This window comes from Oncorhynchus masou, chromosome 17, assembly GCF_036934945.1.
Source record: "Oncorhynchus masou masou isolate Uvic2021 chromosome 17, UVic_Omas_1.1, whole genome shotgun sequence".
Taxonomy (NCBI): domain Eukaryota; kingdom Metazoa; phylum Chordata; class Actinopteri; order Salmoniformes; family Salmonidae; genus Oncorhynchus; species Oncorhynchus masou.
In genome coordinates, this window is record NC_088228.1 from 42,185,058 (window position 1) to 42,308,813 (window position 123,756).

Sequence of the window (123,756 nt, forward strand, 5' to 3'; positions counted from 1 at the left end):
GAAGACAGCACTGTCCAGAGCTTGGGGAAGACAGCACTGTCCAGAGAATGGGGAAGGGAGCACTGTCCAGAGCTTGGGGAAGACAGCACTGTCCAGAGATTGGGGAAGACAGCACTGTCCAGAGCTTGGGGAAGACAGCACTGTCCAGAGCTTGGGGAAGACAGCACTGTCCAGAGCTTGGGGAAGACAGCACTGTCCAGAGCTTGGGGGAGACAGCACTGTCCAGAGCTTGGGGAAGACAGCACTGTCCAGAGCTTGGGGAAGACAGCACTGTCCAGAGCTTGGGGAAGACAGCACTGTCCAGAGCTTGGGGAAGACAGCACTGTCCAGAGCTTGGGGAAGACAGCACTGTCCAGAGCTTGGGGAAGACAGCACTGTCCAGAGCTTGGGGAAGACAGCACTGTCCAGAGCTTGGGGAAGACAGCACTGTTCAGAGCTTGGGGAAGACAGCACTGTCCAGAGCTTGGGGAAGAGCAGCACTGTCCAGAGCTTGGGGAAGAGCAGCACTGTCCAGAGCTTGGGGAAGAGCAGCACTGTCCAGAGCTTGGGGAAGACAGCACTGTTCAGAGCTTGGGGAAGACAGCACTGTCCAGAGCTTGGGGAAGAGCAGCACTGTCCAGAGCTTGGGGAAGAGCAGCACTGTCCAGAGCTTGGGGAAGACAGCACTGTCCAGAGCTTGGGGAAGACAGCACTGTCCAGAGCTTGGGGAAGAGCAGCACTGTCCAGAGCTTGGGGAAGAGCAGCACTGTCCAGAGCTTGGGGAAGAGCAGCACTGTCCAGAGCTTGGGGAAGAGCAGCACTGTCCAGAGCTTGGGGAAGACAGCACTGTCCAGAGCTTGGGGAAGACAGCACTGTCCAGAGCTTGGGGAAGACAGCACTGTCCAGAGCTTGGGGAAGACAGCACTGTCCAGAGCTTGGGGAAGACAGCACTGTCCAGAGCTTGGGGAAGACAGCACTGTCCAGAGCTTGGGGAAGAGCAGCACTGTCCAGAGCTTGGGGAAGAGCAGCACTGTCCAGAGCTTGGGGAAGACAGCACTGTCCAGAGCTTGGGGAAGACAGCACTGTCCAGAGCTTGGGGAAGAGCAGCACTGTCCAGAGCTTGGGGAAGACAGCACTGTCCAGAGCTTGGGGAAGACAGCACTGTCCAGAGCTTGGGGAAGACAGCACTGTCCAGAGCTTGGGGAAGACAGCACTGTCCAGAGCTTGGGGAAGACAGCACTGTCCAGAGCTTGGGGAAGACAGCACTGTCCAGAGCTTGGGGAAGACAGCACTGTCCAGAGCTTGGGGAAGACAGCACTGTCCAGAGCTTGGGGAAGACAGCACTGTCCAGAGCTTGGGGAAGACAGCACTGTCCAGAGCTTGGGGAAGACAGCACTGTCCAGAGCTTGGGGAAGACAGCACTGTCCAGAGCTTGGGGAAGACAGCACTGTCCAGAGCTTGGGGAAGACAGCACTGTCCAGAGATTGGGGAAGACAGCACTGTCCAGAGCTTGGGGAAGAGCAGCACTGTCCAGAGATTGGGGAAGACAGCACTGTCCAGAGCTTGGGGAAGAGCAGCACTGTCCAGAGATTGGGGAAGACAGCACTGTCCAGAGATTGGGGAAGACAGCACTGTCCAGAGATTGGGGAAGACAGCACTGTCCAGAGATTGGGGAAGACAGCACTGTCCAGAGCTTGGGGAAGACAGCACTGTCCAGAGCTTGGGGAAGACAGCACTGTCCAGAGCTTGGGGAAGACAGCACTGTCCAGAGCTTGGGGAAGACAGCACTGTCCAGAGCTTGGGGAAGACAGCACTGTCCAGAGCTTGGGGAAGGGAGCACTGTCCAGAGCTTGGGGAAGACAGCACTGTCCAGAGCTTGGGGAAGACAGCACTGTCCAGAGATTGGGGAAGGGAGCACTGTCCAGAGCTTGGGGAAGACAGCACTGTCCAGAGCTTGGGGAAGACAGCACTGTCCAGAGCTTGGGGAAGACAGCACTGTCCAGAGCTTGGGGAAGGGAGCACTGTCCAGAGCTTGGGGAAGAGCAGGTGCGCGAGACAACTTTACCAGCATCATATTAATACTTATCAATTAATCATTGTGACATTGAAATACAAGTGATAGTGTAATCAATGTGTAATAACTACGTAAAAAATGTATTTGCCACGTCAAATAGTGTTATTTGACAGTTGACTTGTATTTTTTGACATGTAAAGACTCAAAAGGCATTCCAACATACATAGCATCCAAATGTTGACTCTATTGCAGACTTCAAGGTGTCACGTGACTGGCAGGCTGAGATCGTCAATTCCCTTGCTCAGAGGTTGCGTGCATCAACCAATGGTTGCGTGACACGTAATCAACTGTTTCATCGACTGACAGATTGCTATAACATATGATGTGGATTGCTGATATTTAATATATCTATACAGGTGTTGTAAGATCTGTCTGGCATCGGCAACTCCTGGGCAGAGGAACGCGCCAATAGCCATCTGTCCAACATCAAACGATGTATGAGTAAGTAAATGTATCGAAAACCGTCCAAATCCTCTTCAGGTACTTGTTTTTCTAAATTACTTATCTTTTTTGTGTACTATGAAGCGCTTTGAGATTAGTTGAAAAGCTCTATATAAATGTAATGAATTATTATTAAATAAATATTACATGGCCTAATTAATGGCCTAAATTGCATAGGCCATAGCTTGGACACGCGAGTTTATGACAGGGTGTTCTTATTTCTACAAAATATTATCTCCACATAATGATCCCAATATTAAATGTACATGTAAATATACACGCCAGAAAATGTTGGTCGGTTTGTAAATGTTTAGGGGATCATGCAAATCTGCTGTCAACACCATAATAATAAAGACCTTGTATGCTATGTAAATCGCGCGGATAAATTATCGCAAGCTGGTTATTGTTGAGAACACAATTCCAGTTGATATTTTCGATTTTACCCTCAACGACCATTGTAATTGTGAAACCACCACCTTGGAAATTAAACCGTTATTCCGATAGCAATAATATTAGACTGCATGCTATTCAATCATGCCACCATTCACATTCTCAAGCCCAAAACATAGAACGAGATGTTTACCTTCCAGACTCGCTCCAGGTCTGTTCTGGCAACGAGGTCCAATCCATATATTCCGTCAGTTAAAGGGTAACCTTGCGGGGAAACCCGAGCACATCATCCTGCCATTAAAGGTTTCGATAAAAACACGACATGTCTGTGATGGGTTCTCCAACCATTACTGCGTTTGGAAGAGGCTGCACGCCTTGAAATGTGCCAAGGAGGGGGAGGGGAGGGGGGGTATTGTCATACACACGACCCTCTACACCCTCCTCCAGCTCAACATAAAAGTCGCAGTGTTGCCTCGAATGTTTCTGCGGTGTCTATAGGGTTTAGGAGAATAGGGCGTTTTAGATAGAATGTCTGACAACAAGAATTTTCAGAATGGGCTACATATTTTTGAATGGGTAGATACAGTCAGTGGCGACCCGTCATTCAGGGCAGGTGGGGGTTAGCTAAAAATACATATATATATTTGTTGTTGCCTGTTTTGCACGTTATTTTGGAAATAATCATTGCCACATATCTGTTTGCAAACAATGTAAATAATAATAATCTTTTAGTTAATAAAGCCGCATACAAGCATGTTCTCTTTTTTTGCTTTCTTGAGTAAGGCAGCTCCAAAATGCAGGTGTTTCAGTCGAGCTCAATGCTTTCTGTGGTGGTGGGGCAGCCAGCGGAATATACGGAGTGTAGGGGTTGGTAATGTTCTCGTTTTGCACCGTGATTGGCTCAGTGTTCAGTCACTCATGGGGACACTACCTCAGCAAAATCTACCGGGAGAGCTGAAAATTCAAGCCCCTTGGGTGCTGCCATAGAGTTACATTAGAAGTGCCCATCCAAGAAGGCTCAAGGTCATTGGCCACAGATAAAGGTATGTCAAGGATAAACATTCAACACCATGGGAATTGGCCATGCTGTTAATCCAACATGACTTATGCCACTGTCAAAACAACTGTAAACTCGGAACTGGGAAATCTCAGACTTTAGTAAATTCAAGACAATTGGGAACTCTGAAAAAACACGAGCTCCGATGTGTATGGTCACCTAGAATGTCATGGGTGTAAATGAGTTGTAATGTCCCTAAATGGCACTAGATGTCCCCATAAGCTTTACAATTACTGTTTAACCAGAAACCTAGTGTGGGCAACTGTATTGTGTTCGAATACGACAATAATAACTTGAATATGTCAACCATTAGAAGTTAAAGAGTCCAACATTAAAAACATACATCAGGTGAAAAATATCTGATACAATCTTGAAACAAGCTGTAGATCTGTACAGTTTGTGTCCTTTCAGGTTTCTGTGGCTTTTGGTAATCACAAAGGGGGTTCAGTTCAGGCTTGAAATATTGTTTTGTTTATCAGCTGTGTCACCAGAAAACTGTGATAGTGCTTTAGATGGGTCACAGACAAGCTAAAAAAGGGTATCACATCAGTTTAAAGTCTTGTGAGAAAACTCACATGGTTTCTCTGTTTCCTCTCTATTATTTCAATTTCTAGGTCCACTCCTGTCTGGCTTCCACGTATGTCTCCATTTATGCATCTTCCCAAAAACCATGCGGGCCCGGAACGGGGCGGGTGTGGCTCATTCAGGTTACCATTGGAGATGACCCAGATGGCAGGGGTACGTTGGTTCCCCTCCATGACCTGCTCCTTGATGTTCTCTACCTTGCAAACCTCCTTTAGCTCTGATTTGGTGTCTGGAAGCCAGTCAGCCATGAACCTAGCACGTCCTTGGCCTCACACACGTTCACCGTCACCTCTGGCTGCTCCCCGAACGGACAGGTAGTGGGGGAGGGACTTGAGGCAGAACTATGGGGTCAGGTGTTGATCAATTGACAGTGGTTGCAGGTAAGCACTGTGAGGTTGATTGTGTTTATAGGACTTATAGTTTTGAAATCGAAGTGTATCTAATGAAGGTAGTTTACAATATATGTGTTGCTTAGAAAATGGCACCCAGAGGGCATCCGACTAACTAACAACTCCAAAAAGCATGTGGAGCAGGAACCACTGACGAGCTGCATTTTGCTATTATCAAGCAGTGGGGAACCGTCATGGCCCTCTATGCAGAGAGGGCCTAAGGACAGATACAAATCTGTATATATTCTTATATATTATAATTTCTAATTTTGTTTTCATTGATTCAATCTTTTTTTTGCCTTAATTGTAATGGACTTCCTATTGCATTTCTTCAGTTCGTGTTGGAAAAGAAGGGTTAATATCCAAGAGAAAAAAATATCCAATCAGAATTTTCTTTAGGAGTCTCTTGGTAGTAATAATCTAGCTGGTCTTGACCCTCATTGGCTAGGCGCTCAGGCTTTGAATAGAAGGCACCAGCCAACGTCATTGACACTGACTTCAATTACAGCAGCATTTTGGAATGACAGTGGAATCAACCAATCACATATTGTCTTGTAATAGGTGGGACAATTGTATGATGCTTCAGGGCCCTCTAGGGCCTCAGTATATGTTACTAATTCAGAGCCAATAGCGAGCCTTATCTTGTTTTCTCACGCTGAGCCTAGCTAGCTAGCTTTTTGCAGTGAGTGTGTGTAACGAGTGTATGTAATGATAGTGATGGAAACTGCAGAGAGAGTAATCAAGGATGATGTGGTGGCTAAATTGTTGGCTCTTCACCATGGATAACAGCTCAACCTGGACAACTGGTTTCAAAGATTTAGCCTGTTTGACAAAGTCAGCACTTTGACACCACAACTCAACTTCACACCTGAGAGCTACAGTGAGTTTCAAAACATTTGGGGAAAGAAGAGTAGACCTTCTTAACGAGCAGCGGCGTAATGAGACACAATGATAAAGTCAGGCACAACAGGGAGATTCTAAAGAGCCTTATTCATACGGTTGTGTTTTTAGGCAAGCAATAATTAGCATTCAGAGGACATGGTGAGGGTAAAGAATCAGCTAATAAGGGAAACTGCTTGGAAATACTGGATTTCTTGGCTGAGTATGACAGCACTTTAAACTGCCATTTGGCTACGGCTACCGGGTTCACAGGTACTTCCAGCAAAATACAAAATGACCTGATACACGCGGTCGTGAATGCAATGACAGATGTCATGAAGGAAGAATTGGCGAAAACCCCCTTTGTAACCATTATGGTTGACGAGACGACAGACATCAGCAATGAAGCCCAAATGTTTTATCTGTTGCGTTACGCTACCGATGGTGGTGTGAAGGAAAGTTTTTTTTTTACATTTGAGGATGTAACTGAGGATAAACGGGCAGAAGCGGTTGCTGCCCGAATTGTCAGCTTTTTAGAGGAGTGTGAATGCACTGCCAAAGTAGTGGCACAGTGTTATGATGGGGCCGCAGTCAAGGCCTCTGGTATAAACGGAGTACAAGGTGAATCTATCCCTCTGTTCATTCATGGGCACTGGGTATGAAACAAGGCGGAACTCATTGAACTCTTTAATACCTAGTGGACCGTCGCGATGACTCTGATGAAGACACCGTTCACAGCGCAGATGGATACAGGATGCACCTGACAAGCTTCGAGTTCTGCTTCCTGCTGTCCGCGTTCTACTCCATATGTGCGTTCTCCGACGTGCTGTTTGGGACACTGCAGGACAGGGAGTTTGACATGCAGTTCTGCTTGTCCAGGGTGGACGACTTCTGCAACACCACAGAGAGGGGAAAAGGTCAATTCGATTCCATCTCCGAGGACACTGTGTGAGACCGGAGTACCAAGGGGGCGCAGGACACATACGCAAGGAGACGGTACCAACAGACACACAGTGCGATCATCGACCACATTGCCACTCAGCTAAGAAACCGGTTCAATGACCATGAAAGGCTCATGATCCTTGCCCTCCTTGACCCACAAAAGTTCCAAATATATAGAGAAACGCCAAACCTTCCAAACGCTGTGCTTCCATAGTCTATGGCCCTAATTTTGATTTGCCGCGGCTTAAAACAGATCTCATCGTTACGTACTCAATGTCTGACTTCGAGGGTAAGAGCCCGGCTGATCTGCTCCACTTTCTCCAGCAGAAGAGACTAATTGATAGTATGCACCAAATGTATCTACTTTCCTGTCTAGTTTTGACCATTCCAGTGTCCACTGCATCAGTAGAAAGAGCATTTTCTGCACTAAAAAGGATCAAGACATATTCCAGGAACAACACTGGATCGGCTCGACTGTCGGCCCTGGCTTTGATCTCAATCAAAAAATAACTTTCAAATCAAAAGACAGGCAACCTGCCATTTCCATTTCATAGAGAAGGACAGGTGAATGGACTTTGAAATGATAATCATAATGGTGAGGGGACTTTTTGTTTTCATCAACAGCTTGCTTTTTGTTGCTATCTCGTTCATATCATTTTGAGTACAATGTGTAACGTATCATTTCAGCTTTAGACCACTGGTTGTGTGGTAAAAACAGAGGTAATGACGTTACAATTGGAAGTAGTGGGTACATTACATTTCATGATGACAAATACAAAATGGCATCAAGCAAGATGGAGATCAGGGAGGTTATTTTTAATGAGTGACTTTTTGCAAGTGGCTAGTTTGCAGCAACTACCTTTACTAAAACCACCACAGATATTTTGCATGCAAACTTCGCTTTCGGAACATGTCTGTCTTGTGATTTGTTGGGAGTGTTCTCTTTCTGAAGAAAACCCCAGATTTTTCCCCCCTTATCGAAGTTGCCAAAAGATAACATAATAGCATTCTTACCAGGTTGTGGATCAGGTCCATGTATTAGCATTATAATGACATACTGTACCTGCCAGGTTGTGGATCAGGTCTATGTAAAAACATGATAATGACATACTGTACCTGCCAGGTTGTGGATCAGGTCTATGTAAAAACATGATAATGACATACTGTACCTGCCAGGTTGTGGATCAGGTCCATGTAAAAACATGATAATGACATACCAGCCAGGTTGTGGATCAGGTCCATGTAAAAACATGATAATGACATACCAGCCAGGTTGTGGATCAGGTCCATGTAAAAACATGATAATGACATACCAGCCAGGTTGTGGATCAGGTCCATGTAAAAACATGATAATGACATACTGTACCTGCCAGGTTGTGGATCAGGTCCATGTAAAAACATGATAATGACATACCAGCCAGGTTGTGGATCAGGTCCATGTATTAGCATTATAATGACATACTGTACCTGCCAGGTTGTGGATCAGGTCCATGTATTAGCATTATAATGACATACCTGCCAGGTTGTGGATCAGGTCCATGTATTAGCCTTATAATGACATACTGTACCAGCCAGGTTGTGGATCAGGTCTATGTAATAACATGATAATGACATACCTGCCAGGTTGTGGATCAGGTCCATGTATTAGCATTATAATGACATACTGTACCTGCCAGGTTGTGGATCAGGTCCATGTATTAGAATTATAATGACATACTGTACCTGCCAGGTTGTGGATCAGGTCCATGTATTAGCATTATAATGACATACTGTACCTGCCAGGTTGTGGATCAGGTCCATGTATTAGCATTATAATGACATACTGTACCTGCCAGGTTGTGGATCAGGTCCATGTATTAGCATTATAATGACATACTGTACCTGCCAGGTTGTGGATCAGGTCCATGTAATAACATTATAATGACATACTGTACCTGCCAGGTTGTGGATCAGGTCCATGTATTAGCATTATAATGACATACTGTACCTGCCAGGTTGTGGATCAGGTCCATGTATTAGCCTTATAATGACATACTGTACCTGCCAGGTTGTGGATCAGGTCCATGTATTAGCATTATAATGACATACTGTACCTGCCAGGTTGTGGATCAGGTCCATGTATTAGCATTATAATGACATACTGTACCTGCCAGGTTGTGGATCAGGTCTATGTAAAAACATGATAATGACATACTGTACCTGCCAGGTTGTGGATCAGGTCCATGTAAAAACATGATAATGACATACCAGCCAGGTTGTGGATCAGGTCCATGTAAAAACATGATAATGACATACCAGCCAGGTTGTGGATCAGGTCCATGTAAAAACATGATAATGACATACCAGCCAGGTTGTGGATCAGGTCCATGTAAAAACATGATAATGACATACTGTACCTGCCAGGTTGTGGATCAGGTCCATGTAAAAACATGATAATGACATACCAGCCAGGTTGTGGATCAGGTCCATGTATTAGCATTATAATGACATACTGTACCTGCCAGGTTGTGGATCAGGTCCATGTATTAGCATTATAATGACATACCTGCCAGGTTGTGGATCAGGTCCATGTATTAGCCTTATAATGACATACTGTACCTGCCAGGTTGTGGATCAGGTCCATGTATTAGCATTATAATGACATACTGTACCTGCCAGGTTGTGGATCAGGTCCATGTATTAGCCTTATAATGACATACTGTACCTGCCAGGTTGTGGATCAGGTCCATGTATTAGCATTATAATGACATACTGTACCTGCCAGGTTGTGGATCAGGTCCATGTATTAGCATTATAATGACATACTGTACCTGCCAGGTTGTGGATCAGGTCCATGTATTAGAATTATAATGACATACTGTACCTGCCAGGTTGTGGATCAGGTCCATGTATTAGCATTATAATGACATACTGTACCTGCCAGGTTGTGGATCAGGTCCATGTATTAGCATTATAATGACATACTGTACCTGCCAGGTTGTGGATCAGGTCCATGTATTAGCATTATAATGACATACTGTACCTGCCAGGTTGTGGATCAGGTCCATGTAATAACATTATAATGACATACTGTACCTGCCAGGTTGTGGATCAGGTCCATGTATTAGCATTATAATGACATACTGTACCTGCCAGGTTGTGGATCAGGTCCATGTATTAGCCTTATAATGACATACTGTACCTGCCAGGTTGTGGATCAGGTCCATGTATTAGCATTATAATGACATACTGTACCTGCCAGGTTGTGGATCAGGTCCATGTATTAGCATTATAATGACATACTGTACCTGCCTGGTTGTGGATCAGGTCCATGTATTAGCATTATAATGACATACTGTACCTGCCAGGGTGTGGATCAGGTCCATGTATTAGCATTATAATGACATACTGTACCTGCCAGGTTGTGGATCAGGTCCATGTAAAAACATGATAATGACATACTGTACCTGCCAGGTTGTGGATCAGGTCCATGTATTAGCATTATAATGACATACCTGCCAGGTTTTGGATCAGGTCCATGTAATAACATGATAATGACATACCAGCCAGGTTGTGGATCAGGTCCATGTATTAGCATTATAATGACATACCTGCCAGGTTTTGGATCAGGTCCATGTAATAACATGATAATGACATACCAGCCAGGTTGTGGATCAGGTCCATGTATTAGCATTATAATGACATACTGTACCTGCCAGGTTGTGGATCAGGTCCATGTATTAGCATTATAATGACATACTGTACCTGCCAGGTTGTGGATCAGGTCCATGTATTAGCATTATAATGACATACCTGCCAGGTTGTGGATCAGGTCCATGTATTAGCATTATAATGACATACCTGCCAGGTTTTGGATCAGGTCCATGTAATAACATGATAATGACATACTGTACCTGCCAGGTTGTGGATCAGGTCCATGCATTAGCATTATAATGACATACTGTACCTGCCAGGTTGTGGATCAGGTCCATGTATTAGCATTATAATGACATACTGTACCTGCCAGGTTGTGGATCAGGTCCATGTATTAGCATTATAATGACATACTGTACCTGCCAGGTTGTGGATCAGGTCCATGTATTAGCATTATAATGACATACTGTACCTGCCAGGTTGTGGATCAGGTCCATGTAATAACATGATAATGACATACCAGCCAGGTTGTGGATCTGGTCCATGTAATAACATGATAATGACATACCAGCCAGGTTGTGGATCAGGTCTATCTAATAACATGATAATGACATGCCAGCCAGGTTGTGGATCAGGTCCATGTAAAAACATGATAATGACATACCAGCCAGGTTGTGGATCAGGTCTATGTAATAACATGATAATGACATACTGTACCACTCTGGTTGTGGATCAGGTCCATGTAATAACATGATAATGACATACCAGCCAGGTTGTGGATCAGGTCTATCTAATAACATGATAATGACATACCAGTCTGGTTGTGGATCAGGTCCATGTAATAACATGATAATGACATACCAGCCAGGTTGTGGATCAGGTCCATGTATTAGCATTATAATGACATACTGTACCTGCCAGGTTGTGGATCAGGTCCATGTAATAACATGATAATGACATACTGTACCAGCCAGGTTGTGGATCAGGTCCATGTAATAACATGATAATGACATACTGTACCTGCCAGGTTGTGGATCAGGTCTATGTAATAACATGATAATGACATACCAGCCAGGTTGTGGATCAGGTCCATGTAATAACATGATAATGACATACTGTACCTGCCAGGTTGTGGATCAGGTCCATGTAATAACATGATAATGACATACTGTACCAGCCAGGTTGTGGATCAGGTCCATGTATTAGCATTATAATGACATACTGTACCTGCCAGGTTGTGGATCAGGTCCATGTATTAGCATTATAATGACATACTGTACCTGCCAGGTTGTGGATCAGGTCCATGTATTAGCATTATAATGGCATACTGTACCTGCCAGGTTGTGGATCAGGTCCATGTATTAGCATTATAATGACATACTGTACCTGCCAGGTTGTGGATCAGGTCCATGTAATAACATGATAATGACATACCAGTCTGGTTGTGGATCAGGTCCATGTAATAACATGATAATGACATACTGTACCAGCCAGGTTGTGGATCAGGTCCATGTAATAACATGATAATGACATACTGTACCTGCCAGGTTGTGGATCAGGTCTATGTAATAACATGATAATGACATACCAGCCAGGTTGTGGATCAGGTCCATGTAATAACATGATAATGACATACTGTACCTGCCAGGTTGTGGATCAGGTCCATGTAATAACATGATAATGACATACTGTACCTGCCAGGTTGTGGATCAGGTCCATGTAATAACATTATAATGACATACTGTACCTGCCAGGTTGTGGATCAGGTCCATGTATTAGCATTATAATGACATACTGTACCTGCCAGGTTGTGGATCAGGTCCATGTAATAACATGATAATGACATACCAGTCTGGTTGTGGATCAGGTCCATGTAAAAACATGATAATGACATACTGTACCAGCCAGGTTGTGGATCAGGTCCATGTATTAGCATTATAATGACATACTGTACCTGCCAGGTTGTGGATCAGGTCCATGTATTAGCATTATAATGACATACTGTACCTGCCAGGTTGTGGATCAGGTCCATGTATTAGCATTATAATGGCATACTGTACCTGCCAGGTTGTGGATCAGGTCCATGTATTAGCATTATAATGACATACTGTACCTGCCAGGTTGTGGATCAGGTCCATGTATTAGCATTATAATGACATACTGTACCTGCCAGGTTGTGGATCAGGTCCATGTATTAGCATGATAATGACATACTGTACCTGCCAGGTTGTGGATCAGGTCCATGTAATAACATGATAATGACATACCAGTCTGGTTGTGGATCAGGTCCATGTATTAGCATTATAATGACATACCTGCCAGGTTGTGGATCAGGTCCATGTATTAGCCTTATAATGACATACTGTACCTGCCAGGTTGTGGATCAGGTCCATGTAATAACATGATAATGACATACCAGCCAGGTTGTGGATCAGGTCCATGTAATAACATGATAATGACATACTGTACCTGCCAGGTTGTGGATCAGGTCCATGTATTAGCATTATAATGACATACCTGCCAGGTTGTGGATCAGGTCCATGTATTAGCCTTATAATGACATACTGTACCTGCCTGGTTGTGGATCAGGTCCATGTAAAAACATGATAATCACATACTGTACCAGCCAGGTTGTGGATCAGGTCTATGTAATAACATGATAATGACATACCTGCCAGGTTGTGGATCAGGTCCATGTATTAGCATTATAATGACATACTGTACCTGCCAGGTTGTGGATCAGGTCCATGTATTAGAATTATAATGACATACTGTACCTGCCAGGTTGTGGATCAGGTCCATGTATTAGCATTATAATGACATACTGTACCTGCCAGGTTGTGGATCAGGTCCATGTATTAGCATTATAATGACATACTGTACCTGCCAGGTTGTGGATCAGGTCCATGTATTAGCATTATAATGACATACTGTACCTGCCTGGTTGTGGATCAGGTCCATGTATTAGCATTATAATGACATACTGTACCTGCCAGGTTGTGGATCAGGTCCATGTATTAGCATTATAATGACATACCTGCCAGGTTTTGGATCAGGTCCATGTAATAACATGATAATGACATACCAGCCAGGTTGTGGATCAGGTCCATGTATTAGCATTATAATGACATACCAGCCAGGTTGTGGATCAGGTCCATGTATTAGCATTATAATGACATACTGTACCTGCCAGGTTGTGGATCAGGTCCATGTATTAGCATTATAATGACATACTGTACCTGCCAGGTTGTGGATCAGGTCCATGTATTAGCCTTATAATGACATACTGTACCTGCCAGGTTGTGGATCAGGTCCATGTAATAGCATGATAATGACATACTGTACCTGCCAGGTTGTGGATCAGGTCCATGTATTAGCATTATAATGACATACTGTACCTGCCAGGTTGTGGATCAGGTCCATGTATTAGCATTATAATGACATACTGTACCTGCCAGGTTGTGGATCAGGTCCATGTAATAACATGATAATGACATACTGTACCTGCCAGGTTGTGGATCAGGTCCATGTAATAACATGATAATGACATACCAGTCTGGTTGTGGATCAGGTCCATGTAATAGCATTATAATGACATACTGTACCAGCCAGTTTGTGGATCAGGTCCATGTATTAGCATTATAATGACATACCTGCCAGGTTTTGGATCAGGTCCATGTATTAGCATTATAATGACATACTGTACCTGCCAAGTTGTGGATCAGGTCCATGTATTAGCATTATAATGACATACTGTACCTGCCAGGTTGTGGATCAGGTCCATGTATTAGCATTATAATGACATACCTGCCAGGTTTTGGATCAGGTCCATGTATTAGAATTATATAATGACGTACTGTACCTGCCAGGTTGTGGATCAGGTCCATGTATTAGCATTATAATGACATACTGTACCTGCCAGGTTGTGGATCAGGTCCATGTATTAGCATTATAATGACATACTGTACCTGCCAGGTTGTGGATCAGGTCCATGTATTAGCATTATAATGACATACCTGCCAGGTTTTGGATCAGGTCCATGTAATAACATGATAATGACATACTGTACCTGCCAGGTTGTGGATCAGGTCCATGTATTAGCATTATAATGACATACTGTACCTGCCAGGTTGTGGATCAGGTCCATGTATTAGCATTATAATGACATACTGTACCTGCCAGGTTGTGGATCAGGTCCATGTATTAGCATTATAATGACATACTGTACCTGCCAGGTTGTGGATCAGGTCCATGTATTAGCCTTATAATGACATAATGTACCTGGTTGTGGATCAGGTCCATGTAATAACATGATAATGACATACCAGTCTGGTTGTGGATCAGGTCCATGTAATAACATGATAATGACATACTGTACCTGCCAGGTTGTGGATCAGGTCCATGTATTAGCATTATAATGACATACTGTACCTGCCAGGTTGTGGATCAGGTCCATGTAAAAACATGATAATGACATACTGTACCTGCCAGGTTGTGGATCAGGTCCATGTATTAGCATTATAATGACATACTGTACCTGCCAGGTTGTGGATCAGGTCCATGTATTAGCATTATAATGACATACTGTACCTGCCAGGTTGTGGATCAGGTCCATGTATTAGCATTATAATGACATACTGTACCTGCCAGGTTGTGGATCAGGTCCATGTATTAGCATTATAATGACATACTGTACCTGCCAGGTTGTGGATCAGGTCCATGTATTAGCATTATAATGACATACTGTACCTGCCAGGTTGTGGATCAGGTCCATGTATTAGCATTATAATGACATACTGTACCTGCCTGGTTGTGGATCAGGTCCATGTATTAGCATTATAATGACATACTGTACCTGCCAAGTTGTGGATCAGGTCCATGTAAAAACATGATAATGACATACCGTACCTGCCAGGTTGTGGATCAGGTCCATGTAAAAACATGATAATGACATACTGTACCTGCCAGGGTGTGGATCAGGTCCATGTAATAGCATTATAATGACATACCTGCCAGGTTGTGGATCAGGTCCATGTAATAACATGATAATGACATACCTGCCAGGTTGTGGATCAGGTCCATGTAAAAATGTGATAATGACATACTGTACCTGCCAGGTTGTGGATCAGGTCTATGTAATAACATGATAATGACATACCAGCCAGGTTGTGGATCAGGTCCATGTATTAGCATTATAATGACATACTGTACCTGCCAGGTTGTGGATCAGGTCCATGTAATAACATGATAATGACATACCAGCCAGGTTGTGGATCAGGTCTATGTAATAACATGATAATGACACACCTGCCAGGTTGTGGATCAGGTCCATGTAAAAACATGATAATGACATACCGTACCTGCCAGGTTGTGGATCAGGTCCATGTAAAAACATGATAATGACATACTGTACCTGCCAGGTTGTGGATCAGGTCCATGTAATAACATGATAATGACATACTGTACCAGCCAGGTTGTGGATCAGGTCCATGTATTAGCATTATAATGACATACTGTACCTGCCAGGTTGTGGATCAGGTCCATGTATTAGCATTATAATGACATACTGTACCTGCCAGGTTGTGGATCAGGTCCATGTATTAGCATTATAATGACATACTGTACCTGCCAGGTTGTGGATCAGGTCCATGTATTAGCATTATAATGACATACTGTACCTGCCAGGTTGTGGATCAGGTCCATGTATTAGCATTATAATGACATACTGTACCTGCCAGGTTGTGGATCAGGTCCATGTATTAGCATTATAATGACATACTGTACCTGCCAGGTTGTGGATCAGGTCCATGTATTAGCATTATAATGACATACTGTACCTGCCAGGTTGTGGATCAGGTCCATGTAATAACATGATAATGACATACCAGTCTGGTTGTGGATCAGGTCCATGTAATAACATGATAATGACATACTGTACCAGCCAGGTTGTGGATCAGGTCCATGTATTAGCATTATAATGACATACCGTACCTGCCAGGTTGTGGATCAGGTCCATGTATTAGCATTATAATGACATACTGTACCTGCCAGGTTGTGGATCAGGTCCATGTAATAGCATTATAATGACATACTGTACCAGCCAGGTTGTGGATCAGGTCCATGTATTAGCATTATAATGACATACCGTACCTGCCAGGTTGTGGATCAGGTCCATGTATTAGCATTATAATGACATACTGTACCTGCCAGGTTGTGGATCAGGTCCATGTATTAGCATTATAATGACATACTGTACCTGCCAGGTTGTGGATCAGGTCCATGTATTAGCATTATAATGACATACTGTACCTGCCAGGTTGTGGATCAGGTCCATGTAAAAACATGATAATGACATACTGTACCTGCCAGGTTGTGGATCAGGTCCATGTATTAGCATTATAATGACATACTGTACCTGCCAGGTTGTGGATCAGGTCCATGTATTAGCATTATAATGACATACTGTACCTGCCAGGTTGTGGATCAGGTCCATGTATTAGCATTATAATGACATACCAGTCTGGTTGTGGATCAGGTCCATGTAATAACATGATAATGACATACTGTACCTGCCAGGTTGTGGATCAGGTCCATGTATTAGCATTATAATGACATACTGTACCTGCCAGGTTGTGGATCAGGTCCATGTATTAGCATTATAATGACATACTGTACCTGCCAGGTTGTGGATCAGGTCCATGTAATACCATGATAATGACATACTGTACCAGCCAGGTTGTGGATCAGGTCTATGTAATAACATGATAATGACATACCAGCATGGTTGTGGATCAGGTCTATGTAATAACATGATAATGACATACTGTACCTGCCAGGTTGTGGATCAGGTCCATGTAATACCATGATAATGACATACTGTACCAGCCAGGTTGTGGATCAGGTCTATGTAATAACATGATAATGTCATACCGTACCTGCCAGGTTGTGGATCAGGTCCATGTAAAAACATGATAATGACATACTGTACCAGCCAGGTTGTGGATCAGGTCTATGTAATAACATGATAATGACATACCTGCCAGGTTGTGGATCAGGTCCATGTAAAAATGTGATAATGACATACTGTACCTGCCAGGTTGTGGATCAGGTCCATGTAATAACATGATCATGACATACTGTACCTGCCAGGTTGTGGATCAGGTCCATGTAATAACATGATAATGACATACTGTACCTGCCAGGTTGTGGATCAGGTCTATGTAATAACATGATAATGACATACCAGCATGGTTGTGGATCAGGTCTATGTAATAACATGATAATGACATACTGTACCTGCCAGGTTGTGGATCAGGTCCATGTAATACCATGATAATGACATACTGTACCAGCCAGGTTGTGGATCAGGTCTATGTAATAACATGATAATGACATACCAGCATGGTTGTGGATCAGGTCTATGTAATAACATGATAATGACATACTGTACCTGCCAGGTTGTGGATCAGGTCCATGTAATACCATGATAATGACATACTGTACCAGCCAGGTTGTGGATCAGGTCCATGTATTAGCATTATAATGACATACTGTACCAGCCAGGTTGTGGATCAGGTCCATGTAATAACATGATAATGACATACCAGTCTGGTTGTGGATCAGGTCCATGTATTAGCATGATAATGACATACTGTACCTGCCAGGTTGTGGATCAGGTCCAGGTCCATGTAAAAACATGATAATGACATACTGTACCTGGTTGTGGATCAGGTCCATGTAATAACATGATAATGACATACCAGCCAGGTTGTGGATCAGGTCCATGTATTAGCATTATAATGACATACCAGCCAGGTTGTGGATCAGGTCCATGTAATAACATGATAATGACATACCAGTCTGGTTGTGGATCAGGTCCATGTAATAACATGATAATGACATACCAGTCTGGTTGTGGATCAGGTCCATGTATTAGCATGATAATGACATACTGTACCTGCCAGGTTGTGGATCAGGTCCAGGTCCATGTAAAAACATGATAATGACATACTGTACCTGGTTGTGGATCAGGTCCATGTAATAACATGATAATGACATACCTGCCAGGTTGTGGATCAGGTCCATATAATAACATGATAATGACATACTGTACCTGGTTGTGGATCAGGTCCATGTAATAACATGATAATGACATACTGTACCTGCCAGGTTGTGGATCAGGTCCATGTAATAACATGATAATGACATACCAGCCAGGTTGTGGATCAGGTCTATCTAATAACATGATAATGACATACCAGCCAGGTTGAGGATCAGGTCCATGTAAAAACATGATAATGACATACCAGCCAGGTTGTGGATCAGGTCCATGTAATAACATGATAATGACATACTGTACCTGCCAGGTTGTGGATCAGGTCCATGTAATAACATGATAATGACATACTGTACCTGCCAGGTTGTGGATCAGGTCCAGGTCCATGTAAAAACATGATAATGACATACTGTACCTGGTTGTGGATCAGGTCCATGTAATAACATGATAATGACATACCAGCCAGGTTGTGGATCAGGTCCATGTATTAGCATTATAATGACATACCAGCCAGGTTGTGGATCAGGTCCATGTAATAACATGATAATGACATACCAGTCTGGTTGTGGATCAGGTCCATGTAATAACATGATAATGACATACTGTACCTGCCAGGTTGTGGATCAGGTCCATATAATAACATGATAATGACATACTGTACCTGGTTGTGGATCAGGTCCATGTAATAACATGATAATGACATACTGTACCTGCCAGGTTGTGGATCAGGTCCATGTAATAACATGATAATGACATACCAGCCAGGTTGTGGATCAGGTCTATCTAATAACATGATAATGACATACCAGCCAGGTTGAGGATCAGGTCCATGTAAAAACATGATAATGACATACCAGCCAGGTTGTGGATCAGGTCCATGTAATAACATGATAATGACATACCAGTCTGGTTGTGGATCAGGTCCATGTAATAACATGATAATGACATACTGTACCAGCCAGGTTGTGGATCAGGTCCATGTATTAGCATTATAATGACATACTGTACCTGCCAGGTTGTGGATCAGGTCCATGTAATAACATGATAATGACATACCAGCCAGGTTGTGGATCAGGTCTATCTAATAACATGATAATGACATACCAGCCAGGTTGAGGATCAGGTCCATGTAAAAACATGATAATGACATACCAGTCTGGTTGTGGATCAGGTCCATGTAATAACATGATAATGACATACTGTACCTGCCAGGTTGTGGATCAGGTCCATGTAATAACATGATAATGACATACCAGCCAGGTTGTGGATCAGGTCTATCTAATAACATGATAATGACATACCAGCCAGGTTGTGGATCAGGTCCATGTAATAACATGATAATGACATACCAGCCAGGTTGTGGATCAGGTCCATGTAAAAACATGATAATGACATATTGTACCACTCTGGTTGTGGATCAGGTCTATGTAATAACATGATAATGACATACCAGCCAGGTTGTGGATCAGGTCCATGTAAAAACATGATAATGACATACTGTACCACTCTGGTTGTGGATCAGGTCTATGTAATAACATGATAATGACACACCAGCCAGGTTGTGGATCAGGTCCATGTAAAAACATGATAATGACATACTGTACCACTCTGGTTGTGGATCAGGTCTATGTAATAACATGATAATGACATACCAGTCTGGTTGTGGATCAGGTCCATGTAATAACATGATAATGACATACTGTACCTGCCAGGTTGTGGATCAGGTCCATGTATTAGCATTATAATGACATACTGTACCTGCCAGGTTGTGGATCAGGTCCATGTAATAACATGATAATGACATACTGTACCTGCCAGGTTGTGGATCAGGTCCATGTAATAACATGATAATGACATACTGTACCTGCCAGGTTGTGGATCAGGTCCATGTATTAGCCTTATAATGACATACTGTACCTGCCAGGTTGTGGATCAGGTCCATGTATTAGCCTTATAATGACATACTGTACCTGCCAGGTTTTGGATCAGGTCCATGTATTAGCCTTATAATGACATACTGTACCTGCCAGGTTGTGGATCAGGTCCATGTATTAGCCTTATAATGACATACTGTACCTGCCAGGTTGTGGATCAGGTCCATGTATTAGCATTATAATGACATACTGTACCTGCCAGGTTGTGGATCAGGTCCATGTATTAGCCTTATAATGACATACTGTACCTGCCAGGTTGTGGATCAGGTCCATGTATTAGCATTATAATGACATACTGTACCTGCCAGGTTGTGGATCAGGTCCATGTATTAGCATTATAATGACATACTGTACCTGCCAGGTTGTGGATCAGGTCCATGTAATACGGTGTTTCATTTCACACATTGGTGAGGCTGGCTTCCGGGTTGGACGGCGCTGTGTTAAGAAGCAGTGCGGCTTAGTTGGGTTGTGTATCGGAGGACGCATGACTCTCAACCTTTGTCTCTCCCGAGCCCGTATGGGAGTTGTAGCGATGAGACAAGATAGTAGCTACTAAACAATTGGATACCACAAAATTGGGGAGAAAAAGGAGTAAAATACATTTTTAAAGACACAAAAAAAAGAAGGCACACCTGTTAATTGAAATGCATTCCAGGTGACTACCTCATGACGCTGGTTGAGAGAATGCAAAGAGTGTGTAAAGCTGTCAAAGGCAAAGGGTGGCTACTTTGAAGATTCTCAAATATAAAATATATTTCAATTTATTCAACACTTTTTTTGGTTACTACATGATACATATGTGTTATTTAATAATTTGGATGTTTTCACTATTATCCTATAATGTAGAAAATAGTAAAACTAAAGAAAAACCCTTGAATGAGTAGGTGTGTCCAAACTTTTGACTGGTACTGTACATCTTTTCCAGCACATGGCTAGTCTTTGTTTAACCAGCTAAACAGCTGTTCTTAGTGAAAATGAATGACCTTTCTAGCTAATAGACTACTATGTTGGAGTTTACACTCCCTCGTTCAATGATAATGTGGGGAGATCACAATAATGCAACTATCTACCAAACCTATTCATTTTAAAATGTTGATTACTTCCCCTTGCCATTATCATTCACCTAATAAGACAAGACACATATTTCCCCCCCATATGCTGGGGGTGCTTGGATCACCGGTTTACCTGGGAGGTGGTCCCTGGCCAAAAAAAAGGTTGAAGATCCCTGTGTTAGATTTATTTTCATCTATTGGGTCCATTATTTTAGATGTACTTTCCCTCCACAATCTTTTCAATAGAGACCAGAGACCAGCTTCTTTGATCCAACAGGATGAAACTATTGGCCTCTTTCTCTGGGTAGAGAATTAAGTAAATAGAGGTCACAGACATACAACAACTTTCAGCTATAGGAGGCATGGGTTAGACACAAACCACTCTCAATCTTCAGTGTTTTGAGGTAGTGTATAGAAATATGGTCGAGAAACAGAATTAAAACTCAGAAACACTGGAGTAATAGCGTTAGAGCCCAGCTTAATCACAAAACTGACCAGATACATTGTCGTCGTTCATTACGTTTCTGCAGCTTTATTAAGAATGGAACACAACAGCAGGACAGGAAGTCATAACACCAACAAAAAGGATTACGCCCAATCAAATATCAGAAGAACCATATGCATCATGAATCATGGCATCCTGCCCCTCACATATTGGAGCCGGGCAAAGATTGGGACTATTGACCACCGAGCAGATAACTTGGTAAAGTTTTGTCCCAGTCCGCAGTATTTCGATCTATCCTATTCCATCTAGATCAATGGGTGTGTTTTAGTTGTTATTTGAGAGGGCGATACGGAGTACATGACTGGTACATGACTGGGTCATGACAAGGCTCAGGTATCAATCAGATACCAGTCAATAACAAACAAACAAAACATCACAGTATTTACAGTACAGAGACAGGCAATCAAAGGGTTACCTTCATTACTTTTCATTGTAAGAATATAAAACAAAAAGGTTTTACATTGCCTCATTGGATTATGTAAAAACAAATCAACATTCTGTATATTAACTTGCGAAGAGTCCATAATAAATAGTAACATTACATGAACAGATATTAAAAATGGCATGTAAGTTGAATAATAAAACAGACCTGCTATTCAGGAGTCCTAAAACATAACAAATACAGTATACATACAAAAGCTCTGGGATATTTGAGACTTAAAGCTAACTAGCTCACTGGCATTAATTACATTTGTGCTTTATAAACAGAATACTAAAATGAGTTCTGAGATGTAGAACAAGCTTCAAACTTTGCAGAACACATACACTCGCATAGCATAGACACCCTGACACACACACACACACGTCACTGTCTATGTTTAGAGAGCGAGAATAGGTTATCCATACACATGCCAAGGATTTGCTGTTTCTTAGATATTAGCGACCGTGTTAGCGAGAGAACAAGTATTACTGTTGTAATGGACTGTTGTAATCAACAACAAAGGAACAAATCCTAACTTTAGATATGTACGTGTGAACAATTCACTTATTTTGCACTGATGTCAATAGGTCATTTGAATAAAGGTTTTGCACACATACAGTATCTCAAGTGAGGTTTTAACCCAAAGAGACAGACTGAAATAGGTCAGGAAAAGATAAACGTCAACTATTGTCAGGGGTCCGGCACAGGGCATTATGGGAGGTGTAGTATTTGGTTCAGTAGTGGCTGTGTGCATCATCTTCCCTCTCCCTGTGTGCCTCTCCTCCATGTCTCCTGTGGTTCCGGCGCTCCCGGCGCTGGCCGTGGTGGTGGTTGCGGCGGTACCGGTGGGATCGCTGAGCTGACGGAGGGGAACACAGAGGGTGCAGTGACAACATTTACCATTCCGTTTCTTATTGAGCCCATATTAGAGGGAATACACACATGTTTATGGCTGAGCTGGGGGAACAAACGTTTCAGAACATAACAAATGTGTTTTTCTGGTGCTTGTCACTCACACTTTGTGCAGATGATCTTGGGCCGGTCCCAGATGCCGTTGGCCCGGCAACGTGCAGTGGGGATGTGACGCTGGTAGAAACCTTCAGTACACTGGTAACGCACAACAGCGTGTATGTCATAGTGGGACCGCCGACGGCCAATCAGATGGGCGTTCTCCACGGCGGGTGGGGTTCCACACAGCACTGTCAGACGGGCCGACAATAACAAAAAAGTCTGTGTTGAGCAACAAAGCAAAAGCACAAGATACTGTATGTAGCTACAGATGTAGGATCTTAATTTGATGACCTTGTTGCAGGATACATTTTGCAGGAAAAGGCTTCTGAAGTTTGTAATTTCCACTTTGAAAAATGCATCAACCCCTAAAACATTTCCATTAATTATATAATACACATAATAATTCACATTTCCTGTTGATGCAGGATTATTTTCCTGCTGTTGTTAACTGGCTCAAATTAAGATCCTGCATGTTTCTGTATGGTATCTTGCTTGCAGTTCCTTTCTTCTCTCCCTAGGTTGCGCTATTGCTACTGAATCCCGCCTGAAGACAGTTGGCGAGATTGAATGCTGACCAAAGGGTAGAAACTGGGTTGTTATGGAGCAGTGTCAAGTAACAGAGAGCCAAGACAGCTCCCATATTCTCCCCTCCCTCTTTCTCACTCTGCCTCTCCATCTATTTCTCTCTCACTCAATTCAATTCAATTCAAGGGCTTTATTGGCATGGGAAACATGTGTTAACATTGCCAAAGCAAGTGAGGTAGATAATATATAAAGTGAATATATAAAGTGAAAAACAATAAAAATTAACAGCAAACATTACACATACAGAAGTTTCAAAACAATAAAGACATTACAAATGTCATATTATATATATATATATATATATATATATATATATATATATATATATATATATATATATATATATATATATACAGTGTTTTAACAATGTACATATGGTTAAAGGACACAAGATAAAATAAATAAGCATAAATATGGGTTGTATTTACAATGGTGTTTGTTCTTCACTGGTTGCCCTTTTCTCGTGGCAACAGGTCACAAATCTTGCTGCTGTGATGGCACACTGTGGAATTTCACCCAGTAGATATGGGAGTTTTTCAAAATTGGATTTGTTTTCGAATTCTTTGTGGATCTGTGTAATCTGAGGGAAATATGTCTCTCTAATATGGTCATACATTGGGCAGGAGGTTAGGAAGTGCAGCTCAGTTTCCACCTCATTTAGTGGGCAGTGAGCACATAGCCTGTCTTCTCTTGAGAGCCATGTCTGCCTATGGCGGCCTTTCTCAATAGCAAGGCTATGCTCACTGAGTCTGTACATAGTCAAAGCTTTCCTTAATTTTGGGTCAGTCACAGTGGTCAGGTATTCCGCCGCTGTGTACTCTCTGTGTAGGGCCAAATAGCATTCTAGTTTGCTCTGTTTTTTTGTTAATTCTTTCCAATGTGTCAAGTAATTATCTTTTTGTTTTCTCATGATTTGGTTGGGTCTAATTGTGCTGTTGTCCTGGGGCTCTGTAGGGTGTGTTTGTGTTTGTGAACAGAGCCCCAGGACCAGCTTGCTTAGGGGACTCTTCTCCAGGTTCATCTCTCTGTAGGTGATGGCTTTGTTATGGAAGATTTGGGTATCGCTTCCATTTAGGTGGTTATAGAATTTAACGGCTCTTTTCTGGATTTTGATCTTTAGTGGGTATCGGCCTAATTCTGCTCTGCATGCATTATTTGGTGTTCTACGTTGTACACGGAGGATATTTTTGCAGAATTCTGCGTGCAGTCTCAATTTGGTGTTTGTCCCATTTTGTGAAGTCTTGGATGGTGAGTAGACCCCAGACCTCACGACCATAAAGGGCAATGGGCTCTGTGACTGATTCAAGTATTTTTAGCCAAATCCTAATTGGTATGTTGAAATGTATGTTCCTTTTGATGGCATAGAATGCCCTTCACTCTCTGCCTCTCTCTCACTCTGCCTTCTCCATCTATTTCTCTCTCCCTCTCTGCCTCTCTCTCTGCTCTACCTCTCCATCTATTTCTCTCTCCCTCTCTGCCTCTCTCTCACTCTGCCTCTCCATCTATTTCTCTCTCAATCTCTGCCTCTCTCTCACTCTGCCTCTCCATCTATTTCTCTCTCACTCTCTGCCTCTCTCTCACTGCCTCTCCATCTATTTCTCTCTCTCTCTCTCTCTCTCTCTCTCTCTCTCTCTCTCTCTCTCTCTCTCTCTCTCTGTCTGTCTCGCTCTTCCACGCTCTGTATTCAAGGAGCTAGGCTTCCGGCTATCTCATATATCCTTGCTCCTGTTCTCATTCCAGTGTCACAATTACATCAGGGTAACAAAGAGATGCATTTTGGGACTTCGGGGGCAGATCTGAGGGCAAAACAGTCACTGGTAATTTAATGCCAGCTTTATACAAGATGGCAAATGGTGGCTTAGTAGCCCAAGTAATTATCCGTAGGGTGAGATAAAATGGCAACAGCGAGAGATGGAGTTTTCTGTTTAGATCAACTAGGAGTAAAAAAAAAACCATGCAATTCAGACTTCCGTGTTATATGTTTGTTTTGAGCTTTATACACAAGCATCTTTTCCCACATTTAGGCCGAGATTCAATCAGTTCAACTGTTAACTGGCGATAGCAGACGCATAGCGGATGTTTTGGCGCAGGTGGAACTGCATTGGAGCCGTCAAATAGGTGAGCAGCTGTGGTCATTGTCACGAAGCCACACCTGCACCACTCCAGATACAAGTTCAGAACGAGAAAGTGTAGGCTATATACTCTAGAAATAATAACACTCAAATTGAAAAATAATTGAATGAAATAATAAGGATTTCTATCAGCCTTATCGAGGATTACATCTCATATTACATTGTTTCAATTTGTAAAGAAGGCTGCATGGGATTTCTGTTCATGTGACTCCGTGCAGCCAATGGCAATGTCCTCTTTAGGTATAATGCCGGGAGACATTGGGATTTCTGTTCATGTGACTCCGTGCAGCCAATGGCAATGTCCTCTTTAGGTATAATGCCGGGAGACATTGGGATTTCTGTTCATGTGACTCCGTGCAGCCAATGGCAATGTCCTCTTTAGGTATAATGCCGGGAGACACATGGGATTTCTGTTCATGTGACTCCGTGCAGCCAATGGCAATGTCCTCTTTAGGTATAATGCCGGGAGACATTGGGATTTCTGTTCATGTGACTCCGTGCAGCCAATGGCAATGTCCTCTTTAGGTATAATGCCGGGAGACACATGGGATTTCTGTTCATGTGACTCCGTGCAGCCAATGGCAATGTCCTCTTTAGGTATAATGCCGGGAGACATTGGGATTTCTGTTCATGTGACTCCGTGCAGCCAATGGCAATGTCCTCTTTAGGTATAATGCCGGGAGACACATGGGATTTCTGTTCATGTGACTCCGTGCAGCCAATGGCAATGTCCTCTTTAGGTATAATGCCGGGAGACATTGGGATTTCTGTTCATGTGACTCCGTGCAGCCAATGGCAATGTCCTCTTTAGGTATAATGCCGGGAGACATTGGGATTTCTGTTCATGTGACTCCGTGCAGCCAATGGCAATGTCCTCTTTAGGTATAATGCCGGGAGACACATGGGATTTCTGTTCATGTGACTCCGTGCAGCCAATGGCAATGTCCTCTTTAGGTATAATGCCGGGAGACATTGGGATTTCTGTTCATGTGACTCCGTGCAGCCAATGGCAATGTCCTCTTTAGGTATAATGCCGGGAGACACATGGGATTTCTGTTCATGTGACTCCGTGCAGCCAATGGCAATGTCCTCTTTAGGTATAATGCCGGGAGACATTGGGATTTCTGTTCATGTGACTCCGTGCAGCCAATGGCAATGTCCTCTTTAGGTATAATGCCGGGAGACACATGGGATTTCTGTTCATGTGACTCCGTGCAGCCAATGGCAATGTCCTCTTTAGGTATAATGCCGGGAGACATTGGGATTTCTGTTCATGTGACCCCGTGCAGCCAATGGCAATGTCCTCTTTAGGTATAATGCCGGGAGACACATGGGATTTCTGTTCATGTGACTCCGTGCAGCCAATGGCAATGTCCTCTTTAGGTATAATGCCGGGAGACATTGGGATTTCTGTTCATGTGACTCCGTGCAGCCAATGGCAATGTCCTCTTTAGGTATAATGCCGGGAGACATTGGGATTTCTGTTCATGTGACTCCGTGCAGCCAATGGCAATGTCCTCTTTAGGTATAATGCCGGGAGACATTGGGATTTCTGTTCATGTGACTCCGTGCAGCCAATGGCAATGTCCTCTTTAGGTATAATGCCGGGAGACATTGGGATTTCTGTTCATGTGACTCCGTGCAGCCAATGGCAATGTCCTCTTTAGGTATAATGCAGGGAGACACTTGGGATTTCTGTTCATGTGACTCCGTGCAGCCAATGGCAATGTCCTCTTTAGGTATAATGCCGGGAGACACATGGGATTTCTGTTCATGTGACTCCGTGCAGCCAATGGCAATGTCCTCTTTAGGTATAATGCAGGGAGACACTTGGGATTTCTGTTCATGTGACTCCGTGCAGCCAATGGCAATGTCCTCTTTAGGTATAATGCCGGGAGACACTTGGGATTTCAAATCAAATCTAATCAAATTTTACTTGTCAGATGCGCAGAATACAACAAGTGTAGACCTTACCGTGAAATGCTTACTTACAAGCCCTTAACCAACAATGCAGTTCAAGAAATGATTTACTAAATAAACTAAAGTGAAAAAAACAACAACAAGCAAACCCCCAAAAATCGAAAAGTAACAAGAAAATGACATAAGAATAATGAGGCTATATACAGGGGGTCAATGTGCGGGGGTACAGTCAATGTGCGGGGGTACAGTCAATGTGCTGGGGTACAGGTTAGTCAATGTGCTGGGGTACAGTCAATGTGCGGGGGTACTGGTCAGTCAATGTGCGGGGGTACAGGTTAGTCAATGTGCGGGGGTACAGTCAATGTGCGGGGGTACAGGTTAGTCAATGTGCGGGGGTACAGGTTAGTCAATGTGCGGGGGTACAGGTCAGTCAATGTGCGGGGGTACAGGTCAGTCAATGTGCGGGGGTACAGGTCAGTCAATGTGCGGGGGTACAGGTTAGTCAATGTGCGGGGGTACAGGTTAGTCAATGTGCGGGGGTACAGGTCAGTCAATGTGCGGGGGTACAGGTCAGTCAATGTGCGGGGGTACAGTCAATGTGCGGGGGTACAGGTCAGTCAATGTGCGGGGGTACAGGTCAGTCAATGTGCGGGGGTACAGTCAATGTGCGGGGGTAGTGGTCAGTCAATGTGCGGGGGTACAGGTCAGTCAATGTGCGGGGGTACAGGTTAGTCAATGTGCGGGCGTACAGGTTAGTCAATGTGCGGGGGTACAGGTTAGTCAATGTGCGGGGGTACAGGTTAGTCAATGTGCGGGGGTACAGGTCAGTCAATGTGCGGGGGTACAGGTCAGTCAATGTGCGGGGGTACAGGTCAGTCAATGTGCGGGGGTACAGTCAATGTGCGGGGGTACAGGTCAGTCAATGTGCGGGGGTACAGGTTAGTCAATGTGCGGGGTACAGGTTAGTCAATGTGCGGGGGTACAGGTTAGTCAATGTGCGGGGTACAGGTTAGTCAATGTGCGGGGTACAGGTTAGTCAATGTGCGGGGTACAGGTCAGTCAATGTGCGGGGGTACAGGTTAGTCAATGTGCGGGGGTACAGGTCAGTCAATGTGCGGGGGTACAGGTCAGTCAATGTGCGGGGGTACAGGTTAGTCAATGTGCGGGGGTACAGGTTAGTCAATGTGCGGGGTACAGGTCAGTCAATGTGCGGGGGTACAGGTCAGTCAATGTGCGGGGTACAGGTTAGTCAATGTGCGGGGGTACAGGTTAGTCAATGTGCGGGGGTACAGGTTAGTCAATGTGCGGGGGTAGTGGTCAGTCAATGTGCGGGGTACAGGTCAGTCAATGTGCGGGGTACAGGTCAGTCAATGTGCGGGGTACAGGTCAGTCAATGTGCGGGGTACAGGTTAGTCAATGTGCGGGGGTACAGGTTAGTCAATGTGCGGGGGTACAGGTTAGTCAATGTGCGGGGGTACAGGTCAGTCAATGTGCGGGGTACAGGTTAGTCAATGTGCGGGGTACAGGTCAGTCAATGTGCGGGGTACAGGTCAGTCAATGTGCGGGGGTACAGGTCAGTCAATGTGCGGGGGTACAGTCAATGTGCGGGGGTACAGGTTAGTCAATGTGCGGGGGTACTGGTTAGTCAATGTGCGGGGGTACAGGTCAGTCAATGTGCGAGGGTACAGGTTAGTCAATGTGCAGGGGTACAGGTTAGTCGAGGTCATTTGTAAAGTGAGTATGAATAGATAATAAACAGAGAGTAGCAGCAGTGTAAAAACAAAAGGGGGGGGGGTCAATGCAAATAGTCCGGGTGGCCATGTGATTAATTGTTCAGCAGTCTTATGGCTTGGGGGTAGAAGCTGTTCAGCAGTCTTATGGCTTGGAGGTAGAAGCTGTTCAGCAGTCTTATGGCTTGGAGGTAGAAGCTGTTCAGCAGTCTTATGGCTTGGAGGTAGAAGCTGTTCAGCAGTCTTATGGCTTGGGGGTAGAAGCTGTTCAGCAGTCTTATGGCTTGGGGGTAGAAGCTGTTCAGCAGTCTTATGGCTTGGAGGTAGAAGCTGTTCAGCAGTCTTATGGCTTGGGGGTAGAAGCTGTTCAGCAGTCTTATGGCTTGGAGGTAGAAGCTGTTCAGCAGTCTTATGGCTTGGGGGTAGAAGCTGTTCAGCAGTCTTATGGCTTGGAGGTAGAAGCTGTTCAGCAGTCTTATGGCTTGGGGGTAGAAGCTGTTCAGCAGTCTTATGGCTTGGGGGTAGAAGCTGTTCAGCAGTCTTATGGCTTGGAGGTAGAAGCTGTTCAGCAGTCTTATGGCTTGGAGGTAGAAGCTGTTCAGCAGTCTTATGGCTTGGAGGTAGAAGCTGTTCAGCAGTCTGATGGCTTGGAGGTAGAAGCTGTTCAGCAGTCTTATGGCTTGGAGGTAGAAGCTGTTCAGCAGTCTTATGGCTTGGGGGTAGAAGCTGTTCAGCAGTCTTATGGCTTGGGGGTAGAAGCTGTTCAGCAGTCTTATGGCTTGGAGGTAGAAGCTGTTCAGCAGTCTTATGGCTTGGAGGTAGAAGCTGTTCAGCAGTCTTATGGCTTGGAGGTAGAAGCTGTTCAGCAGTCTTATGGCTTGGAGGTAGAAGCTGTTCAGCAGTCTTATGGCTTGGAGGTAGAAGCTGTTCAGCAGTCTTATGGCTTGGAGGTAGAAGCTGTTCAGCAGTCTTATGGCTTGGAGGTAGAAGCTGTTCAGCAGTCTTATGGCTTGGAGGTAGAAGCTGTTCAGCAGTCTTATGGCTTGGAGGTAGAAGCTGTTCAGCAGTCTTATGGCTTGGGGGTAGAAGCTGTTCAGCAGTCTTATGGCTTGGGGGTAGAAGCTGTTCAGCAGTCTTATGGCTTGGGGGTAGAAGCTGTTCAGCAGTCTTATGGCTGGGAGGTAGAAGCTGTTCAGCAGTCTTATGGCTTGGGGGTAGAAGCTGTTCAGCAGTCTTATGGCTGGGAGGTAGAAGCTGTTCAGCAGTCTTATGGCTGGGAGGTAGAAGCTGTTCAGCAGTCTTATGGCTGGGAGGTAGAAGCTGTTCAGCAGTCTTATGGCTTGGGGGTAGAAGCTGTTCAGCAGTCTTATGGCTGGGAGGTAGAAGCTGTTCAGCAGTCTTATGGCTGGGAGGTAGAAGCTGTTCAGCAGTCTTATGGCTGGGAGGTAGAAGCTGTTCAGCAGTCTTATGGCTGGGAGGTAGAAGCTGTTAAGGACCTTTTTGGTCCCAGACTTGGCACTCCGGTACCGCTTGCCGTGCAGTAGCAGAGAGAGCAGTCTAGGACTTGGGTGACTGGAGTTTTTGACAATTTTTTGGACCTTCCTCTGACATCACCTAGTATATAGGTCCTGGATGTCAGGAAGCTGGGGCCCAGTCATGTACTGGTGCAGCTGTAAAACCTTTTGAGGATCTGAGGACCCATGCCAAATATTTTCAGTCTCCTGAGGGGAAAAGGTGTCGTGCCCTCTTCACAACTGTCTTGGTGTGTTTGGACCATGGTAGTTCATTGGACACCAAGGACTTGAAACTCTCGACCCGCTCAATTTCAGCCCTGTCGATGTTAATGGAGGTCTGTTCGGCCCTCCTTTTCCTATAGTCCACGATCAGCTCCTTTGTCTTGCTCACGTTGAGGGAGAGGTTGTTGTCCTGCCAGGTTTCTGACCTCCTGAACAGGGCGTACAGGAGGGTACTAAGTGCACACCCCTGAGGGGCCCCAGTGTTGAGGATCAGCAGATGTGTTGTTGCCTACCCATACCACCTGGGGGCAGCCTGTCATGATGTCCAGGATCCAGTTGCAGAGGGAGGTGTTTAGTCCCAGGGTCTTTAGCTTAGTGATGGCCTTTGAGGGCACTATGGTGTTGAACGCTGAGCTCTAGTCAATGAACAGCATTCACACATAGGTGTTCCCTTTGTCCAGGTGGGAAAGGGCAGTGTGGAGTGCGATTTGAGATTGCGGCTCTGTGGATCTGTTGGGGCGGTATGCGATTTGTAGTGGGTCTAGGGTTTCCAGCATGATTTGACAGCTCTGACGCAGTTCCCCCTCCAACACCGCCAAAACAACCGCTAGGTTGGCTAAAGCAGATCTGATTGAATCAAGCCCTTAAAAGCTGCTTGTCACACTGCTGCCTATTGAGGTTTGGCAGCCCGCATATTAATTGGGTTGTTTCTAGGGGAATTTCAGTGGTTTAGAAATAGCACTATTTTCTGTCTGTCGATAAGGCAAAACAAAATGATGCATGACACTATGTCTGATGCTAGTCAATAACTACCTGTTGAACTAAATTCTAGATTGACACATTTAACCAAAGGGCCATATTTCTTCTGGCATTTTCCGTTGATAAAACTGTCATTATGCTCTTACACTCAGGGCTGATGTGAAGTGTTTCACTGCCAGACATTCTATTGACCAAACAGAACAGTCACCAGGGGATACAAGGCAGAGGACAATGAAGGCTGTGGAAGGTAATATGGAACAGTATTTCGTGATGACTCAACTCAAGCCAAATGAACATAACATCCTGTTTCTAGACCCAGTCTATTAGGAACCCGCCGTTTCAAAAACCCTTACGGAGGACGCTATTGACATGTAAATGCGTCATTGCTGTTTTACCTGTGCCTTTCTTGCAGACGTAGGGCAGGTTATAGTTGCAGGGCACATCGTTCCACTTGCCGTCCTCATGGGCGATGGTGACCACGCAATCCTCTCCGCCCGCGAAGAAGTTATCAGGTTGGTTCTCTCGCCAGTTCTCATATACCTACACAATACCACACAGTTATGTTACATTGTAATCATGTTCTATTATACTGTAGTCAATTGGCTTTAAATCTGTTAGAAACTAATAATCACCCAGTTACACAGCTGTAGTTACACTTTACACATATTATTCCAACTGTGAGGATAAAGTACAGGTATAAATCACATATATTCACAAACTGAGCACAATTTGGCATATTATTGACAGAGAGGAATATCGAATCTCACCAGGTCATTGACATCAGTCCATTGGAAGTCCTCCTCCACGGTGCGATCATTCAGGCCAATCCAGGCGTTATCATGGCCCAGCCCATTGATGAACTCCTGCTCCGTGACTGAGGTGATACTACTAAGATGGGCGCTGTGCACTCTGCAGTCCTTCTCGGCATCCTCCCAGGTGTGTCTGTGAGAGAAGTACCTGAAGTGGAGAAACAGGTTATTTCAGTAGAATAACATAGGAGATATTGTTGCTATTATGTTGAGAGGTATATATATAGCCCTGTTTCCACCCCGTTGTAACCTCTGTACATTCGGAAAGTACTCCGACCCCTTGACTTTTCCAACATTTTGTTACATTATTGCCTTATTCTAAATCGTCATAATGACAAAGCAAAAACATTTTTTTAAACATTTTTTGCAAATGTACACTACCGGCCAAAGGTTTTAGAATAACGTTCTCATTCCAGGGTTTTCCTTTATTTGGACTATTTTTTACATTGTAGAATAATAGTGAAGATATAAACTATGAAATAACACATATAGAATCATGTAGTAAGCAAAAATGTGTTAAGCAAATTGAAATATATTTTATATTTGAGATTCTTCAAATAGCCACATTTTGCCTTGATGACAGCTTTGCACACTCTTGGCATTCTCTCAAATAGCTTCATGAGGTAGTCACCTGAAATGCATTTAAATGAACAGGTGTGCCTTGTTAAAAGTTAATTTGTGGAATTTATTTCCTTCTTAATGCATTAGAGCCAATCAGTTGTGTTGTGACTAGGTAGCGGGGGTACACAGAAGACAGCCTTATTTGGTAAAAGACCAAGTCCATATTATGGCAAGAACAGCTCAAATAAGCAAAGAGAAACGACCGTCCATCATTACTTTAAGACATGAAGGTCAATCAATACGGAAATTTCAAAAACTTTGAAAGTTTCTTCAAGTGCAGTCGCAAAAACCATTAATCGCTATGATGAATGCACTGTCTCATGAGGACCGCCACAGGAAAGGAAGACCCAGAGTTATCTCTGCTGCAGAGGATAAGTTCATTACAGTTAACTGCACCTCAGATTGCAGCCCAAATATATGCTTCACAGAGAAACTGACACATCTCAACATCAACCTGTTCAGAGGAGACTGCGTGAATCAGGCCTTCATGGTCAAAATGCTGCAAAGAAACCACTACTAAAAGACACCAATAATAAGAAGAGACTTGCTTGGGCCAAGAAACACGAGCAATGGACATTAGACCGTTGGATATCTGTCCTTTGGTCTTATGAGTCAAAATTTGAGATATTTGGTTCCAACCGCCGTGTCTTTGTGAGACGTGGTGTGGGTGAACGGATTATCTCTACATGTGTATTTCCCACCGTGAAGCATGGAGGAGGAGGTGTGGGGGTGCTTTGCTAGTGACACTGTCAGTGGTTTATTTAGAATTCAAGGCACACTTAACCAGCATGGCTACCACAGCATTCTGCAGCGATATGCAATCCCACCTGGTTTGGGCTTAGTGGGACTATCCTTTGTTTTTCAACAGGACAATGACCCAACACACCTCCAGGCTGTGTAAGGGCTATTTGACCAAGACGGAGGGTGATGGAGTGCTGTATCAGATGACCTGGCCTCCACAATCAACCAACCTCAACCAAATTGAGATGGTTTGGGATGAGCTCCACTGACAATTTCTTCAACCTCATGGCTTGGTTTTTTTCTCTGATATGCACTGTGAACTGTGGGACCTAATATAGACTGGTGTATCAAATCATGTCCAATCAAGTGAATTTACCACAGGTGGACTCCAATCAAGTTGTAGAAACATCTCAAGGATGATCAATGGAAACAGGATGCACTTGAGCTCCATTTAGAGTCTCATAGCATAAGGTCTGAATACTTATGTAAATAAGGTATGTTTTTAAAATAAAATTGACAAACATTTCTAAAAATCATTTTTTTCTTTGTCATCATGGTGTGTTGTGTGTAGATTGCTGAGGAAAAAATTATATTTAATCAATTTTAGAATAAGGGGTCTCTACACTTTCCGACGGCACTGTATATGACACTGTTTGATTTGCGATGAATGTTTAGATGCAAAGTTTGTAGAACGGTATTATTTTCACACGCACCTGTAGCAGTGGCCATGGAACTTCCTCCATCCATGTTCACAAGTCTCAACGTCTAAGAGTAGAGGGAGAGAGGTGGAGGGATGGAGGGAGGAGAGAGGGATAGGTGAGAGAGGTAAGTGTGTGGAAGATGGGAGACAGATTAAGGATGCAAGGAAGAGAGAAAGAGATTGAGTGAAAGAGATAGGGGAGGGAAAGAGAGATGAAAAGAGGGACAGTGACAGAGAAAAGAAGAGCGAGAGGTGGATCAAAAGGAGAGAAGATTATTCTATATACCCTTTCAACCTTCCATCCAGTATTGTACCTCTCAGGACCTGCAAGGACACATATTAATGGTGTTAAGATCCTGTGAGAGTGAATGAAACACTAAACCTACAATCATGGATCCTGCATTTCCATTCTCAGCACACGTTGTTCCTGTGCATTACGAGGACTCATTAATAACTAAGGGTTATGTACTCATTCATCCTCATTGCTATTAGTGTTTCTGCACACACGGAGGAGGACAAATGAGGAGTTGTGGGCGGCTGTCTGACTCTGAAGCCAGCGAGGTGTGTGCGTGTCTGCGCTCGTTTCAGTGTGTGTGTTTCGGTCTACATATATCAGGCAGCTCTCTGCAGCACAGTGACAGGTACAGATATAATGCCTGATAGCCGATGAGTGATCCTCCAGGGGGGCCAAGGGGAATGGCAATGCACTGGAGCGACGAACTGCCCTTGCTGTTTCTGCCTGGCCAGCACCCCTCTCTCCACTGGGATTCCCTGCCTCTGACCATATTACGGGGACTGAGTCACTGGCTTACTAGTGCTCTTCCATGCCGTCCCTAGGAGGGGTGCGTCACTCGAGTGGGTTGAGTCACAGACATGATCTTCCTGTCCGGTTTTGTACCACCTTGGGCTAATGCGGTGGAGGAGATCTTCATGGGCTATACTCAGCCTTGTCTCAGGGTACTACATTGGTGGTCTGTTGATATCTCTCTAGTGGTGTGGGGGCTGTGCATTGGCAAAGTGGGTGGGGTTATATCCTGCCTGTTTGGCCCTGTCCGTGGGTATCGTCGGACGGGGCCACAGTGTCCCCCCTACCCACCCCTGTCTCAGTTTCCAGTATCTATGCTGCAATAGTCTATGGGACTAGGGTCAGTCTGTTGTATCTGGTGTAATTCTCCTGTCTTATCTGGTGTCATTTGTGAATTCAAGTATGATCCCTCCAATTCTCTCTCTCTCTCCCAAGCCTAGGACCTGCTGTCTAGACCTCTTAATGATCGGCTATGAAAGGCCAACTAACATTTACTCCTGAGGTACTTTTATTTTTTTTAAATTTCACCTTTATTTAACCAGGTAGGCTAGTTGAGAACAAGTTCTCATTTACAACTGCAACATGGCCAAGATAAAGCAAAGCATCATTGAAGGAAGCTCAGGCGCGAGGTAAAAGAGACAGATGAGGAACAAAAACAACAACACAGTTACACATGGAATAAACAAACACACAGTCAATAACACAATAGAAAACAGTCTATATACAGTGTGTTCAAATGAGGTAAGACAATAAATAGGCCACAGTGGCGAGATAATTACAATTTATCAATTAAACACTGGCGTGATAGATGTGCAGAAGATGAATGTGCAAGTAGAGATGAATGTGCAAGTAGAGATACTGGGCTGCAGAGGAGCAAAACAAATAAATAACAGAATGGGGATGAGGTAGTTGGATGGGTTATTTACAGATGGGCTATGTACAATTTCAGTGATCTGTGAGCTGCTCTGACAGCTGGTGCTTAAAGTTAGTGAGGGAGATATGAGTCTCCAGCTTCAGTGATTTTTGCAATTCGTTCCAGTCATTGGCAGCAGAGAACTGGAAGGAAAGGCGGCCAAATGAGGATTTAGCTTTGGGGATGACCAGAGAGATATACCTGCTGAAGCGCGTGCTACAGGTGGGTGTTGCTGCTATGGTGACTAGTGAGCTGAGATAAGGTGGGGCTTTACCTAGCAAATACTTATAGATGATCTGGAGCCAGTGGGTTTGGCGACGAATATGAAGCGAGAGCCAGCCAACGAGAGCATACAGGTCGCAGTGGTGGGTGGTATATGGAGCTTTGGTAACAAAACGGATGGCACTGTGATAGACTGCATCCAATTTGCTAAGTAGCGTGTTGGAGGATATTTTGTAAATGACATCGCCGAAGTCAATCAGATCGGTAGGATAGACAGTTTTACGAGGGTATGTTTGGCAGCATGAGTGAAGGATGCTTTGTTGCGAATTAGGAAGCAGATTCTAGATTTAATTTTGGATTGAAGATGCTTAATGTGAGTCTGGAAGGAGAGTTTACAGTCTAACCAGACACCTAGGTATTTGTAGTTGTCCACATATTCTAAGTCCGAACCGTCCAGAGTAGTGATGCTAGTCGGGCAGGCAGGTATGGGCAGCGATCGGTTGATTGAATTTTACTTGCATTCACAGTTTTTCTCAGTTGTTGAAACACTAAAACCCATTGGCTGAACAAAGTTCTCAGTTGCCTGGACTCATTTAGCTAATTATGCAGTCTGTTGTCAATACCTTAAACCATTTCACATGGTAAAACACAGTCTTGTCAATACCTTAAACCATTTCACATGGTAAAACACAGTCTGTTGTCAATACCTTAAACCATTTCACATGGTAAAACACAGTCTGTTGTCAATACCTTAAACCATTTCACATGGTAACACACAGTCTGTTGTCAATACCTTAAACCATTTCACATGGTAAAACACAGTCTGTTGTCAATACCTTAAACCATTTCACATGATAAAACACCATTTGCAGATCTCACTTAGACTTTTCAGCAAAACTCTAAACACATTCTCCTTCTCAAAACACATTCTGCACTCTAATGCACATGTCCTCCATACTGGTAAACACAAGTAGCCACAATCAAATACAAGTAGAGAAGACATGTCATTGATTGAAGACAACCACTCAAAATTGATTTAACCTGTTTCAAATGATGCGACACAACCAATATAAGCCAGTTCAGAGAGCAAACAGGTTGTTGAAGGTGGGAAGGAGAAAGTCTGAGAATGGATAGAAGAAACAATGTGAGAGGACGAGGACGAGTGCGTATGCGAGGTGGGCGACGAGGAGGGAGTGGAGGAGGAGGGCAAGAAAGAGGAAGAGGAGGACGAAGAGGAGGAAGACAAAGAGTGGAAATATCTGATGAAATTCGAGCAACAGTTAAAGACCATGTTCTTGTCCCCGGACTGACAATGAGGGAAGCAGGTCTTAGAGTGCAACCCAATTTGAGCCGATTTTCTGTGTCCACCATAGTAAGGACATTCAGAGAAGAGAACAGGTACAGTATACTACTGTATTGTTGTAATTGCATATTTACTGTACTACACTATATGCAGCTGTTTCAATAGACATTTGTAAAGTTAATAACTAAGTATTGTACTGCATGAATATGTTTTGTAACTGCACAACTACTTTTTGTAGAATTGCAAGGCTGCAACATGCAGGTGGAAGGACAGCTATATTCACTCAGGAGCAAGAGGCCGTTATAGTTGGCATGGTCCTTCAAGATAATGCAATACGACTCAGAGAAATCCAGGAACGAGTGATACAAGACAACACACACTTCCAGGGAATCGACAGTGTGAGCATTTCCACTATTGACCGTGTCCTCCATCGTAACAGGGTGCGAATGAAACTAGTAAACAGAGAACCTTTAGAGCACAACTCACCAAGGGTGAAATAACTGAACTCAGTATGTGCAAGTAAGTGTACATTCAGAAACATTTACTGTAATCCAGATTGTCTACAGTACTAACACAGTACACTAGTACTAAAAAGGGCTTTATAAATACATTTGATTGATTGATTGATAGTGCACTGTGATGTTAGCCGCTGATCCAGCTGTAAGCCGATACTGCACATAACGCTGATAAAGATGATCTGGATCACAGCCGGCTGCTGTAGACTGCTAATAGCAGACAGGCAACGTCACCCTGAACCCTGTAGATACTGTATCTAGGTATTGTGAGACTTGATTGAAAGCTCCATTAAAACATGCCCCTGTATAATTTGGAGAAGTGTATGTTAGATGAAAGTCTCTCTCTCTGTTTAGGCTGTGTGTATTGACTATAGTGTGTTTCCATGCTTGCGCCATGTGTTGACCAGTGTGTATTCACTGTCTTACCCTTCTCACAGGTGTCTCCTGCGTAGCTGGGCAGACAGAGGCAGACAAACGAGTGGATCTTGTCGATGCAGGTGCCTCCGTTTAGACATGGATTGGACTGGCAGTCATCCACGTCTGTTAGAAAAAACACACAACACCGGTTTGAGAGTCCTGAGTAACCGTCAACTTTAAATCTAATCCAATTTTATTAGTCACATGCGCTGAATACAACAGTTAGACCTTACAGTGAAATGCTTACTTATGCGCCCCTAACCGACAATGCAGTTTTAAAAAAATACAGATAAGAATAAGAGCTTAAAGACGAGCAGTAAAAAAAATAACAATATATACAGGGAGTACCGGTACAGAGTCAATGTGGAGGCTATATACAGGGGGTACTGGTACAGAGTCAATGTGGAGGCTATATACAGGGGGTACTGGTACAGAGTCAATGTGGAGGCTATATACAGGGTATTACGGTACAGAGTCAATGTGGAGGCTATATACAGGGGGTACTGGTACAGAGTCAATGTGGAGGCTATATACAGGGTATTACGGTACAGAGTCAATGTGGAGGCTATATACAGGGTATTACGGTACAGAGTCAATGTGGAGGCTATATACAGGGGGTACTGGTACAGAGTCAATGTGAAGGCTATATACAGGGTGTACCGGTACAGAGTAAATGTGGAGGCTATATACAGGGTATTACGGTACAGAGTCAATGTGGAGGCTATATACAGGGTATTACGGTACAGAGTCAATGTGGAGGCTAAATACAGGGTATTACGGTACAGAGTCAATGTGGAGGCTATATACAGGGTATTACGGTACAGAGTCAATGTGGAGGCTATATACAGGGGGTACCGGTACAGAGTCAATGTGGAGGCTATATACAGGGTGTACCAGTACAGAGTCAACGTGGAGGCTATATACAGGGTATTACGGTACAGAGTCAATGTGGAGGCTAAATACAGGGTATTACGGTACAGAGTCAATGTGGAGGCTATATACAGGGTATTACGGTACAGAGTCAATGTGGAGGCTATATACAGGGGGTACCGGTACAGAGTCAATGTGGAGGCTATATACAGGGTGTACTGGTACAGAGTCAATGTGGAGGCTATATACAGGGTATTACAGTACAAAGTCAATGTGGAGGCTAAATACAGGGTATTACGGTACAGAGTCAATGTGGAGGCTATATACAGGGGGTACCGGTACAGAGTCAATGTGGAGGCTATATACAGGGTATTACGGTACAGAGTCAACGTGGAGGCTATATACAGGGTATTACGGTACAGAGTCAATGTGGAGGCTAAATACAGGGTATTACGGTACAGAGTCAATGTGGAGGCTATATACAGGGTATTACGGTACAGAGTCAATGTGGAGGCTATATACAGGGGGTACCGGTACAGAGTCAATGTAGAGGCTATATACAGGGTGTACTGGTACAGAGTCAATTTGGAGGCTATATACAGGGTGTACCGGTACAGAGTCAACGTGGAGGCTATATATAGGGTATTACGGTACAGAGTCAATGTGGAGGCTAAATATAGGGTATTACGGTACAGAGTCAATGTGGAGGCTATATACAGGGTGTACTGGTACAGAGTCAATGTGGAGGCTATATACAGGGGGTACCGGTACAGAGTCAATGTGGAGGCTATATACAGGGTGTACTGGTACAGAGTCAATGTGGAGGCTATATACAGGGTATTACGGTACAGAGTCAATGTGGAGGCTATATACAGGGGGTATCAGTACAGAGTCAATGTGGAGGCTATATACAGGGGGTATCGGTACAGAGTCAATGTGGAGGCTATATACAGGGGGTACCAGTACAGAGTCAATGTGGAGGCTATATACAGGGGGTACCGGTACAGAGTCAATGTGGAGGCTATATACAGGGGGTACCGGTACAGAGTCAATGTGGAGGCTATATACAGGGTATTACGGTACAGAGTCAATGTGGAGGCTATATACAGGGGGTACCGGTACAGAGTCAATGTGGAGGCTATATACAGGGGTACCGGTACAGAGTCAATGTGGAGGCTATATACAGGGGGTACCGGTACAGAGTCAATGTGGAGGCTATATACAGGGGGTACCGGTACAGAGTCAATGTGGAGGCTATATACAGGGGGTACCGGTACAGAGTCAATGTGGAGGCTATATACAGGGTATTACGGTACAGAGTCAATGTGGAGGCTATATACAGGGGGTACCGGTACAGAGTCAATGTGGAGGCTATATACAGGGGGTACCGGTACAGAGTCAATGTGGAGGCTATATACAGGGGGTACCTACAGAGTCAATGTGGAGGCTATATACAGGGGGTACTGGTACAGAGTCAATGTGGAGGCTATATACAGGGGGTACCGGTACAGAGTCAATGTGGAGGCTACATACAGGGGGTACCGGTACAGAGTCAATGTGGAGGCTATATACAGGGGGGTACCAGTACAGAGTCAATGTGGAGACTATATACAGGGGGTACCGGTACAGAGTCAATGTGGAGGCTATATACAGGGTATTACGGCACAGAGTCAATGTGGAGGCTAAATACAGGGGGTACCGGTACAGAGTCAATGTGGAGGCTATATACAGGGGGTACCGGTACAGAGTCAATGTGGAGGCTATATACAGGGGGTACCGGTACAGAGTCAATGTGGAGGCTATATACAGGGTATTACGGTACAGAGTCAATGTGGAGGCTAAATACAGGGAGTACCGGTACAGAGTCAATGTGGAGGCTATATACAGGGTGTACTGGTACAGAGTCAATGTGGAGGCTATATACAGGGGGTACCGGTACGGAGTCAATGTGGAGGCTATATACAGGGGTTACCGGTACAGAGTCAATGTGGAGGCTATATACAGGGTGTACTGGTACAGAGTCAATGTGGAGGCTATATACAGGGGGTACCACTACAGAGTCAATGTGGAGGCTATATACAGGGTATTACGGTACAGAGTCAATGTTGAGACTATATACAGGGTGTACCGGTACAGAGTCAATGTGGAGGCTAAATACAGGGGGTACCGGTACAGAGTCAATGTGGAGGCTATATACAGGGTATTACGGTACAGAGTCAATGTGGAGGCTATATACAGGGTGTACCGCTACAGAGTCAATGTGGAGGCTATATACAGGGTATACCGGTACAGAGTCAATGTGGAGGCTATATACAGGGCATACCAGTACAGAGTCAATGTGGAGGCTATATACAGGGTGTACCGGTACAGAGTCAATGTGGAGGCTATATACAGGGTGTACCGGTACAGAGTCAATGTGGAGGCTATATACAGGGTATTACAGTACAGAGTCAATGTGGAGGCTATATACAGGGTGTACCGGTACAGAGTCAATGTGGAGGCTATATACAGGAGGGTGCCGGTACAGAGTCAATGTGTGGGGCGGTTAGTTGAGGTAGTATGTACATGTAGGTAGAGTTAATTAAAGTGACTATGCATAGATGACAACAGAGAGTGGCAGTGGTGTGGAGAGGAGAGGGGGGGGGGGGCAATGTGAATAGACTGGGTGGCCATTTGACTAGATGTTCAGGAGTCTTATGGCATGGGGGTAGAAGCTGTTTAGAAGCCTCTTGGACCTAGACTTGGCGCTCCGGTACTGCTTGCCATGCGGTAGCAGAGAGTACAGTCTATGACTGGCTGGAGTTCTCTGACACCGCCTGGTATAGAGGTCCTGGATGGCAGGAAACTTGGCCCCATTGATGTACTGGGCCGTTCGTTCCTCTGTAGTGCATTGCGGTCGGAGGCCGCGCAGTTATCATACCAGGCAGTGATGCAACCAGTCAGGATGCTCTTGATGGTGCAGCTGTAGAACCTTTTGCGGATCTGAGGACCCATGTCAAATCTTTACAGTCTCCTGAGAGGGAATAGGTTTGTTGTGCCCTCTTCACGACTGTCTTGGTGTGCTTGGACCATGTTAGTTTGTTGATGACGTGGACATCAAGGAACTTGAAGCTCTCAACCTGCTCCACTGCAGCCCCGCCGGTGAGAATGGGGTCGTGCTCTGTCCTCCTTTTCCTGTAGTCCACAATCATCTCCTTTGTCTTGATTACGTTGAGGGAGAGGTTTAGACTCGTTCACTGGCTATGCGCACAGACCTTGAACAAATACTTTTCCTGTAAACCAAGCATTTGACGACAGTGGGAGAATTGTGGAAAAATTCCAGCTAAGCTTGGTCTAAATGATTCGGGATAGAGTAAAGAGAACAATGTCCACAGCTCTGACATTCTCCCAGAGGTGATTCATTGGTTGTAACACAAAGGAAAGATTTTTCCTATGTTTTCTATGTCCATCAACTGCAGCAGTGGTTGCTGTGGGAACAACACTTTTATTTGATTTATTTAACTAGGCAAGTCAGTTAAGAATAAATTATTATCTACAATGATGGCCTTCCCCGGCCAAACCTGGACGACGCTGAGCCAATTGTGCCTCGTCCTATGGGACTCCCAATCACGGCCAGATGGGATGCAGCCTGGAATCAAACCAGGTACTGCAGTGACACCTCTTGCACTGAGATGCAGTGTCTTAGACCACTGTGCCACTCGCCACACTAACTAAATTCACCAGGAAATTGTATCCAAATCCAACCATTTTGAAGACCACTCTTGACCTCAAAAACATTTTCTGTAACATTTTTGCAAACAATGTCCGTTTTGACCACTACCCCCAACAAGTTAGACAAACCGTTAGAGCTTTCGGAAGATTTGGCTACTCTCTGTGTCTTTAGCCGAGCAGCTAAGAGCGTTGGGCCACTAAGTCGAAAGGTTGCTGGTTCAATTCCCAGAGATGGCTAGGTGGATAACCCCCAACAAAAACTGCCCCCCCCCCCGGTGCCGATGACGTGGATGTTGATATGGCAGCCCCCCCCCCCCCCGCACCTCTCTGATTCAGAGGGGTTGGGGGTTAAATGCGGAAGACACATTTTGGGTGAATGCATTCATTTGTGCGACTGACTTCGTATCCCCCTTCGATTTCTTGCACAAACACGTGTCTTTTCTTACTAGCACTGACTTTGCCAATAGCTGCTTTATTGAGTAAAATTTACTGTTACTGCGCCAACTGTAAGTGGTTCTGAGCTTCTACTGAATTACTAAAATGTAAAGGTAAATGTTTTGTAAGGGAGGAGGATAATTTAATTCTCACCATGGCAACTCAAGATGACTGTGGATGTTTCTGTTTTCCTGTTCTTTGTCCCTCTCCTTCCTACTTCATGAATCAGGGCGCCCTGAGAGTACTTCAGAGCCAATTCACTTATTTCATTATTCCTGTGCCAAGCTCAAGGTAGCGAGAGCCATCTCTCTCTCTCTATCAATTCAATGGGCTTTATTGGCATGGGAAGCATATGTTTACATTGCCAAGCAAGTGAAATAGATAATAAACAAAAGTGAAATAATCAAAAATGAACAGTAAACATTACACTCACTAAAGTTCCAAAGGAATAGAGACATTTTAGATGTCATATTATGACTATATACAAAAGGGAAAATAAATAAACATAAATATGGGTTGTATTTAGATCTCGTCGGCTTTGTGTTCAGGTTAACTGATGAAATTGCTGTACAATATGATCTTGTTGCTATCTGATGCACATTCAGATGTCATAAGTCAACACTGCAGAGCTCTCCCTGTCCTCTGCCATGCCTTGATTGTATTACTGTTGATGATATCTGGAAATGTGCATGTACACCCTGGCCCACAGATCTTCCAAAGGTGGTGGAGTGGCAATCTTTACCAATGATCACCTTCAGTGCTCGGTTGTCTCCACCAAATCTGTCCCCAAACAATTTGATTTGCTGGTTTTAAGCATTCAACTTTCAAATAGCTCTTTGCTGACTGTTGCTGAGTGTTATCGTCGACCATCAGCACCGGCCTGTACCCAACCTGTCCTAAGCTCTCTCCTGGCACCTTACACTAAGTCTGAATTTGTCCTGCTAAGTGACCTAAACTGGGACATACTTAACCCACCTCACCAAATCCTAAAGCAATGGGACTCCCTAAATCTTTCTCAGATTATTACCAATCCCACGAGGTATGACTCCAAACACCCAGAAAATGCTACTCTCCTCAATGTTATCCTCACAAATAATCCTGATAGCTATTAGTCTGGTGTTTTCTGTAATGATCTTAGTGATCACTGTTTTATAACCTGTGTTCGTAAAGGCTGCTCAGTGAAATTACCTGTCCCGATTTGTCATAGACGCTTGCTACAAAACTTTAATGAGCAAGACTTCCTTCATGAACTGGCCTCTGTAAAATGGTATAGAATCAGCTTGATCCCCTCTGTCAAAGACGCTTGGAACTTATTTTTTATATTTTCAGTGGTATTGTTAACAAACACGCCCCACAAAGAAAATGAGAATTAAATACAGGTTCAGCTCCTGGTTCAACAGAGTTACTCCACCTCAAGAATTGCATTTGGCATAAGGCTCAGCACTCAGGCTGACTGGCTCTCGTTCAGGCAAATGAGAAATAAGTGCACTCAGGCTATCCAGAAGGCCAAAGTTTAGTTACTTTATTTTGTGTTAAATGCTCTACAACAAAGCTTTCTTAATGTCTAACAAGCTTAACCTTGTTCTGAACACGTCCAAAACAAAGGTAATGTGGTTTGGTAAGAAGAATGCCCCTCTTCCCACAGGTGTTATTACTACCTCTGAGGGTTTAGAGCTTGAAGTAGTCACCTCATTCAAGTACTTGGGAGTATGGCTGGACGGCGCACTGTCCTTCTCTCAGCACATATCAAAGCTGCAGGCTAAAGTTAAATCTAGACTTGGTTTCCTCTATCGTAATTGCTCTTCTTTCACCCCAGCTGCCAAACTAACCCTGATTCAGATGACCATCCTACCCATGCTAGATTACGGAGACATTACATTTACATTTACATTTAAGTCATTTAGCAGACGCTCTTATCCAGAGCGACTTACAAATTGGTGAATTCACCTTCTGACATCCAGTGGAACAGCCACTTTACAATAGTGCATCTAAATCATTAAGGGGGGGTGGTGAGAAGGATTACTTATCCTATCCTAGGTATTCCTTGAAGAGGTGGGGTTTCAGGTGTCTCCGGAAGGTGGTGATTGACTCCGCTGTCCTGGCGTCGTGAGGGAGTTTGTTCCACCATTGGGGGGCCAGAGCAGCGAACAGTTTTGACTGGGCTGAGCGGGAACTGTACTTCCTCAATGGTAGGGAGGCGAGCAGGCCAGAGGTGGATGAACGCAGTGCCCTTGCTTGGGTGTAGGGCCTGATCAGAGCCTGGAGGTACTGCGGTGCCGTTCCCCTCACAGCTCCGTAGGCAAGCACCATGGTCTTGTAGCGGATGCGAGCTTCAACTGGAAGCCAGTGGAGAGAGCGGAGGAGCGGGGTGACGGGAGAGAACTTGGGAAGGTTGAACACCAGACGGGCTGCGGCGTTCTGGATGAGTTGTAGGGGTTTAATGACACAGGCAGGGAGCCCAGCCAACAGCGAGTTGCAGTAATCCAGACGGGAGATGACAAGTGCCTGGATTAGGACCTGCGCCGCTTCCTGTGTGAGGCAGGGTCGTACTCTGCGGATGTTGTAGAGCATGAACCTACAGGAACGGGCCACCGCCATGATGTTGGTTGAGAACGACAGGGTGTTGTCCAGGATCACGCCAAGGTTCTTAGCGCTCTGGGAGGAGGACACAATGGAGTTGTCAACCGTGATGGCGAGATCATGGAACGGGCAGTCCTTCCCCGGGAGGACATCATTTATAGATCGTCAGGTAAGGGTGCTGTCGTGCGGCTAGATGTTCTTTACCCTTCGGCCATCAGATTTGCCACCAATGCTCCTTATAGGACACATCCCTGCACTCTACTCTGTAAACTGGTTCTCTCTGTATACCTGTCGCAAGACCCACTGGTTGATGCTTATTTATTAAACCCTCTTAGGCCTCACTCCCCCCTATCTGAGATATCTACTGCAGCCCTCATCCTCCACATACAACACCCGTTCTGCCAGTCACATTCTATTAAAGGTCCCCAAAGCACACACGTCCCTGGGTCGCTCCTCTTTTCTGTTCGCTGCAGCTAGCGACTGGAACGAGCTGCAACAAACACTCAAACTGGACAGTTTAATCTCAATCTCTTCATTCAAAGACTCAATCATGGACACTTTTACCGACAGTTGTGGCTGCTTTGTACGATGTAATGTTGTCTCTACCTTATTGACTTTTGTGCTGTTGACTTTGCCCAATAATGTTTGTACCTTGTTTTGTAGTGCTACCATGTTGTTGTCATGTTGTGTTGCTACCATGCTGTGTAGTCATGTTTTGCTGCCTTGTTATGTTGTCTTAGGTCTCTCTGTATGTGGTGTTGTGTCTCTCTTGTTGTGATGTGTCCTATATTTATATTGTATTTATTTTTTAATTCCAGGCCCCCATCCCCGCAGGAGGCCTTTTGCCTTTTGGTAGGCCATCATTGTAAGTAAGAATTTGTTCTTAACTGACTTGCCTCGTTAAATAAAGGTTAAATAAAATAAAACATGTACAATAGTGTTCTTCACTGGTTGCCCTTTTCTTGTGGCAACAGGTCACAAACCTTGCTGCTGTGATGGCATACTGTGGTATTTCACCAAATAGATATGGACGTTTATCAAAATTGGATTTGCTTTTGGAAATATGTGTCTCTAATATGGTCATACATTTGGCAGAAGGTTATGAAGTGCAGCTCAGTTTCCACCTCATTCTGTGGGCGGTGTGCACATAGCTTGTTTTCTCTTGAGAGCCATGTCTGCCTACCGTGGCCTTTCTCAATAGCAAGGCCATGCTCACTGAGTCTGTACATTCTCAAAGCTTTCTTTAATTCTTTCTCTCACAGACCTGGGTTCAAATACATGTGTATTTCAGTAGCTGGTATTTAACACACAGCTCAAAACAAGTACTTTTATTTGAGTATTTGAATTGTATTTGTATTGTATTACTCAAATACAGACTCAAATACACTCCCATGGATTTAACCCAGATGAATAGTATTTGAAATAAGTATTTGAAAATACTGTTTCCAAATACACAAGACCCTGCTAGGAAAAGTCCCCCCTTATCTCAGCTTGCTGGTCACCATTGCATCACCCACCTGTATCACACGCTCCAGCAGGTATATCTCTCTAGTCACCCCCAAAACCAATTCTTTCTTTGGCCGTCTCTCCTTCCAGTTCTCTGCTGCCAATGACTGGAACGAACTACAAAAATCTCTGAAACTGGAAACACTTATGTCCCTCACTAGCTTTAAGCACCAACTGTCAGAGCAGCTCACAGATTACTGCACCTGTACATAGCCCACCTATAATTTAGCCCAAACAACTACCTCTTTCCCTACTGTATTTAATTAATTTATTTATTTTGCTCCTTTGCACCCCATTATTTTTATTTCTACTTTGAACATTCTTCCAATGCAAATATACCATTCCAGTGTTTTACTTGCTATATTGTATTTACTTTGCCACCATGGCCTTTTTTTGCCTTTACCTCCCTTATCTCACCTCATTTGCTCACATCGTATATAGACTTGTTCATACTGTATTATTGACTGTATGTTTGTTTTACTCCACGTGTAACTCTGTGTTGTTGTATGTGTCGAACTGCTTTGCTTTATCTTGGCCAGGTCGCAATTGTAAATGAGAACTTGTTCTCAACTTGCTTACCTGGTTAAATAAATGTGAAATATAAATCAAATAAATAAAAAATAAAAAATGTTGAGTGGGACTAGGGGCTCTGCAGTAAACTAAGACAATGATAACTATTCCAAACAACAGTATACAAGGCATATTGACATTTTGAGAGAGACATAAAGCGAGGCATAAAGCAATCACAGGTGTTGATTGCGAGAGCTAGCTAAGACAACAACGGGTAAGACAACAACAGTCAATCAGCTAAGACAACCAAAAGTAAAATGGCGATGAATGGGCAGAGAGGGTCGGTTAACTACACACAGGGCATGAGTTGGGGCCGACAGATAAACAAAAAATAAACAAAATGGAGTACCATGATTAATGAACAGTCCAGCAGGCATCAGCTATGTAGCCAAGTGATCATAGGGTCCAGTGAACAGCAATAGATGGAGCAGGGAAGTCGTTACTACGCTAGCACGCGGGAGACACGGCGTTTAAAGTTCGCAGGTCGGGGTAAGTAGAAGCGTCATATCAATTCATCCTTCAATTCAAGGTTGAAAGGCACCAAATTGTGCTTTCAAGGTCACTTCAAACTAAACGATATCCTATGTTCTGAGAGTTGATAAGGGCTTGAAAACGAAGCAAAGAAAAGCCCTCAGGAAGAATGTTGCAGAAAGGTTGTCAGACAAATCAAATCCAGACAGCCAGGACTTTCTGATGGGACCTTTGAAACATTAACCCCCAGTTCTGCATGTCTGGACAAACATAGCACATGGGCTTTGAATTCCACTGACAGGTTCTAGACTACATCAAATAGAAATTAAATGTAAAGAACTTAGTCACTACACTCTTAGAAAAAAAGGGTTCCCAAAGGGTTCTTCAGTTGTCCCCATAGGAGAACCCTTTTTGGTTCCAATTAAAATAATTTTTGATTCCAGGTAGAACCATCTGATGAAAGGGTTCTACTGTACATGCAACCCAAAACAGTTCTACTTGGAACCAATCGGGTTCTACTTAGAGCCAAAAAGGGTTATTCAAAGTTATTCCTATGGGGACAGCCGAAGAACCATTTTAGGTTCTAGATAGTACACTCTTTGAAAAAAGAATATTATCAACTGAAGGTTGTTTTGCAGTACATACTTCCATGACTGTTCTAGGGGTGCATCTCAATAGTCTAAAATGGTTCTGCTCTTCATCACTTGTCCTTCATCATAACTTCAATTCCATAGGCATCACTATCTTTGGAGTCAGTGTCGCTGTCTTTTGTCTCTGTTGATCACTTCACCCCAGCAGGAGCTTAAACATCTCTTCACCCCAGCATGAGCTTAAACATCTCTTCACCCCAGCATGAGCTTAAACATCTCTTCACCCCAGCATGAGCTGAAACATCTCTTCACCCCAGCATGAGCTGAAACATCTCTTCACCCCAGCATGAGCTTGAACATCTCTTCACCCCAGCAGGAGCTGAAACATCTCTTCACCCCAGCAGGAGCTTGGTCATCTCTTCACCCCAGCATGAGCTTAAACATCTCTTCACCCCAGCATGAGCTTAAACATCTCTTTACCCCAGCATGAGCTTGGTCATCTCTTCACCCCAGCATGAGCTTAAACATCTCTTCACCCCAGCATGAGCTTAAACATCTCTTCACCCCAGCATGAGCTTAAACATCTCTTCACCCCAGCATGAGCTTGAACATCTCTTCACCCCAGCATGAGCTGAAACATCTCTTCACCCCAGCATGAGCTTAAACATCTCTTCACCCCAGCATGAGCTTGAACATCTCTTCACCCCAGCATGAGCTTGAACATCTCTTCACCCCAGCATGAGCTTGAACATCTCTTCACCCCAGCATGAGCTTGAACATCTCTTCACCCCAGCATGAGCGTGAACATCTCTTCACCTCAGCATGAGCTTGGTCATCTCTTCACCCCGTAACCTTTCTCTCACCTCCAAGTCAACATTTGCCAATATACTGTGCCGTATCAACCCACATGCATACACACACCTTGTCTCAAAACATACATGAATGTTTAGTCCTGTCATGCGTAATGCAGAGGAGTTAGGGCTCCTCACCACTGGTGGAAAAAGTTGCCCCATTGGTCAGACTTGAGTAAAAGTAAAGATACCTTAATAGAAAATTACTCAAGTCAAAGTGAAAGTCACCCAGTAAAATACTACTTGAGTAAAAGTCTAAAAGTATTTGGTTTTAAATATGCTGAAGTATCACAAGTACATGTACAAGTATACATTCTTTCAAATTACTTATATTAAGCAAACCAGACTGCATCGTTTTTACATTTTTATTTATTTACTTATTTAGTTCACGTTCCAACACAGACATAATTTACAAACTAAGCATGTGTTTAGTGAGTCTGTCAGATCAGAAGGGATGACCAGGGATGTGTGAATTGAAGACCATGTTCCTGTCCTGCTAAGTATTCAAAATGTAACGAGTACTTTTGGGTGTCAGGGAAAATGTATGGAGTAAAAAAGTACATCATTGTCTTTAGGAATGTAGTGAAGTAAAAGTAAAAGTTGTAAAAATATAAATAGTAAAGTAACGCATAAAATTTCTGCTCTGCTAGAGCTGCCCTGTAAGTGCTGTTATTGTGAAGTGGAAACGTCTAAGAGCAACAAACGCATTCTCTGGAGTGATGAATCACGCTTCACCATCTGCCAGTCCGACGGACAAATCTGGGTTTGGCGGATGCCAGGAGACCGCTACCTGCCCCAATGCATAGTGCCAACTGTAAAGTTTGGTGAAGGAGGAATAATGGTCTGGGGCTGTTTTTCATGGTTCAGGCCCCTTAGTTACGGTGAAGGGAAATCTTAACTCTACAGCATACAATGAAATTCTAGATGATTCTGTGCTTCCAACTTTGTGGCAACAGTTTGGGGAAGGCCCTTTCCTGTTTCAGCATGACAATGTCCATGTGCACAAAGCGAGGTCCATACAGAAATGGTTTGTCGAGATTGGTGTGGAAGAACTTGACTGGCCTGCACACAGCCCTGACCTCAACCCCATCGAAAAACGTTGAGATAAATTGGAACACCGACTGCGATCCAGGCCTAACCACCCAACCTCACTAATGCTCTTGTTCCAACATCTAGTGGAAAGCCTTCCCAGAAGAGTGGAGGCTGTTATGGCAGCAATGTTCCAACATCTAGTGGAAAGCCTTCCCAGAAGAGTGGAGGCTGTTATGGCAGCAATGTTCCAACATGTAGTGGAAAGCCTTCCCAGGAGAGTGGAGGCTGTTGTAGCAGCAATGTTCCAACATCTAGTGGAAAGCCTTCCCAGAAGAGTGGAGGCTGTTATAGCAGCAATGTTCCAACATCTAGTGGAAAGCCTTCCCAGAAGAGTGGAGGCTGTTATGGCAGCAATGTTCCAACATCTAGTGGAAAGCCTTCCTAGAAGAATGGAGGCTGTTATAGCAGCAATGTTCCAACATCTAGTGGAAAGCCTTCCCAGAAGAGTGGAGGCTGTTATAGCAGCAATGTTCCAACATCTAGTGGAAAGCCTTCCTAGAAGAGTGGAGGCTGTTGTAGCAGCAATGTTCCAACATCTAGTGGAAAGCCTTCCTAGAAGAGTGGAGGCTGTTACAGCAGCAATGTTCCAACATCTAGTGGAAAGCCTTCCTAGAAGAGTGGAGGCTGTTGTAGCAGCAATGTTCCAACATCTACTGGAAAGCCTTCCTAGAAGAGAGGAGGCTGTTATAGCAGCAATGTTCCAACATCTAGTGGAAAGCCTTCCTAGAAGAGTGGAGGCTGTTACAGCAGCAAAGGGGGGCCCAACTCTATATTAATGCCCATGATTTAGGAATGAGATGTTCAACGAGCAGGTGTCCACATACCTTTGGTCATGTGGTGTACCTCCTCACCACAGCAGACAGGTAAATACAATGAATGTCATCTCACGGGTATTTACATTTTAGTCATTTATCAGATGCTCTTATCCAGAGCCATTAAGGTTAAGTGGCTTGCTCAAGGGCACATCGACAGAGCCTTGTCAGCTCGGGGATTCGAACCAGCATCCTTTCAGTTACTGGCCCAATGCTCTCACCACTAGGCAACCTGCCGCCCTGTTGCTGTAAGATGGGAGATGCAGGGTTTGTGAGTCTGAGTCAGGGCTGAGGTAGAGATGTTAGTCAACTTTATGGGAGAAAGTCACTGAGATTCATAGCCAACACGTTACTACCTAAAGTAGTTCATGTCCTGCCAGTATTCAGACAGTTGCTGTAAACTAAAGTCGGAAGTCATCACACAAACACTGGTAAACAACAGGATTAGTTGGTGTTTCTGATCGAACCTTTCATTGTGTGTGTGTAACAAAGCCATCCAAGTGAGAGAGCCAGCAGGCACAGAGAGGAGATTGACCTTGACAACCACAACAATACTTCTGACCTCTAACCTCTAACCTCCAAACCCCTGTCTAAAGGGTGATGACCTTAGACCTACCACTAATATATTTTAAGACTCAGTTACACACAAATACATACACATGCATGTGTCCATATGTGTGTGTGGGTGTGTGTGTGTTGTAAACTCACCGATCTCACAGTTCTCCCCCGTGAAGCCTTGTGGGCAGTAGCAGCTGTAGCCCTTGCCCTGAGGCACACACTGCCCTCCATGCAGACATGGGTTGGTCACACAGGGCTCCCCCACACCTGAGAGAGAGGAAGGGGGGGGGGATTAGATGATGGATAATTAAGAGATCTTTTGTTCATTTTTAGATGCATGCAAGACTTGTGATTCTCGGACAGACCTCAGTCTTCAGAGAGGACTAAGTCCTCACTCCTCAGAGAGGACACTCAGTCCTCAGAGAGGACAACGCAGTCATCACTCCTCAGAGAGGACACTCAGTCCTCAGAGAGGACAACGCAGTCATCACTCCTCAGAGAGGACACTCAGTCCTCAGTCCTCAGAGAGGACACTGTCCTCAGTCCTCAGAGAGGACAACACAGTCATCGCTCCTCAGAGAGGACACTGTCCTCACTCCTCAGAGAGGACACTGTCCTCACTCCTCAGAGAGGACACACAGTCCTCAGTCCACACTTCACACTTTGGCGTACTGTCACGATTTAAACACAGCTTCTTGACTCTATGGGGGGACAACGCATTTTGGTGAAAACGACTCGATATGAAAGAGTAGCCGTCTTCTGAGTCTCCTTGGAGACAGTAAAGCACAGGAGAAGTTAGCATCTCCTGGGAGACAGTAAAGCACAGGAGAAGTTAGCATCTCCTGGGAGACAGTAAAGCACAGGAGAAGTTAGCATCTCCTGGGAGACAGTAAAGCACAGGAGAAGTTAGCATCTCATTGGAGACAGTAAAGCACAGGAGAAGTTAGCATCTCCTGGGAGACAGTAAAGCACAGGAGAAGTTAGCATCTCCTTGGAGATAGTAAAGCACAGGAGAAGTTAGCATCTCCTTGGAGATAGTAAAGCACAGGAGAAGTTAGCATCTCCTTGGAGACAGTAAAGCACAGGAGAAGTTAGCATCTCCTGGGAGACAGTAAAGCACAGGAGAAGTTAGCATCTCCTTGGAGACAGTAAAGCACAGGAGAAGTTAGCATCTCCTTGAAGATAGTAAAGCACAGGAGAAGTTAGCATCTCCTTGGAGATAGTAAAGCACAGGAGAAGTTAGCATCTCCTTGGAGATAGTAAAGCACAGGAGAAGTTAGCATCTCCTTGGAGATAGTAAAGCACAGGAGAAGTTAGCATCTCCTGGATATCTTCCTAAAAGAGAGGGAGGACAGTGCAGCTGAAATGACCAGCTTTCCTATACTAATTTCAGCGATAAGCAAGTCACCTGGTTTAGCTGTCTAAGCACAACCAGACGAGGTGCAGCAATTCCCTAAGGCAGTATGGTTGCGGTCAAACAGTGTGCATTTAGATCCATGTTTTTGCCCTGCTGTTGTCAGATATAAGGTATTGAGATATCCTTAGACTGGAGGGCAGTACTCTTTTTTACACTGACCATCCTCAACATAAATGCATCTAGCAGCAACTACACGTTGCCAAGAACACACACACTTCTGATCCACCCTTTCTGTCCTTCTCATATAGATGTGTTTCTCTTTCTCTAATCTGTACAGTATATAGGCTCATAGCCTTCACAGTACACACACACACACACCTCTACATAAAATGACTGAGCCATGCAGTTCATGCAGCTCTCTCCCTCGCTCTCTTCCAACTCCATTGAACAGGCAGGGAAGTGCAACGTAACCACAGTGCTCTGCCGAGTCTGCTGCTACTGGGTTAAAACTGGCACCAGGAAGGACAGTCAACCAACCACACCGCAGGAGCACATTCACACAGTGCATTGTGGATAGTGTAGTGATGGGAGTTGAGCGTGGTAGTGAACAGTCATGATCTGTATACACAACCATTCTGGAGTAACTTTAACTAATGCTTCTACATAAAGATATATTTTCCTGGTTCTTCTAAAAGACACTATGTCTAGACCCAAACTTCAAACCCCCCCCCCCCCGTCACCTTTCTCCTGGTCTCTGTTGTCATGGTTACCATATGGAAAGTGATCCTTGGCAAAGAAAGAACTTCAGATGTGGTATGAAGAATAGAGAAAGGAACAGACCACCTCTCTCAGGCCCCCCTATAATTCAGCCAATCATTGTTCACAGGATAATTAATCATTTCCATATCAACGGTCGCCATGACGCCTGGTTGTCCCATAAGTGGCTCGTTAAGGAACCTTGAGGTCTTTGAAGGTGCCGACTCACCCGCTAAGAATGTTCTGTTCCCGCCCTCTGACACCTAGGAGTGTGTGGATCTATGCGTGTATGTGTGTGTTCTTCCTTACATTGTGTGTGTGTGAGTGCGTGTGTGTGTGTATAATCAAAGTGATTTGAATTTGCATTATATTCATGCTAATTTCCATCTTGTCTCATTATGTCTGAGGCTAAATAGCTCATCACTTAAACTGCTGATATGAATTATGATACAACACAATCATGATATATTGGAATGAACGGTAGAGAATGTAGACAGCACAATCTTGTGTGTGTGTGTGTGTGTGTGTGTGTGTGTGTGTGTGCACATGCGACGTGCACATGCATGTGTGTGTGTATAAGAGACAGAGTGTGTCTACGTGATTGTGTTTACCCATCACACAGAGGGTAAAAATGAATACCTAGGCTCGAGCTGGGACAATAAACCAAAAATGATTGACACAGATCACTTATCGTGGGCATATTTCTGAAATCCTTCATTATGATAAGTAGCCTTCACTAGAGAAATGTGAAGTTTGAATGAAAATAAGTTTGCTAATATAGGTGATTGTTAAATGGGACAATTGATAGCTACAGCATCCTTGTCCATATCGCCCAGCTTTGACCCAGGCTATGATTAGCCTGTAGCCTGATTCCATCTTCTACATAGCACACGTCTCTTAAAGACATCCTCACAATCATCATCATGCTGGCTATTCGTTTAGGCCAACAATACTAGACAGATGAACTTCTAACAGGAGTAAAACCACAGGAACTGAGCAAAGTAAATCCTTGATATGTTCTATGAACATAGTCATCACTTCTGTCCAGCTGTCGTTCTGCCTCTGGTTGGGTTAAAAGTAGAAGACACATTTCAGTTGTACCACAAACTAGGTATCCTCTTGTCCCTTTCCCAGTGCTACTGTACGCTTTGGATTATAGATGTATTTTTGACCCACTGTGTTTATCCTTCTAAGGTCAATTCCTTGCTGAGGTCAGGTGCTAAGGCTAGCGATGTGTTGCTGCTACCGTGCCCTAAGGCTAGCGATGTGTTGCTGCTACCGTGCCCTAAGGCTAGCGATGTGTTGCTGCTACCGTGCCCTAAGGCTAGCGATGTGTTGCTGCTACCGTGCCCTAAGGCTAGCGATGTGTTGCTGCTACCGTGCCTTAAGGCTAGCGGCTAGCGATGTGTTGCTGCTACCGTGCCCTAAGGCTAGCGATGTGTTGCTGCTACCGTGCCCTAAGGCTAGCGATGTGTTGCTGCTACCGTGCCCTAAGGCTAGCGATGTGTTGCTGCTACCGTGCCCTAAGGCTAGCGATGTGTTGCTGCTACCGTGCCCTAAGGCTAGCGATGTGTTGCTGCTACCGTGCCCTAAGGCTAGCGATGTGTTGCTGCTACCGTGCCCTAAGGCTAGCGATGTGTTGCTGCTACCGTGCCCTAAGGCTAGCGATGTGTTGCTGCTACCGTGCCCTACGGCTAGCGATGTGTTGCTGCTACCGTGCCCTAAGGCTAGCGATGTGTTGCTGCTACCGTGCCCTAAGGCTAGCGATGTGTTGCTGCTACCGTGCCCTAAGGCTAGCGATGTGTTGCTGCTACCGTGCCCTAAGGCTAGCGATGTGTTGCTGCTACCGTGCCCTAAGGCTAGCGATGTGTTGCTGCTACCGTGCCACTAGTATATTGTTCTAACAGTCAAGGTCAAGACTAGCCATCACAAACATCACTGTTTGGAGCCTTTATAATAGCCAGAGGACCAATAAAATACTTTAGTGTGTGTGTGTGTGTGTGTGTGTGTGTGTAACACAGATTAGCCTACAGTGGCTGGTTGTTCATTAAAGTGAGTGGAGCAGAGAAATCAACAGGGCAGAGAATGAACAGGCTATGCCTTCACCTTGCACACCAAGGCACCAAAACAGCACACCAATAGACAAACAGACCAAACGACTCAGAGAAGCTGCTTGTTTTGGCCTACAGCTCTTGATGCAACTCTTGCTCCTTCCTTGCCACAGTGAGAGAAGGGAGAGGGATAGAGAAATGGAGAGCGAAGGAAAGAGAGCAGTAAGAGCGTGAGAGAGAGTGGGTGAGAAAGAGAGGTGAAAGGTTGAGTGAGCAAGAGGGGAATAGGTTGGGAGAGAGAAGGAGAGAAAGAGAGAGCTAGAAAGAAGTGAAAGGTTGAGTGAGTGAGAGGGGAATAGGTTGAGATAGAGAAGGAGAGAATGTGAGAAAGAGGTAAAGGAGGGTGTGATAGAGTTTGGGATAGAGAGAGAGAAGGGCCCTTGAGGCTTGTATATAAAACATGAGCAGCCTCTCCTGCAGCCCCTTATTGATTACACAGCCTGATGAGGTTCACTCTGATCCAGTCAGCAAAAACAAACATTAGCCACCTCTCTACTCAGACAGAACACACAGAGAGGGAGAGCGAGACCCAGTATCCCATGAGCTCCTCAATAGATTTTTTCTGTTTGTGCAATGGGGCTGCTAATGTACTGTATGGGATGGAAATAAGGGGTTAATGCAGGGTCAGTAAAGTGGCCCAATGCTTTCTTTACCTCCAGAGGCTATCAACTCAATGAACAACACCACATAACATTCTCTGCAGTCCCTGTCAATACTATTCGCTGTTATAACCCAAAGTCTTTGGTTACACATTTACTCACCACATCTCAGGTTCTGAGGAACACACAGCATATCTACCAGTGATGTTTATAAACCCTAGAATGCTAATGCTATGTAATGGCCATTGAGAGGTTTCGCAGCCACCGGACGGCCATATTGGCACTCCCCAGAGGAGCAGTCTTCTATAGGAATCAATAGAATTATCCAGTATTTAAATGTAATGTTTCAAGGACAAAATTACATGTATTTAAATACTTGTGTTGTTGTAGTGGGGACAGTAACATTAGGAATCTCAGAATTTTGGGGGTTACTTCATGATTCCATGTGTTATTTCATAGTGTTGATGTCTTCACTGTTATTCTACAATGTAGAAAATAAAGAAAAACCCTTGAATGAGTAGGTGTGTCCAAAACTTTTGACTGGTACTGTATAAATCCTTGATATCTAGCACTGTTGACAACATGAACCGATGCAAAGAGAGCAAAAATAAATCACCACAGAAATGTGTAGTGCAGGAATGCCTAAGGGAGAGGTTATATCCAGCTACAAGCCTCATTCAATATCAGGTGAGAAATAGCTCTGGAGAGAGAGACACTGAAGCAGGTGCTAGATTTACAAAACACAAACCTGCCTGTGAACTTAATCAGGGCTGTATCTATGGAGGCATGACTACCTTCCTAGTCCCTGGTTGGACTACATACAGCATGGGTCTGGTACGAGGTGTATTGTAGGTCGAAACGCAACACGGTATTATCTCTGAATTGAAAAACAGATTGAATAACATCAGCGAAGAAACAACCGTGAGGATTGTACAGAGATCACATTGACTGAGGTCATGATGGACAGACATGGGAAAATGTTGGTGTTTTGTTCAGCTTTTCGTGTAATTTTGTTGATAAAAAAATAAAATCTAATAATTATATGAATATTAATCATGATAATATGCCATTTAGCAGACGCCTTTATGCAAAGCGACTTACTGTCGTGTCACGACGTGGCCCTTTGGGGGTGTAGTGGCTTACAGCCTCTCTCACTCTCCCCACAGCAAGTTTTATGACTTTACGATAGGTCATAAATACCTGGTAGAAACTGCCATGCAGTATTGAGGGAGAGAGTACCAGAACAAAGAGCTTCTCTTAGTTTAAAACTCCTAATCCCCAAAATGGGAGAACTAAACAATATTTCTACTTTTGAGAATGTGGGAATGGTCCGTGGACACTTAAGGGACAGTCATGTCGAGTGTGTTTCATTTGGTGACCTCATGAAGGACAGGAAACACACATAACTGTATCTTTTAAAGTGTACATTTCCCAGCTGTCAGGTTTACATTTAAATATTGTGAAACGTATGTGATTAAACATTAAACTATTTGTGAAAAGATGTAATGTCATGTTAACCTTCTAAATCAGAGTATGGATTTTCATATAAAGCTGAACTAGTCAGTGGCCACACCCCGTGAGCCCAGACATCACATTAGGTGTCATAGAACCACCCCTTCTTCCACAAGTATAAAACACCATTCTACAAAATATACATTAAGTCAGAGAACGCCGGGACGGAGTTCCCACATTGGAATGGCTACAATTCTATCGACCATTAGACCATACAGCTGTAGTTTTGGCTACACGGCAGGAAATGGTTCAACTCTGAGACTATCGATCACTACAGGAGCAAATTCTAGATGCATAATTACTAGTCTGCAGCTAGAAATTACGTAAGTCTAGAACAAGAATACCGACAACCGCCGAAGCATCTATTCTTTGAGAACATTTCCGAATGGTACTCTGAAGTAACCATTATAACCACCGACAACCATGAAAGACATTGTGACTTCTGGGAAAGTTAACCAGAGACTGTGATGAACTCTACAGGATGATTGAGGATTTCAACAGAGAAGACAACAAAGACATACGAGCAGAAATATATAAATTGCAATTATTCTCGAATGAGCGGCAGTTCATGTACAAAGGATTAGCATTTCAATGATTATAATTATCCACTGTGTGTAGTGAATCCATTTAGTCTTTCCCGCTCTTTGTCAGTCCCCACCCCTTTCCTTTGTCTACCAAGCCGTCATATCGGCTTAGCCCACTAGGGACTTTTCTATCATTGTTAGTAACCAATATCTACTGTTTGTTTGTTAAGTATTTCTGTAATTAGTTAGTTAGCAAATAAATAATTAAGCCAATTTGTATATTGCTGATTCATTATGGAAACTTAGGGTTGGTGCAGATATCCAAGAGTTTGCGATGTTCAGTAATGAGAACTGATGAGGTAACAAATAATTAATAATTAATTAATAGAAGACTAATTGATCAGATATGAAAATATCTGTAGAGTTATATTCAGAAAACTGTTTCTGTGGTGCCCCGACTTCCTAGTGAAATTAATGTTTACATGATTTGTTTAATCACGCAATATTTAAACCTAGGAGCACTGATTTGATATAAATAAGTCTTCACATTTAATGATAGTCCAGACACGACACATTCATTTGTTGTATGGGTGGCCCCAACAAGAATCAAACCCACAACCATTGGTGTTATAAGCACCATGGTCTACAGGCAGACAGAACCTACCAGCTGAGCCCAGAGTTCTGTTGCTCCGGTTGAATCCTGCACTCCTGCCACCCTCCTCGCCCAGGTTGCTAGGCAAACCAGAGCCCAGTGCGTGAGACCAGGCTGTATCTTCTTCCACTGGGGGTCCGGAGGGTAGCGCCAAGGGCCCACTTTCTGGACCCTCACCTCCCTGCTCTGCAGATCTCTCCACTGAGACCCAGGAGAGGGACCATGAGGCCTCCTTGGAGCTTCCCTGGATGACTGAGGCTGAGGGTGGAGGGGCTGGAGCTCCAGTACCTGGTCTGGATGGAGGGGAAGAGTCTCTGCTGTCTGACCCATCAGGGGAGCTGCTGACTGGTGGTTGAGTTGTGCTGCGACTGGCTCCTGACTGCTCCTTCCTTGTGGTTCTCTCGTTGGATGGAGGGACTCTGATTATGGGTTTGCTGGTTCCAACGGGGAGACGGGTGAACTGGATCTTCCCTCCCGCCTCTTCGGAGGCCCCCTCAGCACTCCCCTCCTCTTTCACCATCACTCTCTCTCTCCCAACACTGGCCAGGCCATCTGCTCTAGTGGGAATATAATCTGGCTGGGGCGAGATCTCAACTTTTGATGGGGCCACATGTACCAACGTCCCCCCTTTGGGCTGAGTGGTGTCTGGGACAGCCTCCCGTCCTCCAGGGGTGGAGGAGGAGGCAGAGGACTGGCTCTCTGAGGCTGGGGTAGAGGTGAGCCGGGCTGGGGAGGACGAGGGCTCACCAGTGGGTGGTATATCATCTCGTTCCCCCAGCCCTAAGCTATCCCACCACCCATGACCCCATGAGAGTAAACCTGCAGGGGGAAGAAAGAGAAGAAGTTAGAGGAGGCAGAGGGAGAGATAGGATAGAGAAGGAAGGAGAAGAGGGAAGGGGCAGGAGCTGTAAGAAGAAGGAGAGAGCAAGAGATCCTGCCAGAGCATAGCGGAGAGCATATTGTGTATACACTGTGCTCCCTGAGATACAAAACCAATACCTCTAAGCCTTTGTCCTCTATTGTGCCTCTATTTCTTTTATGTTTTATAGTTTTACCATCCCAGAAAACCCTTCATTAGAAGAAAAGGCTTAAATAATGCAGACAACAATGCCTAAGGTTCCTTTCTCTGTTAAACATATATGCCTTTGAGTTGAATGGGGCCAGAGAACTGTTTTAATGAAGCTTAGACTACTGAAAAGGGCAGTAAAACAGTTTCTGACCCAGACTAACATGCAAGCACACACTCACAAACACAGTGTCTCTTTCTCTCTTTTCTTTCTCTCTAGCTGTTTGTCTCAGTATCACAACCAAAATCAAGCAAAAAGTCCACACTAACCTGGAGCAGGAGAGCCAGGAGAACCGGTGGGCACAGTCCCGCTCTCAGTCCCCCCCATAGTTCCCCTTCTCTCCACCTCTGGACTGCCTCTTCCTGGGGTACCTTCTGTCACCCCTGCCAGGTAGTTCCAGGGCTTCCACATGGACTTCACTATCTTGGCCATCACCTTTAGACAGAGACCACCATACAGCCAATACAATGAATTTACTGTAATACAATTAACAATACTAGAGCCACAAAGTGCCTGTATGCCAAAGTACTCTGATGATACAGTACTTGTAATAAATCGATATTGTAAAAATGTAGCAACCTTTCTGTCAGTGGGGGCTGATAACTCCTCTTTCTGTGTGGTAGAACTTGGACCGTGGCTGGGGGTGGCTGGAGGTCTGAGGAAAACTCCAGAGTTAGGGTCCATGTCTCCCAGGTCTCCCCAGGCTAGAGAGCTCTCTCCTGGGCTCAGCTGCAGGGTGACATACTCCTCAGAGGACTCTGAGGACCAGGGGTCTGAAGCTGAGAAGATCAACACATTGAATTACAGTAACAATAAGCATCAAAAGCAGGTGGTCAAAAGGAATATGTGCAATAGAATATCCTTTTAGATGTGGTTCAAGTTTCTTACAAGAGCGGGCCTCTTCCTCCAGATCAACCAATCCTGACCAGGTCGAAGGTGTGAGGTCATCAGAAGGTGAAAGGTTACGGCTCCCTGTGAAGATGGGAGAGAAGGGAGGATTATTCACAGAATAAGAAAAACCTTCTTGCCATTCAACCATGCTGAAAACCCATTACTCTCCATCTATCCATTCACCTCCACACCCACCTGTGGTCGGGGGGTTGCTGCTGGTCTCAGTAGCCAGGGAAAGGCTGTCTGTTCCTGGAGTGCCTGTGTCACTGGGGCCAGTCAGGTAGCTCCAGGGCTTCCACAGAGACGCGTAGATCTTAGCGATGGGGCCTGGCTTCTTAACGTTCCCTGATGAAACCATGAGGAATTGAAGAGCATACGTGTGCAGGAGACGTCACAACCCAATGAATGAACAGTGACTGACGGTTCATGGTCAGTATGTGCAATACATTCCTGTCTAATGAATCATCTCTCTCTTACGCTCTCTTCCACTTCCTACAAGTCTATCCAGCACTTCCAGTGTAACAAGAGGATTCTAATATCCCATAACTCTTTGCATAATTTAGGAATATTTCTTAACAAAAAGGGACCAGCTATGCTATAGTAGTTTGCAACAGCGGTGGTCTCATGAATCAAATGATTTATTATAAGCTTCCTCATGGAATTATTAGGTGGTCTTAACCGGTGTTGCTATGGTTACGTCCTCGCGGTGGGCAACAGCATCGTCATGCTTACTTCACAAACCATCCATTTCAATGACATGGCGATTCAGTAGAGATGGTTAAGTCCTACTGTAGCTACACCTCTAAGAATAAATGAATCAGTGAATGGAGGAAAGGCCTTGGATGTTTTATCATCGTGATGTTACATTATGAACTTTGTGTTTATCCGTGACTCGTGTAAGTGAAGTTTCCATTTTAGCCTAACACTGACAATGTAACCTATGAACTTTGAACTCTTGGACTCCAGATCTGGCCTTCATTCTCACCTTTGTAGCAATAGGCATCATAGAGCGGTGTGGCGTCCGTAGCATTGGCAGATCCGCTGCTGGTTGTGGTTTCATTGGTTTTGGGAACGACGGTCCAGACCCCTGGCTGGTCCCCTCCACAGCCCTGCCTGGGCTGGGTGATAGGGTAGCGGACACTGCCGTCAGAGAGCCAGCCTGGAGCACAGCTGTCCAGCCCAGCCTTCCAGGCCAGGTAGAGCTGCCCCACCGTGGCCAACTGTCCCCCCAAGGAGATGCAGCGTTCTGAGGCAGAGGATAGAGTCAGACGCCCTGGGACCCATGAGTGGAATACCTCACCTGGATAGAGAGAGGTGGGGGGGGGGGGTCGAGAGAGAGGAGGTTCTGACTCAGATATCTTTATTGTCCTTTCACAAGCCTACAAATTCACAAGGAATTTTTTTAAAGTGAGTCAGGAGTGGAAGTGAGATGTTTATGTGTGTGTCTGCCTGTGTGTGTGTGTGCGTGTGGACATGTGTGTGTCTGCCTGTGTGTGTGCGTGTGGACATGTGTGTGTCTGCCTGTGTGTGTCTGTGCGTGCGTACAGCCATGCGTGTGTGTGTGTGTGTGTGTGTGTGCGTGTGGACATGTGTGAGTCTGCCTGTGTGTGTGTGTGCGTGCGTACAACCATGCGTGCGTGCGTGTCTCACCGTCCAGTTCCCCGGCGAAACAGTAGACATCAAACAGCTCATTAGGGTCTCTCTTCCCATAATTCCTCACACCAGCCGAGTACTCCTGTTGTCCATAGCAACCACGCTCTGGTGACTGGATAGGATAGCTGTGGAGATCATATTAATAGGATCAGAGTCAGAAAACTAGGCTCTGTGTTCGCACCAGATGTTCAAACTACGGCTGTCCTCCAAACAGTATGCGGTCTTCGTTGTATTGTGAGCGAGTGTTTGGATGTGACAGGGGTGACTGGGTCAGCTCTGCGTGTGTGTGTGTGTGCCCACCGGACAGTCTGGTCGGAGAGCCACCCGGCAGCACAGTTTGCATAGCCATTGTAGAAAACTGCCCACAGCTGGGTCGGCGTGGCGATGAGGGCAGAGTTCTCCTGACAGACCCACTGGGCGTCATCGAATGAGAGGGCGTAACGGTCACTAGGAGACCGGTAATGGAACACAACACCTGAGAGGAGAGACACAGAGGTGAGGTGACTGACAGACACATTCTCTCTCTCTCTCTCTCTCTCTCTCTCTCTCTCTCTCTCTCTCTCTCTCTCTCTCTCTCTCTCTCTCTCTCTCTCTCTCTCTCTCTCTCTCTCTCTCTCTCTCTCTCTCAACACCTCAAGGACACACACATACAGCACACGTATTCACAACAACAAAAAACAAGCACTCAATTCGAGCAGCGTACGACACAGCCACACACAGGTCTGGGTTGTGATGCCAAGTGTGTATTTGTCTCAGACAAACAGATGGGAGCTTGTACAACCAATTAGATCATTAGGATGTTCATTCACTGGCGAAGGTCACCCAATGAAATGTTACTCTCCATGTGGCATTGTAAGACACTAAATGATTATGCTAATATTATGCTAATATCAACATCGGAATGTAGAAGATGTTTTTTCTCCATTTTTGTCCTCTGCATCTGCTGCAGTATATCGGATGTCCATGATATTGCCCAACTTTGACAGATTATACAGGTGCACTGGTCGGCAACCAAATAGGTTCACCGTTCCCATTGGAAACAGATCAATTGGACAACCGCTGTGCTCTTTCAGCTGCACTTCATGGAAGAGCAGTCACAGGGTACTTGTCATTGGTATTCAATCCATGTGCTTAATATCAATGACAGTGTTACGGACTATTTGTCTGTTAATATGAACCCATAATGACAAACAGAAGCACAGAAAACTAAGACTGGAGAAAGTAATTGTGGTATTGATATGATGAATGAATGTAATTAGTGTTGACTGAGATAAAGGAGGCGTTGTCCCAACACTCAATGGGAAGGACCAATGGTCATTAAGTGAAAGGGCACATTTTCACACTGAGGTTTCTAAGATGCCATTAATGATCATTTGAAGGGACAAAGAGCTTGGTTATCCACCGTATGGATTAGTCGAGCTTTCAGAAATACAATAAGTAGGCTTTTTCACTATTGATGAACTCTACTCCACAACTGTAAAAATGAGAAGTGATTCACAAAACACTCTAATTCAAGAATTCAAAGAAGGTACTTCTTGTAATTGTTGCAAACAAAGATATACTGTATTAAATCGGAGAGAAAACATACAGTCAGTTACAGTATAAACTCCTCACCCATGACCACAAGGGGCAATACGTCTCGCTCGTAGTTGTCGCCCACGACAACCTGGCAGTGGTAGGTGCCTGTGTCGTTGCTACGGAGGCCTGAGATCTCCATGGTAGCATTTCGGTTGTTGGCAGCGTATCCAAGCAACCTGACCCGCCCAGCGAAAGCCTTATTCACCTTCACCACGTCACCTTTGGCAAAGAGTTACAAAATATGTTTGTTTTTCTATGAAATAATTTGGTCATAATGAATGACCTGTTTATTTCATAGTGTATTCCAAAAATCCAAATGAAGCGTGTGTAAGTGTTGATTGAAATGAATATCCTACTGGTTGAAACAGACGACGACCATGTTGGTTGAAACACTATCATTGAATCATTAGCTTTAATTTCAGACTATTGTTACTTTCTTTACCTTTGGCTGAGAGTACCATCTGCTCCTGGGGATCCCCCATTCCCCCACGCAGTACCCAGGTTCGGGTCCACTGGATATGGGGAGGCTGGCTAGAAGGGCTGGGCTCACTGGGCTCGTGGGTGAAGACGCAGGGGAGGTGAGCGAACCCGGCCAGTGGCTCTTGTACGGTAGGGTGGATGACTCTACGCATGTTCACTATGGAGGCTGCCTCGCTCACGCCTATGGAGAGGAAGAAGAAGAGGCAGGGTGGGAAAAAGGGAAGAAGAGATGTACTCCTATGCGTTCACTCAATATGGGGGCGATCTACCCATCATTTGCTTGAATGGTAATTCTATTTCTATGTAAGATCCTCAAGTAAGCGAAGACAGACAGGAGTAATGGTTAGTTCCGTCAGTTTGGTCTATTAAAGCCAAGCCAATTACCGATTGAGAGAGCAGAAGAGGAATGAGAGGAGCTGAGATTCCAGGGAGCCATACTTAACCCATACCTCTGGGATTCATTACCAGAGTAACACTTAGAGAATGTTTCGGAACCCAACTCGGTGAAACTCCATTCCAGTAGAGGTGACACAACAGCACTGTGTAGAGTCACACACACACACACACACACACACACACACACACACACACACACACACACACACACACACACACACACACACACACACACACACACACACACACACATGCACACACTTGACACTTCGCTGGGTAGACAGATAATTAATTCCAATTTCAGTATGTTTATTTCATCACATTCATATCTGCATTCATGCACCTGCTTTCCCTCTCTCGCTCTCTTTCTCCTCTCTGCCACTAACCTCTCTGTCCCCCCTTTCCTCTCTTCTCCTTTCCCTCTCTCGCTCTCTTTCTCCTCTCTACCACTAACCTCTCTGTCCCCCCTTTCCTCTCTTCTCCTTTCCCTCTCTCGCTCTCTTTCTCCTCTCTACCACTAACCTCTCTGTCCCCCCCTTTCCTCTCTTCTCCTTTCCCTCTCTCCCTCTCTCCTCCCCTCTCTACCACTAACCTCTCTGTCCCCCTTTCCTCTCTTCTCCTTTCCCTCTCTCGCTCTCTTTCTCCTCTCTACCACTAACCTCTCTGTCCCCCCTTTCCTCTCTTCTCCTTTCCCTCTCTCCCTCTCTCCTCCCCTCTCTACCACTAACCTCTCTGTCCCCCCTTTCCTCTCTTCTCCTTTCCCTCTCTCGCTCTCTTTCTCCTCTCTACCACTAACCTCTCTGTCCCCCCTTTCCTCTCTTCTCCTTTCCCTCTCTCGCTCTCTTTCTCCTCTCTACCACTAACCTCTCTGTCCCCCCTTTCCTCTCTTCTCCTTTCCCTCTCTCCCTCTCTCCTCCCCTCTCTACCACTAACCTCTCTGTCCCCCTTTCTTCTCTTCTCCTTTCCCTCTCTCGCTCTCTTTCTCCTCTCTACCACTAACCTCTCTGTCCCCCCCTTTCCTCTCTTCTCCTTTCCCTCTCTCGCTCTCTTTCTCCTCTCTACCACTACCCTCTCTGTCCCCCTTTCCTCTCTTCTCCTTTCCCTCTCTCCCTCTCTCCTCCCCTCTCTACCACTAACCTCTCTGTCCCCCTTTCCTCTCTTCTCCTTTCCCTCTCTCGCTCTCTTTCTCCTCTCTACCACTACCCTCTCTGTCCCCCCTTTCCTCTCTTCTCCTTTCCCTCTCTCCCTCTCTCCTCCCCTCTCTACCACTAACCTCTCTGTCCCCCTTTCCTCTCTTCTCCTTTCCCTCTCTCCCTCTCTTTCTCCTCTCTACCACTAACCTCTCTGTCCCCCCTTTCCTCTCTTCTCCTTTTCCCTCTCTCCCTCTCTTTCTCCTCTCTGCCACTAACCTCTCTGTCCCCCTTTCCTCTCTTCTCCTTTCCCTCTCTCGCTCTCTTTCTCCTCTCTACCACTAACCTCTCTGTCCCCCCTTTCCTCTCTTCTCCTTTCCCTCTCTCCCTCTCTTTCTCCTCTCTACCACTAACCTCTCTGTCCCCCTTTCCTCTCTTCTCCTTTCCCTCTCTCGCTCTCTTTCTCCTCTCTACCACTAACCTCTCTGTCCCCCTTTCCTCTCTTCTCCTTTCCCTCTCTCGCTCTCTTTCTCCTCTCTACCACTAACCTCTCTGTCCCCCTTTCCTCTCTTCTCCTTTCCCTCTCTCCCTCTCTTTCTCCTCTCTACCACTAACCTCTCTGTCCCCCTTTCCTCTCTTCTCCTTTCCCTCTCTCGCTCTCTTTCTCCTCTCTACCACTACCCTCTCTGTCCCCCCTTTCCTCTCTTCTCCTTTCCCTCTCTCCCTCTCTTTCTCCTCTCTACCACTACCCTCTCTGTCCCCCTTTTCCTCTCTTCTCCTTTCCCTCTCTCCCTCTCTTTCTCCTCTCTACCACTAACCTCTCTGTCCCCCCTTTCCTCTCTTCTCCTTTCCCTCTCTCCCTCTCTTTCTCCTCTCTACCACTACCCTCTCTGTCCCCCTTTCCTCTCTTCTCCTTTCCCTCTCTCCCTCTCTTTCTCCTCTCTACCACTACCCTCTCTGTCCCCCCTTTCCTCTCTTCTCCTTTCCCTCTCTCCCTCTCTCCTCCCTCTCTGTCCCCCTTTCCTCTCTTCTCCTTTCCCTCTCTCGCTCTCTTTCTCCTCTCTACCACTAACCTCTCTGTCCCCCTTTCCTCTCTTCTCCTTTCCCTCTCTCGCTCTCTTTCTCCTCTCTGCCACTAACCTCTCTGTCCCCCCTTTCCTCTCTTCTCCTTTCCTCTCTCCCTCTCTCCCCCCTCTCTGCCACTAACCTCTCTGTCCCCCCTTTCCTCTCTTCTCCTTTCCCTCTCTCGCTCTCTTTCTCCTCTCTACCACTAACCTCTCTGTCCCCCCTTTCCTCTCTTCTCCTTTCCCTCTCTCGCTCTCTTTCTCCTCTCTACCACTAACCTCTCTGTCCCCCTTTCCTCTCTTCTCCTTTCCCTCTCTCGCTCTCTTTCTCCTCTCTACCACTAACCTCTCTGTCCCCCCTTTCCTCTCTTCTCCTTTCCCTCTCTCGCTCTCTTTCTCCTCTCTACCACTAACCTCTCTGTCCCCCCTTTCCTCTCTTCTCCTTTCCCTCTCTCGCTCTCTTTCTCCTCTCTGCCACTAACCTCTCTGTCCCCCCTTTCCTCTCTTCTCCTTTCCCTCTCTCCCTCTCTCCTCCCCCCTCTCTGCCACTAACCTCTCTGTCCCCCCTTTCCTCTCTTCTCCTTTCCCTCTCTCCCTCTCTCCTCCCCTCTCTGCCACTAACCTCTCTGTCCCCCTATTCCTCTCTTCTCCTTTCCCTCTCTCGCTCTCTTTCTCCTCTCTACCACTAACCTCTCTGTCCCCCCTTTCCTCTCTTCTCCTTTCCCTCTCTCCCTCTCTTTCTCCTCTCTACCACTACCCTCTCTGTCCCCCCTTTCCTCTCTTCTCCTTTCCCTCTCTCCCTCTCTCCTCCCCTCTCTGTCCCCCCTTTCCTCTCTTCTCCTTTCCCTCTCTCGCTCTCTTTCTCCTCTCTACCACTAACCTCTCTGTCCCCCCTTTCCTCTCTTCTCCTTTCCCTCTCTCGCTCGCTTTCTCCTCTCTGCCACTAACCTCTCTGTCCCCCCTTTCCTCTCTTCTCCTTTCCCTCTCTCCCTCTCTCCTCCCCTCTCTACCACTAACCTCTCTGTCCCCCCTTTCCTCTCTTCTCCTTTCCCTCTCTCCCTCTCTCCTCCCCTCTCTGCCACTAACCTCTCTGTCCCCCCTTTCCTCTCTTCTCCTTTCCCTCTCTCCCGCTCTCCTCCCCTCTCTGTCCCCCCTTTCCTCTCTTCTCCTTTCCCTCTCTCGCTCGCTTTCTCCTCTCTGCCACTAACCTCTCTGTCCCCCCTTTCCTCTCTTCTCCTTTCCCTCTCTCCCTCTCTCCTCCCCTCTCTGCCACTAACCTCTATGTCCCCCCTTTCCTCTCTTCTCCTTTCCCTCTCTCCCCCGCTCTCCTCCCCTCTCTGTCCCCCCTTTCCTCTCTTCTCCTTTCCCTCTCTCGCTCGCTTTCTCCTCTCTGCCACTAACCTCTCTGTCCCCCCTTTCCTCTCTTCTCCTTTCCCTCTCTCCCTCTCTCCTCCCCTCTCTGCCACTAACCTCTCTGTCCCCCCTTTCCTCTCTTCTCCTTTCCCTCTCTCCCTCTCTCCTCCCCTCTCTGCCACTAACCTCTCTGTCCCCCCTTTCCTCTCTTCTCCTTTCCCTCTCTCGCTCGCTTTCTCCTCTCTGCCACTAACCTCTCTGTCCCCCCTTTCCTCTCTTCTCCTTTCCCTCTCTCCCTCTCTCCTCCCCTCTCTGCCACTAACCTCTCTGTCCCCCCTTTCCTCTCTTCTCCTTTCCCTCTCTCGCTCGCTTTCTCCTCTCTGCCACTAACCTCTCTGTCCCCCCTTTCCTCTCTTCTCCTTTCCCTCTCTCGCTCTCTTTCTCCTCTCTACCACTAACCTCTCTGTCCCCCCTTTCCTCTCTTCTCCTTTCCCTCTCTCGCTCTCTTTCTCCTCTCTGCCACTAACCTCTCTGTCCCCCCTTTCCTCTCTTCTCCTTTCCCTCTCTCCCTCTCTCCTCCCCTCTCTGCCACTAACCTCTCTGTCCCCCCTTTCCTCTCTTCTCCTTTCCCTCTCTCGCTCTCTTTCTCCTCTCTACCACTAACCTCTCTGTCCCCCCTTTCCTCTCTTCTCCTTTCCCTCTCTCGCTCTCTTTCTCCTCTCTACCACTAACCTCTCTGTCCCCCCTTTCCTCTCTTCTCCTTTCCCTCTCTCGCTCTCTTTCTCCTCTCTACCACTAACCTCTCTGTCCCCCCCTTTCCTCTCTTCTCCTTTCCCTCTCTCGCTCTCTTTCTCCTCTCTACCACTAACCTCTCTGTCCCCCTTTCCTCTCTTCTCCTTTCCCTCTCTCGCTCTCTTTCTCCTCTCTGCCACTAACCTCTCTGTCCCCCCTTTCCTCTCTTCTCCTTTCCCTCTCTCCCTCTCTCCTCCCCTCTCTGCCACTAACCTCTCTGTCCCCCCTTTCCTCCCTTCTCCTTTCCCTCTCTCCCTCTCTCCTCCCCTCTCTGCCACTAACCTCTCTGTCCCCCCTTTCCTCTCTTCTCCTTTCCCTCTCTCGCTCTCTTTCTCCTCTCTGCCACTAACCTCTCTGTCCCCCCTTTCCTCTCTTCTCCTTTCCCTCTCTCCCTCTCTCCTCCCCTCTCTGCCACTAACCTCTCTGTCCCCCCTTTCCTCTCTTCTCCTTTCCCTCACTCCCTCTCTCCTCCCCTCTCTTTGATTTGATTGGACGTAAAAGTGTCGGGACGGTGTTTGCCGCACAAAGAACAGGGTTCATCACTCTGCAGGTGGGCATCAGTAGTTCGCTCACTCCAGGTGCCGCGAGATACAGCCTCGGGGTAACCATGGGAATGGGAATACTGGTAAAGACCAACTACAAGGCTCTCCCATCTGCATTTAGATTGGAATGTCTTCACAAGTGGAACCCCCCCTAGAGAGAATCCCCATGTCACTATTCTAGCAATCAGCTTTATCCCCAAGCCAGAAGTAATCACAAACACTGTTTGGTACGTGGAGAGAGAGAGAGAGAGACAGACAGATAACTGTGAATGGAAAAACAGATGGCATTGACAGCAGAAAAAGGAAAGAGGGAGACTTCTAAAAATGGAAATAAGAAGACGGAGGACTTTTACTGTCAGCAACAGAAGCCGCTCTCCTATTGTATGCTCGTCAGAGTGGCAAACCGTGTGTAGATCTTGCCAGTATTAGGCCTTACGAAGTGTCAATCAAGGATGTATTGTTCCTCTCATTTGTCTCATTCTTGTCCCTGCCTATTACTAATGGTTGACAAGTTTCCTGCAGTGTAGCGCTGACATACAGGAGCCCTGACAGTGATATGAGAGAGAAGCACGTTATGCAGTCTGTTCTGCGTAGCTGTCTTCACTTGTGCCGGGCTCGTCAAATAGGATGGTTCCTCAGCTTGATGTCAATGAGTGATAGATACACAATCACACACACATCAAAGCCCAGCAAAGACCTCGAGGCATTCTCTCCCAGCAAATGCATGCCTTTCCATCCCCCAGCCATCCATCTATTAGCTGGGATATCCATGGCAACAGCAGCTGGAGGATAGTGTCCAGATTGTGTGGTGTGTGGGGGAAGGTTAGGTAGGAGAGTGATATACCGTAACCTGTGAGTGGCCTCTGAGACCCTTCGTCCATCTGAGCAACAGAGAGCAATAACACACACGTACATGCACGCGTGTACCAGACACGCACACACACACACTCTCTCTCTCTCACACTCAATTACATTACAGTATCTGCTTTTGAGCCAAATCCCATTAAGTTCTTTCAAATAATGTAGACCATGACGGAGACGAAACGAGGAAAGGATGGTAACTACAGACGTAGGATCTTAATTTGATCACTCTTTTGCTGCTTACACTTTTCCTGGCAGGAAATGCAAACCTGTAAGTGTATTAGAGGTTCTGAAAGGCTTCGAAAGTTTGTAATTTCCACTTTAATGTCAGATTTGATGAATCAAAAAATGTATCAACCCCTACAAAAAAAGAATCCACATAATAATTACCATTTCCTGTTGCTGAATGATTATTCTTCTGCTGTCGCAAACTGGGTCAAATGAAGATCCTACATCTGTATCTAAACCTATTGGGAGACAGTCAGTTTGTGGTTCCTGTCACATCACAGGTTTTAACCACATGCTTAGATAGACTTCCTGTCTTCGTTGCTCCAGCACAGGACAAGTTGACGCAGTGTAATTGAACAGACGGTCAACTAAATTACCATCAATGGGTCTGGACCAGTTCCAGCACACTCCCACAGAGCCTGTCTGCAAACATCCACACCGTGTTTCTCCGTTACAACATTCAAACTGCACAATCAAAAAGTAGTAGCAGTCAACATTACTACTGATCCGAAACTTGTTCGCTCGGGCCATATTTTTGGCTTCTATTTTCCAAAAATGTGCCTGGGATTTCCAGCAGCACCTCGTGTTGATGATGTGTTGTCCACCAGCTTCCCAGAAACTGAGGGCTGAAACCAGTGTGTCAGAATGAAGGATGAGCAGAAACTGAGGGCTGAAACCAGTGTGTCAGAATGAAGGATGATCAGAAACTGAGGGCTGAAACCAGTGTGTCAGAATGAAGGATGAGCAGAAACTGAGGGCTGAAACCAGTGTGTCAGAATGAAGGATGAGCAGAAACTGAGGGCTGAAACCAGTGTGTCAGAATGAAGGATGAGCAGAAACTGAGGGCTGAAACCAGTGTGTCAGAATGAAGGATGAGCAGAAACTGGGGGCTGAAACCAGTGTGTCAGAATGAAGGATGAGCAGAAACTGAGGGCTGAAACCAGTGTGTCAGAATGAAGGATGAGCAGAAACTGAGGGCTGAAACCTGTGTGTCAAAATGAAGGATGAGCAGAAACTGAGGGCTGAAACCAGTGTGTCAGAATGAAGGATGAGCAGAAACTGAGGGCTGAAACCAGTGTGTCAGAATGAAGGATGAGCAGAAACTGAGGGCTGAAACCAGTGTGTCAGAATGAAAGATGAGCAGAAAAGGATGAGCAGAAACTGAGGGCTGAAACCAGTGTGTCAGAATGAAGGATGAGCAGAAACTGAGGGCTGAAACCAGTGTGTCAGAATGAAGGATGAGCAGAAACTGAGGGCTGAAACCAGTGTGTCAGAATGAAGGATGAGCAGAAACTGAGGGCTGAAACCAGTGTGTCAGAATGAAGGATGAGCAGAAACTGGGGGCTGAAACTAGTGTGTCAGAATGAAGGATGAGCAGAAACTGAGGGCTGAAACCAGTGTGTCAGAATGAAGGATGAGCAGAAACTGAGGGCTGAAACCAGTGTGTCAGAATGAAGGATGAGCAGAAACTGAGGGCTGAAACCAGTGTGTCAGAATGAAAGATGAGCAGAAACTGAGGGCTGAAACCACTGTGTCAGAATGAAGGATGAGCAGAAACTGGGGGCTGAAACCAGTGTGTCAGAATGAAGGATGAGCAGAAACTGAGGGCTGAAACCAGTGTGTCAGAATGAAGGATGAGCAGAAACTGAGGGCGGAAACCAGTGTGTCAGAATGAAGGATGAGCAGAAACTGAGGGCTGAAACCTGTGTGTCAGAATGAAGGATGAGCAGAAACTGAGGGCTGAGACCAGTGTGTCAGAATGAAGGATGAGCAGAAACTGAGGGCTGAAACCAGTGTGTCAGAATGAAGGATGAGCAGAAACTGAGGGCTGAAACCAGTGTGTTAGAATGAAGGATGAGCAGAAACTGAGGGCTGAAACCAGGGTGTCAGAATGAAGGATGAGCAGAAACTGAGGGCTGAAACCAGTGTGTCAGAATGAAGGATGAGCAGAAACTGGGGGCTGAAACCAGTGTGTCAGAATGAAGGATGAGCAGAAACTGAGGGCTGAAACCAGTGTGTCAGAATGAAGGATGAGCAGAAACTGGGGGCTGAAACCAGTGTGTCAGAATGAAGGATGAGCAGAAACTGGGGGCTGAAACCAGTGTGTCAGAATGAAGGATGAGCAGAAACTGAGGGCTGAAACCAGTGTGTCAGAATGAAGGATGAGCAGAAACTGAGGGCTGAAACCAGTGTGTCAGAATGAAGGATGAGCAGAAACTGGGGGCTGAAACCAGTGTGTCAAAATGAAGGATGAGCAGAAACTGAGGACTGAAACCAGTGTGTCAGAATGAAGGATGAGCAGAAACTGAGGGCTGAAACCAGTGTGTCAGAATGAAGGATGATCAGAAACTGAGGGCTGAAACCAGTGTGTCAGAATGAAGGATGAGCAGAAACTGAGGGCTGAAACCAGTGTGTCAGAATGAAGGACGAGCAGAAACTGAGGGCTGAAACCAGTGTGTCAGAATGAAGGATGAGCAGAAACTGAGGGCTGAAACCAGTGTGTCAGAATGAAGGATGAGCAGAAACTGGGGGCTGAAACCAGTGTGTCAGAATGAAGGATGAGCAGAAACTGAGGGCTGAAACCAGTGTGTCAGAATGAAGGATGAGCAGAAACTGAGGGCTGAAACCTGTGTGTCAAAATGAAGGATGAGCAGAAACTGAGGGCTGAAACCAGTGTGTCAGAATGAAGGATGAGCAGAAACTGAGGGCTGAAACCAGTGTGTCAGAATGAAGGATGAGCAGAAACTGAGGGCTGAAACCAGTGTGTCAGAATGAAAGATGAGCAGAAACTGAGGGCTGAAACCAGTGTGTCAGAATGAAGGATGAGCAGAAACTGAGGGCTGAAACCAGTGTGTCAGAATGAAGGATGAGCAGAAACTGAGGGCTGAAACCAGTGTGTCAGAATGAAGGATGAGCAGAAACTGAGGGCTGAAACCAGTGTGTCAGAATGAAGGATGAGCAGAAACTGGGGGCTGAAACTAGTGTGTCAGAATGAAGGATGAGCAGAAACTGAGGGCTGAAACCAGTGTGTCAGAATGAAGGATGAGCAGAAACTGAGGGCTGAAACCAGTGTGTCAGAATGAAGGATGAGCAGAAACTGGGGGCTGAAACCAGTGTGTCAGAATGAAAGATGAGCAGAAACTGAGGGCTGAAACCACTGTGTCAGAATGAAGGATGAGCAGAAACTGGGGGCTGAAACCAGTGTGTCAGAATGAAGGATGAGCAGAAACTGAGGGAGCTGAAACCAGTGTGTCAGAATGAAGGATGAGCAGAAACTGAGGGCTGAAACCAGTGTGTCAGAATGAAGGATGAGCAGAAACTGAGGGCTGAAACCTGTGTGTCAGAATGAAGGATGAGCAGAAACTGAGGGCTGAGACCAGTGTGTCAGAATGAAGGATGAGCAGAAACTGAGGGCTGAAACCAGTGTGTCAGAATGAAGGATGAGCAGAAACTGAGGGCTGAAACCAGTGTGTTAGAATGAAGGATGAGCAGAAACTGAGGGCTGAAACCAGGGTGTCAGAATGAAGGATGAGCAGAAACTGAGGGCTGAAACCAGTGTGTCAGAATGAAGGATGAGCAGAAACTGGGGGCTGAAACCAGTGTGTCAGAATGAAGGATGAGCAGAAACTGAGGGCTGAAACCAGTGTGTCAGAATGAAGGATGAGCAGAAACTGGGGGCTGAAACCAGTGTGTCAGAATGAAGGATGAGCAGAAACTGGGGGCTGAAACCAGTGTGTCAGAATGAAGGATGAGCAGAAACTGAGGGCTGAAACCAGTGTGTCAGAATGAAGGATGAGCAGAAACTGAGGGCTGAAACCAGTGTGTCAGAATGAAGGATGAGCAGAAACTGGGGGCTGAAACCAGTGTGTCAAAATGAAGGATGAGCAGAAACTGAGGACTGAAACCAGTGTGTCAGAATGAAGGATGAGCAGAAACTGAGGGCTGAAACCTGTGTGTCAAAATGAAGGATGAGCAGAAACTGAGGGCTGAAACCAGTGTGTCAGAATGAAGGATGAGCAGAAACTGAGGGCTGAAACCAGTGTGTCAGAATGAAGGATGAGCAGAAACTGAGGGCTGAAACCAGTGTGTCAGAATGAAGGATGAGCAGAAACTGGGGGCTGAAACCAGTGTGTCAGAATGAAGGATGAGCAGAAACTGAGGACTGAAACCTGTGTGTCAAAATGAAGGATGAGCAGAAACTGAGGGCTGAAACCAGTGTGTCAGAATGAAGGATGAGCAGAAACTGAGGGCTGAAACCAGTGTGTCAGAATGAAGGATGAGCAGAAACTGAGGGCTGAAACCAGTGTGTCAGAATGAAGGATGAGCAGAAACTGAGGGCTGAAACCAGTGTGTCAGAATGAAGGATGAGCAGAAACTGGGGGCTGAAACCAGTGTGTCAGAATGAAGGATGAGCAGAAACTGAGGGCTGAAACCACTGTGTCAGAATGAAGGATGAGCAGAAACTGAGGGCTGAAACCAGTGTGTCAAAATGAAGGATGAGCAGAAACTGAGGGCTGAAACCAGTGTGTCAGAATGAAGGATGAGCAGAAACTGGGGGCTGAAACCAGTGTGTCAGAATGAAGGATGAGCAGAAACTGAGGGCTGAAACCAGTGTGTCAGAATGAAGGATGAGCAGAAACTGAGGGCTGAAACCACTGTGTCAGAATGAAGGATGAGCAGAAACTGAGGGCTGAACCCAGTGTGTCAGAATGAAGGATGGGCAGAAACTGGGGGCTGAAACCAGTGTGTCAGAATGAAGGATGAGCAGAAACTGAGGGCTGAAACCAGTGTGTCAGAATGAAGGATGAGCAGAAACTGGGGGCTGAAACCAGTGTGTCAGAATGAAGGATGAGCAGAAACTGAGGGCTGAAACCAGTGTGTCAGAATGAAGGATGAGCAGAAACTGAGGGCTGAAACCAGTGTGTCAGAATGAAGGATGAGCAGAAACTGAGGGCTGAAACCAGTGTGTCAGAATGAAGGATGAGCAGAAACTGAGGGCTGAAACCAGTGTGTCAGAATGAAGGATGAGCAGAAACTGAGGGCTGAAACCAGTGTGTCAGAATGAAGGATGAGCACAGATAAGAGCACTCACCTAGGCCAGCACACAGAAGCAGCAGCAGAGATGGGACAGCCTGTCGACCAGGTACATGCACAGCCACAGCCATCCTGGACCTGCAAAGAGAGAGAGGGGGGGTGAGAGAAAGAGAGGTAGAGAGGGGAGAGAGTGAGATAGGTAGATGGAAAGAGAAGGCGAGAGAGAGAGAGAGAGAGAGAGAGAGAGAGAGAGGGGGATAGACGGGGACAGAGACCATTAAGATTCACGTTGTATGGTTAAAGTAGTATTTGTCTGTCAATCTCTCACTCTCTCTCTTCCACTTCTCCCCAGGTACATTGTGTAGGTCAATGGGCTATGAGCACGTACACGTGTGTTCCGTGTGTCCTGTCCTGTTTGTGTACCTCGTGTTGCATCCCCTCACCAAAGAGTGAGCTGCAGAGACATTAAAAGCTTATTTTGTCTCCGTTCTTCTATTGTATTATGCAAGAGGACGGAATCTTTGCGCTACACCCTGTTGAGCTGCTAGATCACTTTCAATGTGCGCAGACATGGCGACCTTTGACCTATTCTCCATGTTGGAAATCCTGAACCACATGAGGAATGAGCCTCTGGCAGAGAGGGAGTCGTGCAGAGAGCCTGGCTGCGAGCCCAACCCCTGTCAATCAACACAGAAAGACAAGACAGAAGTAACATTGACAGTAGAGCGTCTAAGAATGGCCGAGGGGGATGGAGCATTCAAAGAAATGGAATGTGAGTTTGGTATCTTTGTGGTATGGGAGGAAACTGTGCAAACTGACAATAACGTTTTATTCCATCTTTCTCCCATTCCTGAAAACGCGTCGCCTCTTCGCCTACTGTACGTCCACGCTTGCAATACAATCAGCCCTGAATTTAAATGGCTTAGAGGTCATATTCATAGGATGAGGAAAATCAGTCCAGCATTCAAAGGGTGTATAGACAAGCTACGTAAAGATCAAATGATTTGTGCGAAGAACCGGGGAATCCTGGGCAACTCCAGCTGTATGCTGACCAGCCTCACCCTACTGACCACAGCCATTGGATGCAACTCCAGCTGTATGCTGACCAGCCTCACCCTACTGACCACAGCCATTGGATGCAACTCCAGCTGTATGCTGACCAGCCTCACCCTACCGACCACAGCCATTGGATGCAACTCCAGCTGTATGCTGACCAGCCTCACCCTACCGACCACAGCCATTGGATGCAACTCCAGCTGTATGCTGACCAGCCTCACCCTACTGACCACAGCCATTGGATGCAACTCCAGCTGTATGCTGACCAGCCTCACCCTACTGACCACAGCCATTGGATGCAACTCCAGCTGTATGCTGACCAGCCTCACCCTACTGACCACAGCCATTGGATGCAACTCCAGCTGTATGCTGACCAGCCTCACCCTACTGACCACAGCCATTGGATGCAACTCCAGCTGTATGCTGACCAGCCTCACCCTACTGACCACAGCCATTGGATGCAACTCCAGCTGTATGCTGACCAGCCTCACCCTACTGACCACAGCCATTGGATGCAACTCCAGCTGTATGCTGACCAGCCTCACCCTACTGACCACAGCCATTGGATGCAACTCCAGCTGTATGCTGACCAGCCTCACCCTACTGACCACAGCCATTGGATGCAACTCCAGCTGTATATGCTGACCAGCCTCACCCTACTGGCACAGCCATTGGATGCAACTCCAGCTGTATGCTGACCAGCCTCACCCTACCGACCACAGCCATTGGATGCAACTCCAGCTGTATGCTGACCAGCCTCACCCTACTGACCACAGCCATTGGATGCAACTCCAGCTGTATGCTGACCAGCCTCACCCTACTGACCACAGCCATTGGATGCAACTCCAGCTGTATGCTGACCAGCCTCACCCTACCGACCACAGCCATTGGATGCAACTCCAGCTGTATGCTGACCAGCCTCACCCTACTGACCACAGCCATTGGATGCCGTTGATGCCATCTTCTAAGACTCCTTTCTGCACGGCTTCCCTTATTTCACAACCAGAGTTGTCTTAGGCGGAGAAAAGAACTCAAGGAGGCTCTCGACTGCGTCGGCGAATGGTGCTGTCCATTCTGAATGTATGGGCTGACTACAAGACATTCAACGAGGGCCGACAGAGCACACAGTAGAGATCCAACCAGGCAAAAACCACTGTGATAGACAGGGAGAAGGGAGATACAGTCCTGCTCTGTGTTGAGCTGCTGTCCATCAGTGCAGAACAGCAAAGGCCCTGAACCCATGCCTTAGCTATCATGACTTCAGCAGGAAAAGAAGCCTATCCCCCCCCTCCTCTGCCTCAAAGCATTCCAAGCCTTTCAGTGGGATTCTCCCTTAAAGCTTTGGAGCACATATGTCAGAGTCAAGGCCCGCGGGCCACATCCGGCCCGCGAGAAGGTTTTTTACGGCCCCTGGGATGATCTTGATTTATTATTAGAACCGGCCCGCAGACCGCAGCAAGCCGGCAGCCCGCAGATCTTTTACACGCACCAATACTACATTTCCCACAATGCAACGGTGACGCACCGAGCAGTAGGCTGCTTCATTTCAATATTTATTGGCACAGCAGTCGTCAGCATCACAGTAAAATTTTCTGTGTGACATTACGAGTCATCTGAATGCAATGAACTTGCAGCTGCAGGGTCGGGATCATGTCATCTCTGATATGTACAGTACAGTGAAGGCATTTAAAACCAAACTGACTCTGTGGGAGACGCAGATGCGGAAAGAAAATTTGAGCCACTTTCCCAGCTGCCAGACCATGAAAGAGAAGCTCTCTACCAGTGCGTTCCCGAGCGCACAGTTGGCTGATAAAATAGGTATGCTTGCCGCTGACTTTCGACGCCGATTTGCTGACTTTGAAGCACAAAAAAGCAGGTTGGAACTGCTCGGTAACCCATTTGCTGTTGACGTGGAAAGCTCACCACCAAACCTCCAAATGGAGTTGATTGACCTCCAATGCAATGATGCACTGAGGGCAAAATATGCGGCAGTGGGTGCTGCGGAGTTCGCCCGTTTCCTCCCCCGACACAATGCCCCAGCTGCGCATCCAGGCTGCTCAAACGTTGTCTATGTTTGGCAGCACATACCTGTGTGAACAACTTTTTTCTTTGATGAACCTGAACAAAACATCACACAGAAGTCGACTTACTGCTGAACACCTCCACTCAATTCTGAGGATTTCCTCAGCTCAGAGCCTTACCCCGAACATTGATGAACTTGTGGAAAAGATGGGACACCACCAAGTATCACCCTCAACCTCAAACAAGTGAACATTACTGTGCAATCACATATTTAGAGTTTTTACTCAGTTCAAGTTTAAAAGTTAAAGTTTAATATTTGTTTTCACTGCATGTTACTTCTCCTTAAACAAAGTGTTGTTTTTGATTAATAGATTTTTGCACTTTATTTTATTGTATTTCAATCCAATTATATTTTAAAAATATTTCAGTTGAGTGGATGATAGAAAATTGCTATTATTGTTTTTTTCTTTGAAGTAAATTTAGCCCACTTTTGCTAAAATAGAAAATATAGGCTACTGATGGTGCCTTGAATACCGGTTTCTTTCATTTAATGTTCATGTTATGGGGATTTTTATATAAAGGAAATTTGTCTTTTGTGTCTGTTGAAAATTAAAGATTACTGACAGAGCCATAAGAAAATATTGCTTTATTTATCTGATCATATTGGAATATATTTGTTAGGTTTTCAGTAGGTTCAATTAGGTTCACTAGACTATATGCGTCATTTAAAAACTTTTCAATGAACATTCGAACAGTCCGGCCCTCGGCTTGTAGCTAAATTTTTTATTTGGCCCTCCGTCCATTTGACTTTGACACCCCTGCTTTGGAGGATTTCAGCACTTCCAAACCCAAATGGAAATTGAAGGATGAAACTGCTATGCGCCACAAGAGAAATTGAAAACCAGTGAAATACACAACATTGATCCATCCAGCTTTCCACCCCATGTTTGTGTAAGGACGGGGGACACCTCTAAATCACTCCCTACGATCGCATACATCTAGTGGGCATGAGCTCTCTCCCCGGCCCGCTCTCATTACCACATATATGAGCAGCCTTGTGTGTGTGTGTCTCTACAGTATACGCCTTCCAACTCAGCTCAGACTCACATAAATGGAGTCAGCAGTGACTGAGGGCCTTCAGTCCCTTCAGTTAATCAACCCACTAGCTGCTCCGGTCTGGATTCATGATACACAGGCACCTGAGAGCACTTCATCTGTCTCAGTGACAGACACAAACACACACAAATTACCACCAGCCCAGTGGGAATGCTCTTTCCCAGAGGGGGCAAGAAAAGAAACGTGCGCACACACACGCCATGCTGACACACGTCACACATACAGCACATAACAAACCCCGTATGTTCTTTGTGGGATCTGCTGTCCCCTCTACCTGGCCGTGGATAGAATATCGCTCTCGTCTCCTTCCACTGGCAGAGGACCTACACGGCCTTCAGAAAGTATTCCTTTTTACACTTTTTCTTGTGTTACAGCCTGAATTGAAAATGGATTCAATCGAGATGTTGTGTGACTGGCCTACACACAATAACCCATAATGTCAATACCCCATAATGTCAATACCCCATAATGTCAATACCCCATAGTGTCAATACCCCATAGTGTCAATAACCCATAGTGTCAATACCCCATAATGTCAATACCCCATAATGTCAATAACCCATAGTGTCAATACCCCATAATGTCAATACCCCATAATGTCAATACCCCATAGTGTCAATACCCCATAGTGTCAATAACCCATAGTGTCAATACCCCATAATGTCAATACCCCATAATGTCAATACCCCATAGTGTCAATACCCCATAATGTCAATACCCCATAGTGTCAATACCCCATAGTGTCAATACCCCATAATGTCAATACCCCATAATGTCAATACCCCATAGTGTCAATACCCCATAATGTCAATACCCCATAGTGTCAATACCCCATAGTGTCAATACCCCATAGTGTCAATACCCCATAGTGTCAATACCCCATAGTGTTAATACCCCATGGTGTCAATACCCCATAGTGTCAATACCCCATAGTGTCGATACCCCATAATGTCGATACCCCATAGTGTCAATACCCCATAGTGTCAATACCCCATAAGGTCAATACCCCATAATGTCAATAACCCATAGTGTCAATACCCCATAATGTCAATACCCCATAATGTCAATACCCCATAATGTCAATAACCCATAGTGTCAATACCCCATAGTTTCAATACCACATAGTGTCAATAACCCATAGTGTCAATACCCCATAATGTCAATACCCCATAATGTCAATAACCCATAGTGTCAATAACCCATAGTGTCAATACCCCATAATGTCAATACCCCATAATGTCAATACCCCATAATGTCAATAACCCATAGTGTCAATACCCCATAATGTCAATACCCCATAATGTCAATACCCCATAATGTCAATAACCCATAGTGTCAATAACCCATAATGTCAATACCCCATAATGTCAATACCCCATAATGTCAATACCCCATAATGTCAATACCCCATAGTGTCAATACCCCATAGTGTCAATACCCCATAGTGTCAATACCCCATAGTGTCAATACCCCATAATGTCAATACCCCATAGTGTCAATACCCCATAGTGTCAATACCCCATAGTGTCAATACCCCATAGTGTCAATACCCCATAGTGTCAATACCCCATAGTGTCAATACCCCATAATGTCAATACCCCATAGTGTCAATACCCCATAGTGTCAATACCCCATAATGTCAATACCCCATAATGTCAATACCCCATAGTGTCAATACCCCATAGTGTCAATACCCCATAATGTCAATACCCCATAGTGTCAATACCCCATAGTGTCAATACCCCATAGTGTCAATACCCCATAGTGTCAATACCCCATAATGTCAATACCCCATAGTGTCAATACCCCATAGTGTCAATACCCCATAGTGTCAATACCCCATAATGTCAATACCCCATAATGTCAATACCCCATAATGTCAATACCCCATAGTGTCAATACCCCATAATGTCAATACCCCATAATGTCAATACCCCATAGTGTCAATAACCCATAATGTCAATACCCCATAGTGTCAATAACCCATAATGTCAATACCCCATAATGTCAATAACCCATAGTGTCAATACCCCATAGTGTCAATACCCCATAGTGTCAATACCCCATAATGTCAATACCCCATAGTGTCAATACCCCATAATGTCAATACCCCATAATGTCAATACCCCATAATGTCAATACCCCATAGTGTCAATACCCCATAATGTCAATACCCCATAGTGTCAATACCCCATAATGTCAATACCCCATAATGGCAATACCCCATAGTGTCAATACCCCATAATGTCAATACCCCATAGTGTCAATACCCCATAGTGTCAATACCCCATAGTGTCAATACCCCATAGTGTCAATACCCCATAGTGTCAATAACCCATAATGTCAATACCCCATAATGTCAATACCCCATAGTGTCAATAACCCATAATGTCAATACCCCATAATGTCAATACCCCATAATGTCAATACCCCATAGTGTCAATACCCCATAGTGTCAATACCCCATAGTGTCAATACCCCATAATGTCAATACCCCATAATGTCAATACCCCATAATGTCAATAACCCATAGTGTCAATACCCCATAATGTCAATACCCCATAATGTCAATACCCCATAATGTCAAAGTGGAAGTATGTGTTTTTATATATTTTTTTTTACAAAAGAATAAAAAATGAAAAGCCAAAATGTCTTGAGTCAATAAGTATTCTTTGTTATGGAAAGCCGAAATGAGTTCAGGAGTAAACATGTGCTTAACAAGTCACATAATACGTTGCATGGACTGTGTGCAATAATAGTGTTTAAGATGATTTCTTTAATGACTACCTCGTCTCTGTACCCCACACATACAATTATCTTTAAAAGTCCCTCAGTAGAGCAGTGAATTACAAACACAGATTCAATCACAAAGACCAGGAAGGTTTTCCCAATGCCTCACAAATAAACGTACACTGAGTATCCCTTTGAGCATGGTGAAATTATTAATTACACTTTGGATGGTGTATCAGCACACCTTGTCACTAAAAAGATACAGGCTTCCTTCCTAACTCAGTTGCTGGAGAGGAAGGAAACCGCTCAGGGATTTCACTATGAGGCCAATGGTGACTTTAAAACAGTTACAGAGTTGAATGGCTGTGATAGGAGAGAACTGATGATGGATCAACGACCTTGTAGTTACTCCACCATACTTATAAATGACAGAGTGAAGAGAAGGAAGCCAGAATATTCCAAAACAATCCTGTTGGCAATAAAGTGCTAAAGTAAAACTGTGAAAAATGTGGCAAAGAATTCCCTTTATATCCAGAATGCAAAGCGTTATATTCGGGGGAAATCCAACACAGCACTTCACTGAGTACCACACTTCATATTTTCAAGCATGGTGGTGGCTGCATCATGTTATGGGTATGCTTCTCATCGGCAAGGACTAGGTTGTTGTTGGTGGGTTTTTTTAAGGGGGGGGATAAAAATAAACGGAATAGAGCTAAAATCCTAGAGGAAAACCTGGTTTAGCATGCTTTTCTCATCAATTTACATAAAATACCCCATAATGACGAAACAAAAATAGGTTTTGCAAATGTATTAAAATAAAAAACTGAAATATTGTATTTATATAAGTATTCAGATACTTTGCTATGAGACTCAAAACTGAGCAATGTTTCCATAGATGTTTCTACAACTTGATTGGAGTCCACCTGTGGTAAATTCAATTGATTGGACATGATTTGGAAAGGCACACACCTGTCTATATAAGATCCAAGCCATAAAAACCAAGCCATGAGGTCGAAGGAATTGTCTGTAGAGCTCAGAGACGGGATTGTGTCAAGGCACAGATCTAGGGAAGGGTACCAAAAAAATGTCTGCAACATTGAAGGTCCCAAGGAACACAGTGGTCTCCCTCATTCTTAAATGGAAGTTTGGAACCACCGAGACTCTTCCAAGAGCTGGCCGCCCAGCCAAACTGAGCAATCGGGGGAGAAGGGCATTGGTCAGGGAGGTGACCAAGAACCCTATGGTCACTCGGACAGAGCTCTAGAGTTCCACTGTGGAGATGGGAGAACCTTCCAGAAGGACAACCATCTCTGCAGCACTCCACCAATCAGGCCGTTATGGTAGAGTAGCCAGACAGCAGCCACTCCCCAGTAAAAGGAACATGACAGTCCACTTGGAGTTTGCCAAAAGGCACCTAAATGACTCTCAGACCATGAGAAACAAGATTCTCTGGTCTGATGAAACCACAATTGAACTCTTTGGCCTGACTGCAAAGCGTCATGTCTGGAGGAACCCTGGCACCATCCCTACAGTGAAGCATGGTGGTGTCAGGACCTCAGACTGGGGTGAAGGTTCACCTTCCAACAGGACAACGACCCTAAGCAATTGGCCAAGACAACGCAGGATTGGCTTCGGGACAAGTCTCTGAATGTCCTTGAGTGGCCCAGCCAGAGCCCGGACTTGAACCCGATCGATTGTACCATCATACCCAAGAAGACTCGAGGCTGTAATCACTGCCAAAGGTGCTTCAACAAAGTACTGAGTAAAGAGCCTGAATACTTAAGTAAATGTGATATGTTATTTATTTATTATTATTATTTTTTTTTTTCATTTGCAAAAGTTTCTAAAAAACAGTTTTTGCTTTGTCAGTATGGGGTATTGTGTGTAGATTGATGGGGGGAAAAACTATATAATCAATTTTAGAATAAAGCTGTAATTTAACAAAATGTGGAAAAAGTTAAGGGGTCTGAATACTTTCTGAACGTCTGTCTAGCGATGATCAACAACCAACTTGACAGCGCTTAAATATTTTTTTAAAGGATAATGTGCAGTGTGCAATCCAGGTATGCAAAGCTTTTAGAGACTTGCCCAGAATGACTCACAGCTACCAAAGGTGATTCTAACATGTATTGACACAGGGGTGTGAATACATACACTACCAGTGAAAAGTTTTAGAACACTTACTCATTCAAGGGTTTTTCTTAATTTGACTAGTTTCTACATTGTAGAATAATAGTGAAGACATCAGAACTATGAAATAACACATATGGAATCATGTAGTAACCAAAAAACTAACACAAATTAAAACACAAATGTAACATATATTTTATATTTCAGATTCTTCAAATAATCACCCTTTGCCCTGATGACAGTTTTACACACTCTGGCATTCTCTCAAACAGCTTCACCTGGAAGGCTTTTCCAACATTCTTGAAGGAGTTCCCACACATGCTGAGCACTTGTTGGCTGCTTTTCGTTTACCCTGCGGTCCAACTCATCCCGAACCATCTCAATTGGGTTGAGGTCAGGTGATTGTGGAGGCCAGGTCATCTGATGCATCACTCTCCTTCTTGGTCTAATAGCCTTTACACAGCCTGGAGGTGTGGTGGGTCATTGTCCTCTTGGAAAACAAATGATAGTCCCACTAAGCGCAAACCAGATGGGATGACGTATCAGGCTGTAACAACAACATTTGGAATATCAAGGGGTATGAATACTTTGGGAAGGCACTGCAAGTCTCAATGCCTCCTGGGAAAAGGAGGTCAGTAACTGTTCAATAGTGTTTCATGAGTTAATTAAGACACTTTCGTTGACAACAACAACCTGGGGAAAAGACTGCAGGCCCCGGTTGATGCAACAGACTGTTAAACTTCCCTTGATATTTCATTACATGTCAATCTGGGAAGAGATGAAAGAAGAGAAACAAAGAGGACGACAATGGAATGTTCAGTCATGATGACTGTGTGTGTGTGTGTGTGTGTGTGTGTGTGTGTGTGTGTGTGTGTGTGCGTGTGTGTGCGTGTGCGTGCCTGTGTTTGGCTTTTATAAAGCATAGCATTGTTTTATAAAGAGAAACCGTTTCATAAAGCAAAACTGTCAGACATAGCGTCATGTTTCTTTCCTCTCGCTAGGGACCTGGCAGCTGAAAATGACTTCTCTCTTTCCTTAATCATGTCTTACAAAAACAATTACCTCTTCAGAGCGGCGGAGGGCTCCAAGTGATGGACAGACTAAGTGAGGGGTAGAGAGGAGAGGCAAGGGCCACTTTCAAACCAACTAGGAAAATAATGCCAAATCGAACTGCCAATTTGAAATGTAAAAGCTCTTTGAAAATTGACAGGCTGGCACAGGTGGTAACCTGGCATAATGCTATTCGCATTGCTATGATACAGTGTGGACTGGGGCTGTACCTCATAGCTGGTCTTGCGCTTTGACATTGAGGATGGGTTTTAATTGCTATACTTCTAGGAGCAGAACGTTGTTTGTGCCATCATTTTGAGAAGGTAATGTGCTAGGTAATATTTGATCATCTGTGAGAACATCATTCTTTATCCCTATAGGCTCAGCATGGCATTGTGACATAATAACAGGGAAGACTAAATGACTCAGCAGCAGAAAAACCTAAGTCATGGGCACATTTGTCTAGGAAATAGGAAGTAGACAAAGAATTGCACAGTAATTACTTAAGACATTATCAGAAGTAGCTACCCGACTACAACTCCCCTCCCCTCCCCTCCACCCGCCAAACCCAAATCCTCATCTGAAGATCTGAGCACCAGGAAAGGTAATGGAGCTGAATCAGGCATTATTCTCTCCCTGCTACCCCAGGCGTTTCGATCGGTGTGTTTGACTTGTGTGTCGAATAAGTCTGGTGAATAATCACTCAGAACAGCTAATGACTGATGAAACGCTGCTGGAGGGAATCATGAGAAGAGGGAGGCTCTGAAAGGAGCAACGTGGCCTCAGGGAAATTAGGATTATTCTGTGACAGTCCGTTTAGTATGATGTTACGTTAGGTTCAATTATAAATGGAATAGCGGTCTGCCAATAGCATACGAATTAGTACTATATATCTTACATAGTACTAATATAATATAATAATTTTGCACGCCCAATTTTTCAGTTTTTGATTTGTTAAAAAAGTTTGAAATATCCAATAAATGTTGTTCCACTTCATGATTGTGTCCCACTTGTTGTTGATTCTTCACAAAAAATACAGTTTTATATCTTTATGTTTGAAGCCTGAAATGTGGCAAAAGGTTGCAAAGTTCAAGGGGGCCGAATACTTTTGCAAGGCACTGTATAGTACTATACATATCATATGAATTGGGTGATATATAGTACTATACATATCATATGAATTGGGTGATGTAATGTACTATACATATCATATGAATTGGGTGATATATAGTACTATACATATCATATGAATTGGGTGATATATAGTACTATACATATCATATGAATTGGGTGATATATAGTACTATACATATATGAATTGGGTGATATATAGTACTATACATATCATATGAATTGGGTGATATATAGTACTATACATATCATATGAATTGGGTGATATATAGTACTATACATATCATATGAATTGGGTGATATATAGTACTATACATATATGAATTGGGTGATATATAGTACTATACATATCATATGAATTGGGTGATATATAGTACTATACATATCATATTAATTGGGTGATATATAGTACAATACATATCATATTAATTGGGTGATATATAGTACAATACATATCATATTAATTGGGTGATATATAGTACTATACATATCATATGAATTGGGTGATATATAGTACTATACATATCATATGAATTGGGTGATGTAATGTACTATACATATCATATGAATTGGGTGATATATAGTACAATACATATCATATGAATTGGGTGATATATAGTACTATACATATCATATGAATTGGGTGATATATAGTACTATACATATCATATTAATTGGGTGATATATAGTACTATACATATCATATTAATTGGGTGATATATAGTACTATACATATCATATGAATTGGGTGATATATAGTACAATACATATCATATTAATTGGGTGATATATAGTACTATACATATCATATGAATTGGGTGATGTAATGTACTATACATATATGAATTGGGTGATATATAGTACTATACATATCATATGAATTGGGTGATATATAGTACTATACATATCATATGAATTGGGTGATATATAGTACTATACATATCATATGAATTGGGTGATATATAGTACTATACATATCATATGAATTGGGTGATATAATGTACTATACATATCATATGAATTGGGTGATATATAGTACTATACATATCATATGAATTGGGTGATATATAGTACTATACATATCATATGAATTGGGTGATATATAGTACTATACATATCATATGAATTGGGTGATATATAGTACTATACATATCATATGAATTGGGTGATATATAGTACTATACATATCATATGAATTGGGTGATATATAGTACTATACATATCATATGAATTGGGTGATATATAGTACTATACATATCATATGAATTGGGTGATGTAATGTACTATACATATATTAATTGGGTGATATATAGTACTATACATATCATATGAATTGGGTGATTCGTATGGCTCTGAGACCAGGCTGAGAGGAAAGGAGAGGTGAGTAGAGGAATCAGGGAGGAATCAGAGAAATACGGAGAGTAAGTTTCGTATGGCTCTGAGACCAGGCTGAGGAAAGGAGAGGTGAGTAGAGGAATCAGGGAGGAATCAGAGAAATACGGAGAGTAAGTTTCATATGGCTCTGAGACCAGGCTGAGGAAAGGAGAGGTGAGTAGAGGAATCAGGGAGGAATCAGAGAAATACGGAGAGTAAGTTTCGTATGGCTCTGAGACCAGGCTGAGAGGAAAGGAGAGGTGAGTAGAGGAATCAGGGAGGAATCAGAGAAATACGGAGAGTAAGTTTCGTATGGCTCTGAGACCAGGCTGAGAGGAAAGGAGAGGTGAGTAGAGGAATCAGGGAGGAATCAGAGAAATACGGAGAGTAAGTTTCGTATGGCTCTGAGACCAGGCTGAGAGGAAAGGAGAGGTGAGTAGAGGAATCAGGGAGGAATCAGAGAAATACGGAGAGTAAGTTTCATATGGCTCTGAGACCAGGCTGAGAGGAAAGGAGAGGTGAGTAGAGGAATCAGGGAGGAATCAGAGAAATACGGAGAGTAAGTTTCATATGGCTCTGAGACCAGGCTGAGAGGAAAGGAGAGGTGAGTAGAGGAATCAGGGAGGAATCAGAGAAATACGGAGAGTAAGTTTCGTATGGCTCTGAGACCAGGCTGAGAGGAAAGGAGAGGTGAGTAGAGGAATCAGGGAGGAATCAGAGAAATACGGAGAGTAAGTTTCGTATGGCTCTGAGACCAGGCTGAGAGGAAAGGAGAGGTGAGTAGAGGAATCAGGGAGGAATCAGAGAAATACGGAGAGTAAGTTTCGTATGGCTCTGAGACCAGGCTGAGAGGAAAGGAGAGGTGAGTAGAGGAATCAGGGAGGAATCAGAGAAATACGGAGAGTAAGTTTCATATGGCTCTGAGACCAGGCTGAGAGGAAAGGAGAGGTGAGTAGAGGAATCAGGGAGGAATCAGAGAAATACGGAGAGTAAGTTTCATATGGCTCTGAGACCAGGCTGAGAGGAAAGGAGAGGTGAGTAGAGGAATCAGGGAGGAATCAGAGAAATACGGAGAGTAAGTTTCGTATGGCTCTGAGACCAGGCTGAGAGGAAAGGAGAGGTGAGTAGAGGAATCAGGGAGGAATCAGAGAAATACGGAGAGTAAGTTTCATATGGCTCTGAGACCAGGCTGAGAGGAAAGGAGAGGTGAGTAGAGGAATCAGGGAGGAATCAGAGAAATACGGAGAGTAAGTTTGGTATGGCTCTGAGACCAGGCTGAGGAAAGGAGAGGTGAGTAGAGGAATCAGGGAGGAATCAGAGAAATACGGAGAGTAAGTTTCGTATGGCTCTGAGACCAGGCTGAGAGGAAAGGAGAGGTGAGTAGAGGAATCAGGGAGGAATCAGAGAAATACGGAGAGTAAGTTTCATATGGCTCTGAGACCAGGCTGAGAGGAAAGGAGAGGTGAGTAGAGGAATCAGGGAGGAATCAGAGAAATACGGAGAGTAAGTTTCATATGGCTCTGAGACCAGGCTGAGAGGAAAGGAGAGGTGAGTAGAGGAATCAGGGAGGAATCAGAGAAATACGGAGAGTAAGTTTCGTATGGCTCTGAGACCAGGCTGAGAGGAAAGGAGAGGTGAGTAGAGGAATCAGGGAGGAATCAGAGAAATACGGAGAGTAAGTTTCGTATGGCTCTGAGACCAGGCTGAGAGGAAAGGAGAGGTGAGTAGAGGAATCAGGGAGGAATCAGAGAAATACGGAGAGTAAGTTTCATATGGCTCTGAGACCAGGCTGAGAGGAAAGGAGAGGTGAGTAGAGGAATCAGGGAGGAATCAGAGAAATACGGAATCAGAGTAAGAGTAAGTTTCGTATGGCTCTGAGACCAGGCTGAGAGGAAAGGAGAGGTGAGTAGAGGAATCAGGGAGGAATCAGAGAAATACGGAGAGTAAGTTTCGTATGGCTCTGAGACCAGGCTGAGAGGAAAGGAGAGGTGAGTAGAGGAATCAGGGAGGAATCAGAGAAATACGGAGAGTAAGTTTCGTATGGCTCTGAGACCAGGCTGAGAGGAAAGGAGAGGTGAGTAGAGGAATCAGGGAGGAATCAGAGAAATACGGAGAGTAAGTTTCGTATGGCTCTGAGACCAGGCTGAGAGGAAAGGAGAGGTGAGTAGAGGAATCAGGGAGGAATCAGAGAAATACGGAGAGTAAGTTTCGTATGGCTCTGAGACCAGGCTGAGAGGAAAGGAGAGGTGAGTAGAGGAATCAGGGAGGAATCAGAGAAATACGGAGAGTAAGTTTCGTATGGCTCTGAGACCAGGCTGAGAGGAAAGGAGAGGTGAGTAGAGGAATCAGGGAGGAATCAGAGAAATACGGAGAGTAAGTTTCATATGGCTCTGAGACCAGGCTGAGAGGAAAGGAGAGGTGAGTAGAGGAATCAGGGAGGAATCAGAGAAATACGGAGAGTAAGTTTCATATGGCTCTGAGACCAGGCTGAGAGGAAAGGAGAGGTGAGTAGAGGAATCAGGGAGGAATCAGAGAAATACGGAGAGTAAGTTTCATATGGCTCTGAGACCAGGCTGAGAGGAAAGGAGAGGTGAGTAGAGGAATCAGGGAGGAATCAGGGGAGGAATCAGGGAGGAATCAGAGAAATACGGAGAGTAAGTTTCATATGGCTCTGAGACCAGGCTGAGAGGAAAGGAGAGGTGAGTAGAGGAATCAGGGAGGAATCAGAGAAATACGGAGAGTAAGTTTCATATGGCTCTGAGACCAGGCTGAGAGGAAAGGAGAGGTGAGTAGAGGAATCAGGGAGGAATCAGAGAAATACGGAGAGTAAGTTTCATATGGCTCTGAGACCAGGCTGAGAGGAAAGGAGAGGTGAGTAGAGGAATCAGGGAGGAATCAGAGAAATACGGAGAGTAAGTTTCGTATGGCTCTGAGACCAGGCTGAGAGGAAAGGAGAGGTGAGTAGAGGAATCAGGGAGGAATCAGAGAAATACGGAGAGTAAGTTTCGTATGGCTCTGAGACCAGGCTGAGAGGAAAGGAGAGGTGAGTAGAGGAATCAGGGAGGAATCAGAGAAATACGGAGAGTAAGTTTCATATGGCTCTGAGACCAGGCTGAGAGGAAAGGAGAGGTGAGTAGAGGAATCAGGGAGGAATCAGAGAAATACGGAGAGGAATCAGTAAGTTTCATATGGCTCTGAGACCAGGCTGAGAGGAAAGGAGAGGTGAGTAGAGGAATCAGGGAGGAATCAGAGAAATACGGAGAGTAAGTTTCGTATGGCTCTGAGACCAGGCTGAGAGGAAAGGAGAGGTGAGTAGAGGAATCAGGGAGGAATCAGAGAAATACGGAGAGTAAGTTTCGTATGGCTCTGAGACCAGGCTGAGAGGAAAGGAGAGGTGAGTAGAGGAATCAGGGAGGAATCAGAGAAATACGGAGAGTAAGTTTCGTATGGCTCTGAGACCAGGCTGAGAGGAAAGGAGAGGTGAGTAGAGGAATCAGGGAGGAATCAGAGAAATACGGAGAGTAAGTTTCATATGGCTCTGAGACCAGGCTGAGAGGAAAGGAGAGGTGAGTAGAGGAATCAGGGAGGAATCAGAGAAATACGGAGAGTAAGTTTCATATGGCTCTGAGACCAGGCTGAGGAAAGGAGAGGTGAGTAGAGGAATCAGGGAGGAATCAGAGAAATACGGAGTAAGTTTCATATGGCTCTGAGACCAGGCTGAGAGGAAAGGAGAGGTGAGTAGAGGAATCAGGGAGGAATCAGAGAAATACGGAGAGTAAGTTTCGTATGGCTCTGAGACCAGGCTGAGAGGAAAGGAGAGGTGAGTAGAGGAATCAGGGAGGAATCAGAGAAATACGGAGAGTAAGTTTCATATGGCTCTGAGACCAGGCTGAGGAAAGGAAGGTGAGTAGAGAATCAGGGAGGAATCAGAGAAATACGGAGAGTAAGTTTCGTATGGCTCTGAGACCAGGCTGAGAGGAAAGGAGAGTAGAGGAATCAGGGAGGAATCAGAGAAATACGGAGAGTAAGTTTCGTATGGCTCTGAGACCAGGCTGAGAGGAAAGGAGAGGTGAGTAGAGGAATCAGGGAGGAATCAGAGAAATACGGAGAGTAAGTTTCATATGGCTCTGAGACCAGGCTGAGAGGAAAGGAGAGGTGAGTAGAGGAATCAGGGAGGAATCAGAGAAATACGGAGAGTAAGTTTCATATGGCTCTGAGACCAGGCTGAGAGGAAAGGAGAGGTGAGTAGAGGAATCAGGGAGGAATCAGAGAAATACGGAGAGTAAGTTTCGTATGGCTCTGAGACCAGGCTGAGAGGAAAGGAGAGGTGAGTAGAGGAATCAGGGAGGAATCAGAGAAATACGGAGAGTAAGTTTCATATGGCTCTGAGACCAGGCTGAGAGGAAAGGAGAGGTGAGTAGAGGAATCAGGGAGGAATCAGAGAAATACGGAGAGTAAGTTTCGTATGGCTCTGAGACCAGGCTGAGAGGAAAGGAGAGGTGAGTAGAGGAATCAGGGAGGAATCAGAGAAATACGGAGAGTAAGTTTCGTATGGCTCTGAGACCAGGCTGAGAGGAAAGGAGAGGTGAGTAGAGGAATCAGGGAGGAATCAGAGAAATACGGAGAGTAAGTTTCGTATGGCTCTGAGACCAGGCTGAGAGGAAAGGAGAGGTGAGTAGAGGAATCAGGGAGGAATCAGAGAAATACGGAGAGTAAGTTTCGTATGGCTCTGAGACCAGGCTGAGAGGAAAGGAGAGGTGAGTAGAGGAATCAGGGAGGAATCAGAGAAATACGGAGAGTAAGTTTCGTATGGCTCTGAGACCAGGCTGAGAGGAAAGGAGAGGTGAGTAGAGGAATCAGGGAGGAATCAGAGAAATACGGAGAGTAAGTTTCGTATGGCTCTGAGACCAGGCTGAGAGGAAAGGAGAGGTGAGTAGAGGAATCAGGGAGGAATCAGAGAAATACGGAGAGTAAGTTTCGTATGGCTCTGAGACCAGGCTGAGAGGAAAGGAGAGGTGAGTAGAGGAATCAGGGAGGAATCAGAGAAATACGGAGAGTAAGTTTCGTATGGCTCTGAGACCAGGCTGAGAGGAAAGGAGAGGTGAGTAGAGGAATCAGGGAGGAATCAGAGAAATACGGAGAGTAAGTTTCGTATGGCTCTGAGACCAGGCTGAGAGGAAAGGAGAGGTGAGTAGAGGAATCAGGGAGGAATCAGAGAAATACGGAGAGTAAGTTTCATATGGCTCTGAGACCAGGCTGAGAGGAAAGGAGAGGTGAGTAGAGGAATCAGGGAGGAATCAGAGAAATACGGAGAGTAAGTTTCGTATGGCTCTGAGACCAGGCTGAGAGGAAAGGAGAGGTGAGTAGAGGAATCAGGGAGGAATCAGAGAAATACGGAGAGTAAGTTTCGTATGGCTCTGAGACCAGGCTGAGAGGAAAGGAGAGGTGAGTAGAGGAATCAGGGAGGAATCAGAGAAATACGGAGAGTAAGTTTCGTATGGCTCTGAGACCAGGCTGAGAGGAAAGGAGAGGTGAGTAGAGGAATCAGGGAGGAATCAGAGAAATACGGAGAGTAAGTTTCGTATGGCTCTGAGACCAGGCTGAGAGGAAAGGAGAGGTGAGTAGAGGAATCAGGGAGGAATCAGAGAAATACGGAGAGTAAGTTTCGTATGGCTCTGAGACCAGGCTGAGGAAAGGAGGGGTGAGTCTACTGCCCATGTAACAGTTACTCTTCCTGGTGTCCACATGAAACGTACAAATACATGACAAATTACAGGAGCAGTTATATAAATTTAACAACATAACAAGATATTACATTAAATAAAATACTAAGAAATAAAATAATGATGTATAAGAAAGACACCAAGAGAAAAATACTATTTACACACTATTTATATATACGTACTTGTGAGAGAAGGAGAGAGGCAAGATAAGAACAATAATTAAGGTTCAGGACAAAGAGAGAGAGTTGGACAATTATAACTACAAAAAGATGCTATCTCAGAAAAAAGGGTTCTGAAAACGTTCTCCGTCTGTCCCCATAGGAGAACCCTTTTTGGTTCCAGGTATAATCCTTTTGGGTTCCACGTAGAACCCTCTATGGAACGGGTTCTACATGGAACCGAAAAGGGTTCTCCTATGGGGACAGCCAAATAACCTTTTTAGGTTCTAGGTAGCACCTTGTAGATGCAAAATGACTGCCAAACTGGTGTGGAAAAGAGACATCGCAGAGCTCGGCAGTGAAACACAACATTGTTTATCTTTAAAATGGCATCAATCCCAAGTGGGTCACGTAAGTGATGATTTCCATTGGGCTTGACGATTATTGGAGCAAATAGCCTGGGACCATGCTGCGGTAAGCCCCACAATATTGAGGTTACCGCCCAGAACATAAGCATGACAGATGGATGAAGCAATCTACAGTAAGTCTACTCAATCATACTGTACTAACCCTACTGTAACAGCTTACCAGCCATCCATACCTCTCTTTCTGTCTCCCATGTCCTCCCATGTTAAGTGGGGGGAGTGAATGGGACTACTATATTCACCTTACTGTTAGTCTATACAACCACATGGCTCCACAAATAAAGTGTATTCTTATTATATCTTATATTTCTACCCAAACAAAAACCCGAACGCTCTCACTCTGTCTCCTTACGCGGGGGAAGGGAATGGGACCACTGACTGACCTACTGCAACATCCTCTTGTCACCGAGCTCACGAGGTTCTAATGAAAGGCTAAGATTTGGCCTGGCTACGTGCCAGAGACAGAGACACAGTCATCTCAATGACTCTGAGGTCATGAAGCATTATAATGCTTCATATCATTACTGAGGAGCAGTAGCCTAATTACAGCGGTATCACATTACACAATGCCTACAGATACAATACCATATTGATCATAGACATATATATATTCAACATACTTTTGAGTATTGCTATATATAGCTCAAATATAGCATAACTGAGCACAGTGCTTCCACATGACTTATGTGCAATACACCCTGGTGTGCTTTACTCAGGCGCTGCGTACCTGAGAGAAATACAAAGGCACAGTGGTATAGAGCCCCCTGTGGAGCCACTGCAATGGAACTATAAACATTTCATTTATCTGTGGAAGACTTTCATGCAGTGTGTACTGTGTGTGTGTGTTATTGTGTGTGTGTGTGTGTGTGTCTTCACTGACAGCAGGGAGCTGTCCGTGAAGACAGATCCTAAATGCCCTCAATCAACACAGCTCAATCAACCTATGTACTGGATTTGTGTTAAAAAGCAAGTGTAACCAAATTTGTAACGTTGTGCGAGAGATGGTGATGAAGACAGAGAGAGAGAGAGATGGTGATGAAGACAGAGCGAGAGAGATGGTGATGAAGACAGAGAGAGAGAGATGGTGATGAAGACACAGAGAGAGAGAGATGGTGTTGAAGACAGAGAGAGAGAGATGGTGTTGAAGACACAGAGAGAGAGAGATGGTGATGAAGACAGAGAGAGAGCGACAGAGATGGTGATGAAGACAGAGAGAGAGAGAGAGAGCGAGATGGTGATGAAGACACAGAGAGAGAGAGAGAGAGAGGTGATGAAGACAGAGAGAGAGAGATGGTGATGAAGACACAGAGAGAGAGAGATGGTGATGAAGACACAGAGAGAGAGAGATGGTGATGAAGACACAGAGAGAGAGAGAGAGAGAGGTGATGAAGACAGAGAGAGAGAGATGGTGATGAAGACACAGAGAGAGAGAGATGGTGATGAAGACACAGAGAGAGAGAGATGGTGATGAAGACACAGAGAGAGAGATGGTGATGAAGACAGAGAGAGAGAGAGAGAGAGAGAGAGAGAGATGGTGATGAAGACAGAGAGAGAGAGAGATGGTGATGAAGACAGAGAGAGAGAGAGAGAGAGAGAGAGAGATGGTGTTAGAGAGAGAGATGATGATTAAGACAGAGATAGAGAGAGATGGTGATGAAGAGAGAGAGAGGTGTTAGAGAGAGATGGTGATTAAGAAAGAGATAGAGAGATGGTGATGAAGACAGAGAGAGAGAGAGATGGTGATGAAGACAGAGAGAGAGAGAGATGGTGTTAGAGAGAGAGATGGTGATGAAGACAGAGAGAGAGAGATGGTGATGAAGACAGAGCGAGAGAGAGAGAGAGAGAGAGAGAGAGAGAGAGAGAGAGAGAGAGAGAGAGAGAGAGAGAGAGAGAGATGGTGTTAGAGAGAGAGATGATGATGATTAAGACAGAGATAGAGAGAGATGGTGATGAAGACAGAGAGAGAGAGGTGTTAGAGAGAGAGATGATGATTAAGACAGAGATAGAGAGAGATGGTGATGAAGACAGAGAGAGATGGTGATGAAGACAGAGAGAGAGAGAGATGGTGATGAAGACAGAGAGAGAGAGGTGTTAGAGAGAGAGATGGTGATTAAGAAAGAGATAGAGAGATGGTGATGAAGACAGAGAGAGAGATGGTGATGAAGACAGAGAGAGAGAGAGATGGTGTTAGAGAGAGAGATGGTGATGAAGACAGAGAGAGAGAGATGGTGATGAAGACAGAGAGAGAGAGAGATGGTGATGAAGACAGAGAGAGAGAGAGAGAGAGAGAGAGAGAGAGACAGAGAGAGAGAGATGGTGTTAGAGAGAGAGAGATGATGATTAAGACAGAGATAGAGAGAGATGGTGATGAAGACAGAGAGAGAGAGGTGTTAGAGAGAGAGATGATGATTAAGACAGAGATAGAGAGAGATGGTGATGAAGACAGAGAGAGAGAGAGAGAGAGATGGTGATGAAGACAGAGAGAGAGAGAGAGAGAGAGAGAGATGGTGATGAAGACAGAGAGAGAGATGGTGATGAAGACAGAGAGAGAGAGAGAGAGAGAGAGAGAGAGAGAGAGAGAGACAGAGAGAGAGAGAGAGAGAGAGAGAGAGAGAGATGGTGTTGAAGACAGAGAGAGACCATATTAGAGAGACATATTTCCCTCAGATTACACAGATTCACAAAGAATTCGAAAACAAATCCAATGTTGAAAAACTCCCATATCTACTGGGTGAAATTCCACAGTGTACCATCAGAGCAGCAAGATTTGTGACCTGTTGCCACGAGAAAAGGGCAACCAGTGAAGAACACACACCATTGTAAATACAACCCATATCTATGCTTATTTATTTTATCTTGTGTCCTTTACCATTTGTACATTGTTAAAACACTGTATATATATATAATATGACATTTGTAATGTCTTTATTGTTTTGAAACTTCTGTATGTGTGATGTTTACTATTAATTTTAATTGTTTATTTCACTTTATATATTATCTACCTTACTTGCTTTGGCAATGTTAACACATGTTTCCCATGCCAATAAAGCCCTTGAATTGAATTGAATTGAGAGAGAGAGATGGTGATGAAGACAGAGAGAGAGAGAGATGGTGATGAAGACAGAGAGAGAGAGAGAGATGGTGTTGAAGACAGAGAGAGAGAGAGAGAGATGGTGTTGAAGACAGAGAGAGAGAGATGGTGTTGAAGACAGAGAGAGAGAGAGATGGTGTTGAAGACAGAGAGAGAGAGATGGTGTTGAAGACAGAGAGAGAGAGAGATGGTGTTGAAGACAGAGAGAGAGAGATGGTGTTGAAGACAGAGAGAGAGAGAGAGAGAGAGAGAGAGAGAGAGATGGTGTTGAAGACAGAGAGAGATGGTGATGAAGACCGAGAGAGAGAGAGATGGTGATGAAGACAGAGAGAGAGAGAGATGGTGATGAAGACAGAGAGAGAGAGAGATGGTGATGAAGACACAGAGAGAGAGAGAGATGGTGATGAAGACAGAGGGAGAGAGAGAGAGATGGTGATGAAGACAGAGAGAGAGAGATGGTGATGAAGACAGAGAGAGAGAGAGAGAGAGAGATGGTGATGAAGACAGAGAGAGAGAGATGGTGATGAAGACACAGAGAGAGAGAGAGAGATGGTGATGAAGACAGAGAGAGAGAGAGAGAGAGATGGTGATGAAGACAGAGAGAGAGAGAGAGAGATGGTGTTGAAGACAGAGAGAGTGAGAGATGGTGATGAAGACAGAGAGAGAGAGATGGTGATGAAGACAGAGAGAGAGATGTGACAGAAGGAACAGTCACAATACATATGAATGGCAGCAGATACAGTTGAAGTCAGACGTTTACATACACTTAGGTTGGAGTCATTAAAACTCGTTTTTCAACCACTCCACACATTTCTTGTTAAGAAACTAGAGTTTTGGCAAGTCGGTTAGGACATCTAATTTGTGCATGACACAAGTAATTTTTCCAACAATTGTTTACAGACAGATTATTTCACTGTATCATAATTCCAGTGGGTCAGAAGTTTACATACACTAAGTTGACTGTGATTTAAACAGCTTGGAAATTCCAGACAATTGTGTCATGGCTTTAGAAGCTTCTGATAGGCTAATTGACAACATTTGAGTCAATTGGAGGTGTACTGTGGATGCATTCCAAGGCCTACTTTCAAACTCAGTGCCTCTTTGCTTGACATCATGGGAAAATCAAAAGAAATCAGTCAAGACCTCAGAAAAAAATGTTAGACCTCCACAAGTCTTGTTCATCCTTGGGAGCAACTTCCACATGCCTGAAGATACCACGTTCATCTGTTCAAACAATAGTACTCAAGTATAAACACCATGGGACAACGCAGCCGTCACACCGCTCAGGAAGGAGATGCGTTCTGTCTCCTAGAGATTAACGTACTTTGGATAAAAAAGTGCAAATCAATCCCAGAACAACAGCAAAGGACCACGTAACAATGCTGGAGGAAACAGATACAAAAGTAGCTATATCCACAGTAAAACAAGTCCTATATCGACATATCCTGTAAGGCTGCTCAGCAAGGAAGAAGCCACTGCTCCAAACCGCCATAAAAAAGCCAGACTACGGTTTGCAACTGCAAAAGGGGACAAATATCATACTTTTTGGAGAAATAATGACCATCGTTATGTTTGGAGGAAGAAGGGGATGGCTTACAAGCCGAAGAACACCATCCCAACCGTGAAGCCCAGGGGTGGCAGCATCATGTTGTGGGGGTGCTTTGCTGCAGGAGGGACAGGTGCACTTCACAAAATAGATGGCATCAATGAGGATGGAAAATTACGTGGATATATTGAAGCAACATCTCAAGACATCATTCAGGAAGTTAAAGGTTGGTCGCAAATGGGTTTTCCAAATGGACAATGACCCCAAGCATACTTCCAAAGTTGTGGCAAAATGGCTTAAGGACAACAAAGTCAAGGTATTGGAGTGGCCATCACAAAGTCCTGACCTCCATCCTATAGAAAATCTGTGAGCAGAACTGAAAAAGCGTGTGCGAGCAAGGAGGCCTACAAACCTGACTCAGTTACACCAGCTCTGTCAGGAGGAATGGGCAAATGGCGATAGAGTTCAAATGGCGATAGAGAGTTTAAGCTCTATCGGTGATAGAAATAATGTCCATTTTCATGTTCATTTGGGTTAAAGTTCAAATGGCGATAGAGAGTTTAAGCTCTATCGGTGATAGAAATAATGTCCATTTTCATGTTCATTTGGATGGAGGAATTATAGCCTCAGTCTAATTGAGGTGTAGACAATAGAATAATATGCATTTGAGTGTCTGAACTTGTAACGCAGCTGCATGAACTTCTAAAGCGGTCGCATGGCGTCAAAAATCAGGGATATAGTAACGCAAGGAGCAGCTCTTATGCAGTTCCACCTCTGACACGTCAAAACAACCACTATGTGTCGGCTGTAGCACGGATCTGATCTAGCCCTTCGACTCCGCCCACTGGGAGAGATGGGGTGCATCTGAAATGGCACCCTATTCCTTACATAAGTGCACTATTTCTGTAGTACTATAGAGAATAGGGTACCATGTCACACATAGCCATGGCCAGAGAAGTGCCCATCAAAATGTAAAAAGAAAATGATACATTCAGGCGAAGATGTGCTGGCGCCACAGAGATAACTACTTCCATTTCAACGGCTGCCACTTCATCCCGGAGTTTACATGTTTAATGACCCGCAGAAGAGGTGCTCAGTCCACAGAATATAAACTAGGTGCATAAAAAAAGAGTTCTACCACATACTAACATTTATTGCAGATATATCCTTGGCCTGAGCAACGGCGCATCGGCAATAAACGTCATGTATTGAATGTGCATGAAAGTTGTCATCGTGGACTTCCTTATTCCCCTAAGAAATAACACAAACTTCAATCATCATTGGACACCATGATGTGACCAGACCCTGGGGAGTAGCACTCAGTTTATGGAGGTCACGTGGAGTCTTCTGGCAACCAGACCCTGGGGAGTAGCACTCAGTTTATGGAGGTCACGTGGAGTCTTCTGGCAACCAGACCCTGGGGAGTAGCACTCAGTTTATGGAGGTCACGTGGAGTCTTCTGGCAACCAGACCCTGGGGAGTAGCACTCAGTTTATGGAGGTCACGTGGAGTCTTCTGGCAACCAGACCCTGGGGAGTAGCACTCAGTTTATGGAGGTCACGTGGAGTCTTCTGGCAACCAGACCCTGAGGAGTAGCACTCAGTTTATGGAGGTCACGTGGAGTCTTCTGGCAACCAGACCCTGGGGAGTAGCACTCAGTTTATGGAGGTCACGTGGAGTCTTCTGGCAACCAGACCCTGGGGAGTAGCACTCAGTTTATGGAGGTCACGTGGAGTCTTCTGGCAACCAGACCCTGGGGAGTAGCACTCAGTTTATGGAGGTCACGTGGAGTCTTCTGGCAACCAGACCCTGAGGAGTAGCACTCAGTTTATGGAGGTCACGTGGAGTCTTCTGGCAACCAGACCCTGGGGAGTAGCACTCAGTTTATGGAGGTCACGTGGAGTCTTCTGGCAACCAGACCCTGGGGAGTAGCACTCAGTTTATGGAGGTCACGTGGAGTCTTCTGGCAACCAGACCCTGGGGAGTAGCACTCAGTTTATGGAGGTCACGTGGAGTCTTCTGGCAACCAGACCCTGGGGAGTAGCACTCAGTTTATGGAGGTCACGTGGAGTCTTCTGGCAACCAGACCCTGGGGAGTAGCACTCAGTTTATGGAGGTCACGTGGAGTCTTCTGGCAACCAGACCCTGGGGAGTAGCACTCAGTTTAGGGAGGTCACGTGGAGTCTTCTGGCAACCAGACCCTGGGGAGTAGCACTCAGTTTATGGAGGTCACATGGAGTCTTCTGGCAACCAGACCCTGAGGAGTAGCACTCAGTTTATGGAGGTCACGTGGAGTCTTCTGGCAACCAGACCCTGGGGGAGTAGCACTCAGTTTATGGAGGTCACGTGGAGTCTTCTGGCAACCAGACCCTGAGGAGTAGCACTCAGTTTATGGAGGTCACGTGGAGTCTTCTGGCAACCAGACCCTGGGGAGTAGCACTCAGTTTATGGAGGTCACGTGGAGTCTTCTGGCAACCAGACCCTGGGGAGTAGCACTCAGTTTATGGAGGTCACGTGGAGTCTTCTGGCAACCAGACCCTGGGAGTAGCACTCAGTTTATGGAGGTCACGTGGAGTCTTCTGGCAACCAGACCCTGGGGAGTAGCACTCAGTTTATGGAGGTCACGTGGAGTCTTCTGGCAACCAGACCCTGGGGAGTAGCACTCAGTTTATGGAGGTCACGTGGAGTCTTCTGGCAACCAGACCCTGGGGAGTAGCACTCAGTTTATGGAGGTCACGTGGAGTCTTCTGGCAACCAGACCCTGGGAGTAGCACTCAGTTTATGGAGGTCACGTGGAGTCTTCTGGCAACCAGACCCTGAGGAGTAGCACTCAGTTTATGGAGGTCACGTGGAGTCTTCTGGCAACCAGACCCTGGGGAGTAGCACTCAGTTTATGGAGGTCACGTGGAGTCTTCTGGCAACCAGACCCTGGGGAGTAGCACTCAGTTTATGGAGGTCACGTGGAGTCTTCTGGCAACCAGACCCTGGGGAGTAGCACTCAGTTTATGGAGGTCACGTGGAGTCTTCTGGCAACCAGACCCTGGGAGTAGCACTCAGTTTATGGAGGTCACGTGGAGTCTTCTGGCAACCAGACCCTGGGGAGTAGCACTCAGTTTATGGAGGTCACGTGGAGTCTTCTGGCAACCAGACCCTGGGGAGTAGCACTCAGTTTATGGAGGTCACGTGGAGTCTTCTGGCAACCAGACCCTGGGGAGTAGCACTCAGTTTATGGAGGTCACGTGGAGTCTTCTGGCAACCAGACCCTGGGAGTAGCACTCAGTTTATGGAGGTCACGTGGAGTCTTCTGGCAACCAGACCCTGGGGAGTAGCACTCAGTTTATGGAGGTCACGTGGAGTCTTCTGGCAACCAATATGGTCATTATCCAAAGCGGCTTAAAGTTATCTTGTATGGAGTGTATGTACTGTAGCGCATGTCGGAATCATTCTTCAACTCTGCTTTCGCAAGAGCCAACCAGCTGAGAAGCTCCAACCAATGTGGAGCCATCAGACATGTGTCAAAATGCTTGCTATTGAGCAGCTCAAACAGGAATACTAAACACGACAGCATGACCTTCAGCATCTGCTACCGGTCAATACCAGAGAAAGGAGGCTCTCCGCTGGCAAGAAACAAAGAGAGAGGCCGTTCTCTTTGTTTGAGAACCTTTTAGCCGCGGTGCTGTGGTCTTATCCAGGCCTGTGGTGATTGGTTTGGAGGGGGGTGTCAGTCCTTCCCAGTGTGCAAATAGTAAACTTGATTGATGGCTCGATCCGTCCAACCCCCCCTCTGGGTTGTTAGTCATTGGAGACTTCACAGCAGGGGAAACGGAGAGAGAGAATCTGAGGTGGAAAATATCTCTCCTATTCTTGAAATTGTTGAAATTCAAGGCAGAGTGAAGTCTGCCTCATCAATACACGGGAGCTCAAAGATTAACATCTGCCAAAATGGAGAAACTAAATCTTTCACTCAAAACTGTACTTTCAGTCCGATTCAATCGTATTGCATACAGAACATAATGGGTTCACACAATGCTAGCCACAATGCTTTTCTTCATTAAGGAAGCAAACAAAATGGTGGCAAAGCCAAATCCAAACACAACAGAGACACTGCATCATAGCTGTAACGGCTTTCTTCCGTCGAAGGAGAGGAGGCCCAAAATGCAGCGTAGTTCATGTTCAACATGTTTAATAAAAGACGATAACGTGAACACTATGCAAAATAACAAACGTGGAAAAACCCAAAACAGTCCTATCTGGTGCAGAGAACAAAGACAGGAAACAACCTCCCACAAACCCCAACACAAAACAAGATACCTAAATATGGTTCCCAATCAGAGACAATGACTAACACCTGCCTCTGATTGAGAACCATATCAGGCCTAACATAGAAATGGACAAACCAGACACACAACATAGAATGCCCACCCAGCTCACGTCCTGACCAACACTAAAACAAGGAAAACACAAGGAAAACACAAAATATCTATGGTCAGAATGTGACAATAGCCTACATTTCTATGGTAGGTTTACATGGTAGGTTTACATGAATGTCACAATGGAACTGTCCACGTTCAAACCTGCCCAATAAACAAGATAAGACAAAAAGTGGCCTATTCCCCTGTTGTTTGTGTCACAATGACCACATGATTAAGTTGGCACTTTACAACTTTACAGTACAGTACCAATCCTCTGGGCTTTTGGTACAGTTCTTAGTGTGTCAAAGGTTGTGGGTTCGATTCCAGCAAGGGACTAATCCCCCATATTGTTGCATTTGCACAATGCTTAGCAAGCACAACATTTAAAAACCCAATTAAATAGTAACACAATAACAACACACATTTAGAACACACACCACAAGCCCTTATAATAGTGATTATCATAGCACTTTTCTCAAGAACAACTCAAACCACTTCACACTGTATAGTTGAATTAACTCCCATCCACCACTAATGTGTAGCAGTTTCACACCACCCGGTTCACAGTAACAGACTCCATGTCTGAAAATAATATCTAGCTGTCGATTATCATAAACCACAACCTGCTGGCCATTGAAAAATGTCCAAACTGGCAACTGAATAGAGAAACTCCAGTCTCTTAGACAGTTAATCATTTAATTTCCTCTCCAGGCACCTGAAATATATTAGTTTCCAGGGTGTGCTGACACTGATGTTTTCTGCACATATTGGCAACTAAAATCAACACGTTGCCAGTTCTTCTCTATCCAAACAGCCCTTCCTGATTGTGCTCAGTGGTTCTAAAGAATATCTTGAACATTAGTGACCTATGGCTATTCCTGAGATGCCCGTAGGTCCGTATTCGCACTTTTCAACACAAATCAGTGATTCTGGCCTATGGTCCACGTATAGCTTTGGGGATTTTCTTGGGAATAATTTATCTTGGGGAATTTCCCTATTGCGAAAAATGACCAATATTTCTAGCCACAATTAGCTGTGGGATTGTGGGAGCCGGCTGCACAAACACTAGTAAAGGTTACACTGGCATACAGTAGGTTGCGCAGTAATGACATCTGGCCCATGCCAGTGGTTAACCAGCCTGCCAGTAGATTTGGCTAGCCTAGCACACTTTTATATTTCTCCTTCAGCAGGTCGGCTCCTCCCATCCTCTCCTCCCAGGGGAGGCATCCAGCCTGTCTCTGATCTGATGAGGGTGTGAGGGAGGTCTGTGACGCCTCTGGTGGTGGGAACCCAGGGGTGAACTCTCTGGTAAGGTCCTCGTTGTCCCTGGCTCTGTCTCAGTTACGGTCTCTGTCCCTTCGCTTCTTCTCTCTCGTTCCTCTCTTCTCCTCCCTCTTTCGTTATTTTCTTCCATCTCTCTGCTTATGTCTCTTCTCTCTCGCTCCCTCCCTCCCCCCATTTCTCTGTGTGGTTTCACAATGGCATCAACCCAAACTCTGTGTTTGTGGAGGCTGTCCACTTTACACTATAAACCACTGGTTCCCAACTAGGACCACTGGGGGTACTTGGCCTATCTACATGGGGTACGTGAGAAGACTCACGAGACCATAGGACTACTGGTCAAATGGGCATGAGGGGGTACTTCGGGGGTACTTCAGGAGCAGAGAAAAAAGGTTGGAAACCACTGCTCAAGACTAGAATAATGAATAGATAGACCAGGCTTAGGGCACTCAGACAATCTCACACAATAGACCTCATGTCAAGGTGACTAAAGCAGCTCCGCTTCCTAAGGCAAAGTGATTGGGACATTTCCATGTGTTGGTTTGTTTAACAAGCTCTACTGTATGATTAAGCCTTTTAGAGCATTAAGCACCCATGTGAAACATGCCTGGCTGAAGTGGATCTACTTCAGTGGAACAGCGTTGGAGTCTTTGGAGTAGAACTATAATATTAGTTTGTACTTTTATCCACAATGGCTTCCATCATTCTGGTGCTGCTAATATTTTCACCCTGTTTCTTTGCCTCGTATGTATCAAATGAGCACATTGGCAGATCACAGGGCATAAAGTACATTTGAAATGGACAAATATTCTGTATGTCACAACAACAACAACCTCTTCTATTGTCGTCTAGGAGAATGTAGGCAGAGAGACAGAACCAGTGCTAACATTGTCCTTTATCTCTCTTATCGCCTGTATCTCTGATGTCATGCCCAGGCCAGGCTATTGGGGTTACAGACAGCCGCCCCTCTGATTGGCCCCTGAGAGGTTATGTGGGTGGGACCTGTATGCATAATGGAGAACATGACAGCTGTGCAGGTGTTCTGATCACTGATCTATGCTCCAGCAGCTGTCTGCCAAACTATCCCTTTCTCTATCTCTCTTTTTTTCTCTCTTTTGTTTCCCTCTCACTTTCTCTCTCTCTCACTAACTCACACTCTCTCTCTCTCTCTCACTAACTCACACTCTCACTCTCTCTTATTTCTTCCACACACACAGACAACATTATCTTGAGGACCATTATATATTGAGGACGCTCTTAAAACGCCACAAATAAAATGTAAGCCATTGCTATAATGCCTCTTACACATTAATGGTAGCCTGCGGTATTAGAGAGTTGTCTCTCCCATTTGGCCCCTCCAGAGAAAGTACATTTCCCTCCGAGTCTCCTGTATGAGGGAAACCCTAAGACAAGCCCAGAGACCCTTTGGTTAGAAGAAGCTGTTTGGGGGGGGGCACGGGTCGTACATGGGTCATAGAATGAAAAGCTTGGATCTAAATCATTGAAAAGATCACAAGAAGAAGCTAATCTAAGCTTAGTGAGGGTGGTGTGCATGAGCATTTTCAGAGGCAGATGTAGAGGTAGTCATGGTGATCATCATTAATTAGCTTGTAGATGGAAGATCAGAAATAATAGCTTAGAAAATGCATAACGTGTCCATACAAAAGTCATTTTAAAGTAATTATTATACCCGCTGGTGTTTATAAGGAAAGCAGGACCCTGCTATGTAATTTTCCTGGTAGAACACATGAAAGTAGACTACTCCTTATACAAAAAATGCATAACATGTCCATACAAAACCCCTGTTAAAGTCCTTATTATGCCCTGTCTATGCAAAGCAGAGCCTGTGTATGTAATGTTCCTGTTGGAGCACCTGAAAGTACTTATACTTGGGCTGAAATCGTTGCTTGGTTGGCTGGCCAAGAAAGGCTTACAGAGCAAGATGCATCCATTCCATCCCCTGTGTCCAGGCGCCGCTGGTGCACCAGTCTGCATGCAAGCTATTACCCAATTTTGTTCAGACAGGGTTAAATAACCACAAATCCTATATCAAACAAATGAAAAAGTAGACAATTCACAGACAATTACTATGTTCAATCTTACCTGAAAGAAGTTTTTACAAATTCCGCAGGAATGTTAGCGCGGTACGTTGCGCTTTTGTGCAGGTGTTTCAAACGGAGCCTACCCGGATGCTCCAATCGTATCGCCTGACTGTCAGCGATGAGTCGAATGGGTGAAACGGCAAAAAAAAGAACCGGTAAGTGAGCAAAAAAAGATTCAACGCGCTACACCTTCAGCATTTTGGTCAATTGTCTCCTCCACGACTCATTTTCAGCATCTACCTCATGTCCAATTTGGAGATATCTGATCTAAATCGTGATAGACGCTTGGCGCAGGTGCTCACTCCCTGTACGCCGGTGGCGAGGCTGCGGGTGAGGAGCTGAACCGGTTTGAACAAAGAGGAGAGCACTGACAGACAGACGGTTCCATCATTCAATGGAAAATAAGAGGGGGAGGCGAGGATTGGAGGAACGGATTGATTTTGCATGACCATAAGCCGATTCCATACATAAACCTAAAAGGTTGATCCCTTGTCTCTGAATACAATTCAAATTGGCACATCATGAGATTATAACTAGACTGGAGATCTCTACTGAGTTTTTAACAGTGGTGGAAAAAGTATCCAATCGTCATACTTGAGTAAAAGTATAGATACCTTAATAGAAAGTTACTCAAGTAAAAGTGGAAGTCACCCAGTGAAACACTACTTGAGTAAAAGTATAGATACCTTAATAGAAAGTTACTCAAGTAAAAGTGGAAGTCACCCAGTAAAACACTACTTGAGTAAAAGGTAAGATACCTTAATAGCAAGTTGCTCAAGTAAAAGTGAAAGTCACCCAGTAAAACACTACTTGAGTAAAAGTCTACAAGTATTCGATTTTAAATATACTTAAGTATCAAAAGTAAATGTGTAAATCATTTAACATTCCTTATATTAAGCAAAGCAGACAGCATCATTTTCTTCTTTTTAAAATGTATGGATAGCCAGGGGCACACTCCAACACTCTGACATTATTTACAAAAGATCCATGTGTGTTTTCAGTGAGTCCCCCAGGCCGGAGGAAGTAGGGATGACCAGTGTCTTCTTGATAAGTGATTGAATTTGACCGTTTCCTTTCCTGGTAAGCATTCCAAATGGAACAAATACGTTGGGTTGTCAGGGAAATGTCTGGAGTAAAAGGTTCCAAATGTTCTTCAGGAATGTAGTGAAGTAAAAGTGAAAGTTGTCCAAAATATAAAGTAAAGTACAGATACCCAACAAACTACTTCAAAGTATTTTTACTTAAGTACTTTACACCACTGAAAATAGTCCTAGGTCTACATAAAAGTAAATGCACCTGCAGTAATTCATGTATCATTCATTTGGTTTGTGTAGCCTATTTATTCTTAACGCCAACTCAAAAGCATCTTATTTCTCATATTCAGGCTTAAAATAGTTCACAACACACGTAACACATATGTCTACCTCACTGATAAGTGTTAACACCTAGTAAAGCAATGTTAGTGGCTGTGAAGGTGCACATGTAACATTAGTGAGCGCCCTGCCCTCCCGTGTCGATGCCACACTTCTCTGGTAGCCAACATAATAAATGGCTTATAGAAACATAGTTGTCTGAGAATGTGTCATTTGGCTCAACATGGCAGCAGCCCCCGTTGCAGCACTGCAGTGCTTTGGGGTCAATAGCAACGCATCTGCATCCATCGTTGTTATAAACCGCAACATGAGAGGAAGAAAACTTCTCTTTGGTGGTGACATTAGGCCCACTGCTGCATATTTAAACATATATGGATGTGGGTTGTGTATCTAGTCGTGTCTTAACGGAGGTAGTTGTTTGGGTGTGTGGCTTCAAAGACACCAATTAGAATAGTCACAGAGCAGATGAGTCTGCTTCCATGATATTGAGCTCAGGGGAACATAGCGTTCTGATAAAAGCTCTGTATCCCTGAATATGACATGTTCTGCTTTATTTAAGCCACACACACACACTTACACGCACTTACACACACACACACACACTCTCTCCATTCAGGTTACATGGTCAGGAAAAGGCCAGGGCCGTTATGACTAGTTATAGTTCAGTTCTCTGGATCTCATAAAGAGAGCTAACTGTTGCTAAATCAGAAGCGGATGGGGATCAGATTTTTTTTTTAACAATATCACTTGTATTTACCCTCAGTTAAGTACAAGCAGTCCTTTGATAGAAAGAGGGTAGTTTATTGATGTATCTCAGAGTGATGAAGAAACCGGACATATTGAACAGTAAGAGGTCTGACTAACTCTTCTCTCGTTGCGTTACTCGAGCTCATAGAAGAAGACTGGCAGACGAGCCGACAAAGATATAGAAGTTGAAAAACAACCATCATTAAAATAACTAATACATTTACATGTGTGTGTAATGAAAGATGAAGGCATCTAACTCCTCATTCAACTGACAGACTGATGAAGGCATCTAACTCCTCATTCAACTGACAGACTGAGGTCGGCATCTAACTCCTCATTCAACTGACAGACTGATGAAGGAATCTAACTCCTCATTCAACTGACAGACTGATGAAGGCATCTAACTCCTCATTCAACTGACAGACTGATGAAGGCATCTAACTCCTCATTCAACTGACAGACTGATGAAGGCATCTAACTCCTCATTCAACTGACAGACTGATGAAGGCATCTAACTCCTCATTCAACTGACAGACTGATGTCGGCATCTAACTCCTCATTCAACTGACAGACTGATGTCGGCATCTAACTCCTCATTCAACTGACAGACTGATGAAGGCATCTAACTCCTCATTCAACTGACAGACTGATGAAGGCATCTAACTCCTCATTCAACTGACAGACTGATGAAGGCATCTAACTCCTCATTCAACTGACAGACTGATGTCGGCATCTAACTCCTCATTCAACTGACAGACTGATGAAGGCATCTAACTCCTCATTCAACTGACAGACTGATGAAGGCATCTAACTCTTCATTCAACTGACAGACTGATGTCGGCATCTAACTCCTCATTCAACTGACAGACTGATGAAGGCATCTAACTCCTCATTCAACTGACAGACTGATGAAGGCATCTAACTCCTCATTCAACTGACAGACTGATGAAGGCATCTAACTCCTCATTCAACTGACAGACTGATGAAGGCATCTAACTCCTCATTCAACTGACAGACTGATGAAGGCATCTAACTCCTCATTCAACTGACAGACTGATGAAGGCATCTAACTCCTCATTCAACTGACAGACTGATGTCGGCATCTAACTCCTCATTCAACTGACAGACTGATGAAGGCATCTAACTCCTCATTCAACTGACAGACTGATGAAGGCATCTAACTCCTCATTCAACTGACAGACTGATGAAGACAGACTGATCTCTAACTCCTCATTCAACTGACAGACTGATGTCGGCATCTAACTCCTCATTCAACTGACAGACTGATGAAGGCATCTAACTCCTCATTCAACTGACAGACTGATGTCGGCATCTAACTCCTCATTCAACTGACAGACTGATGAAGGCATCTAACTCCTCATTCAACTGACAGACTGATGTCGGCATCTAACTCCTCATTCAACTGACAGACTGATGTCGGCATCTAACTCCTCATTCAACTGACAGACTGATGAAGGCATCTAACTCCTCATTCAACTGACAGACTGATGTCGGCATCTAACTCCTCATTCAACTGACAGACTGATGAAGGCATCTAACTCCTCATTCAACTGACAGACTGATGTCGACAGACATCTAACTCCTCATTCAACTGACAGACTGATGTCGGCATCTAACTCCTCATTCAACTGACAGACTGATGTCGGCATCTAACTCCTCATTCAACTGACAGACTGATGAAGGCATCTAACTCCTCATTCAACTGACAGACTGATGAAGGCATCTAACTCCTCATTCAACTGACAGACTGATGTCGGCATCTAACTCCTCATTCAACTGACAGACTGATGAAGGCATCTAACTCCTCATTCAACTGACAGACTGATGAAGGCATCTAACTCCTCATTCAACTGACAGACTGATGAAGGCATCTAACTCCTCATTCAACTGACAGACTGATGTCGGCATCTAACTCCTCATTCAACTGACAGACTGATGAAGGCATCTAACTCCTCATTCAAATGACAGACTGATGTCGGCATCTAACTCCTCATTCAACTGACAGACTGATGAAGGCATCTAACTCCTCATTCAACTGACAGACTGATGTCGGCATCTAACTCCTCATTCAACTGACAGACTGATGTCGGCATCTAACTCCTCATTCAACTGACAGACTGATGTCGGCATCTAACTCCTCATTCAACTGACAGACTGATATCGGCATCTAACTCCTCATTCAACTGACAGACTGATGAAGGCATCTAACTCCTCATTCAACTGACAGACTGATGTCGGCATCTAACTCCTCATTCAACTGACAGACTGATGAAGGCATCTAACTCCTCATTCAACTGACAGACTGATGTCGGCATCTAACTCCTCATTCAACTGACAGACTGATGTCGGCATCTAACTCCTCATTCAACTGACAGACTGATGAAGGCATCTAACTCCTCATTCAACTGACAGACTGATGTCGGCATCTAACTCCTCATTCAACTGACAGACTGATGAAGGCATCTAACTCCTCATTCAACTGACAGACTGATGTCGGCATCTAACTCCTCATTCAACTGACAGACTGATGAAGGCATCTAACTCCTCATTCAACTGACAGACTGATGTCGGCATCTAACTCCTCATTCAACTGACAGACTGATGAAGGAATCTAACTCCTCATTCAACTGACAGACTGATGAAGGCATCTAACTCCTCATTCAACTGACAGACTGATGAAGGCATCTAACTCCTCATTCAACTGACAGACTGATGAAGGCATCTAACTCCTCATTCAACTGACATCTAACTCCTCATTCAACTGACAGACTGATGAAGGCATCTAACTCCTCATTCAACTGACAGACTGATGTCGGCATCTAACTCCTCATTCAACTGACAGACTGATGTCGGCATCTAACTCCTCATTCAACTGACAGACTGATGAAGGCATCTAACTCCTCATTCAACTGACAGACTGATGAAGGCATCTAACTCCTCATTCAACTGACAGACTGATGAAGGCATCTAACTCCTCATTCAACTGACAGACTGATGTCGGCATCTAACTCCTCATTCAACTGACAGACTGATGAAGGCATCTAACTCCTCATTCAACTGACAGACTGATGAAGGCATCTAACTCCTCATTCAACTGACAGACTGATGTCGGCATCTAACTCCTCATTCAACTGACAGACTGATGAAGGTATCTAACTCCTCATTCAACTGACAGACTGATGAAGGCATCTAACTCCTCATTCAACTGACAGACTGATGAAGGCATCTAACTCCTCATTCAACTGACAGACTGATGTCGGCATCTAACTCCTCATTCAACTGACAGACGGATGAAGGCATCTAACTCCTCATTCAACTGACAGACTGATGTCGTCATCTAACTCCTCATTCAACTGACAGACTGATGTCGGCATCTAACTCCTCATTCAACTGATAGACTGATGTCGGCATCTAACTCCTCATTCAACTGACAGACTGATGTCGTCATCTAACTCCTCATTCAACTGACAGACTGATGTCGGCATCTAACTCCTCATTCAACTGACAGACTGATGTCGGCATCTAACTCCTCATTCAACTGACAGACTGATGTCGGCATCTAACTCCTCATTCAACTGACAGACTGATGTCGGCATCTAACTCCTCATTCAACTGACAGACTGATGAAGGCATCTAACTCCTCATTCAACTGACAGACTGATGTCGGCATCTAACTCCTCATTCAACTGACAGACTGATGTCGGCATCTAACTCCTCATTCAACTGACAGACTGATGTCGGCATCTAACTCCTCATTCAACTGACAGACTGATGTCGGCATCTAACTCCTCATTCAACTGACAGACTGATGAAGGTATCTAACTCCTCATTCAACTGACAGACTGATGTCGGCATCTAACTCCTCATTCAACTGACAGACTGATGTCGGCATCTAACTCCTCATTCAACTGACAGACTGATGAAGGCATCTAACTCCTCATTCAACTGACAGACTGATGTCGGCATCTAACTCCTCATTCAACTGACAGACTGATGTCGGCATCTAACTCCTCATTCAACTGACAGACTGATGTCGGCATCTAACTCCTCATTCAACTGACAGACTGATGTCGGCATCTAACTCCTCATTCAACTGACAGACTGATGTCGGCATCTAACTCCTCATTCAACTGACAGACTGATGTCGGCATCTAACTCCTCATTCAACTGACAGACTGATGTCGGCATCTAACTCCTCATTCAACTGACAGACTGATGTCGGCATCTAATTCCTCATTCAACTGACAGACTGATGTCGGCATCTAACTCCAACTCCTCATTCAACTGACAGACTGATGTCGGCATTAACTCCTCATTCAACTGACAGACTGATGTCGGCATCTAACTCCTCATTCAACTGACAGACTGATGTCGGCATCTAACTCCTCATTCAACTGACAGACTGATGTCGGCATCTAACTCCTCATTCAACTGACAGACTGATGAAGGCATCTAACTCCTCATTCAACTGACAGACTGATGTCGGCATCTAACTCCTCATTCAACTGACAGACTGATGTCGGCATCTAACTCCTCATTCAACTGACAGACTGATGAAGGCATCTAACTCCTCATTCAACTGACAGACTGATGAAGGCATCTAATTCCTCATTCAACTGACAGACTGATGTCGGCATCTAACTCCTCATTCAACTGACAGACTGATGTCGGCATCTAACTCCTCATTCAACTGACAGACTGATGTCGGCATCTAACTCCTCATTCAACTGACAGACTGATGTCGGCATCTAACTCCTCATTCAACTGACAGACTGATGTCGGCATCTAACTCCTCATTCAACTGACAGACTGATGTCGGCATCTAACTCCTCATTCAACTGACAGACTGATGTCGGCATCTAACTCCTCATTCAACTGACAGACTGATGTCGGCATCTAACTCCTCATTCAACTGACAGACTGATGTCGGCATCTAACTCCTCATTCAACTGACAGACTGATGTCGGCATCTAACTCCTCATTCAACTGACAGACTGATGTCGGCATCTAACTCCTCATTCAACTGACAGACTGATGTCGGCATCTAACTCCTCATTCAACTGACAGACTGATGTCGGCATCTAACTCCTCATTCAACTGACAGACTGATGTCGGCATCTAACTCCTCATTCAACTGACAGACTGATGAAGGTATCTAACTCCTCATTCAACTGACAGACTGATGTCGGCATCTAACTCCTCATTCAACTGACAGACTGATGTCGGCATCTAACTCCTCATTCAACTGACAGACTGATGAAGGCATCTAACTCCTCATTCAACTGACAGACTGATGTCGGCATCTAACTCCTCATTCAACTGACAGACTGATGTCGGCATCTAACTCCTCATTCAACTGACAGACTGATGTCGGCATCTAACTCCTCATTCAACTGACAGACTGATGTCTAACTCCTCATTCAACTGACAGACATCTAACTCCTCATTCAACTGACAGACTGATGTCGGCATCTAACTCCTCATTCAACTGACAGACTGATGTCGGCATCTAACTCCTCATTCAACTGACAGACTGATGTCGGCATCTAACTCCTCATTCAACTGACAGACTGATGTCGGCATCTAACTCCTCATTCAACTGACAGACTGATGTCGGCATCTAACTCCTCATTCAACTGACAGACTGATGTCGGCATCTAACTCCTCATTCAACTGACAGACTGATGTCGGCATCTAACTCCTCATTCAACTGACAGACTGATGAAGGCATCTAACTCCTCATTCAACTGACAGACTGATGTCGGCATCTAACTCCTCATTCAACTGACAGACTGATGTCGGCATCTAACTCCTCATTCAACTGACAGACTGATGTCGGCATCTAACTCCTCATTCAACTGACAGACTGATGTCGGCATCTAACTCCTCATTCAACTGACAGACTGATGTCGGCATCTAACTCCTCATTCAACTGACAGACTGATGTCGGCATCTAACTCCTCATTCAACTGACAGACTGATGTCGGCATCTAACTCCTCATTCAACTGACAGACTGATGTCGGCATCTAACTCCTCATTCAACTGACAGACTGATGTCGGCATCTAACTCCTCATTCAACTGACAGACTGATGTCGGCATCTAACTCCTCATTCAACTGACAGACTGATGTCGGCATCTAACTCCTCATTCAACTGACAGACTGATGTCGGCATCTAACTCCTCATTCAACTGACAGACTGATGTCGGCATCTAACTCCTCATTCAACTGACAGACTGATGTCGGCATCTAACTCCTCATTCAACTGACAGACTGATGTCGGCATCTAACTCCTCATTCAACTGACAGACTGATGTCGGCATCTAACTCCTCATTCAACTGACAGACTGATGTCGGCATCTAACTCCTCATTCAACTGACAGACTGATGTCGGCATCTAACTCCTCATTCAACTGACAGACTGATGTCGGCATCTAACTCCTCATTCAACTGACAGACTGATGTCGGCATCTAACTCCTCATTCAACTGACAGACTGATGAAGGCATCTAACTCCTCATTCAACTGACAGACTGATGAAGGCATCTAACTCCTCATTCAACTGACAGACTGATGAAGGCATCTAACTCCTCATTCAACTGACAGACTGATGTCGGCATCTAACTCCTCATTCAACTGACAGACTGATGTCGGCATCTAACTCCTCATTCAACTGACAGACTGATGAAGGCATCTAACTCCTCATTCATTCAACTGACAGACTGATGTCGGCATCTAACTCCTCATTCAACTGACAGACTGATGAAGGCATCTAACTCCTCATTCAACTGACAGACTGATGAAGGCATCTAACTCCTCATTCAACTGACAGACTGATGAAGGCATCTAACTCCTCATTCAACTGACAGACTGATGTCGGCATCTAACTCCTCATTCAACTGACAGACTGATGAAGGCATCTAACTCCTCATTCAACTGACAGACTGATGAAGGCATCTAACTCCTCATTCAACTGACAGACTGATGTCGGCATCTAACTCCTCATTCAACTGACAGACTGATGAAGGCATCTAACTCCTCATTCAACTGACAGACTGATGTCGTCATCTAACTCCTCATTCAACTGACAGACTGATGTCGGCATCTAACTCCTCATTCAACTGACAGACTGATGTCGGCATCTAACTCCTCATTCAACTGACAGACTGATGTCGGCATCTAACTCCTCATTCAACTGACAGACTGATGTCGGCATCTAACTCCTCATTCAACTGACAGACTGATGTCGGCATCTAACTCCTCATTCAACTGACAGACTGATGTCGGCATCTAACTCCTCATTCAACTGACAGACTGATGTCGGCATCTAACTCCTCATTCAACTGACAGACTGATGTCGGCATCTAACTCCTCATTCAACTGACAGACTGATGTCGGCATCTAACTCCTCATTCAACTGACAGACTGATGAAGGCATCTAACTCCTCATTCAACTGACAGACTGATGTCGGCATCTAATTCCTCATTCAACTGACAGACTGATGTCGGCATCTAACTCCTCATTCAACTGACAGACTGATGAAGGCATCTAACTCCTCATTCAACTGACAGACTGATGTCGGCATCTAACTCCTCATTCAACTGACAGACTGATGAAGGCATCTAACTCCTCATTCAACTGATAGACTGATGAAGGCATCTAACTCCTCATTCAACTGAAAGACTGTACTGACTGAAAATGATCCAAATCTTTTGAAATAGTTTGACAGTTGAGTAGACGTTGGAGAGTTTGCCAAACCAGTGAAATCTATGTCCATTTGAATTGAGAATAACTTAAATGATAGTGTATGTAACAAGATAAGGCTTTCCAAATCTTTGAGTTATCTGACTTGTTTTATGAACAAGAATGTAGAGACATGGTGCTCTTCACTGATGTCAATGAATGAATGGCTTTCTCTCTCTCTTTCTCTCTCTCTCTCTCTCTCTTTCTCTCTCTCTCACACACATACACACACACTGAGGCTGATCAGTGAAGCCTCGTCATGTGTGGTGACGTTTTGAAATGTCAGGTGTCTCCCCAAACAGACAAACAATGTCAATCGCTCACCAGTGAGAAGGCAGCCATTCACAAACAACACTATCTGGTCTACCACACAGGCTTCAAGACAATCATTCTTACAGAATGATCTGCAATAATTATAGAATAAAAATATGATTTCAATCAATCATCTAATGTGAGCAAACACCAAAACCAGAAGGAATCATCATAGACAAGGTAGAAACTTGAGGGTTTGCTCTCCTACTGAAAAATGATGGCCTAAACCAAAGCCATGCTGTATATATGCTGGCATGCTGGCAGAAACCACACTCTGACATTCGGTTAGGAGCAGGATGGCATGTTGGTGTGTGTGTGTGTGTGTGTGTGTGTGTGTGTGTGTGTGTGTGTGTGTGTGTGTGTGTGTGTGTGTGTGTGTGTGTGTGTGTGTGTGTGTGTGTAGCCTTCACTGGACGCAACCTTTGTGTTGATGGGGCAGTCAATCAGACGACCGCTTGGCAGCCATTCTGGGGCAGAGTGTTCCCATGCCAACAAGACCCATCTGTGCAGTTGCAGTGCAACTGTGGAGGTAGTGAGGGAGACACGGGTCCATCTTACTGTAACCACAGAGCATACCTCTACACTGCCTGATTCAACGTTTGTTTCCTTGTCTGTTTATGTCCAAGTTTTTACAGGAAGAGACCCAATTAAGCTTATGCACATGTGAATATACAGAATGTGCTGCATGTATGTACACTGAACAACAATATAAATGCAACATGTAAAGTGTTGGTCACATGTTTCATGAGCTGAAGTAAAGGATCCCAGATATTTTCCATACTCAGAAAAAGCGTATTTCTCTCAAATGTTGTGCACAAATTTGTCTTCATCCCTGTTAGTGAAAATGTAGATAATCCATCTACCTGACAGTTGTGGCATATCAAGAAGCTGATTAAACAGAACGATCATTACACAGGTGCACCTTGTGCTGGGGACAATAAAAGGCCACTCTAAAATGTGCCGTTTGTCACACAACACAATGCCACAGATGTCTCAAGTTTTGAGGGAGTGTGCAATTGGCATGCTGACTGCAGGAATGTCTACCAGAGCTGTTGCCAGAGAATTGAATGTACATTTCTCTACCATAAGCCACCTCCAACGTCATTTTAGAAAATTTAGCAGTACGTCCAACCGGCCTCACAACCGCAGACCACATGTAACCACATCAGCTCAAGACCACTACATCCGGGTTCTTCACCTGCGGGATGGTCTGGGACGAGCCACCCGGACAGTTGATGAAACTGTGGGTTTGCACAGCCAAAAGCTCATCTGCACGTTGTCCTCAACAAGGTCTTGACCTGGCTGCATTTCGGCATCAGTGGGAAAATTCTCACCTTCGATGTCCACTGGCACGCTGGTGAAGTGTGCTTTCATGGATTAATCCCAGTTTCAACTGTACCGGGCAGACGGCAGACAGCGAGTATGGCGGTGTGTGGGCGAGCGGTTTGCTGATGCCAACAGAGTGCCCCATTGTGGCGGTTATGGTATTGGCAGGCATAAGCTACGGACAATGAACACAATTGTATTTTATCAATGGCAATTTGAATCATATACATGGCGTGACAAGATCCTGAGGCCCATTGTCATACCATTCATCCTCCACAATCACCTCATGTTTCAGCATGATAATGCACAGCCCCATGCAGCAATGCCCCAGGATCTATACACAATTCCTGGAAGCTGAAAATTTCCCAGTTCTTCAATGGCCTGCATACATGTCACCCATTGCGTGTTCCATTTCCCTCCAATATCCATCAACTTCACAATATTCAGCAACTTCACACAGCCATTGAAGAGGAGTGGGACAACATTCCAAAGGCCACAATCAACAGCCTGATCAACAAGGAGATGTGTTGCGCTGCATGAGGCAAATGGTGGTCACACCAGATACGGACTGGTTTTCTGATCCACGACCCTACCTGTTTTTAAGGTACAGTGCCTTGCGAAAGTATTCGGCCCCCTTGAACTTTGCAACCTTTTGCCACATTTCAGGCTTCAAACATAAAGATATAAAACTGTATTTTTTTGTGAAGAATCAACAACAAGTGGGACACAATCATGAAGTGGAACGACATTTATTGGATATTTCAAACTTTTTTAACAAATCAAAAACTGAAAAATTGGGCCAGTGGTTCTGAAAGGAGCCAGAAGTTGTGTCATGATACAGTTAAACTCCGTTTTTTAAACTCAGTTCCCAATTCCTGACATTTAATCCGAGTAAAAATTCCCTGTCTTAGGTCAGTTAGGATCACCACTTTATTTTAAGAATGTGACATGTCAGAATAATAGTAGAGAGAATGATTTATTTCAGCTTTTATTTCTTTCATCACATTCCCAGTGGGTCAGAAGTTTACATACACTCAAATAGTATTTGTTAGCATTGCCTTTAAATTGTTTAACTTGCATCAAACGTTTTGGGTAGCCTTCCACAAGTTTCCCACAATAAGTTTGGTGAATTTTGGCCCATTCCTCCTGACAGAGCTGGTGTAACTCACACATGCTTTTTCAGTTCTGCCCACAAATGTTCTATAGGATTGAGGTCAGGGCTTTGTGATGGCCACTCCAATACCTTGACTTTGTTGTCCTTAAGCCATTTTGCCACAACTTTGGAAATATGCTTGGGGTCATTGTCCATTTGGAAAACCCATTTGCGACCAAGCTTTAACTTCCTGACTGATGTCTTGAAATGTTGCTTCAATATATCCACATAATTTTATTTCCTCATGATGCCATCTATTTTGTGAAGGTCACCAGTCCCTCCTGCAGCAAAGCACCCCCACAACATGATGCTGCCACCCCCGTGCTTCACGGTTGGGATGGTGTTCTTCGGATTGCAAGCCTCCCCCTTTTTCCTCCAAACATAACGATGGTCATTATGGCAGAACAGTTCTATTTTTTGTTTCATCAGACCAGAGGACATTTCTCCAAAAAGTATGATCTTTGTCCCCATGTGCAGTTGCAAACCGTAGTCTGGCTTTTTTTATGGCGGTTTTTGAGCAGTGGCTTCTTCCTTGCTGAGCTGCCTTTCAGATTATGTCGATATAGGACTCGTTTTACTGTGGATATAGATACTTGTGTACCTGTTTCCTCCAGCATCTTCACAAGGTCCTTTGCTGTTGTTCTGGGATTGAAATGCACTTTTCGCACCAAAGTGTACTATTGTTTTTACAGATAGATGAACGTGGTGTTTGGAAATTTCTCCCAAGGATGAACCAGACTTGTGGAGGTTACAATTTTTCTCTGAGGTTTTGGTTGATTTCTTTTGATTTTCCCATGATGTCAAACAAGTTAAGGACCGATCCACCTCGGACATACAATTCAGATCATGCAGGAAGTGGCAACTGTGTGTGTAATTACCCTTCATCCAGCTCACTGTCCCTATAAAACCCAGATGGAAGACGGAAAGCTGAGGGACATATGCACATGTCTTCCTTTGAAGAGGCCACACACACACACACTGGCCTTTTATGACTCTGTAACATAACGTCCGTTCATGCCTTCCAAGAGCTTCTCTTTTTATCATTTTGACTTCATGGTAGCAGCTATGTATGATACACAGAGAGGTCACCCACACAATTTTCTTTACACTGCACCAAACATGAGTGACGATTTCTGCTGAGTATGTCATTGTAACGAACTACACTCACATGACGAGCAACTTTGCCTGAGATCCCAGAGCTAATGCCTTTTTCTTCGTGGGCTAACATGGTCTTGAGTCACACAGACTGTTCAATTCCCTGTAGCTTACGCCCAAGGTTCCCGTGCAGTTGTTAGACCATGTAGTTGTAATCAAGCCAGCCTATTGGCTGTGTGGGTGTTTTAGTCTCATTGCATCAGCCTGGTTGTGATGTTTGGTAAGGCAGGAGGAGAGGTTCTCCCCACATCTTGTCAGGCAGCCTCTGCTCAGTACTCACCATATACCATATATCCGTAGACAGGAATTCTATGACATCACCCTATCTAGGGTTCTATACCTTTGGTACGTACTTTGTACTCACTCCCATTACTCTACATGCAGGTTGATTCCTATTGCATCTGGCTGTATGGTGTAGCCTACATCTGCTCTGCACATATTCATAGATCCTAATTAATTGTTGGCATCTGTCTTTTCTGTTTGTCTATCCAGATTTCTATTCTCTTACTGATACTTCCTCCCCCTTTCTCCAACTCCTCTCTGTCTGTCTTTATACAGTAGCAAGAGCCAGCGGTGATCAGATGGCCTTGGTTAGTTTCTATGTTCTCTCAGCTCAACAGGCTACATTCTTTACCCAAAAGTATTTTTTTTAACACCTACACAATCGCTTTCTCTCAATTCAATGACCCCAGCCGAG

The 123,756-nt window shown here is 44.8% G+C and overlaps 2 protein-coding genes across 2 annotated transcripts in view; both read right to left on the minus strand.

Moving 5' to 3' along the window:
- The window catches only part of LOC135559065 (myomegalin-like), a 125,204-nt gene extending 121,972 nt beyond the window's left edge, over nucleotides 1-3,232 (minus strand). The window contains 1 exon segment of the mRNA XM_064993417.1: nucleotides 3,078-3,232. Coding sequence (XP_064849489.1) covers nucleotides 3,078-3,124 — 47 coding nt within the window. The 5' untranslated portion in view covers nucleotides 3,125-3,232.
- An 18,682-nt stretch (nucleotides 3,233-21,914) lies between these two features.
- Nucleotides 21,915-109,567, minus strand: LOC135559066 (neurocan core protein-like). Its single transcript, XM_064993418.1, has 19 exons — nucleotides 109,231-109,567; nucleotides 77,941-78,020; nucleotides 66,445-66,663; nucleotides 66,039-66,221; nucleotides 64,725-64,899; nucleotides 64,422-64,549; nucleotides 63,757-64,071; nucleotides 62,967-63,116; nucleotides 62,769-62,852; nucleotides 62,460-62,659; nucleotides 62,150-62,315; nucleotides 60,826-61,632; nucleotides 53,453-53,569; nucleotides 39,266-39,379; nucleotides 35,095-35,146; nucleotides 32,978-33,167; nucleotides 32,606-32,750; nucleotides 23,354-23,536; nucleotides 21,915-23,196 (listed from the first exon to the last, which is right to left on the minus strand). Exons 2-19 carry the CDS (start codon nucleotides 78,011-78,013, stop codon nucleotides 23,072-23,074), a joined length of 3,426 nt encoding a protein of 1,141 aa, XP_064849490.1. The 5' UTR covers nucleotides 78,014-78,020; nucleotides 109,231-109,567; the 3' UTR covers nucleotides 21,915-23,071.
- Nucleotides 109,568-123,756: the final 14,189 nt, after the last annotated feature.

What these genes read in the sequence shown, in the direction of transcription:
- LOC135559066 (XM_064993418.1), bottom strand. Translation starts at nt 78,013, where the DNA reads ATGGCTGTGGCTGTGCATGTACCTGGTCGACAGGCTGTCCCATCTCTG. An exon ending in GATGGTACTCTCAGCCAAAG is followed by an intron (nt 66,222 to 66,444) that starts GTAAAGAAAGTA and finishes TCTTTGCCAAAG; the next exon opens with GTGACGTGGTGAAGGTGAAT. An exon ending in CAGAACTCTGGGCTCAGCTG is followed by an intron (nt 53,570 to 60,825) that starts GTAGGTTCTGTC and finishes CCTCTCTCTCAG; the next exon opens with GTGTGGGGGAGCCCTGTGTG.